This window comes from Hermetia illucens, chromosome 3 (assembly GCF_905115235.1).
Source record: "Hermetia illucens chromosome 3, iHerIll2.2.curated.20191125, whole genome shotgun sequence".
Classification (NCBI taxonomy): Eukaryota; Metazoa; Arthropoda; class Insecta; order Diptera; family Stratiomyidae; genus Hermetia; species Hermetia illucens.
In genome coordinates, this window is record NC_051851.1 from 83,302,220 (window position 1) to 83,446,398 (window position 144,179).

The 144,179-nt window shown below is 41.3% G+C and overlaps 1 protein-coding gene across 1 annotated transcript; it reads right to left on the minus strand.

The window, feature by feature from the left end:
- Positions 1 to 21,415: 21,415 nt before the first annotated feature.
- LOC119652054 (piggyBac transposable element-derived protein 4-like) lies at positions 21,416 to 120,970 on the minus strand. Its single transcript, XM_038055989.1, has 2 exons — positions 120,142 to 120,970; positions 21,416 to 21,522 (listed from the first exon to the last, which is right to left on the minus strand). Exons 1-2 carry the CDS (start codon positions 120,968 to 120,970, stop codon positions 21,416 to 21,418), a joined length of 936 nt encoding a protein of 311 aa, XP_037911917.1.
- Positions 120,971 to 144,179: the final 23,209 nt, after the last annotated feature.

A 144,179-nucleotide genomic window follows, 5' to 3' on the forward strand; every position in this document is an offset into this window, starting at 1 on the left:
AGTCTGTGGCGACCACTTCAACACAGGTTCGCGCAGGAAGCGGATGAAGTGGACTGAGGAAATAAACCTCTGCATCATCCGTTCCTACTACGAAATAAGGGCGGGGGCGGGACCAACATCTTACCGCCCCTTCTTTCACCAGAGATTCGTTGAGTGTTTCCCGCAATTCGAGCACGTGGCTGTGCAGCGAGTCGCAGATCAGTACCAGCAATCACGGAAACTGGCGACCAAAAGTTGATGGGGGCAGAGGCGCGGGCGTCAACAACACCACGCCGCACTGCAGGCAACAGTTTCAGTACTCGCTGAAGCACTCTTCTTCACCGTCAAGTCGAGGTTGGGGACGAATTCCAAAAAGCGTGCATTGAATTCTCGGAAATGGATTCTTTGCACAGACCAGGTATTCCCAGGCTCCATGCATCTGCGGCAACCGAGAATTTTATCTCAAATCAATGTTGAGATTGCATCTCGGCTGTGTACTGATATGTCGCTGCTACAACTACAATCAATTGTGTACTGTGGTACAGTTGCGGCTATCAGATTGCACGGTCAGAAGATTCGCTTTCGTGTTATTGGTTTGAGTGACAAAAGAGGAAAATTCGTCTGGAAAGTCGGCGGGACTCACTATGTCAGGACATTGGTAGACTAATTCAAATCAGCTCTGGCAGACGGGTGAAGAATAACGTGCAAACCCTCTGCAGGAACAGTGGAACAACCGTATTTGAAATTCTGGACACACTAAAGCAAAAACTTTCTATCATATGCAGTCGGTTACGACGGCTTTGGAGTGGATCACTCGCAGGCACCCGCATGCCAGACATGAATGATGTTACCGAAAAGGAGGTTCGACAAGTCACAAACAGCTCGAAGAACTGGAGGGGCCCAGGTCTGAATCGGGTGCAGAACTTCGGGTACAAAAAATTCACTAGTACACATGGTCGGTTGGCACACAGCATAAATGAGGTCATGAGTCGACCGGAGCAATTTCCATCCTTCCTGTGGAGATTATCTACCTTATCCCTAATAAGGACACGGTGCAAGACCCCGCAGACACAAGACCGATCACTTCCTTACCAGCCCTCTATAAATTCATAACGTCCATCATTAGTGGAATGGTCAATGCGTTCCTCAAGACAAACAACATTCTCTTCGATAATTCTGCTTATCCGCTTATGCCGAGTCGGGTCAAGAGGTTGCAAAGAGCAACTCATTTTCGACTCGGTAGTTGTAGGACAAGCATCTAAAGGCCATAGAAACCTCTTTAGTTCCTACATCAATTATGCCAAGGCTTTCGATAACGTCCCGCATATCTGGCTGAGCGATGTCCTACATCTGTATCGCACTGATCTGAAATTAATTAAGTTTTTAGCGACAGTCATGAAGGGTGGCACACCACCTTATCAGGGCCTTCATCTGAGGGTGCTAATAACTCAGAGCCTATCCATATACGGGGAGGCATCTTTCAGGGGGATCCTTTGATTTTGCATGGCCCTGAACCCCCTTTCATGCTACTGAATGATGGTAGAGGGCATGGTATTGCAATAAAGTATGACCTACGTCCTAAGTGAAAACTGACACACTTGATATACTTAGATAACATCAAGTTGTAAGCTGGTACTGACGACCATCGTAGAAGCCTGTAGCGAACAGTAGAATTGTTCAGCTGTGATATTCTGATGGAGTTTGGATTAGACAAATGTCGACCCGCTGTGCGCTTATTTTTACAGCAGAGAGCAGGCGAGTCCCTTACATGCGGCTGTCTGTAAGGGAGACTGTTGACTAACTCCACTTAACTTGAACCAACCGGACCAAGAGTAGATCGATGAGTGGAAGTCGAAGGCAATGCACGGCAAGCACGTGAATTTGTCGATTTGCATTTGTCGAACAGATGGCTGTGTGCTGGGGAGCTCTTTCCTGAAACGGAGGGATTCATTCAGGACGACGTGGTCGCATAATTCGAGCTTATAAAAAGCTTATAATGAATAATGACGATCACAATATCGTCTTTAGAACTGCACTCAGAAGCCACTCTCTCCTCTGAATCGAAATTCTTCGGTGACATGTAACAGTGTAATCTAAACGTTGCTCATTCTGGACTGGAACCTTACAGTTTACGTACTTTACTATTATATTTGCGCGAATAAGGGAACGCTCGGCGGATGCGAATAAATATGCAGTTGTATGCATTGGGAGGTGTACGTTTATGGGCATGTTTATGCGCAGTTCGGGTAAGTGAAAGGAGAACATCTCTCCGTGAGCCAAAATAGTTATAGGAAGAACACCCAGAGCAATAAACCACTATCATTATCATCAACGGCGCAACAACCGGTATCCGGTCTAGACCTGTCTTAATAAGGAACTTTAGACATCCAGGTTTTGCGCCGAGGTCCACCAATTCGATATCCCTAAAAGCTGTCTGGCTTCCTGGCTTACACCATCGCTCCATCTTAAGCAGGCTCTTCCTCGTCTTCTTTTTCTACCATCGATATTGCCCTTATAGACTTTCCGGGTGGGATCATCCTCATCCATACGGATTAAGTGACCCGCCCACTGTAACCTATTGAACCGGATTTTATCCACAACCGGACGTCATGGTATCGCTCATAGATTTCGTCATTGTGTATGCTACGGAATCGTCCATCCTCATGTAAGGGGTCAAAAATTCTTCGAAGGATTCTTCTCTCGAACGCGGCCAAAAGTTCGCAATTTTTCTTGTTAAGAACCGAAGTTTCCGAGGAATACATGAGGACTGGCAAGATCATAGTCTTGTACAGTAAGAGCTTTGACCCTATGGTGAGACATTTCGAGCGGAACCATCTTTGTAAGCTGAAATAGGCTCTGTTGGGTGACAACAACCGTGCGCGGATTTCATCATCGTAGCTATTATCGGTTGTGATTTTCGACCCTAGATAGGAGAAATTGTCAACGGTCTCAAAGTTATATTCTCCTATCCTTATGCTTCCTGTTTGACCAGTGCGGTTTGATGTTGTTGGTTGGTTCGTCTTCGGTGCTGACGTTCCCACCATATATTTTGTCTTGCCTTCATTGATGTGCAGCCTAAGATCTCGCGCCAATTGCCGCCTGCTCGATCTGGATGAAGGCAGTTTGTACGTCTCATTAAACCACTATGGTGAAGAGAAAAACTGCAAACTTACTGTGCAAGCACTCGCAATCTCAGTACCGACAGCTTTTGGGAGTGGAACGTAGTCAACGCAGCTAACACCCTACCGGATACTTGAAGATGGGGAGAGAGGGATCGGGAAAAGGAGGAGGAAGAAATACAAGAGCGTGTCGCTCGTTAACGCCACCAAAGGAGCTGATTTCCAATCAAAAAGTATGAGAAAGTGGAGATGAAGTTGATCCAAAAGGTACCTATCATTTCTAGTACTGGTATCCCTCCGCAGGTGTACTAAGAAAGGCTTAAATCTGTTCATGACCACAAAGACCTGTACAGTTCAACCCCCACACAGCAAACAGTTGAACCTTCACTGCCCAGTTGAGTTGAATTGAGACTGAAGTACACACGCTGAAGTTCGACTGCACAATTGTGCAGTTTGAACTAAATTACTATTAGTTAAAAGTGAACGTGTATGGCCAACCTAAGATTTAGAAAGACATAAAAAGTGGAACAACGGAGAACAAGCGCAGAAAATGCGCGTAGGTTTTTGGATTGCGTTGGTAATCTGTGACCTCAGAGAGAAAATCTCTTTGAAGAGGTACTTTAAGTGTGGACATCTGAGGAGCTAATTTACAACTGCAGTTGATCAGTCTAGCTAATGCAAACAGTGTGGCAAAAGGATCGCATTACCTAGAAGTTTCGACCAAGATTAGCTCTCGCGGAGCACAAACGTATCGGAGGTGCAAGCCTCGTAGAAACCTCAGCAAAATTGTATGGTTAATTGATCATTTAGGCGAAGGGACTTGGTGGACTTGGGCAGCGTACAGCTGGGTTCGTGTGGGCACCCATAGACAACATATACTTCTATAGTTGCTATGCTCTTCCAAGCCGGACGTTGGCTGAATTCGAGGAGACCCTGGACAGATTAGTCGCGAAAGGGGAGAGACCAAAGTTCGTTAATGTATGATCCACAGAATGCAACAAGGCGTTGTCTCTTGAAAGCCTTTTGGCAGTTAGACATCGTTGCTAACGATAGTCAGGTTAATACGCACCAGTTCGGTTGTAGATATGATTTCAATTAGTCAGTCCTGTACTAGCTCGGGATATGTCCTGGAACTTTAGTGAGCAGTGTAACGGGCAATCGTCTTTGACATGGGCCCCAGGCGAAGCGGTTGGAAACCTGTTCGTCCAACATTGCGAAAGTAATTGACGAGCAAACACTTACAGATGTGTAATTGGACCACAGCCACTGTACAAGGCGTATCCGCGAAAAGAGCCATTCCAGCTCACACAGCGCATCACGGCGGCATGCAACTCATCGATGTCGGGACATTTTAGTTTCCTCATTAAATGGTCTCATATCTGTAGAACAGTGAACTGTTTGATCTTCATGCGGCATATCATAGGGCCAGACAAGCGTGAAGCAGTGTGTCTTCAAGAAAGCTCAAAGAAACCTCAAGTTAGCTGCACAGCGAAGCAAGATTGTGTGCGCAAAGCGAATATAAATCCATAGGGAAGCGCCTACAAAATTGTAATGGAAGATTTAAAGGTCGATCACCTTCGCAAATAACATGGCCCGATCTCGTACTAAAAATTGTTCGGGGTCTGTCTCCTTAGGAGGGCTTTAGCTGCAGTTCTAATTGTCTCCCGAACGACGAAGGAGGTACTGAAGATTTTCAATAAGCTGACAGACAACAAAGTACCGAGCTTCACCGTTTTACCAAGCAAAGCATTTAAGCTTCAAGATATTAGGTCGAGACCGGACACACTTGTTGTGTTGTTTGAAACATGCTTATTGGGTGGGATCTTCGTGCGATGTAAAAGCGAATATTTTTGGCTAAAGCTGGTAATTTTTTTTTTGTTATTACAGACCTATGAGAAAAATTTTTAGAGCAAATAATTTTTAACAAAATGTTTCCGACTATAGAGAGTCCGGAGGGTCTATAAGACCAATAATTCCACCTCCGTACTGCCGGATCAACGATCGACCCGTTCAAACTAGCGACTGTAGAACGGAAAGTATAGTGCTAGCAACTATTGCACAGTGATTACAGCTGATATGTGAAATGCATTCAACTCGAGGAATTAGAATCTTACAAGAGCTTCGAGATGAATAATACCTCATTTTGCTGATTCATTGGTGAAGCTTGTATGCCTGGTGGGGTTGCTCCCAGTACTTTTTGAGTTCGCAGATCTGTTGCTCCTCCCAGGCTTCCTTTTCCATCTGTAAATTCGCTTCCCCGTTCGATTGAATTCGTGATAAATCTCTAGCCACGCGGGCACGGCTAGAGGTTCATCACGAATTCAGTCGAACGGGGAAGCGACTTTACAGATTGAAAAGGAAGCCTGGGAGAAGCAACAGATCTGCGAACTGAAAATATACTGGGAGCAACCCCACCAGGCACACAAGCTTCACCAATGAATCAGCAAAATGAGGTTTTATTCATCTCGATGCTCATCCTGCGAGACGAGGAGGGAAAACTGATTTTCGACAGAATCTGCATGCTGAAGCCATGGGTTGAGTATTTTGATAAACTTTACAACAACCAGAATGTCAGCGAGTTGAAAGTTCTGCCAACTGAAAACGATGTACAAATACTGCCGCCACTAAGCATAGAAGAAACAGCCCGTGCAATTCATCGGCTTAAAAATCATAAGCCGATGGAATTACAACGGAATTACTTAAAAATGGACAAATGCGCTATGGGCAAATTTCACCAAGCGGTTGATAAACTTATGCTCAAGGTGTGGGACAGCGGATCAATGCCTGACGATTGACAACGGGGCATCATCTGTCCCATACATAAAAAGAGAGATATCACACAGTGCGTAATTATAGAGGTATGATGGTGTTGAGTACCATGGGGAGAATGAACCGAAGTTTACAAACTGCTTTCATCCAGATCTAGCAGGCGGTGTGAGGTCTTCGGCTGCACATCAATGAAGACAAGGCGAAATAGATGGTGACAACGTCAACAACAAAAACGAAAGAACCACCAACATCGAATCGTACTGGTCAAACGAGAACAATAAAGATTAGAGACTATAACTTCTAGACATGAGGATGGACAATTCTATAGCCTACATAACGACGAATCTATGAGCGATACCACGATCGGTTGGTTGTGGATGAAATGTGGCTGAATAGGTTGCGATGGGCGGTCACTTAATCCCTGTGGATGATGATGATCCAGTCCGAAATGTCTATACGCCATCGCTTCATCTCAGGCAGAGATCTATGGTAGAAAAAGAAGACGAAGCGGATCCTGCCGGAGCGATGGCATGTGCCAGGACGCCAGAGAGCTTTTAGTAATAACGAACTGGTGAACGCCGATGCAAAATTGGGATGTCTGTAGTTCCTCCTTATTAAGGCAGGCCTAGATCGGATACCGGTAGTTGCGTTGTTAATGATGATGATGAGGTGGTATAGACTATTAATTTTCGAAGCCCCTAAATTATTTTACTATCTAGAAAAATGTGCTTAATTCTTATGAGCAAGTGCATGAACACATGTAATGTATATTATGCACACAAGTTTGAATATAACTACAGTGCGACAACAAGAAAATCTCCTTGTTTATAAATCAATAATAGAAATCCCTCTAATCCTCGATTTCTTCTGAAAAAATAAACTCGCAGCGATATGATTTAAGCGTGGACCCTCTTTGAGTCGTCCCCAAAATCGTTTTGGAATGTACCTAGAACTTATCTTTGCGGAAACAAACCATCGACGGATACAAAGAAGGAAAGATTTGCGACTTTGTCTTGGGCTTAGCGAACAGTTGTTGCATCTTGTATTCTCCATGACAAATAGCATGTTGTTTCTGAAGGACCGTAGCCCTCTGATTTGGGGATTACGGGAGAGGGAAATAGTCCCTTGCTTTTGGGTATTTCATGTTCCAATGACTTTTGTTCCCTGAGGCTAAAATAAAATTCAGCCAATTGCAACGATATAAAATAAATTAGGCTTAACGGTTTCTTAATTAGTCGCCTCTGCAAAATGAAAATTTAGAGATTGAAGGGTTTTTTGCTAGTTCGCATATCCATTTTGGGAGGTTCCCGTCAAATTTAAAAATAATTTGGTTAGAGCTAATTAATCATAAGATGCTTCTGGTTGCCCATGATAAAGTTGATACAATGAGGGCTTTTACTAATCCATTAGAGCGCATAAAACTGTCACTCGCTACCACACGTGCGTAATTTATGGCGGCGAACATATCCTTCAGATCCGCCGCCACTATTTGATCCTAATTAGAATAGGGTAGTATGGAGCAATGATTTTGAAATAAAGTGTTCCTGAAGTGAACAAAATTATTGACTGTCAGTTTTAGAAACGTATCCTTTGTTCTGTTATGGATGCATCCAAAGGAGATTACAAAAGAAAGCAAAAGCGAGGAAGCTTCCTTCTTATATTTCAACTTGCAGGGATATGACCAAAATCTTCACCTCCTACATTCCTTTTTACCACACACTCCCGAAGACAACAAAAATCCCGTGGCAAATCAGTTCCCAAATTTGTCGTTTACAGTTTCATCTTGTTTTCCGTCATAGATTATCTCAAGATGAGCTCCAGTGATTTTTTTCCAGGGATTGAGTCTCCTTTCCTTTCTGCAAAACGAGGCAGTCGAGTTTTTTCTGTTTGTTTGTCAGGCAAGGGATCAGGGTATGTACATCTTTCACACTTTTGTAGCTGCTGTCCCACGTAAGTTATGTCAATGTCGGTATTTCTTGTCCTGTGGTTGCAACTGACACGGTGTTTTGTGTTTCTTGCATGGTAGAGCGCCTCCTTATCCAATGCGCCGAGGAAAATTGATTTATCATTTTTTCGGTTGTCCATTTAGAAAACATTTGTGGGTTTGCCCGTTTTTTTCTAAGCCGCAGATAATTGAGATTTTTTTTAAATTCATTAATTTATAATTTGAGATTTTGGGAAGTTAATTTTCGCTGGATATGATCGGTGAAATTGAATTTATACTGGAAATCATAACTAATTTCCGGCAAATGATGGAAGCAGGTGCTTACTTACACATGACCAACGTGTTGACTTCCTCCCGTAATAGGGTACAAAGATGGCTCTTTATATTTTTGATTATTCATCGAACTGCTCTTCATATCTTTTAGTTCTTATTTTCAAAGCGAACAAGTTTACAATTGATAATATAGAGGCTGAAATACAATAGGCTTCTCGTAAAGGTTGAACTTTTAGACTGAATTTTATGATTTTTGGATGTGCAAAGAAGATATTATACATAAATAATGCATTGCCCTGCGTTTGCTCGAGTTCCTCCATCATCAGGTCACTTTAGGTTTGATATTCAAGGAATGACGCCAGACAGCTTTTAGGGATATCGAATTGGTGGACCTCGGCGCAAAACCAGAATGTCTGGAATTCCTTATTAAGGCAGGTCTAGACCGGATACCGGTTTTTGCGCCGTTGATGATGATGATTCAAGAAATGAACCTTTCGAATTTATATAATTTTGACCACGGCAAAAGGAACATTCCGCAGAAATCACACGAAATATTGGCATTAGCTTATGAATTTGATTACAGAACCGATGAAAGACGGAAAATAGGTCAAAGTGTTCCGGGGCCAGACAAGCGAGTTGGGTTTCTGGCAATATATCAAACTTCGTAAAATAAAAATAAAGAGTGTAGTTTCAATTACTCCCCTATGCTAAATCCTACCTCATTTCTCTTGGTGATAAGTCCTGTGATAGTCCGACTACGAGAAGACATTCAATGTTGTCACGTAAATGGTTTTCTTTTTAAGCAAGCCTCGGAAAAATGGTTATACTTCCAGCTCAGTTGAAACTATGCAAGTTTGTTCAAGTTCAACAATTGTGTCTGTTTTCTAAATATTGGTACCTTGACGGGTAAAATGAAAGCCCTCACAAGAATGTTTCGCAAGGAAGCATGGATATCTGCGCTATGCATGAAACCCGTGAACCCGTTAAAAATGATTGCTGTCTTCTGTGCTTGGGTAACCCATGCAATCAGTTTTGTGTCAACTTTGCAATTTTTGGGAATTTCCGTGACGCTATGATTTGATGACCGGCTGATGAAGCTCACTCTTATCTCAGTTGGTGACACGTTTCATTTCCTATAAAATCGACCTGGCCCTAAGAGAGACACCTGGCGATACGACGGCACAATGAAATGGAAGGCACCTGCCGTCATTGCCAGGGATCTAAATGGTCGAAAAGACTATCATCTATCTATGTACATTTGATAATGGGAACAACAAAACAAAAATCGCGATTTTGCTGTATCAATCACCACCAATTGGCGCTGTTGGTGTCGGATAATGAAGTATAAATGCTCCTACATTTAAACAAGGAGTCATTTCATTTTTGACCATCGTTGTGATAACAGTGAATAAAAAGGGAAAAAGAATGGAAAAGAACCAAGAACGTATACTTTTTCTGTATGAGTTCAAACTCGATTATAAAGCACCGGAGGCCACCATTAACAGCGCATTTCGAGCTGGTACGGGAAGCGAACGAACCACACGGCGGTGGTTCGAAAAATTCCAGTCAGGCGACGTAAACCTTCAAAGTGAGCCACGTGGACATCCAGAACCATCGATTGATAACGACGAGCTGCGTTTGTTAGTCGAATCCGACACACGTCAGTCTGCGAGAGACATTTTTTTTTTTTTGGGAGTAGGGTAGGTGAATGCGTTTACGCACAGAGTGTTGGACTCCCGCAACAGCACGCTGGCGGACTACCAACTAAACACCTCCCTGTCATCAGAGAACTAGCCTGGAACCGTTTGACACATTACTTCGGGCTAGCCCTCCCGCTCTCCCGGCTTTAGGAGCCTTCAAGTCAAGGAATTTCTTTCACCAACGGGAGGGGAGGGGAGGAAGGGAGTTGTTAGTTCAGGGAACCGCTTACCGTCCAATCCCTCTGCCGGTCGAGTTCAATCTTCTTCGTTGTAAGAAGAGCGCGAACATAATGCGCAATACGATTCCAGCTGCCAGCGCTCTTCAGCATCTCTCTGACAACGTTGTCTGGAGAGAGCTCCTCTGTGTCTGCATAAAGCTGCTGACGGAGGCCGTCCCACCTCTCGCAAGAGAAAAAGGTGTGTTCAGCGTCATCCGCCACTCTATTGCAGAACACACAATCAGGAGATCGCGCCTTCCCAACCCTGTGCAGGTAAGACTGGAAACCTCCATGCCCACTTAGAAGTTGGGTAAGGAAGTAATCAATCTCACCGTGCTTTCTGTTAAACCATGGGTCTAATTTGTCGATGAGCCGCGCAGTCCACTTGCCCCTTGGCTCATTTTGCCAAGAAAGTTGCCATTCGTTAAGGGTGCGTTGACGTTCTTCACGGGCAACCACTTCTCTTAAGTTTTCGCCCTTACGGCGATAGATAGCTTTGCGCTCCTTGGCAAGGAGGGTAACGGGGATCACTCCCGCAATCACCGTCACAGCCGGTTCGGAGACGGTGCGATAAGCAGACGCCACTCGCAAAGCTCCCCGCCTCTGCACTTGAGCGAGGCGTTTACGATGCACCTCCTTGTCAAGGACATCAGCCCATACCTCCGCACCATAGAGAAGGACGGACTGCGTTGCTCCCATGAGGAGACGTCTCCTAGTTGATATAGGGCCGCCGACATTCGCCATTAGCCGACTCAAGGCCGCGACTCCTGCTGCAGCCCTGTCCGCTACTGCTTTGATTTGCTCGAAGAAGCTCATCTTCGAGTCGAGCATTAAACCAAGGAGTCTGTGAGAGACATTGCAGAGATACTGGGCGTACACTATTCGATAGTTTCCCGGCACTTGCAAACAACTTGGAAAGGTGAAAAAGTTCGACAAATGGATTCCGCAAGCCCTTACGGAGCAAAACATGGCGCTTCGAATGGAAATTTGCAGTTCTCTACTTTCCCGCAACAGAAGCGATCGATTTTTGCACAGGATAGTGACATGTGATGAGAAATGGATATTATACGACAATCGTCGCCGGTCAGCACAATGACTAGATGCTGATGAGCCACTGAAGAATATGCCGAAACCGAGCCGCCATTCGAAAAAGTAATGGTGACTGTTTGGTGTTCTACAGCTGGAGTTATCCACTATTCTTTCTTGGAACTTGGAGAAACGATAAATGCACAGAAATACTGTGCCCAAACACGAGGAAATGCAATGCAAATTGAGTATTCAGCGGCCGAGATTAGTCAACAGAGATGATGTGATACTCTTTCACGACAATGCATGACCTCATGAATCCAGAACAACGATTCAAAAGTTGAACGAAATGCATTATGAGACTATACCTCATCCACCATATTCACCGGACCTTTCGCCAACCGATTACCACTTTTTGAGGCATTTGGATCATTTTTCGGCGGAATAACATTTGAGGAATGAAGAGGTCATCAAAATTGCCTTCAACGAGTTTATCAATCCCTGAACAATTTTCAGGGACAGACTCCTACGAAACTGGCATACATGTTCTTTTGTCTCGCTGGGAGAAGTGTTTAGAATCGACTGGCACCTATTTTGATTAATTGAATAAATGTTTGTAAGCTTTACAGTTTTTTTCAAATTTTAGTACCAAATCGGCCATTTCATGTGCAACAACCTAATAGTTTTAGCCATAGTATATCTAATAGGCAGTACCCGCACTCAATATTTCCGGACTTGCGAGTGTATTAGGGGAGCTTATCTGTACATAGCACAGGCTCTAACATCTAGAAGTATTTACATGTGGTTTAGGGCCTATCATGTGTACGGATAAGCTTCCCCAATACATTCGCAAGTCCGGTCCATTTAGTGTGGGTTCTACTTATTAGATGTACTGCGGTTTTAGCCAGCATGTTATCTTCCGATAACGCGAATTACGCATGAACCCACTCCTCAGCTATCCATAGATACCGAAATCACGCCTTTATGCCAAGGGTAACTTATTCCTTAATAACTTGCAACATTGCCTCAATTTTACATTCTTAATTAGAAACCTGGTTATATAAACATCATTTAATTTCATCCGTTTCATTTATGATATTTTCAGAAAATAGTGTCGTACTTCTAATACATTTTACCTACAAGTAGCTTAGCTTTAGCTTAGCTAGCTTATTACAATGGGTGGCTATACATTGTTTGACCTACCCGACCTTCTCTGTATTTAACTTTATTGTGTAAAACATTACTTAACCTGTTTGCAAAACTGCGTCCGCACTAATGACGAGAGAAGGTTTATATTACTTACTTACATCTACCTTATTACCACTTGTTCCTACTTATGCAAATGGTTAATCCTACTATTTGCACTTTACATTCATATAGTGCTTAGCCTCTTTGCACTCCTACCAGGCAAGGTGTGTCGAAGGGGGACAGGATTATTGCTTTTAAGTCAGAGTTAAGTATCTGGCACGGCCTAAAGAAAGTCGCTAGTGGGATTGTTTTTATCTTCTCATACAGTCTTCTAAGTTTTGGTTTTGGATGATTTTCGAATTTATTGAAAAACCGCTCCGTAATGCTGAGAATATATTCTCTAATGGGTTCTATCTTTGCTCACCGGTATACTTCGGCGTTCCTGCCGCACTTCTTAGTCTTCCAATTGTAAGACAATCCAGTGCAATGTGTCAATATACGGCGTTCGAAAGACATGCATTTATCCATGACTTTCGAAGGGGGGTGGGGGGGTCTGATGAGAGTCTTGTATGGGATCAGCTTAGTTTTCGTGCTTAGACCCATTTTTTTACGAAGAAAGTAGATCTTACCCAATACACCATTTACTTTGCCAATAGTGAGTTTCACATGATTGTTAAATCCTAGGAATTCATTGAAATTGATTCCTAGATATTGGATAGATTTCGACCCTCTTACTATAGTATTCACGATTTCCATTTTCAGGCGTTTAGCCTTCCCGGGGATGGATCTAGATCCCAAGTATCTAGATTTCCTTCTGAAGATGCAGACTTGTGTCTTTGCTGAATTAATTTTAATACCCCAGCTATAGTGGCAGAGATCAACCAAGTAATCCTCTACTTCGTTAACTGCCTTGCTTGGTCGAAAATTGGAGGAGTAGACGAGTGTATAGTCGGCACATTGCATAAGTTCTGTACCGACCTCAGGGGAGGGGACATCAGCAGTAAAAATGTTGTATAGAATGGGACCAGGCTATAATTTTGGCTACTTTCCAGGTGGATGGGAAGTAGCCCTTAATAATGCAGTTATTAAAAACCGCAAGTAGGAACTATCGGAAGGTTTTAAGACGAAATTCGTAATTCCGTCTGGGCCTGCTGACGCCTTACCTTTAAGGTTATGGGTAATAGCTGTGAGTTGTGCTAAACTCAGGAATTTGCTCGAATCTGTAAGCTTGTTGGAAGAGTTCTGGGCAGAAAAACACGTTCTGTTGCTAGGAAGTGTTGCATTGAGCTGCCGAATTCCGCAAGTGTTTTTGCTTTCTCAGCATCACTGCAGACTCGCACTTTGTTTTACGTTAGAACAATATTGCGGGCTTTGTGTTTCCCTCTTAACCTGTTGATATTTTGGAAGATATCAGCACCAGGCTTAATGTCAGTAAGTTTGCGGGTTAATTCCTTGCTACGGACTGCCACCATATCCGGTGAAGTTCACGTTATCTCTGTTTTAAGATGAGTCTCCGAAACGCAATAAATGTCTGCTTTGAGAGAGTCGACCAGCACCTGGGTAGTGGCACTTTGGGCGCGAGATAAATTGACGCGGAGTCAAAAGTAACGATATTTAACTCCATAGACTAAGGATGAGTTTGATGGCGGCGAATTGCCGTTGCTCCTTTGTGGCGGCTGAAGCAAGAGCTCTATCCAATTCACGGAACGCAGCAGGTTGGTTTGGGAGAGACGGTATTCTTGGAGGTGGAGGTGCAGAAGTCAACCGGGGCAGCGACCTTTTAGTTGCTTGGGTGTAAGATACGCCCGGTTTGGCCAAATTTTGCGACAGTTGTGCTACTGACTGTTTAGTTTGCTGTGCCTCTCTAGTTTTGCGGGCTTTGGCAGCCTCTTTTAGGGTCAGCATATCTTTGTATGGAGGCAACCGCGGTAGCTGGCGGGATGTCCGACTTTGCCGCAGTAACAGCAATGCAGCACCTCCGTTGTGGGGCGTGGGCAGTTGAAACATTGCGTCTGTTCCAACGGCCTTATTTTTTCTAGGGTACCCTTCTGGTGCAGTATGTACTTCACCTTGGAGGCATCGTTGAGCTCTTGAGAGGGCTCGAAGGTCACTATGAAAAGTCCCGATTCAGACTTAATTGGGAGCGTAAGATTCTCTTTATGGATGGCTTTATCCTGCTTGTCAGAAAGTTGGCCCCTGATTGGATTTTTAGCTCCGGATGCTCCGCTTTGAGCTCCGCAAGAATTTCCGCAGCATGGGTTTCCCGATGTAATCCTCGAATAATGAAGGACTACGTTCTCAGTGATTGAGGGGTACTAGGTGTGGCGCTGAAGTCTTGCTCTTTGATAAAAGCAAAGATTTTACCGTGATCCTCGATGGATTCGGCGAAAACAAGGGTCTTATCTGCCTTCGTATTCTTTAGCGTTGTTTTTATCCATTTTGCCTTAAGGGACCTTAGCAGTAAGTATCCATTAATTACCGGTGTTTTCGGTTTTTTGGGTTTCTGGGCGGGGGTTGGGGTGATATTGGCCTGGGGAGTGCTTCCAATAATCTTAACACTTTTGCACTGACCTTAGTTTTTTTCTGGTTTTCGCCTTGTGACAAAGTTGGTTCCCGTCCTCCGATATTGCGGCTTCGATGTTGCCTGTTTCTACTAATACGGCTTCGGTGAAAGCAGATACACATCCCACGATGTCGTCCACTTCAATCGGTTGTTGGGTTTGATGTTGCAGGTTTTCCTTTTCCTGCCGTTTTTGTCTTTCCGCCCTGAGCTCTGCAAGGACTTCTGCAATCTCCTCCTTCAACATACTGATGATTTCGAGCAAGTCTCCTCGGGTCTCGTCTCCGGGGCTCGGGCCCCCCTCTTCGTCAGGGCCCCCTCGGTCTTCGTCCTCTTGGCGCACATTTCCTTGTTTTTCTCTGCTGCTCTTACCTGCAGTACTCTTGGCTGGAGACGAAATTTCCACCTGTGGAGAAAAGAAAAAAAAGTATAAAAATGTATGCTTTCCATCCGGCTAACGTCTGTCGGCAAAATTTTGAAAAGAAAATTTTTTTGTTCCGCTCCTCCGTCTCAGCTGCCTGGCGATCGAAGTCGGTTCAAGATGTTCCAGATATTGAAGAATCTTCTCCTTGCTGCTTGCCACGTCCGATCGTGACCGCTGCCCCGACTAAACTGATATAAAGATCCGGAATCTCCAGACGTTGATATCCAGATTACAGCCAAAACGCATTTCGCATGTGCCTTTTATTTTATTTTAATCACATCCGCTTAAATTCAATTAAGATTTTTGATCCTGAGAATAAACTGATAAGAAACTAATAAATAGTATCAAGCAAAAGTATATAAAGAAGAGTTCCAGACAGGTCAGCTGGTCATTCAGTTAGTTATTCAGTGCTTCGTTATTCATTCGTTCATTCAGTGCTTAGTCACTCCAATGCATTGCTAAGTGGCTCTTCATCGTTCATTGTCAAGTTATTTAATAAAGTGCGATTAATATAATAATAAAATTGAGTTATTATTTCAACTGGGCCGGTTGCCCAAATAAAATAATTTTTTTTAAGTTCTTACGAAAAGTAAAAACATAACCCGCGTGATATTCCATGTTTGTATGTTTTTTGGGTTCCAGTGCAGACCCACGTGTCAGTTACGTGTCCACTGACATGTGAGGCAATGAAGTGCTCAAAAGGACCCTTTCAAATTCGCAAGCCTGGCTAGCAAAGAAGGTTGCAAGCGCGAGTCGACGGGACACTTTAGTGGAGCTTCAATATTTACTGGTGGACTTTCATGTTCAATTTGGCCAAATTTCTAGGCTTTTCGGGTAAATACCCGGGATGATCTTAGGTCAGTCTAGCAAGTTAATACAAAAGTTCGGCTTGCTTTTCACGTTCAAATAGCATGTTACTATATTTTACAAATTAACCCAGAATTCTCCTTAATCATCCTAGAAATGCATTGCAACGGTGTAAAGAATAATATAAAGCATAACCTCGCGAAGGTTGAATGAAATTCAACTATTGTTAACAAAGTTATAAGTTTCGCTTTTCACGTAAATCTATCGCACTCTAAAACGTGTATGATGACGTCATCATCACATAAGTTAATCCTACATCCCTGCTCATATAGGATCAACTTATGTGATGATGACGTCGTCCATAGGGATGTTTTAGTTTTCCGTTTTTAGCTTTTTTAGTTATTTGTATATGAGTAGTGTTAAGTGGTGAAATCGAAATGTGTAAAAAGCTAAAACTGAGACAAAATATGAGTTCTACTCGTATGTCTCTCACTTATTTCGTATTCGGAATGTGCAATGAGAGTTAAAGTGTCTCCGACTCATTGATTATCAATGCGCAATCGGATGAAAACTATGTAATAATTGTCGTGGAAGAGGTTTAGTTAAACGTGTAGGACGAGCATGGTAACACGCAATTAGTAGACGTACTAACTTGTTGCCATAACTTGCAATCCTACACAAATGAGAAAATTGGGAACAGATCTCGACGGAGATCTTCCAATAATACATGTGTGTGGTGAATATGTGTGTGTGAAAACAGGTTTAGCTTGAAACCCTTCCACTTGTCCAGTTTTACGCTTTAAGATAAGAAAGGATCTCAATCGAAGATACGCCGTGAAAGAGTTGAATAAAAGAAGATATAGAAGAGTGTAGATCTTGAGAAATAAAGACAAAGTGACGGAATTATTTTGTGTTTCTTTTTATATTTGTGCGTTTAATTACTTTACAAGTAGTGAATGAGTACCTGAGTCGAATCAGGGTAATAATCTCGGGCGAGCGCAATGCTGACCACATTTCCTCCTACAGGCTATTCTATAGTGTACCGTTACGGTCTTGAATGAAGTGCTCCAACACACTTCAAGGCCCTGCTCCAATTGGATTGTTGCGCCAACAATTATTATTAATATATATGTATATGAGCAAAGCTTTGTAAATAAAAAAAATGATCGGTGGTTTGTAGTCTTTCCTTATCCTCTTAATGGCCTGATAAAGAAAAAAACGTCTTAGTTTCCGAGTTTCACTTTGAGCCACTGTATATATTTAGAAGCACGGCGATTGTATTTGCACATAATTTGTAGCATATATGTATTAGGTATGCTATTATAGATTCTTTACTTTCAACGCATATGGTGAGATGCAGTCAATTTTTATCGAAACAGGCCACTATAACTTTTTACGGTTTTGTGTAAACGCAAAACCTTATTAAAATCGGTTTCCTGTCTGTCTATCCGTCACACGCATTTTTCTCGGAGACGGTTGTAGCGATTGACAACAAATTTGGTAGAAAGCTGGGAATTGTAAACTCCCAGGCATCTAGTGAGTTACATCCTTTTACGTGGAATTTAAGGGGGAGGGGTCTCCATACATGCAAAAGAGCGGTGTAAATTTTTTTTTTAATCAAATATAGTCATGTGGGGTATCAAATTAAAGGTCTCGGTTAGTACTTTTCGAAGCCGTCTTAGTTTTGACATTTGTTGGAAAGGTGGGGAGTGCGGGGGGTTGAAATTTATCATTTCTTTAACGAACCCATTCACAGAAACTATCCAACCGAAAAATCTGAAAAAAATAATGGGGCTGCCACTATATGGTGCCTAGCCTCCGAAATACCCTCCATACCGATACCTGTTCAAATAAAGTTTATAATAGTACATTACTATAATTTTTAGTAATTGACAGGAAAACCCTCCTTAAGTTGAACCTAGAATGACGAAAGCAATGTAGATTATAGCATATAGCATGATCCTACCAAATGAATGTGTGAAAATCACACTATTACTAATATACTAGGTCAAAGGGGATATTTTCACATAATATATGTGTATATTACGTGCTATATACTAATGGGACAAATCTCTTTAAAAAAGAAATACGCAAATCCTTTCGTACCTGAAGCGCCTAGCTTTCGGTTTCCCGACTTGTTTAATAATGGAATTAGTCGCTTTAAGTGTGCAGTTGTACAGCTGATGTCGAAGTTAATAACTAGTCCGAAATCTATCTAGCAGAACCTACCTAACATAAAGTAATACTATACAACCAATTTGGAAGTTGGTAGTTCCAACATTTCCGCCGAATATCGTGCGAATACTTATAACCACCTCTGAATAAATCGCTTGTGATGGTGGCTATCACAGACAGACAAACAGGCATACCGTGAAACAATTTCAATAGGGCTTTGCTTTGGACAAAGCCTTAAAACAAGTTCCCACCACTAGCAAAAGAAAAATAACTGCAGACAAATTTTCAGCCTATAAGATATGCTTCAGTTCTTCTTCTAGAAACCGTAACGTTGTGAAACCAGATGTTTAGCTATGCGTAAGAGACACCGTGACAATTAAATCTTATTTGAGATATCTGAGATTTGTAAATTTTTAAGAAGGTTCGTTACATTAAAATTATTTTCTGGCGTAAAGTCAACGAGATCATTGTGATTTTATGGGACATGAAATCACATCTATAGGGAGACATTACACAATTTAGAAGATAATTAGAAGACTAATTCGCATCGTTAGTTATTCCATCATTCCTTACTAAAATATTCTCCAATGATGATGATGGCATCCGTTGAACGTTTTGTTGTGAATATGTACATGTTTATGTAGGAGGATTCTGCATTGCAGAATATCATTCAGCCTACGGCATGCCTCAAGAACGAGTCCACCCAAGAGACATAAATCATTTTAAGGACCAATTAAACAGCCAATTACGCGCGACAATGATTGTCTCTTTATATATGTACAAGTTAGACCTCATTATAAAATGGCCAATTACTAAATGCACAAATTATGAGATGAATTAATATTCTTGGCATGCGTTTTATAATTGATGATGGATATTAAGTTTTTATCGAATGGCGAATGCTTGAATTTTTACAAAATATACGCACTCTTCGCTTCGGCAGAACAGGAAATTACAGAATAAAAAATATGAGATCACACTTGTATATATGGGTAACCCTTACTTTTTAACGCAGGCTATTTAAAAACAAGTCAGGAAACCGGAAGCTAGACACTTCAGGTATTAAAGGTTTTGTGTATTTCTTTTATAAAGAGATTTGAGTGTGCAGTTGTCCCCTTAGTATGTAGTATGCATATATTATGTGAAAATTCCCACTTTCAAGTGATATTGACATTCATAGTCTTGAATTTGCAGAGAAGCGACAATTTTGACCTAGTATAACGTTGTTAGTAATAGTGCGATTTTCACCAAATTTGGCGGGACCATTGCTGTAAAATTTTGCGATTCTAGGGTGAACTTAAGGGGGCTTTCCTGTCAATTACTAAAAATTATAGTAATGTAAAATTATTAACTTTATTTGAACAGGTATCGGTATGAAGGGTATTTCGGAGCAGCTAGGCACCATATATTGACAGCCCCCTGATTTTTTTAAGATTTTTCGGTTGGGTAGTTTCTGAAAATGGGTTGGTTAAAAAATGGTCACTTTCAACCCCCCGTACTCCCCACCTTTTCAACAAATGTCAAAACTAAGACCGGCTCCGAAAAGTACCAACCGAGACCTTTAATTTGATACCCCACATGACTATATTTGATGAAAAAAAAATTTACACCCCCTTTTTGCATGTATGGGGACCCCACCCCCCCCCCCCCCCCCTTAAATTCGACGTAAAAGGATGTAACCCACTATATGCGTGAGCGTTGACAGTTCCCACCTTTCCACCAAATTTGGTGCCAATCGCTTCAACCATCTCCGAGAGAAATGCATGTGACCGACAGACAGACAGACAGTAAACCGATTTTAATAAGGTTTTGTGTTTACACAAAACCTTAAAAAGAATATTCAAGATGATACTTCCGGCTCATCCGGCTCTCACGGATCACACAAAAGAGACAACTTTGACCTACTATAACTTCGTCAATAATAACGAAATAGTTATCAAACTTGGTGCTTTATATCATAGTTTATACTACCAGCAAATTTTACAATTTTATGATATTAACTTTACTTGAGCGAACTTCGCCATGCTATTTACATACCATGTTGTTACCAAGCCCAGGGAAAGGAGGAGGGTTTGAGCAACGCACTTTGTACTATCCTTAGTAAAATAAAAACAAAATTTTGAGATCAGGGAAAGAGACGAATAAAGTATAGTTGGAATTATTGCACTTAGCTAATCCTACCTGATCTCTCTTCGGCGTCGATAAAAACAGTAACAAGTCTCGGAGAAATGCTAGGGCACCCACCTCAGTCGATGCGGCAGGACGGGCCCAGGTCCTGTCGAGAAATGGGCAAGGATTCCTATCGCATTGACGGCGTCAGGACGAAAGTAAATTATTCCAAGCAAAAAAAAACAAGTGTCTGCACGGTAAAATCGGGAGAGAGACGTCTTTGATGGTATAATTACATACTTCGCGCTAACGAGAATTCACTTGATAAGACGGGTCTGAATATCGAAATCGATGATAAGCAACCAAAAGACCTGGTGGCTAGATACGCTGGATGGGTATTTAAAAGCCTCACGATTGCATCCAGGTGAGACTTTTGGTGAAACAAAATGGCGTAACCGATCACGACGAGCCAACTCCGCTTGTGAACGATGCAAAGGCTGAGGAAAAAGAAAAAGAACTTTACTTAACCCGATATCGGTATGAAGGTATTTTGAGCCCCAGACCAGCGGGTTGGGTAGTTTCAGAGGATGGCCCTATCACGTGCGTGGGTGCTCGCAGTTTCAATCTCCTTACCAAATTTGTGTCAATAGGTATAACCATTTCTGAGGAAAGTGAGAGCTACAAACAGACAATTGACCAATTTTAATAATGTTTTCTTGGATACATTTACCCATTTGCTCCTCACTTCGAGAGAGCAAATATGGATCTATTGCCGAGAATGTTGCTCATGTTTGCTTCCACCAAGCTTCCAATAGACGAATTTTGAAGCACCATTCTCTCAGTGATTCCATTAATATCCATTACCATTAATCCGAAATTAATCTTTAAGAAAGCTCTGCCTTTGGCTCCCACTGGGATGTGGCAAGCCATAAACAGCTGTGTAATGTCTATTGTTATGACGGATACTGCCACGTACTCGCAACAACTCGCAGCCACGTGAACGCTCACCAATGAACTGCATGACATACACGGCACTAACATCAGTCCTTAAGCGCGGAATTTTGATCGCGTAACTCCCATTGCGGCCGAAAATGGGCAATGATTTTCCTTCTCCATGAAATCTTTAAGCATACGCTGGTAGTTGGATCTCCTCCATATAGTCTTCTTGGGCCTTAATTATCTCTCGTATTAAAATTGTATGCGGAACGGGCGAAGATATTATAGGTGAACCTGTAAAGATGTAAAAGTTGGGAATAGAGGTTAGGAGGAAACCAGCAAATTAAAGCAAATCGAAAATCCTTGCTTTAGGTGTGAAGTGTTTTGTGTATTTGAAATGAGATAATATTCCACTTCCTTTTATGCGTAGTCCGCATTTTGCGGGGTATATGCCTGAAGTGCTAATGTACATAACACATAGGGTTAATGGGTTCTGTAAAAAGTCTCGGTATCTTACCTCTGTTAATATCAGAGTGTCCAGCCTGTACCGCTGGAATTACCGCTGAGCTTAGAGAAATTGAGCACTGTAGGAGTCCTCGATAGCGTCACCAATGAACGTTCGCCTATTATAGAATCCCATCATAAGCCATTGACAAAAACGAAAGATCGTAGTCGAAACATTAGCCCCTATGATGCAAGGTGACGATTTTCCAAGCATAAATATGGTTCGACATTTGCAGGTTTCTTCTATCGCTTCTAGTCGCCTTTTGGGACGCAGTTTTTTATCGAAAAAGAAGTAAGTACAAAGTTTCTCTCTAATTTAAGGAAAAGCTTAGCATTTAGTAGCCAATAAGAGGACTATTAAAGACGAGCTTAGGTTATGGACACCATGCTTGTTGAAGTCATCATCAACGAAAACAGCGACAACGATGACAACGAATTCGACTTCGCAGGACACGAAAAAACAGGACACAGAGTGTTAAAATTGTAAATTGTGCGTCGGTAGCCTCCAGTTCAAAGCCCCCTATCCAAAACAGTACTAAGCCAAACAAAAGAACTTAAAAACCCAAGAAAGGAAAACTAAAATCTCCCCATGGACACCGCCGGTCATATAAATTCATTTCCACGGCGTCATATACGTCTTAGAGGGCAATGAATTTACCTAAAATGCGAAACTATGACCTTCAATAATTTTATTGATAATGTTTGAGTTGCTTTCAAACTTTTCAGAATTATGTCCTAGTATCGCCTATGTTGATGTCAAATTCTATACGTCTGGAGTGAACTCAAGGGGGGTTCCGTTTAATTTATAAAACATGGTAATATGCTAATATGTGATTTCTTTCTGATTTTTCGGTTGGATAGGTTCGGAGAACGAAACCTGTTTCACTTTTTAGGGCGTACATTTTGAGCCGTTATTCCAATGTGTTTTATATAATATCGCAAATAGAAACAGTTTGGAAAAGTGTACTAATCGAGCCTTTTAATTTGATAATCCACATGACTACATTCTGTGAAAAATAAAAATATACACCCCCCCTTTCATATGTATGCGTAGCTCCCTTCAAACACTCGCTACATGTAAAGGAACGCATGAACCACATATTTTCGCGAAATTTCGTGATAATCGGTACACTCTTTTCCAAGTAAATCGGTTGTGACTGAGAGACAGACGGGCAGACAGACGTTGAATCGATTTTGGTTTTGTTTCACACAAAACCTTAAAAAGGACAAGATCCCCCTTATTACGGGATACAGGTTGAATATATCTAGTTTTTTCAAAATCCCTGAAATGCAGAGTTTGAAGGTCTCTCTTACAAACATTAAGGGCGAAAAGACATTAATTTGCACTGATTCCATCGATGATCCGGTTAAGATATGCAGTGTTATTACAGAGAACGGGCTAGGAGTCCCTTATTGTCCACAGAGAAACCGACCCAGAAGAGATACCCCCAATTACAGCTACGAACAGCGGCTAATTTTATCACGAGAAAGGATAAAGCTGCACATAGTGAAAACCACCGTAGAAATTACAATCCAGACGGTTCGTCGCCCATTGGAGCACACTCAAGAGCGCAATAAGGTGTTCAAAGCGAACTACGTTCTTCAGCAGAAAGTAACACTAGGAAAGATAAGACATGGAGTAGAGTGGAACAAGTGAACAGTTTCAACTACCAAGGTCATATTGCCCAAACTGTTCCCGCGAGTTACACGGATGCCCAGATGCAAAGAAATGGTTGCCAGCAGGCTGCGTGAGTCAAACCGTCAATGACATAGATATCACAAAGCTTCGCCAAACCAAGTGTACCTTATAGAATTAAATGTAGTCACATTTAACTCAGCGTCCCCGATCTCACATGCCAAACGCAGGTGTTGATTAATACTCTGAAAGCAGACGTTGCCTGTGTTTCGAAAACCAGAGCAATGACATCAAAGCTAGCGCTGCCTTTTTGGTCAGGAAAGACTATCTTTTTGAGGAAGTTATCATTGAAACCCTGCTCACCATTTTCACCGCGGCCAATAGTAAAAATCACTGATTGTTGGCAGATTTTGCTAGTCTCCGTCTATTTCAAATGCAATCCTCGCACTAAGCAATAGTGTCAAGGCCTAAAAATCTTCAGCTAAAATCTAATCTCATTTTCGGCGGCGATTTGAACTCAAGATATAAAACCCTACTCAAATGGATATAAGAACCTTACTGGCCAGCCTACGTTGACATGGTCTTGCTAGATTCACCGGCAAGACACAGTAGTCAATCCATAGACTACTTGATCTTGCAAGACTCTACAAGGCATTTCCGATCATTTTGCAGTTACCTTCCTCGTCCCTTCAACCATAAAAGGGAGTAATGTCCACCACAAGATCATTCGCCCATAAGTCGATAAGCTTCAATACAATTCAAATCCTCATGATATCATGTTACACATTAAAGTCAAGACATTAAACCCAGACTAAATATGCTTCAACATATTAATAGGCTAATAGGCAAACACAAATCCCTCAACTCCGCTCTTCCCATGAGCCGGGAACCCATCTGCAGCAACATTAGGAAAGGGCAACTCCTTGCGGGATCTTTCGAGACTCAGCTTAACCCCCCTTCGCCTCAAGCCAATCCGGTTATACAGGGTGCCTGTTCATTGTGGTAGAAATTTTAATAATGGATACTACAAGTTCTTTGAGGGAAATTGGTCCATGGAATTATAGCGTTTTTTGTGAATAGTGTCAAAAAGCTTGATTTTCCTAACAAAATTGTAATTTTCCCGTCCCTCAATCATATAATCGCCAATTTAATACCATTTTCGGAAATACATAAATTTCTTCTAAATGGAATTTTTGTTGAATTTCAAAGGTCCTCATCACAGACTCTATTCGGTGAAACAAAATTTTACACTCCCCTGCAAAGTCGGAGAAGGATACCTTCTACAAGGCAGTAGAACGAACCCTCGAAGACTGTCCCAGGTATGATATCAAAATCATACTTGGAGATTTCCACAGTCAAGTATGGACGGAGCCCGTATTCAGGCGATACGCCGGCTCCCATAGCTTACATAGGGATACCAATGATAACGGATTGCGCACTATCCAGTTAGCAGTATCGCACGAAATGGCTGTTGGAAGTACCTGGTTTGCCTGGAAAGCGGTTCACAAACATACGTGAGCCTCTCCAGACGGGACCATTTTCAACCAAATTGACCACGTGTTGATCGAACGCCGCCACCTTTCGCCTTGATGAATGTCAGAACACATAGGGGGACCAATATAGACTCGGCTCACTATCTCGTTGGCATCGTGCTCCGAGCTCGAATAACAACCAGAATCCCCTCTGACAATCAGGTGAGAGTTAACACTGAAGCCATCCACAACACAGCTCTCCGCGACACCTATAGGAGGGAAATGGATGCCGCAATAATCGCAGTCAACAGAGGACCTGGGGATGAAGCATCAACAAATGATCTTCACAATCACCTGAAGAACGTTATCATGGATACGGCCACAAAAAGAGTCACAAGGTATGGGACGACGAATCAATGCCTGACGATTAGCAGCGAGTCATTATTTGCCTCATACATAAAAAGGGAGATATCACACAATGCAGCAATTATAGAGGTATCACGTTGCTGAGTACCATCTATGAGATATTCTCCGCTATCTGGCTAGGCCGGATAACCCCACATCATTGGCTCATACCAAAGATTCTTCACTCGAGGCAAATCAGCAACAGAGCAGATTTTCTCTTTGCGGCAAGCGATGGAAAAACTGTTGGAATATGGACACCAGTTGCACCATCTGTTCATCGACTTTAAAGCCGCCTATGATAGCATAGCCAGGGTAAAACTGTACAAGGCCATGAGAGAATTCAGTATCCCGACGAAACTGATAAGACTGACTAGGCTGACCCTGACCAATGAGCGAGGCCAGATAAAAGCTGCAGGATCACTCTCAAGACCATTCGACATCAACAGCGGTCTACAACAAAGGGATGCCTTATCATGCGTCCTCCTTAACCTGGCCCTGGGGAAAGTGATCGGTGATTTCGAGGTAAATGCAAGAGGTACGATCCTCTTTAAGTCCACCCAACTACTGGCCTATGCTGATGATATCGACATCATGGGAAGAATTACACGAGACGAACAAACTGCCTTCATACAGATTGAGCAGGCGGCGCGAGACCTTGCGCTACACATAAATGAAGGTAAGACAAATTATATGGTGGCAACGTCAGCACCGAAAACTAACCAATCAATAACATCAAATTGCACTGGTCAAACGGGAAGAATAAGAATAGGAGAATACAACTTTGAGACCGTTGATAATTTCTCCTATCTAGGGTCGAAAATCACAACCGATAACAGCTACGATGATGAAATCCGGGCACGGTTGTTGTCAGCCAACAGAGCCTATTTCAACTTACAAAAACTGTTCCGCTCGAAACGTCTCACCATAGGGTCAAAGCTCTTACTGTACAAAAACTATGACGTTGCCAGTCCTCATGTATTCCTCGGAAACTTGGGTTCTTAGCAAGAAGTATTGCGAACTCTTGGCCGCGTTCGAGAGAAGAATCCTCCGAATAATTTTTGGCCCCCTACATGAGGATGGACGATTCCGTAGCCTGCATAACGACGAAATCTATGAGCAATACCATGACCGTCCGGTTGTGGATAAAATCCGGCCCAATAGGTTACGGTGGGCGGGTCACTTAATCCGTATGGATGAGGATGAACCCACCCGGAAAGTCTATAAGGGCAATATCTATGGTAGAAGAAGAAGACGAGGCAGACCCTGCTGAGATGGAGCGATGGCGTGGGTCAGGACGCCAGACAGCTTTTGGGGATATCGAATTGGTGGACCTCGACGCAAAACCGGGATGTCTGGAGTTCCTTACTAAGGCAGGTCTAGACCGGATCCCGGTTGTTGCGCCGTTGATGATGATGATGTTAAAATATATATGTAGCTGCGTTTCAGGTTTTCCGCCGGCTGTTCAACGCCATTCTAATGAGGTACTACCGATTAAAACGCCTTTGATATTCTGCCTATTAATGTAAACGAGAATAGTGCGATAACTAGTCACACCAAAAACCATAGAGATGATCCACGAATTCGAGGTGTTTGGGGAAAAATACGGCGAAGGCCGCATAATTCGACTCGTAATATCATGCCCCGTTTTACGTCACTCTGATAGGCTAATTTATTTAGTGGTATATCTTGGTAAAGAAGGAGAAAAACAGAACAACATTTTTACGGACAAAGAAGTAGATTACACGGTCCTCCTGAAAGTAACATCAGGAAAAGTTCATTCCTAGATAAAGGAAGAAACTGGTGCATCCTACGACGAATACTAGGACCAGTAAGGAGGCTGTACGATCTTTACAACGAACACTTGGTTGCTTTGTTTGCTATATGATAAGCATAGAATCCCCAACTCAATATTGACAGATAGAACATACGAGGATTTAATTGGCGCGGGTGCAAATCGCTTTTGAGATAATCAAATTGAGATTACGCTCACTCATCGGAGAATGTAAGGGCAAGTCATTCTGGAGTTGGAGGAAGAAATGTTAACTGGGACATCTTGGTTTTCCATGTATACATATATTTATCGCGACCTTCTCTTCTATTTTCGTATCCATAATTTGTTACCGATTTCATTGCGACGCAGAAGAGAGAACATAAATTTTAATAGATTTGATATGGTTCTAGTATTGCTTTGCAATTACCGAGCATCGAGACCACACACGAAACATAAGTGCTTCTAAAATTATAACAACTAATTTCCAGGCGACACAATGTTAGCCCGAATGCTAGCAAAATATTTGCGGAAAAGTTATAAATTTCATTTGTGCGGGTCGTTAACACCGAAAAGTTGTTAAACTTGTCATTTTAATAATGGCGGGGAATATTATGTGCTGCGAGAATCGACAAAATAAACAAGACCACAGTCATCAATTTCCATGGACGGCGAACGTTGTTGATTCTTGTCATAATTTCATATTTAATATTTTCAAATTGGTCCTAATGGAAGAGGAATATTCTCGGAAACGTTTGGGAAAGTTGGGTTGAGTTGAGAAATGTTTCGAAATTATGAAAATACATTTGATATCTGCTAATTGTTTCTAAAGACATGTTTACGGCAGTATCTTTAATTTAATTTAATAAATTTCGTGTTTTTGGGAAAGAGATGAATAATTATATTGAATTATGGAGTTTGCTCTGAAAAAACAATATTATTCAGACGTAACAAATATTTCAGTACCTAACTGTCACCCTCGCTTCTTAAATTATTTGACTGTTTTGGAGACACTGCCTCCGGAATCTTTTAATTTCGATAAACGTTCGTCATCAAGTTAAAATTTTCGGGTTTGCAATGATTATTCAACTTTTTTCAGATTGAAATGCGCTTTCTGTAAGTTATATCAAATTCAACATTGTTCAGTGTTCGTTTACATAATGGGCAGAATGGTATTACCATAGACATTGACTAATTGACTGTCTAGAGAGCTAATAGTGACTACTGATTTTGTTATATGTAGAAAATCGGGACTGTTTAAATTCACACCCAACTCACTAGAAAGTCCTCATGAGTGGCAGACATTCGTCGCTTCCCCGTTCCGATACCCCATTATTTTCATATTCTTGGCCTTTGGCCTTATTCCAAAGCCATCCATTTCTTATTCCATAATAATTTGCATGCTGAACACTCAGGAACCTAAAATCAATTTTAGCAACATTACATTTTCAATTCTCAAATTTTTTCGCCCTATTACTAAAAAAACCAACATTTTCCTGCCACAAACCCCTAAAACTATGACTGCTGTGAGAAAGACAAAGATGGAAGAACCTAGCCGGCCCAAACCTTCAGAGCCAGTCATCGGCTACCTCGACTGCGGCTTGAATCAAAGGCCAGCTGTTGGTAGGTCCACAGTATCGCAGTACCTCTGCTTGGAATACATTGGCATTTACGAGAAACCGTAAGACTCGCTTGTGCTTATCCAAGAATGCTCTCGCTCCGACCCTCCAGGCCAACCTTGACCCGCTGCACCCAGCAACACATTGCTGGTCTCTCCCGTTGTCTTGGTTGGAAAACCCTCAGAGTACTTTTTGAAGCTTGGCTTGCATGTGGCATAGTTAGTGTCAGTTTATCCTTGCTGATTGCTGATTCGACACCCTCAAGCAATTGAAGCTGCATAGTCTCCAAGCCGAGTTTCTGAGTCACGATCCCCTTCGTTCGGAGCTTCAGGGTGTCGCCAGAAGGTTCTCTCTAAGACCTCCGATTTTTTCAGAAAGATTGAGCTTCTGTGTTCTCTAGTTAATATTTAGCTAAGTCTCGCAAACTCACTGATGATGTTCTGACTTTTGATGTGTTGACAATAGTCCAGTCAGGACAGCTTTCTCAGAGCCCTGGTTGCTAACTTCAGGCTGGCGTGGTGGTCGACAGTATTTATGCCAATTTAGGGCGTTTAGTATCTGTTAATTCATCTGCTGCGTTGATGCTACATTTGAAAGGACCGCAGAGTTTATTTATGATTTATGACACCCAGATGAGAGGCACCAGTAAGGAATCTAGTTTTACCAGGCATTGCTGATCTTAGGCACGGAAACTCCGCCTGGTGTCCAACTCCAATAGGGTGACCTGAATGGGAATCCATATCTTCGGTGTCAGTTTGCTGTTAACAGAATTGTCATCTGCTAGTGCCACTCGTAAGTGATTTATACCGTTGATAACGCTTCGTTGCAAGAGGTGCCGTTTAACCATACCGAAAAAGGATAACACTTCTCACTACTTTTTACTACTTCTCGAAGGCGGCAGATTTCATTGGAAAACCAACAGATTCCGAACATTTGTTATTGGCATAATGAAAAATTAAAAGTTTTTTTGTTTGCTTAAATTCGATGATTTTTTTTTATTTTGTCCGGCTACAGGAGCAAAACCTTTATTTTAAATACGCTGTTCTTTTTTTCAAAACGACAGGTTGTATCTGGGACTGTTTAATTTCTAAAACAAACCGGAATATCGGAATCTGGCGCTTCAGGTATAAAGGTTTTGTGTTCATTTGGAGAGAGAACTTTCTACGCACATTTTGCCATGTTTATATGGCTAAAACTCAAAATATTCCTACATTACAAGATATACGTACATCTTAGAGACGGAGATATTATTTTCACGCTAAACAAACAAACATTGCCTATTACCGAATACTATATTCTATATGCATGAAAACCTATTTTGGATCTACTTAATGCATAAAAGTAAACATATGTATATATAAAGTACGTTTATTAAATATCGTTTGTTCCGAACCGCATACGAAGTACGACCTTACCGAGAACCGGAACCGTACAGCCGGAGGTACTCCCGAACCAAGAAAGGGATCCATTCAAAAGAAGCTCGTCAACTATGAGATCTCCACCCAGAGTCCCAACGCGGAGGAATTACCCTTTAGCCAGCTTGGGGCAAAAATAGTTGAATTGTCCGAGTTTATCAAGGACAAGCACAAAGGCAGCGTCATAAGCAAGCCAAGTGACGCCTAACCATACTGCCATCGAATCACGGCGGAATAAACGTGAAAAAGACGGGGATCCTAAGGCAGGCGCCTAAGAGAAAAAAGGCGGACAGGCAGTTCTAAAAGCCAGCACTAATAGTTCGGATGGACGAAAGCATACAGCAAATGCTGGAAAGTCGGCCGGCGTTGCGAAGCCAAAGACGAGCGAAAACGATGGATGGACTAAAGTTACCAGCAAAAAAGCGAAAGGAAAAGCAAGACTGCGAACTCGTCCAGATGCGACGGTTAGCTCCAGTAATGGCAATCTGTCCTACGCGGAGATACTCAGAAAGGTCAAAGCTGATTTCGAGCGGAAATGTAAACAGAATTCGAAGAAGAGAAGATCCAGCGTAGGCAAAACTGATGACTCTCACACTAAAGTCAAAGCCCACCTGGGGAGAATGCCGCAGTATGTGCCTAAAAACATAAGATCTACATATAATGTAAGGATCTCGATGAAGTGACATCGAAAGGAGAAATTTGTACTGCTCTGAAGGAGCCATTAAAGTTGGAAGAACTTACCGAGAAGTCTGTTGTGGGTTTACGAAAAGCCTATGGTGGTACTCAAATGGTCACAATACGAGTACTAGCGGAAGCAGCGCAGAAGTCGTTGGTGGCCCGAAAAGTTCGGATTGTAGGGGCTGTCAGCGTTCAAGAGAACAAACATCACTAAAGAGGTGCTTGAAATGCCACATGTTTGGGCACTTCGCGAAGGCATGCACCAGCAGCATTGATCGATCCGATCGATGCAGAATGTGTGGGGAGAAAAGCCATATTGCCAGAGAGTGCAATAGGGACCCCAAATTTCCGTTGTCCGAAGTAAAAGAAGGACTGGATAACCGGCATATTGACGGAAGTGGCAAATGTCCGGAATTTATAATAGTAAAGCGCTCACTGCAATGCGAAAATAAGGTTTATTCAAAAAAACCTGAATCATTGCAGGGTTGCTCAGGATTTACTTGAGCAGACCACGTTCGAATCTGAGATGAAAATCATAGGCGAACTGTATAGAAACAGACACGGTGGTATATGGGTCACAGATTCGAATGGTGGAGCGGCGATATGGACTTGCGGTTGGCAGGTCATACAATGTATTGCAAGTCAGGCAGCCAGTGGCTTTGTGTGGGCGAAAATAATTGGAATATATGTGTACAGCTGCTACACCCCACCAAGTTTGAAACTGCCTGAATTCGAGGAAATGCTTGATAATCTTGTTCTCGACGCAAGAAAACGAGGTCCAAAGGTGATTGCTGGTAATTTCAACGATTGGGAATGTCAAGGGGCGCAGTTTATTAGAGCTTTTGCGCAGATGGACATAGTTTTGGCTCACGAAGGTGCTGTAAACATTTGCCAGAAAGAGGGGTCAGGTTCAGTTGTAGATCTGACCTTTGCCAGACATGCCCTGCGTGCGTTAGCGAACTCTACACTCACAACGATCACTAAGCAATCTTCTTTGAGTCATATGTCCAGCCACAGGGCAAAGACCCCTCATACCCGAACTGAGAAAGATTTCAGGCTAGTCTGCAAAAGGTCCGGATGAGCAGACCTTCATAGATGCAGTTAGATCAACCTGATGAAAGAGGAAAGAGTCGTCCATGTGGCCTAATGCATTGCCAGAGCATATGACACGTTCATGCCTAGGAGGTGCTCATTCTCAAGTAGAAGACCAAACTACAGGTGGAATGGTGACCTGGTCTAGCCAGAAGAACGGGTCAAAGGGCGGTAGGTATAGTCGATCAGGGGCAAAAAGAGTGCACTTATAAGGTAGCCCGCAAAACCGGGCTCAAAAGCGGACGGAAACCCATTTGGTGTGCTTATAGAATCGTGATGGGACGATTAAGAGGCCGTTCATCGCCGCAGATCCGTATCCTATCCTCTTGCTGAAAATCATCCAGGGGCTATTCCCCCAGCGAGAGGAGGGCACCACCACATTCCACCCACTTCTGAAAGTATCAGCAAATCTGCACTGTGGGGAAAATGTTAGAGCGGATAATATATAATAGATTACTCCCCGATTACGAACAATGCACAACAATGTACTTAATTTTCCGGGGGAAGCCACGGTGGTGGGTTGCGCTGACGACAAAGCGTTGGTTGTTGTCGCAAAGGGGGATTTAAAAGCCTCAAGATTTCACCCAAATCAGGCATTCGATAGAGCTAAATGGCGAAACCGATCACGACGAGAAGAAAGAAGAAGATATCGTAAGATTTTGACAACAGTTATTTAACAGTGTTTCTGTGGACGCTGTTTCTTTCTAGCTTTTTACCATACGATGTGACTCAAAATTCTTAATAGAAATATAATGAAAAAGAAGAAATGAGAAAAGTATTACTGATCATCATCAACGGCGCAGATATCACGGTTTTGCGGCGAGGTCCACCAATTCGATATCCGTCGAAAGCTGCCTGGTCTCTGGGCCTACGTCATGGTGCTATCTCAGGCAGGGTCTGCCTCTGCTTCCTGTTCTACCATAGATATTGCCCTTATGCCTTGGCTGAATCATCCTCATCCAAACGGATTAAGTGACCCGCCCACCGCAATCTATTGAGGCGGGTTTTATCCACAACTAGATGGTCATGCTATCGCCCACAGATTCGTCGTTATGTAGGTTACGGAAACGCCCATCTTCATTTAGGGGGCCAAAAATTCTTCGGAGGATTCTTCTCTCGAAGGCGGCCAATAGTTCGCAATTTTCTTGCTAAGAACCCAAGGCTCCGAAAAATACATGAGGACTGGTAAGATCATTGTCTTGTACAGTACATTTGGCCCTTTCGTTTCGAGCAGAACAGTTTTTATAAGCTGAAATAGGCTCTGTTGGCTGACAACAACCGTGCGCGGATTTCATCATCATAACTGTTATTGGTTGTAATTTTCGACCCTAGATAGGAGAAATTTTCAACCAGTGCGATTCGATGTTGTTCGTTCTTTGATGTTTGGTGCTGGCGATGCCACTATGTACTCGGTCTTGCCCTCATTGATGTGCAGCTCAAGATCTCGCAACACTTGCTCGATGTGGATGAAGGTAGACTGTACATCTTGGGTTGTTCTTCCCATAATAGCAATGTCGTCAGCGTAGACCAGTAGTTGGGTGGACTTGAAGAGAGTGGTGCTTCTCGTATTCACATCTGCATCGCGAATCACTTTCTACAGGACCAGGTTAAAGAGGCCGCATGATAAGGCGGGAGAAGGGGATTCTCTTAGACCGTTGTTGATGTTAAATGGCCTCGAGAGTGATCCTGCTGCTTTTATTTAGCTATGCTGCCATAGACGGCCTTGAAGTTAATGAAAAGATGGTGCAACTGATGAAGAAAGAAGAATCTGATCTAGCAAGATAGATGGTACTTAGCAACGTGATGCTTCTATACTTGATGCACTGCGCGATATCTCCCTTTTAAAGGTTGTGTGTAAAACAATTCACTGTCTGTCCGTCTGTCGCACGCACTTTTCTTCAAAACGATGGTGCTCATGTGGGAACTATGGAATACCACGCACACAGTGAGTGACATAAATGTACGTACAGTTTAAAGGGGGTTGTTTCACCGGATATAGTCGTGCGGGGTATCAAATGAAAGGTTTCAATTAGCACTTTCCGAATCTGATATTAGTTTGTGAATTGCAAAGTGCGTGAGTAAGAAGCCAAAATGTACACAATTAAAGTGAGATAGGATTCATTTTCGGAAATGGAAAAATTCGAAAAAAAATGAGGAAGGTGCGTTTTGATGGAATCTAGGGCTCAAAATATAACCCATTCCAATATTTGCTCAAATAAGCTTACTAGTAGTATATTACCAACTTTTAGAAATTGGCTGAACCTCCCCCCCTCCCTTTAGTTCGTCCTAGAAGTACTAAATTGCACCGCCATAGAGGACAGTATCGTGCATACGGGCAGTAAGTTTTATGAAAACCCGGCTATTAGTGTCGATGTTATAGCAGTTCAAACTTGTCAATTTTGTGCGAATTTGCCGTTTTCTAAGCCATACAAATAAGATACTGACGTCAGAATTAACGAGAATAATTGACATTCGCGTGAAATATTAAAATTTCATTCCTGAAGAATCAACTTCCCCCCAGCGCTTTTTGGTATCTGTGGCAGGTTAAGTTCACCGCATTTGCTAATAATATTAAACTCCGAGTGTGAAGCGTATGAAGTTGATTATTACCAATACAGTGTTGTCCCTTTGATGTCAGAGACGGACACAGACATTTATTTGAAACAAGCACAGATTCTTGTTTGACGCAACAGTTTTTCTGGCACAAACATTTACCCGAGACAGAAATTTGCTAGTTCCTCTGTTCATTGCAACCAATCCTCAAATCCATTTATTCAAAAGTTAACCTTTAATAAGTAAACTCAATAAGTAAACTGATTCTTAAAACACGAACGGCACTGCTCATGTTTTCGTGATTATTTCATATGATTGCATGATTATGATTACAACGTGATTATGATTATATGATGTTCATAATCCGTTATAGTCACGTATAGATGCCTCTCCCCGATTATAATCGCAATCATAATCGTAATCACAATCATTATCACGATTTTGCCCAACTCTGGCATGTCAATACATATGTATCTTGTGTGAGTAGTAAAAAGAAAGAAAGGATTTTCTTCTTTGGAATATTTCATGCAGCTCAGAATTTTTGTAAGTACGAACCCTTGGTGTCAGTTTCGTAAGTGCATTTGGACAAAATTCCTTTTTTGTACAAAAGAAAATGGCATTAAATTCATGCGGAACATTCAGATTTATTCGGGATGTTATATCTTTCACATTTTAATGATAATTTTTTTTCTATCTTACAGATGGCTGAAGTCGCAATTCATACCCTCGAACCCGTCACAGTCGAAAAAGCCAAACGTCCCCTCAGACGCAAACCGAATAGGAAGCTTTGAGTGTACACTTTGAGAGTCACTATTCAAGGATATATCATTCAGTCCATCTTGAATACCACTAACAAACGGAAGGAATACAAGCCGCACGTCTCTTCTAATGTTTGCCCTACTTGCAAGACCTTCCCACTTATACGGATAATTCACTTTTCACAGTTTCATTCATTTTTCTGAGGAGAATCTTCAAAGGACAACCGCCTTGTATCCATCCTATCATCTGTTGAGAGACACGTGTTTGTTCTTTTAGCGCAAAAGGAAATTCCATCTTAGTTTTTACACCAGGAGCGCAGAATGTAGAACAGGCAATAGCCCCTGTGGAATGTCTGATCGGAAAATTCATCCCGGCTACAGGGTAGCGCTAATACGGTGAGTCCTGTGTGTATATGAATGCGATAGTATACAACAAGGACACATCAACGCCTCCTGCAGTGCTTTAGAATGATTGTAGTGCGAAGTGTATCCAAAATGTATAAGGGGTGTGTGTTCGAGGCGGACCTGCTCATTAGAATTTTCTTTAGTGAACAGAAATGTAATAAGGATAGAGGGTAAATGTCATATTCATTTCCCGGGAAACTATCATAATATGCTCCTTAAAGGGAGGACGGCCACTCTTGAATGCATGGTTCAAATGATTTTATTTCCTTGTGCCTTAAGGACAATCCATTTGATTGCATTCTTTTGACTTTAGAAATGTTATCGCATCGGCACCCCTTAAAGAGAATTCGGTGGCGAAATCTCTTAAAACCCTCCCATTGAAACTGAAGTCTCGTCCTCAATCTAATTCAAAGGCTGGCATTTTGGTTGTCGAACCGGCGACAAATGGATTTTCATAAGCACGTTGCCTTAAAGGTGCCGGACCACGTGCGAGGCCTGACCATACGAGCGAGTCCTTGTCTCTACGGATGGCACTTTGGGCACTTTAAATTAACCGTAAATTTAACCCTTCTCAAGGTAACGCCCATGGAAGAACAGGCACACAGAAGCGTAAGGCAGTTTTGCTGAAAATACTGCTAGGACGAGACTGGAAAAATCGATATTCTGTAAGGGCGGTAGTAAATTGCACTTACGTCGTAAGTCAGCTCAACCTTTATCGACTGGGCGAACAGGACGTGTAGCAGTTAATTCGTTACTTCGGCGTTACATTGTAGCTGAGTGGGATGTTTGGTGGTTCTCTTTCACGACACAGTTTTCTTGGATATAAATGAAGAGGGAAGTGGACGCGTTGGGAATTGTATTCTGAACTGGAACGTAGTTGACAGTGGTTTCAAGGATACCTCGGGTATTTTACTTTAAGGATTGAAGAGTTTGTTGTCGCTTTATTGATGTTAGGTACAATGGATAAATATTTATGTTGGTTAACATAATATAAAATCTTTCATTACAAGCTTTCTTAGCAAAAGGCAAATGATTAATTATACATAATTGTGTTCACCTGCATAAAAACGGTGAAAATATCCACTATTGCGCTACAACGTTTTCGCTTTGAACGCGAATGTGTCCTTTGAGGTTGTTTTCGCATGCATTCATACATACAGAAGTATCTGTGTATTTAAACCTTATTACGTAGTCCCTTTGTTTTGTGCCAGGAAGCAAATGCAAGCGTTTCTTTCCTTCATGCTGAATGATGACGACAATATGTCGTGGCACGTTATCCTTTCCAGCTCTGATTCGATGAATAAAATACATGCAAAAACCAAATTGAGCACATTGTACACATGTACATTATTTTCATTGCCCTTTAACGGATACAACACACTCTTTAAGGGTGAGAATAGTAACAGGGGTGCAGAACTGGAAATGGAAAAAGCCGGTTGCGTTACTTAGAAACGAAGTCCTGTACGTGTATGATTCACACTTTGAATTTGTGTTGGGTGTAGACTAAACGGATCTGTGCTTTTCGTCCTCTCAAAAGTTTTTCAGTGCGGCACAAATGGAAAAGGATTCATCCATGATGCGAACCATGGATGAAAAGCAGGAAGCTTGGAATTGGAACCATAAATAATAAACAGTACTTTTATATATGTTCATAGTTGCACTAGTTTTTATCTGGAAAGTTCTGAATGGGCGTATAAACCTCTTGCTATTAGCAGCACGGGGGTTACGGACTCCCAAAACCTCGTATTATAGGAAAGTAAGTTAAATTTTGAAAGCATGGGGATTTTTTTAAAGGAAAGGAAAATTTAGGAACTTCATTTTACTTATGGATGACGGCAGGTAAACCTGAGGACTTATACATATGTTCAGACCGTTAACTAATTCTCTAATGAGAACTGACTGTCTCCGGTGAATAATCTATTTAAAATTCATTTTGGCTTGAACACCATTCCGGAAGAAAGGAATACTTTTTTTACGAGATAGAAAACTTCAAAAGACTAACCTCTGCGTTCACGTGGCCTAAGAGTGTGGGATTTCACCCACTAAAACCACCTTTCGCCAAATTACGATTAGAATTTCCCCATCCAGTAGCTTGTTTCGCATTTATAGGGAAACGGCTCTGTATTCAACCCCACCACCTGGGTAGAACTGGCAGTCCCTGAAAAGCTTATGTCCTTAGATATTTTATCCCTTACGTTATTAAGTCATTTGTTATACTTAGCAGTTCTGTCAACTTTTGAATTTCGTTATTTCCATGTACGCAATCGGCGACTATGCTTAATTGCACGGTCCTTGAGGACCTTGCTAATCATTTGAATTCTCAGGTCCCTAGCAAGATCCTCATTACGAACGAACTAGCGAAAGTCAACTATGCTTCTAATCATTTTGTGTTGTAATGTTGTGTCACATTCAAGTTTATGTGGCATAGTCTCAGAACCGCATGCCTTACGTTCATATGGGCTCTATGATCTGGTTGTAAATAAGTACCTTATTGTGGACGGTGAGCTGCGAATTCGTCCCCACCAGCCAGTACATCTGTCTCTATCAGGCATTTAACGCACAACAACCAGTATCGGTCAAGGCTTACCTTAGTAAGAAGCTTCAGATATCCCGGTTTTGCTCCGAGATGCATCACACCAGTTCAACAGGGTCTGCAATGACTTCTTTTTTTATCACACGGATGAAAACTCCATGTTTTCACCCATACGGATGAAGACTCCATTTTGGTACCCATGATGAAGGATAAAACCTGAAAACTGCCAACAACAGCTTTGCTAATACACCACCTTCACGTGATTTCGCGGGAAGTTCTGTCTTAATGAAAAACTACAGGCCGAGAAGGATGAAGCCGGGTCTCCTGTCTCTTAAGCCGAGACAAATTATATCAACTGGTCCTCCAAGATGGGGGTTTGGTTTGGCTGACGACCCTACACGGTAAACCAAAGTTACGAAACCACGAAAAATTGTTGGATACATAAGACTTAAGAGTCTCAGAGAATTCTTCCCTATGTAATTAATACAGAATACATTGGTGCCACACCTTATCGAATACCTGGGCGACATCGACAAAAAAGGCTGAAGGCACCTGCTTTTTAAGGTTTTGTCTAAAAAAACCTCTTTGGTATGGGCTGATGATCGCTAGCAGTCATCAAGCATAAGTTAACATACAGCTTGGTGTAATTAGTCGTCTCCATATTTAACCAATTCGGCTGTAATTCCATTGGCTCTTGGCGCATAGGAGTGCCTAAGTGCCTGTTGACTTGTTGGCAAAATTTCCGCCTTCTGTGCCTGGTCCGGTTGCTCCCTGTACTTCTCGAGTTCATACACTTGTTGTTTCTGCCAGACTTCCTTTTTCCATCGTGAAGTCACGTTTCCACTCGACGAAGATTGCGATAAGCCTCTGCACATGTCCGCGTTCTTTGAGAGTGCACAATTGCCCGGCATGCAGCATTCTTTCCTTCACTTGCTAGTTAACATTCGTTGTCAAAACAGCCATTCCGACTCCTTATGCGGCTGGCGTTCTCCACTTACAGGTATTACGGAGGGATTTGTTGTGGATGGCTTCAGCATTCACTCTTACCTGATTGCCAGAGCGGATTGTAATTCGAGCCCGAAGCCCTATGCCCACGAGATAGTGATCCGAGTCGATATTAGCCCCCTATATTTTTTGACATTCAACAAGGCTGAGAGGTGGCGGCGTTCAGTCAACAGTTCGATTGAAAGTGGACCTGTTTGGAGATACCCACATTTGTTTGTGGACCGCTTTCCGCGTGAACCAGCCGCAGTCCGTTATCTTTGGTATCCCCATGTAAGGAGCCGATGTATCGCCTCAGTACCGGCTCTGTCTATCATTGACCGTTAAAATGTTCAAACGTGATTTAGATATCATATTTGAAGCAGACTTCGCGGGGGGGGGGGGGGGGGGGTGGGGTGAGGGTAGAAGTTATCTTTCTTCGACTTTGCAATGGGCGGTGGGAAGTTAATGAGAATTATATTACTAAAATTTCCTCGCAAACGCAGAATTCATAACCCTTCTTTTATGTTTTCAAAGCCGATAACAGCAGGTTTCAGTTTTTGGCTGACTAGAAAGCCTACTCCGAGCACATGGTTACTGATTGGCTACCATAATATATGGTGTAGCGACTCTTCTCCAGTAAACCAGTCCCTATCTAACGCATCTCTTGCAACGCTGTTACATCAGCCTTATATTGGGGCAGGGTATCAGCTAACTGCTGAGCAGCATTCCGTCTGTACAGGGAGCACCCGTTCCATGAGAAAATGCGCAAGCCGTTATTTTGCTTTCGTTGCCGGGCTCGTCGTTGTAAAATCCATCCTGTTCGAGGCTCTTTTGTGGCTTCGTAACGTCAATTTACCGAGTAGGGTTGTCAACCCTACCCAACCACCAACTTGGAGGACCAGTTGGTATTCCGGTATTCCGACTTGTTTTCCATTGCATTGATAATATGATTCGTGATTCCGTGCACCTCTTCAATTGTGAAACCCGAATTGGTGAGCTGGTATATGATTTTGGATCCACAATGATCTTTTTTTTTTAATTTCTCTTGAGCAGAACCCTTCCAAATAAGTTAACGGTAGTAGGGAGTAGTGATATTGGCTGATACGATTCGGATCTATTTGACTTTTTCCCTGGTTTAGGGGCAATTATAACTTCGGCTAGCTGAGTGGTTAGAGCGCGAGGCTGTCGTACGGAAGGTCGCGGTTCAAATCTCACTGGTGGCAGTGGAATTTGTATCGTGATTTGACGTCGGATACCAGTCGACTCAGCTGTGAATGAGCACCTGAGTCAAATCAGGGTAATAATCTCGGGGGAGCCCAATGCTGACCACATTGCCTCCTAGTGTACCGTTACGGTCTTGAATGAAGTGCTCTAACACACTTCAAGGCCCTGATCCAACATGGATTGTTGCGCCAACAATTATTATTGTTATTATAACTTCGGCCACGTTCCGTTATCGAGGGACGTACTTTAATCTGAAAATTGCATTGATTAACTATAACAACTTGATTAGACCGTTTTCTAGTTATTTTATTTTCCACGTAATAAGTTCATAGTCTGCCCTTTTAGGAATCATATTTGTATTCCTCGGCTCATTTAGGTTTACAAGACGTATTGGGAGATGTATACGCTTCTGTATCTATAGGCTTCTCAGATGATTCACGAAGAGATCTGCCTACCCCCCTAGGTGGGATTTGTTCAGATCTTCCGAAGCCTCTCATAGTGAATCGCTTGTATTTTTTGTGTTTTTAACTTTGAGACAGATTTGACAAGTTTTTAAGGATTTTTGCAAAACAAAACCTTATTAAAATCACTTTGCTGTCTGTCTTTCTGTCTTCGGAAAAGGTTGTGACACAAAATTTGATGGAAAGATGGGAACTGTAACCGCTCACGCGTACAGTGGGCTACATCATCCTACATCGAATTTAAGGCGGTGCGGGGTCCCATAAATGCAAAAGGGGGCTGTAAATGTTTTCACCAAATATAGTCATGTGGGATATCAAATGAAAGGTTTCGATCAGTACTTTCCAAGGTCGGTCTTAGTTTTGACATTTGTTGAAAAGGTGGGGGTCGAAAGTGATCATTTCTTTCACGGACCAATTCTCAGAATCCACCCAGCCGAAATATCTGAAAAGCAAACCAACAGCCTGCCACTATATGGTGCCTAAGCTCCGAAATATCATGTATATCGATATTTGCTTAAATAAACTTAATAATAGTATATTAATACAATTTTTTGTAATTGACTGCAAAACCCCCTTAAGTTCATCCAAAAATCCCGAAATTTTTCAGCAATGTAGGCTATAACATATATTACGTGCTAGGTATTAATACGACAAATGTCCACTATAATTTTTTTATATAAGAGAAACACAAAACTTTTCATGCCTGAAGCGTCCAGTTTCCGGTTTCCCGACTTTCTCCGGCGTCAGAGTCAGTATATTGCATATTTGGTCTGCAACAAGCAGGAGTACTTTTCCTATCTATCCTAGCTATCTTTTCTATTCTCATCGTTAGCCGATTGATTTTCTTCTCGATCTGATAAGCAGTGAAGATTTGGTTATTTATGCAAACCTTTTCTTCGACTTTTCGCCTCACTTTTCCACCGACCAGCATCATAATAGGTAAGTGATCGAACGTTGTTTTCATTATTGGCAACATGGATGATTTTTTGAGGTCCCTTAGTTACGAAGAAGTCGATGATATCGGGTGTTTTTGTTAGATCAGTCGGCCAGTATGTAGGGGCAATTGCGCTTTTGTGATCGTCTGGTTTCCAATAATGCTCTTCCTTTGGGTGCTGTTAGCCTCGATTCCAGAATCTACTCTTTGTGATAAGGTCACCTCATGCAATGAAGCGGCTTCTGCTAAACTTGAAGAGTCGAGCGAAGTCTTCTTTTCTGACACTAGATCAGAGCGGGTAGTATATTGAGGAGGTCTTCACATTTTTGTTAAATAGTTGTCTGCAAATAACAACAAGCTGCATTTGCTTGTCATCAATTTTATGTTACTCGTCTTGTCTGATATCTTGTTTAACAAAAATTGTGGTTCCCCTCTCTGACTGACTGAGATGTAGTGCATGGTATGAGCAAAAGCTATGGATTTTGGATTTAGTGGAACCCATAAGGGGGTTTCTGAGATCCTGCCACTTTTAAAAAAGATTTCCAGCACTGATTTGATCTTTCTCATGATCAGCCTTTTTGAGAGGGCCCTGTTTAAAGCAATAATTGGGTTCTCAATCCATCCGGCAGTCGATACGAGGTTTTAAACTTTTAGGTGCTTATCGATTTCGCTGATATCAACCCGCGGCGGAAGTTTCGCTTTTAGTTTCGTGGCATTTTTCGTTTTATTGATTTTTTCGAAACTTTTTCCAAATAATTACCGGTGACGAGTCAATCTTTCTTTTCTTAGACGCATTTCTTGTTTGCAAAATCCGGTCAGTTTTCCTAACCAGTGCTACCTATTGGCTCATTTACACTAGAGCCTCTGCCTTTCGCTGGGAGTAAACTAGCCTTAGGTGTTCTCTTGAGGATCTCGTTTTCCTATTGAATTCTTCAATTTGCGAGCTAAGCTGGAATGCTAGTTTCTCTACCATGTTGAGCTTTTCGCGTAGTTCCTCATTTTCATTTTCCTGTGATGTTTCCACTACATTACTAATTGTTTTTTAGCTTTAGGGTTTCCTCCTTTTGTTGTTAGTAGTGTCTCACCCATGCGCTTTGGATTATGTTCTGGATCAAAGGTGGTGATCTTTTAACTTTTGAACTTCTACTAAGAAGGTCGACCAAATGCCATAAAAGGTGCTCCACAGAATTCAAAGGATCCCTGACAGGGTAGATGTCTCAGTGCAACTGGTCTGCTACCTGGGCTATATAATCCAAAGTGTTGTTCCATTACATATGGGTGACTGCAATTTACACCTCTTTTCAGGTTTAGTTGCTTCTGTATTATAGGGTGCGCTGGAATGCGGTTCAGGTCTATTCAGATACGATGTTTGTCCAGGGTTACCACTGGGTGTTGGTAGTCGACTTGATTCAGAAAGGCAGATCTGAACCCATTCAGTTCCTAAAAATTTTAACTGTTTTGTGTACTTCTGGCGAAACATCAATTATTTACAACAATTAACTACTACAAATGAAAAGCGGTGATTCAAACAATTTTTAAGGTTTTGTGTTGGTTTTGGTTTCGATTTGATGATTTTTATTACGAACGAAAGATTAACAATAATAAATAGATTGGAAAAAAAATGAATAAAAAACAATCCTATGATCTAACAAAACACAAGTTGGTACTTTGGATATGAAGGTTTTGTGTTTATCTTATGTAAGAAACTTTTACGCACATTTTTCCAGTCGTATATGACTAAAACCAAATCCCTTTATGAACATATTACAGACGTAGACATGATGCCCACATGCCTATTATCGAATACTATACTTATACATGCACGTAAATAAATTGATCGTACACATATTTCCAATTTATTTTGTACACAAAAGCATACATATGTACATATACAGTACATGTATTCAATACCGCTTGTTCAATGTACAAATGTATCTATCTGGTTTAGCCACTACCCGAAAGCGTCATTAGCAGCTACATATAAACACATAAATATGTCAGTCTCGAGCAATTGTTGTTGATATACAATATAAATGATCAAGAAACTAAAATGAAATGTTCCCTGCGACCCTTAATCATATGAGCTCAGTTTGTTGTGGTATTGACGAATTTGATATGTTATTATGACATCATACACGTTTTAGAATGCATGAAATTTAGATAAAATGTGAAAGTTTCACCTTCCATAACTTTGTTGTTAATAGTAGCATTTCCTTCAAACTTCCCAAAGTTATATCTTACGTTATCCATTATACCACTGCCTGTGCTTCTAGCATGACCTTAGGGGGCTTCCCACCTAAACTTCTAAAATAAGCTTGTGTAGATATCGGAACAGGCTGTATTTTGAGGCCTAGATTTCGTAGGTGATCTTTTTTCAAATCTCTCATCTGGATAGGTTTTGAAAACAAGACCTGTTACACTTTTTCAGGGTCATACTTTGATTATAGAAATATAAGCCTCATTAACGTTCACGCCCCTACAAAGGAGACTGCAGAGTCGGAGAAGGAAGCCTGTCCCAGATATGATATTAAAATCATATTTGGGGATTTTAACAGTCAAGTAGGGAAGGAGCCCGTCTTCAGGCGATACGCTAGCTCCCATAGCTTACCCGAAAATACAATTGATAAGGGATTGCGGGTTAATCAATCAGCAGCGTCACACGAAATAGTTATTGGAAGTACCTGGTTTGAGCGGAAAGCGGTCCACAAACATACGTGGGCCCCTCCAGACGGGACCACTTTCAACCAAATTAACCACGTGTTGATTGAACGCCGCCACCTTTCAGCCTTAATGAATGTCAGAACACATGGGGGGCGGGGCAATATAGACGCGGATCACTATCCCGTCGGCATGGTGTTCCGAGCTTGAATAACAACACCACCCTGAATCCCCTCTGACAATCAAGTGCGAGTTAACACTGATGCCATCCACAACACAACCCTCCGCGGCACCTATAAGAGGGAAATGGATGCCCCAATAACCGCAATCAACAGAGGACCTGGAGATGAAGCATCAACAAATGATCTTTACAACCACCTGAAGAACGTTATCATTGATACGGCCACAAACATACTTGGCCCCAGCCGCAAAAGGAGTCGGAACGGCTGGTTTGACGATGAATGTAAGCTAGCAACGGAACGGAAGAATGCCGCGTACCGAGTAATGTTGCATTCTAAAAGAACGCGGGCATGCGCAGAGACTTATCACGAACTCCGTCGAGCGGAGAAGCGACTTCACAGACGGAAAAAGGAAGCCTGGGAGAACCAACAAGTCTGTGAACTAGAAAAGTACAGGGAGCAACCGTACCAGGCACAGAAGGTGGAAGTTTTACCAACAAGTCAGCAGGATGAAACCTTATACACCTCGATGCTCATTCTGCCGAGACAAAGAGGCAAATCTGATTTCTGACAGAATGGGCATATTGGAGCGATGGGTTGAGTACTTTGATGAGCTACTGAACAATCAGAACATCGGCGAGTTGGAGGTCCCGCCAACTGAAGACGACGGACAAATACTGCCACCACCAAGTTTAGGAGAAACAGTCCGTGCAATTCGCCTGAGGCTGATGGAATTACAGCCGAATTGGTTAAATATGGAGGCGACCAGTTACACCAAGTGGTTCATCAACTTGTGCTCAAGGTATGGGACAGCGAATCAATACGCGACGATTGGCAGCGAGGCATTATCTGTCTCATACATAAAAAGGGAGATATCACACAGTGCAGCAAATATAGAGGTATCACGTTGCTGAGTACCATCTATTAGATATTCTCTGCTATCTTGCTATCTAGCCCCACATGCCCAGAACATCATTGGCCCCTACCAAAGAGGCTTCACTCCAGGCAAATCAGCAACAGATCAGATTTTCTCTCTACGGAAAGCGATGGAAAACTGTTGGAATATGGACAACTGTTGGACCATTTATTCATCGACTTTAAAGCCGCCTATGATAGCATAGCCAGGGTAAAACTGTACACGGCCATGAGAGAATTCGGTATACCGAAGAAATTAATAAGACTGACTAGGCTGACCCTGACCAATGTGCGAGGCCAGATCAAAGCAGCAGGATCACTCTGAAGGCCATTCAACATCAACAAAAGTCTACGAGAAGGGGTGTCCTATCATGCGTCCTCTTTAACCTGGCCATTGAGAAAGTGATCCGTGATGCTGAGGTAAATGCAAGAGATACGATCCTCTTCCAAGTCCACCCAACTACTGGCCTATGCTGAAGATATCGACATCATGGGAAGAACCACCCGAGACGAACAAACTGCCTTGATCCAGATCGAGCAGGCTGCACATCAATGAAAGCAAGACAAAATATATGGTGGCAACGTCAGCGCCGGAAACGAACCAGCCAACAACAACATCGCACTGGTCAAACGGGAAGAATAAGGATAGGAGAATACAACTTTGGGACCATTGATAATTTCTCCTATCTAGGGTCGAAAATCACAACCCATAACAGCTACGATGATGAAATCCGAGCACGGTTGTTGTTAGCGAACAGAGCCTATTTCAACTTAGAAAAACTGTTCCGCTCGAAACGTCTCACCATAGGGTCAAAGCTCTTACTGTACAAGACTATGATCTTGCCAGTCCCCATGTATTCTTCGGAGACTTGGGTTCTTAGCAAGAAAAATTGCGAACTCTTGGCCGCATTCGAGAGAAGAATCCTCCGAAGAATTTTTGGCCCCCTACAAGAAGATGAACGATTCCGTAGCCTACATAACGACGAAATCTATGAGCGACATTTTGACCGTCAGGTTGTGGATAAAATCCAGCTCAATAGGTTACGGTGGGCGTTTCAGTTAATCCGTAGGGATGAGGATGATCTCACCCGGAAAGTCTATAAGGGCAATATCTATGGTAGAAAAAGAAGACGAGGCAGACCCTGCCTAAGATGGAGCGATGACGTAGACCAAGACGCCAGACAGGTTTTAGGGATATCTAATTGGTGGACCTCGGCGCAAAACCGGGATGTCTGGAGTTCCTTATTAAGGCAGGCCTGGACCGGATACCGGTTGTTGCGCCGTTGATGATGATGATGCTTTGATCCCTCACCCCCCTACGTTTCACCCGATATCAAATATGGAACTAGTTTCGAAAAGTACTAATTCAACCCTTTCATTTGATACTCAACATGGCCATATTCTGTGAAAAAAAAAAAATTGTAGAATTTCTAGGCGCTTGTAGAAGTCTGTTTCGGTCATAACTTGGATGTCGAGGTAACCAATGCTTTGTTCGGCATGCGGCTCGTGATTATCTCATATCGGTGGCATGGATTCGACACTAATGGAAATTCCATCGAAATATCAGGGTGTCTACTATGCGCGATAGACTTCTAAGGTGGTTGTCAGTACCAACATATAACTTGAAGTCATTTAAGTCCATCAAGTTTGTCAGCTGTCTCTTAGCACGTAGGCCATACTTTATTGCGAAACTAGGATAATTTAATAGCCATGAAAGGGGGTTAAGTGCCATGCAAAACTGAAGAGGCCTGAACGGATCCCCTGGAATACGCTTCTCCGCATACTGATAGGCTGTTTCTTTTAACTCGTCGAACCTTCCCTTCGGTAGAAACCGCCAAATTCATGCCCCATTATACCGGGCATGAAGGATTTCCTTCAAACTTGCCAAAGTTATACCTTATGTTATCCATTATATCAGTGCCTGTGCTTCTAGCATGAACGTAAGGGGGGTTTCTAAAAGAAGCTAATGAATTATTATTAACTTTATTTGTGCAGATATCGGAACGGGATGTATTTTGAGGCCTAGATTTCTTTGAGGCACACCACTGTGATTTTTTTTAGATTTTTCGTTTGGATAGGTTTTGAAAACGAGACCTGTTACACTTTTTGGGGGTCACACATTTTCACCAGATGTCGTGAAAGAAGATCTAGCCTGTATTCCATATCTTACGAGTTTGGAACTGATACCTAATTTGATTAAAATTAGTGTTTCTTAGAACATTTAAATTCAAACTTAGGTCTTAATGCTAATACAAAAATATATTATTTCCTTATTCTGAAAGCCAATAAAATGAATATGTATTTAAAGATATGATTACGAGATCAGGCATTTGATAGAGCCAAATGTCGAAATCGACCACGACGAGCCAACCCCGCTTGCGAACGGGACACAGGTTGAAGAAAAAGAAGAAGAAGAAAAATAATGGAGAAAAACCCTTTCCGTAATTTATTAGCCTGGTCCAGTGAAGCGGTCGTTGTTTTTATGGTCAACAAGATTCATGCCATGTCCGCGTAAGTTGCTATCAGAGCCCACTTTAGCACTTATAGTAGATCATCTTTAAGAAACCATGTAATTCCTCAAAGAGGACATTTTTTTTTATCAGAAATCTCCGTTTGTGTACCGCAATACACAATTATGATGCCCCTTCATATGGTTTGCATCTTGCAGTCAAATTCCTACCAGAAACTAGCTCTCAGTCGAAAAGAGCTTGACTCGCGGTAGCCAGAGTACGAACTCATAGTACCGCGTTATGAAAAGGATCACTCTCCAAGGTCCCACCATCTGACATCCCTGAATCCCGGAATGACCAGCTCATGTCGTTAGAGTTTTCGCTCGAGTTGAAGAAAGCCAGCATTCCGGGGGTCCTGTTTTCGAGGAGAATGTATACATTTAAAAAACCAGCGACTTTGAATGTATTCTTAAACCCCATCACATAGAGCAGAAGATATAGGGGGCCGAGTTTGATTCGTATCACTAGCTCGTTGGCATAGTGCTTCAGGCACCCATAAGGGATAAATGGAAGCCCCATTAACCGCAGCTATCAAATCTCCAGTAGATAAATTATCGGCAAAAGATCTTCACAATCATCTAAATAAAGCTATTAATAGTACGGCTACAACCACATTTGCTCCCAGTTGCAATAAATGTTGGAACAGCTAGTTCAATGACGATTGAAAAGTAGCAACGAAATGCTGTATAACGGGTAATGTAGAAATCTCGTTGACCGTGGAGGTGAGTTGAGTTGGGGATTTCGATGAATCACTCAACAAGCAGAATGCTGGAATTATTATACATCTAAATTTATTAAATCTGGAGATGATCACCAGCACCAACCAAAAGAAATATCATTCAGTCCAGCAATTGTAGGTGTATCACGTTGAGTACCATCTATAAAATATTCTCTTCTATTGAAGGATGGATAGTATCATACACCTAGAATATCGTGGGCCCACACCAAAGAGGCTTCATTCCAGGTAAATCAGCAACAAATCAAACCACCACTTTGGTATACCGACAAAGTTGAGAAGACAGACTAGGTTGACCATGACGAATATACGTGGCTAGACAAAAACAGTAAGATCATTTTGGAAACCTTTCACCATCAACAATGGCCTAACGTATGCGGATACCTTATCATATATTCTTTTTGACTAAGCCCTAGAAATTGATTCGTGATGCTGATGGAAACACGCGATGCACAATACGTTAGAAGTCCATCAATCAGACGATGTTAACACCATAGGAATTACGATCCGACGTGTAGAAACTAATTTCATTCATATCGAGCAAGCAGTCCTAGATCATGGGCTGCACATTAATGAAGGCAATACGGAATATATGGTACTAACGTTGGAACCAAAACGAAAGCTACAACAAATAGACCTGGTCCATTGCAAGCAATACAGATAAGGCAATGCAACTTCCAAGCCTTTTCCTATTTAGGGTCGAAAATCACACCCGATAACAATCTTTTCCAGCTTGTGGAAAACGTGTAACCGTTCGGCCAAAGCTCTTACTATAGAAGGCAATGATTCCTTGCAATGAGTCCTTGCAAAAACACAACAATTCTTGACTATACAGATAACAAGTTTGATTCAGAATTTTCCAAATTAAATTTCGAATTTTCCCAATAATTCCAGATTGTTTCAAGCTGGCTTCAAACTTTTCCAAGTCAATTTCAGAATTTTCCATTTAAAATTCATACATTCAATTCCAGAAGCAACATTTTTCATTTCAAATTCAGACATTTTTTAATGTTCTACTATAAGGTTCGGTTATAATTTCGCCGTTTTATGTGGAGCCTCATTTACGCCCACCCACATTCGACAGGTCTTACCAAGTATTACGAAATTTAAATTGTGGGATTGCTAATTACTTTCAAACACTTACCCGATGTAAGGAAAAGCCTAGTAGTTTAAAATTGAAAAAATTCTGAATTTGAAATGGAAAATTCTGAAATTGACTTGGAGAAGTCTGAAGTCAGTTTGGAAAAATCTGGAATTGTTTGAAAAATTTGGAATTCGATTTGGAAAGTTCTAAATCAGACTTGCAAAACCTTTATATAGATATCGAATTGGTGGACATCAGCGCAAAACCGAGATGCCTGGAGTTGTTTACTAACGTAGGACTAGACCGGATACAGGTTGTTCCACCGTTGATGAGGATGATGACTATATAAATTAATTGACCCGACCACTAACAATGTCAGTGATCCTTTTAGGATGCTGCCGATTTATTCCTAAGATGTTATAACTCGTTCAATACTTTAAAGAAAGGTGAATTGGATTATACAATTCTTAGCCATCAATGCTACAGGATACCTTCTTTACACTTTCTGAGCGACCTCGGTACTAGGAGAAGGAGCTATTGCTTCCTTGAAAGCCGGGTGTCGTTCATCGACCTACGTAATGTTTACTCATATAAAACTCAATAAGAGTTTATGGAGAATTGAAAGCTGTTAGTGCCCATCTTATTATGAATACACTATATACATGTACATATCTTGCTATATATTTTATATATACACTAGTATTTGCAAACGCGTATATTGTTTTCTATCGCATTTGAGTCCTAACATCAATAAACAACTACACAAACGAAGTGACTATTATAAAATCCCGGATAACACAACTTTCGCTCTATTGTATCCTTTTGTTTTCCATTCAATGCTGAAACCCAATACCTTCCGCCAAACGGCTATAATTCTTACAAAATATCTGCTTCCTCGAATCTACGCTCCATACGACGTATTGTAATTAGTTGGCGTTTCCAAAGGTACGTTCGAGATTATTTACTTATCAATTATCGGATTTACCGATGACATCTATGAACAACAATGAAGGATAACATTACTGTTACTACGTAAACATTAATAGGCGGCCGCAGGTCACGTGAACTCTTTGGCTCCATAATATTTTCGCCGATGAGTTCTACGGTGAAACCCCGCAAAACCGAATAGTAATTATGACCGTGCCTGGCACTTGCCGCAAATTTCACGGTTAGTGAACCGCCTGAGTATGTTCAGGGACAATGTGAGAAAAGATCCTGAATAAAGTAAACAATGTTGCTCAGTCCCATTTGGAAATAGGGTATACAGGGGCGAATGCTTCGAAAGAGAGGCGCTACAAGTGTTTATAGATTCGAATCTTGTTGTTTAGTGACGTTTACTTTTAATCCGCTTCCACACACCCGCTTCCTTTTCATCTCTAATCCATACGAAATTATCGAAATTTTTCCAAAGGGATTCAATGAATAGACATGCATATCATATAATAACATGATAGTCCGCTCGTTGGCGGTCGCTACACCCGCTCACTCCTTCTCAACATGAGGGCAGGACCTTGTACTGGTCGTTGGCAGAACGTCGTTGCTGAGTATCACAAAAGTGTCCTGTACTCGGGATTGTGTTTGTACGGTAATTACATTAGGGTATTGTTGGCACGTGCCAGTAATGGGCGGCTAAGGATCTGTTTCCGGTATTTGTTTTTGTTACAAATTTTCAAGGACTGGATTTGATTTCAATATGTTTCAATATTTTCCTTTTGAAGAAGCTCTTCCAACCCCCAGGCACTCAAGCGGCAAACTAGAGAATCGGATGCATAACAACATTAATGGATGCTTCATGATTGGGCGCCGTGCGTTTGTTTTGCGCTTTTTTATTTTTGTTCAATTTATGATTGTTGTTAGGTGGAAGGATTTGGGAGACTTTTTATTTAATTACTATAAATTATGAGAGAAGGCATAAGAAACGTACTCATTGAAGCTATAGAGCGTAATGAGTGTGGGAATTTCCTGACAATGGGAATGTTGATTATTATCCATATGAATGTGTAACGACGTGTTTTTGTTGAAAGCATTTTAAGTTGGTTACTATCACCGATGCCATTTCTTTCTCTGGCTACATACATATGTATCTATAATAGGAGCATATTAAATTTTGCCTTTCTGAGGCACAAGTTAAACAGAAACGAAAATGGAAATGCAGATCATTCATTAAGCAATGATGCAGTTCCAACTGCTAGTCTTTCTACAAGTGTTTATGCAACATAGGTAAGCATGTTAAAATACTTTCATGTACCCGCCATGTTATTACATAAGATGATAATGGCAGATTAGACAAAGAAGGATGGTTTGAGCTAAGTACTTGGCACTATCCCCAGTCAAATGAAAATAAGATGTTGCGATCAAGGAAACAGACAAACAGAAAAGTATAGTTGGAGTCACTTTAATCCTACGCAATCTCTCTTGTTGACAGGTTCCGGGAGAAGACCACCACAAGTCGCATTAATTGTCATTCTAAAAAATAAACATGGCATTTAATAAGTTTAGGACAAATACAAGGACGCCCACTTTAGTCGAAGTAGACTGTCAGGTTTTGGTCCTGTCGAAAAATGAGGATGGATGAAAGCAACGCCGTTTTTTGAGCTCATTGCACCTTTGCATTGGTAGTTGATTGCTACCTTGCGGACCAAGCCACCACTGAAGCAACGCGAGGAGTCCGTTGTCCTATCATTGAAGAAAGTTGGAATCAAACTACAAATAGAAATGCCATAATGGCGTACGTAACCAGATTACCGTATCTCCTAAACAGTTTATCAACTGAAATATTTGACTTTGAAATGGCCACCTTCAAATGAAAGTCGGTGGGAGAAAACACTTCTATCATAAGTTTCCCGTCGATAAAACGCTGATCACAATGCAAACGGGAAGCAAAGAGCATGCCTTACGTATGGTCTGAGACTTAATCTATATAAAATAGAGTTCAACAGGTACTATCACTGTCGTTTGCATCAACTTGGCGAAAACTGAACGATTTATAAAAAAAGTTGACTGATGGTTCCATATGGGCAGAGACAGCGAATTATGCACTTCAGGAGAATGCTATCAGCCACCATTGGTCGGCTGACAAAACCAAAGAACGGTGTCTCACAATAATGCAGACGAAGATGTTACGTTGGATTATGTCGTGACACGCTATGATCACATTGGAAATGAGAATGTCCATGATCGATATGGAGTTATCTTTGTTTATGTTCACCAAACTAAATCGCGCTTCCCAGTTACTTTATCCGGAACACGTTGAGGAGTACAATGGACGATGACATCTTCAGTTTCAAACACCTCGACTACGCTGAGGACATCTGTCTGCTCTCTCGCCGGATCATGGACGTTGGCCAAATGGCTCTGGATTTGGAAGAAGAGGCAAGTAGAGTTGGATTGAAGATAAACACCAACAAAACCAAGGTTCTCAGTCTGGCGACAATTGTATCCTTGGCTACGCATGCAATGGAATCGTCCAAGATGAACGATGGGTTGTTCGCTCCAAGGGCACTTGGAGCAGAACAGAAGAGAAGGAGTGCAGGATATCTCAAGAAATTGTGGGGGGAGCTGAAGCGCATTTCAGGTAGCCGCGAATGATGGCGTAAGCAGTTGATAACCTTGGATAACCAACAGCCTAGTCGTGAAGTAACATGAGTATGGACACGCATCTATGATTTATAAGCAATTAGGAATAGACTACATAGAAAATCAGAGCCGTGGTATTAATTTTAGTACATCAGTGTGATATCTCGTTTGAACGAACTTAAGGCTAAGATTACAGTCACCTTCATTCAGAAATTATTTTGGGGAATGCAAGTACGTTTAAAGTTCAGACAACATAAAGTAGGTGGTACAGGTTCAGCTGAAACGGACTCCTAACGAGCGCTCAGTCGAGTCTATTAGCACAAACTCTCATAAGTATTTATTCTGACCCGTGTGTAATCTCACCTTTCATTGATAATCACTGAGATTACTAAAATGATCGTATATCTAATGAGATACAATGTTACCGACAACAACTAAAAATATCGCACTCATTTGTTGTTGCAGCTAAAAGGGGGAACTTATTATAAACCCTTTTGCAAAGATCCCAAAACAAGAACAGTCTTTAAGCGACCCCATTCTGAAAAAGTAACGAGATCTGGCCGTGGGAAGTAATAACGGTGGCTGCCAAAAGGAGGGAATCTATGCAACTTCCGCTGGGAAAAGATGGTAAGAGCTAACTTCCATTATAGAACCTTTTTAGAAACCGTCAAATGTTCAGCAACGTTAATCATTTCATCGAAAAGGTTAAACCTTACACAGAAGATGAGGGTAAATGACGAAGGAATATTTAATAATTATGGAGCGATTTGGAGGATATAAAGGAGAATATAAAATGAGGAATTCATACAACTTAAAATACATCAGCGTCATTCCTGGAAGACTGCCGAAGAGGAGCTAGGCAAATCACATGCGTAGTCTATGGGTGCACAAAACGCACGTTCCTCAACTCATCGGAGAGGGAAAAGGCAACATCCTCAAACACCTCAACTACACTGGTGACATCTGTTTGCTCTCTTACTATGTCATGGATCATCGTCGAATTGCTCATAATTTGGAAAGTCGAGTTGGATTGAAGATAAACACTAATAAAACCAAAATTCTCAGTCAGAAAAGTCAACTAATAAAGGGAACGGGAAAGGAAAACCGACAAAGATCCGCTGCCTACGATGCACGAAAGGCAACTTTCCGGCCTGAAAGTTAAACGGGACGGGGGGGCAGAAGAATCGTAAGTGGATCATTAGCTGACTTCATGATGAGCTTTATGAAACTACCTTGTAATGCCTCAACGCCCAAAACGAGATGCCGGTCGTTGATCACACCGAGGCGCCGTCGCTGTAATATTTCTCAGCTCCTTGCGCCACGTCCAGTGAAGCTTATACTTTCTTTCAAATTACACTACCCCATGCTTTAGGACGACATACTCATCCTCTGCTCTGGGATAGCGGATGGCTGGGCTGCGATATGGTTATTGCCCTTCGCTAATATATAAGCAGAACACCTACATATGTCTGGCCAGGCCGGAGGATTCGGTGATACGTCGAAGATAAGATTCGACGAAGGCTTTCAAGTAGCATTGATGATCATTTTCCATGTGTTCGCTAAATGCCACTAAATGGTATAGAGACAACTGTGTTTGCAGATTTACGATAAAACAAAAAAGGGCGACAAGCGCTGATGAGTCTAGCGATGTCAAGTTCGCTACCACTGTGGGTGTTGGAATATGCAAATCTATTGTCGTCTTTGAAGATGAGGATATTGATATCCTATCCGCTTATACAGGCAGGAAGGGTATTCCTTTCCTGCATAGAGTACTACGAAATTTGGAAGGCAATGAAAATGGATGAAGTGAAACTGGAAACTCCGCGCACTGTTCTATGATGACTCAAGATAATTTCATTTTCCATTGCAGTCCGCATCTTGCAATGAGTAGCATTTAAATACCATCATCATCATCAATGGGCAACGATCGGTTCCCTTTCTACGAGGTGCACCACTTTGATATCCCTAGCAGTTCTCTGATGTTTTGGCCTACGCCGTTGCTTTACCTTAGGCAGGATCTACCATGATTTCTTTTTCTTACATAAATATTGCCGTTATAGACTTTCGGGGTGGGATTAGGGTTAGGTGACCTATTAAGCCAGATTTTATCCAGAGCCAAACGGTCGTGGTATCGCTCAGAAATATCTTGGTTGTACTACAGAATTGTTAGTCTTTCGGAACGTAGCCAGAAATTCTTTGGAGGATTCTTCTAATGAACGGAATATATTTTGTGACTTAAAAAGAGTTTTTGCTAGCTGCGAACAACCGTGTGCGGATTTCAACATCACAGTTGCCATCGGTTGATATTTTCGACCTTAGATAGGAGAAATTGCCAACGATTTCAAAGTCCCCGATCTTTATTATTTTCATTTAGCCCCTGCCGTTTTATTTTGTTGTTTTCTTCTTTTTTTGTTCTGACGTTACCACCATAAATTTTGGTTTGCCTTCATTAACCTCCAGCCCAGGACTTTGCGTCGCTTAGTCTATCTGGATGAAAGCAGTTTGTACTTCGTGGGTTGTTATTCGCATTACTTTTTTTTGTTAACACATTCAATTTATTGATCATATTTGGTTTGTACATAGCTTATGGCTAAACTTAATACTAAACTTATCTCTAACAGTATAAAACTTTTCCTAGAAACTAACATTTCGTATATTACTGGACTTAAATTAAGGTAAAACTAACTTATCTTAAGACTTACGCTGTAGAGGGGAAAGTCAAGAAAAACCCCTCTTATTTTGTAGTTTATGCGGCGAGATTATTGTTTTGCGCGAATGGGTGGAGGAAGGATACATATAGGGGATGGTGTTGTTAATGGGCGGTGGAGTAGACGAGGCCGGGCCGATGTCGATCGTATGGGCGGTTAAATAATATCAGTTTGCCGTTGTGATAGCTGCTGTTCTGAGAGGACAGGGTTAGGAGGTCTGCAGGGAGGGAATGGTGACGGTATGGGGGGTTGGTGTTATGGTTGCGGATGTGGGCGTAGAACTGGATGAGGCTATTTTCGTGGGTTTGGCATTTGGCGAGGAATTTGGTCAGTGAGGTGAGGAGGATGTGGTCTATGCGGGAGCTTTTTATCTCGTCATAGACGGCTTGGTTGGGGATATTCGCATTACTTAGTGCCCATGAATGAATTGCGCATCTGATGACCAAATTCCAACAGATTTCCTTTAGTGTTTTGAAATTATAACGCTATCCCACCTAGTAAGATAGTGGATATTATCCCATAGATGGTATTTAGCAACGTCATACCTACTCCGAGTGGTATCTCCATTCTTATGTATAGAACCGAAAAATTTGAAAACAATCACAGTGATGAATCTATACAAAATCTAGGTCTTGAAATACAGCCCGTTCTAATTTCTGCACAAATACAATAATACTATATTACCATTTTTTAGAAATTTACCCGCAAACCCCCATTAAATTCATCCTAGAACAGTACTGGCAACAGTGTAGCTGATAATATAGGACATAATTCTGGAAAGTTTGAACGCAATCCAACTATTATTAATAAAGTTATTTGAAGCCAAATTATTGCATTCTAGGACATGTGTGACGTCAATATCATATGTACAAAATGAACTTATATGAAAGGCGGCGTGAGTATTCGTATGTATGTTTCGTGCAGAGAGTAAAGTGTATATGTATGTACATATGCATATTTTGTTGGCAATATATGACGTTTACACTCTTAGCTATGTATGAGTGGAAAAACGTTCATAGAGAGTTGCTCACTAGCGCCGAGCTTCCGGTATTCCGACTTGTTTAAAAAGAGGGTCAGGGTGAATTTACATTGTACAGCTTCAAGAGTGCGACAATCATGGTTGCGGAAAGGGAACCCGACTTCACAGCAATATTCAAGAATGTTTCTGATAAGGAATTCCAAATATATCCTAGGATATACATTCTGTCATTCTTTCAAGTTCGAAACTTCTTCCACAAAGCACTTTTCAAACGAATCTTTTTAAGGATCTCTGTGTAGGAACGAAGACAAGTAGGTGAAAAAGGGACATAACAGGAGAGGAGATTGGACAGGATATCGTGAAAGGTGCCAAGAGCTTTATCACACGTTGAGGTTAATACCATATAATCCCAGCTAGTTGACGCTGAGGCTGAGTTGAGACTCTCAAAGCTGGCTTCCCGGAGGATGATCTTTACAGAATTACTCGCAATTTTGGGGTGGTGGAGTAGGGGTTATAGGGTCAATTATAAAATACGGAAATGGAAAAACAGAGATGAAGAGCGCGGTCCAAGGAGTTTTGGGAGTTGTTAAACTCAGGACAAAACCAGTGCTTAAAAAGGAAGAGCGTAGAAGGGAAGGGGTTGTTAAAAGCAATAGGAAAGCTGAGACGACTAGGCTAATTGAACATGGGGAGGTTAAAGTCTCTGCAAAGGAAGGAAGCGAGGGAAGTGAGTTGAGTTCTGACAAGCTATCAAACAATTCTTCGTACAGGTGGATAAGCCTACCACAGAACGTAGATACAAGATACAATAAACAGGTGGGAGCTAGGCGGGGAGATACGTAGAGCATCACAATCATGTGGTGAGCCAGAGGAGGTAAAGACGTGTTGGGCGCGGAGTTGATCTTTAGTTGCAATTAAGACTCCACCACCAGTGCACTTACATGACGCAGCGACTTCTCTGCCGCAGCCACTTGGGGGAGCTCAGAGTTCAGTATATTGTCATCAAGCCAGAAATACAAATTACATGATGTTACTAAGCCAGCGGCAATAGATTTAAGACCCCCAGCTTCATTCTTAAACCGAGGCAGACTTCCTAGCTAGTTTTAGCTAGGAAATCTGCAGAAACCCATACTGGAGTTGATGATTTGAAGAATACTCTGCTGTCCGAATTCCTGCAACGTTTGGAGCCAAAATCACATCACTCAGGGTAAAAGAAAGTAAGTGCATTTAATATGTTTGCTACTTCTTCAATAGCATATGCCCCTGAATATTGACGATATTCTACCGTGGAGAGAATGAACCCGTCTCTTGACAACGGAAGCGTGGGCGGTGGTTGAAGCGGCACTAAATCACCATCAGGACAACTATTTATTTTTAAGGCAGAGATAAAGTGTATGCGTCTGTTTGTAAAGCAGACCCTCAAGAATCGATCTTTTGATCCTCTGAGAAGGCTGAAATCAGCTTGGGAGCTACTTCCTTAGACAGAGGGATCTATGTGCACGATCCAGGATGGCGTGGCCGTCACCTGGGCTTACGGAAAGTTCATAATGAAAGAGTGGGTTGAAAAAGTCAGCGCAGAATCTTTGGTTCGGCCTTGGAGACTTTGGATTAACTGACTTCTGGCTGCCTCCAAACAAGGGTTCTTGACGGTAAAATTGAAAAGTAAATATGGCCAAATAATAATAAATACAACCAAATGGAAAACGAAAAAATGTATAAAAGTAGAAAATTAGAGATTAAACGCTTCAGGTATGAAATGTTTTATTTATTTTTTATGTGCACGATATATTTTTAAAATATAATTATATACTATTATCAAATTTATTTTAGCAGATATCGTAACTTATCGTAAGTGTCCGGATAGTTAAGTGGTTAGAGCACAAGGCTGTCGTGCGGAAAGTCGCGGTTTAAATCTCACTGGTGACAGTGGGATTTGTATTTTGATCTGACATCGGATACCAGTCGGCTCAGCTGTGAATGACCTGAGTCAAATCAGGGTAATAACCTCGGGCGAGCGCAATGGTGACCGTATTGCCTCCGACAGGGTTCTGCAATCCTGTAGTGTACCGTTACGGTCTTGAATGAAGTGCTCTAATACACTTGAACGCCCTGATTTAATATGGATTGTTGTACCAACGATTATTATTATTATAGATATGGTAACTTAGGGTATTTTGAGGTATAGATGCCGTGTATGTACATGGACCACCATAATTGATTTTCCAGTCCTTGAACTAGTTGATCCTTTTTGGTAATTGATAAGCCCCCAATAGTGACGTTACAGATGAAAAAGATTGCAAAATACAATTGTTGCACTTTCCCCCACATAATAACTATCGTCTCTAATGATTTCGAGAATCATGGATTTATCATCCCCCTTTTCACTCAATATGATCTCATATTGATAAATTAATTATCGGACGAAAACGGAGGTAAAAGTAGGAAACCTAAATTGTTTGATCATTCAGCGTTCCTATATAAAAATCCTGAGTTTATCCAAATTTAACCAGAAAAAGGGAAGCAGCCATTACTTGCATGTTATCAGTTTTTTCATGATTCAAAACTGAGCAAACGACAATCGGATCAACTGCGCGAATGAATTTCTATTTTCAGTTTGTGCAATTTGCTTCCAACGAACTAAACTCTCCGCCTAGGAAATTATTCAAATTCAAATTTCGTTAGACTGATATCACGGCATCCTTATCTAAACTCTCACAAATTTAGCATTAGCGTTAATTTCTCTGAATCATGCTAAAACGCAATTAGAAATTAATTTGGAAATGTTTAAGGGATTTCTTTAATGGGTTGACTGGTGTGAGCGGGTAGAAAGTTTTCGACTATTTCATGACTCTGGGACTTAAAACACCTCCGCAATATATGCGCCACCAACCCGGACGCTTGGCTTGCTCCGGGGGATGCGTATAAATGTTGGACTTTAGATAGCGGTATGGCGGCGAGTCTCAATAAAAACGCTAGCCATTTCCCGAGTGTCTAATTATTTCGTTGCGTTTTGGCGCGAATGAACGCGACAACAGTGTATTAAACTCTTAACACGAGGTCAATGATGGCCGCACCCTTGCTTCACTAATAGCTAACTTTATTATATGAATGATAATGGGCTCGGATTGCCACATTATCAAGTGGTTCCTGAGTAATGGTCGTGTTTGCGTGGAAAAAAATAATGTTTGTTTGTTCCATTTTGTTCAGTGTTATTTTTTCAGAGGTTTCCGTTTATTGGGCAATAGCTTGTTTATGGGGGGTTGTGTATTTTATGGGATAGAAATTTGTTCTTGGTGTGGAGAGTGGGTAATGAATTATTTTTTGATAGATGAGGAATATTTCCAATTATTTACAAGGGTAGCATTTCTTCTGAAAAGATAAAGTTATTAATGAATGGGGGTTAGTGAGGGCGTGAAGTTCTCTCAAAGGAGGGAAAGGACAGGCGAATGATCACGCTCGCGATAAACAGGATTTTAAAGCAATATCATGGTATGGTTTTGAAGTTTTCATTAATGTATCTGATATCGCCTTTTGGTTCATCGTGAGGAAGATTACTATTGGGGCAAAGATCAGGTATGAGGAAATATAAAAAAGAATAAGGGATTAACCTTTTGTCTCAGCCTCAGCTTCCAAAATGGCCCCAGGTTTCTTTAAACCAATTTTAATAATAATAAACATTACACAAATGACTTGAAATTCTTTTTAATTATGTACACTAATAATGTTCCCTTAAACATCTGTTATATCTGTACAACAAAAATATACCCAAAATACCAAAGGAAATTTATTAAATAATGGTGTGATAATAGATCGTGTCCAGGACGACATTTTAAAGGTTTTGTGTAGAAAATCGATTTACTGTCTGTCCGTTCGTCTGTCACATGCATGTTTCTCCAAAACAGCTAAACCGATTTAAACCAAATTTAGTAGGCATGTGAAAACTATGAAATCCCACGCATACAGTGAGTGCCATAATCTTACGTGCAGTTTAAAGGGGGCTTCCCATATATGAAAGGAGGGATGTAAAATTTTTTTCACCGTATATATGTGGAGTATCAAACGAAAGGCCCGATGATTGCTTTCCGAAGCTGATGTTAGTTTTGACATAAATTGCAAAGTATGCAAATAAGGAATCAAAATGTGCACACCTAAAGTGAAACAGGACTCATTTTCAGAAACTACCCAACCCAACAATCTGAAAAAAATCAGGGTGATGCGCTTATGCGAAATTTAGCCCTCAAAATATATCCGATATTTGCTCAAATAAGCTTACTAATAATAACTTGTTGAAATTGCCTGGAAAATCCCCTTAAGTTCAATCGAGGAGTACTAACAGCAACGACATAGAGGTAAGCATCATGCATAATACTGCCAAGTTTTATGGAAATCCGGCTATCACTCTCAAAGTTATAGTAATTGAAACTTATCAATTTCTCGTGGATGCACTGCATCTTAAGCCATGCAAATCAGATACTGATGTCATAATAAACGAGAATAATTGACATTCGCGTGAAGCATTAAAGTCCCATTTATGAAAAATCTACTTCTCCGCAACCTTTGTAAGGTTTTGTGTAAAATGCTTAGACGAAATCTAAGCTTTTGAGGCTCTTGTCCCATTTCAGTATCTGCACAAATGAAGTTAATAATAGTATATTATAGCATATTTTGTAAATTTTTTCGAAAAACCCCTCTAAGTTCGTTCTAGAAGCACAAAATTTGGCATCAGCTGAGACGATAATATGAGACATAATTCCGGAAAGTTTGAACGCAATCCAACTATTATCAACAAAGTCATTGAAAGTCAAAGTATTGCATTTCACGTAAATTTATTGCATTCTAGGACGTTTATGACGTCATCAGCATATGTAGAAAGTGATCTTATATGAACGGCGGGAACCTTGGAAATAATTTCGCTTTTTATTTTAAGTTTTTTTTTTAGTTATTTGAGTATCGATTACTGGAGAAATGCATGTGTGTGTACACGTCTATGCTAATGAAATTTTTTCAATAACGTGAATATTTTGTTTGACAATACTTATATGACGGAATATTTTGCATTCTTAGCTATTCTGATTTGTTTAATTCAGCCATAGTGAAGAGTTCGGGACAATTGCAGCAACACAGCGATGATGTACATACCAATCAGTAGATATATTGGTGAGAATTTCTTCGAGCGCGATCATTTTGGCGGGTTAACTTTGACTGACGACATGAAAGCTTTGGGTTGTAGGTTGCTTGCATATTTTCTAACGAAAAATGGTCGCTGTTGGTCAAAGTGATTAGTGGCTGCCAATATCTCCATCTCTTATCGACATTCTAGTTAAAGAGGCAAACCGTAAGGTTTGGTAATTTAATTCAAAGTTACCCCATACTTCCATCTTTTATTTGCTAAGGATAATCTTTAGCACTCAAGCAACAGACCATTCTAGAGGGCAGGTATATTTCCAAAACAAGCGCAACGGCTGTTTCGATTCCTTTGCTTTAATGATTATTGCAATTGACGAAGAAAATAATCAGGGATAACTGCTTATCAAATGTACAGCAATAGTTTTCGCGACCTAATGCAGAATGAACATTAACCGCATCCAAAATAAGTCCAACGTACAAAGAAAGAGTACAAACGGTATGCGAAAGTAATTCACTTCGAGAGAATTAACATTCTCCTCGGCAAAGGGTGCGCTGTTCCGTATGTCCATGTCAAAAAGATAATAAGGTTATTGCAATAGAGACGTAAACAACAGCTTAATATTATCGGGGCAAGGTAGGCTAAAATTTCAAATGTATCAGAAGACGAATAGATAAATATTAATTTTTATCGTGGCTTTGTAGCACGGCAATTAATTCGTTTCACCTTTGTTCTGTACCACGCTCACGAAAGCGTGTGGTGCATTTTAACTCTCCATCCTATAATGGGGGTTCAAATTCACGATTCCTATCCTGATTTTACATTACGTAAAAACATAAATATATTTCAAATAGACATTTATAAACCATCAATTCACTAGTGCTTTCGATGTTCTGACAATAGTCCAGCCAAGACCGCCTCTTGGCGGGCCTGATGGCCGACTTGTACTTCTTCAGGCAGTCCTTGTATGACTGCCAGTATTTTTGCCTGTAGCAGATGTTGAATATTTCTCTGGTTAGCTTCCTGAGACTAGAGAGGTCTTCGTTCCACCACAGTGGCAGGGTCTTTTTGCTGTACTTAGTAGGGCACGAGACTTTAAAGGCGGTGTACTGCCCCTGTTACACACCGATAGATTTGAAGTAATAATAAAATCAAAGAATGACTCACCTCTTTCGTTCATTTCGAAGCTGCCCCAAAGCGTATCCCTTGCATTCGCGTCACAGCGATCAGCAGGTTGGCTTTCTTTGTTGTTATGGAGTTTGCCAGATGTTTCCGACCCAGGGCTCCTATATTAATGCGATGTCAATGTCTTCCTCTAAGAGGAAGACAAGCAGATTAGCCGAGGCGCACTTCGAGTGCTGCAGAATTATCTGCGTTACCCTCAGCATGATCTGCTTGCATGGGAGGTTTGTCAGCCCTCGTTGGACCGTCGATCGTCATCTCCTACAACAGCTCGTTGGCGGCTTTTGATTGGGTCTAGGTCGTCGTCCGGTTTTGCAGAGCGGAACACTTTTACTTTGGCATTCTTGACTCCGAACCACACTTTATAATCGGCCTTTTTCAGTGCCTCCAGGCACTCCTCGTTAATGCGGAGTAGTACAGGCTAGCTGTTTATCTGAGGTTCCTCCTCCTTGATAACAACCCAGTCGTCCATGGGAATCCCGGGGTTGTGAAGGCGCAGGAAATGGATGAGCTTGTCCTTCTCCATGCGGATCTTCGGCAACCAGATGCGAGCAACCGGTTTCCTGGGAATCTCGTCGTAAGGGATGATCTTGAGCTTAACGCCGTCCCAGGCGTCGCTGATCCTAGCGACACACGAACCGAGAAAGTCCTTAGAGGACTGGTCCATGTAAGCTATTACGTGGAACCCACGGACCACCTGAGATGAATCAAAGTGGGGGGTGAGTCCTGGGTGTTTGCCTCCGGTGTCCAGGAGATGTTCATAGACAGCCTAGCCCCAACAGTGGTCCACACCTCCAGCGTTAGTGTGCCGCTAGCAGAATTGCCATCCACCAGCGCCACACATAAGTGACTCCTGGCCACGTCGCTGAAGGGCTTCGCAGTACGTGGCCCGCCGGCTGACGGTTGCTGTACAATTTCCTTCGGATGTTGCTTAGCGTCTGCGCTCTTGCCCACTCTGCTCCGCTTCTTATCTTGTTCAACCTCGTCTTGAGATCGATTGCGTTTTAGAGCGATGGGCTCCGCCTTCTGCTCGTCAGCCAGGCGTTTGCTATTGTATTTATCAACAATCGCTTGGTATTTAGCGAGGTATTTTTCATCCCGCTCGTCGACAGTACCGGCCTCCTTATTCTTAGCAATCTTGCTGAGAATATACATGGCCTTCTGGTGTTGGCTCTTGAGCAGGACACCCGTGGACTTTCGCTTCTTAGCCGATTTCCGGCGACCGACATTCTTGTCGGTTTTAGCTTTCGAGGGATCCCCCGACGCTGAGGGCTTCGGGTCAGGAGTACTATGTCTGGTACTTGCTTCACCCAGTTTGACGACAGTGGGTTCCAAGCTGGAACCCACTAGTCCGTCTGACGCGTCGCTCCGGGAGGTCCCTGCTTTTGGTTTCAGCACAACGGTGCTACGGCTGGCACCGAGTGTACTGCTCTCGACGGCCACTGTCACCTGGCTGGAGGCCAGCTCGTCCTCCGATGATGCGCCTGGCATCATCGCTTCCTCTTCTATCGTCGTTTTTGTTTTTTTGATGATTGAGTCCATGTCTTGGTCCCACGAGTAGTCCGGGAAGAATGTCCTCCCTGGCTGGCGCGGGTAAGGGTAAGGGTCTTACTTGAAACTGAAGGTGCCCAAGGTATTCAGAGTTCGCATACTAAAGACCAAGCTCCCCATTGGCCACGCAGCCCCCGGCGTATGCTGTTCCACCTTGGCTTGGGGTCCTATTAGCACCTTCTCCGGTGCAGGGAGGGCGATCCCCGGGCTATTGCTCCTCCCGCCAGGTCTACTTGCTCCTAACACATGACCAGCAGACAAGCAGATCCTCGTCAGTTGGATGAGCCTACTCCCAGCGCGGCCCTACACACTCTTGGCCCGCCCGAAGACGGTTTCCAGCGGCCACCACGCGAAGGTCGTGTGAGGACTTGCCGAATTATGCAACTTTAACCTGAAACATAATCAGACCGGGCCGCCATGCGAAAGTAAAGACCAAAAAAGAAAAGAAAAATTTTGAAAATTTTCGACTTTTGGTCATGCGAAAGTAAAAACCAAAATTTTCTTTTACAGGATATGATTATGTGCGATCAAATGAAAGGGTTCAATTAGTACTTATCGAAATTGACCTTATTTTTGAGATTGGGTGAAACGCAGGATAGTGAGAACTGAGAAGGTGTGCCCAGAAAAGTTAAACAGGTCTCATTCTCAGAACCTACCCAAGCCGAAAATCTGAAAAAATCGTAATACGTCTATACAAAATTTAGACCTGAAAATACATCCCATTACTATATCTGCTCAAATAAACTTAATAATATCGTATTACCAGATTGTAGAAATTTACCCAAAACCCCCCTTAAGTTCAATCTATAAGTACAAAATTTGGGCTCATTAGAAGTAATAATATTAGACATTAATTTGCAAAGTTTGAAGGCACTCTAAGCCATGTATAAAGTCGTCAAAGTGAACTCATATAAATGGTAGAGTTGGAGTTTTAAGGGAAGGAATATTTTGAATTTATTGTTGTGTAAGAATGAGAAAACGTGCATAGATGGTTTCTCACACAAAATGAACAGAAAACTTTCATGCCCGAAGAGTCTAGCTTCCGGTATTCCAACTTGCTAAGGTTTTGTTTAAAACAAAACCTTATTAAAATCAGTTTACTGCCTGTCTGTCCATCCGTCTGTCTGTTTGCCACACCTTATATCTCAAAAACGGTTACTCCTATTGATACGAAATTTGGTAGAAAGCTGAGACCTGCAAATCTCACTGCATGCAGCGAGTAACATAGTTAGACGTTCAGTTTAAGGGAGGGCATACATACAAAAGAGGTTGTAAAATTTTTATTCACCGAGTAATAATATTGTGGGGCATCAAATGAAAGGTCTCGATTAGTGCTTTGCGAAGCCGGTATTAGTTTTCACATTGGTTGCAAATGGAAGGAGTGCGGAATCCGAAAGGAGTCAATTACTTCAAGAACCCGTTCTTAGAAACTACCCAAACCAAATATCTGAAAAGAAATTTGATGGTCCATGCACATGGTATATAGGCCTCAAAATGCTCTCCATACCGATACCTCTTTAAATAAAGTTTATAATATGATAGTATATTACCATATTTATTATAAGTACATTACCCAGAAATATAATGGGAACCCCCTAACTTTATCCTAGAATCAGCAACAGTAATGCAGTAATATAGGCTATACCATAGAGCATAACACTACCAAATTTGGTAGAAATGGTACTATTATTAGTAGACTTATAATAGGTAAAAGTTGTCAATTTTGTGCGATTTTCTTGCATTCTAAGGCTGAATGTCGGTAAAGTGAATGATTTACCAAACGGAATGTATAAATATTAGGAGCTAAGTACAAATGGGACAAACGCCCCCTTAAATATGCACACACAAAAAATATACAAAAACCTCTCATATCTGAAGCATTTAGCTTCCGGTTTCCCGAATTATTTTTTGTCCTAAAATTATTTATACGCTCGAATTAGGTTTTTTCCTTCTCTTCTGGATGAAGCGCTGGTGCGATTATCGAGCTCACTCCCCCACAAGCAATTTTCGCCTGTAGCCTAACTTTAAGTCACGGGACATCATCGCGTTGATATATGTGTAGTCCCTCAAAATTTTAACTAAATTACCCAAACAGATTCTTTATTTTTGGACTTCTCTATCCTAAAAATATTAATGCATTCTAAATCTTAATTTATAAATGATCATGTTGGAATAAATCCAAACCGTTTCCTTTTTCTTTACATATCTGCGAAATCATAAAAACTTAGTAAATCAAAAAGAAACGATTTCGAGCTTTTATTTCAATTATCATAGTTTTTTTGGGGAACCAAGTGAAGGATTGGTTTGGAAATTGACATTCCTCGTAAATTCCCAGTAGCGCATGTCGAATTAAGTTAGAAGTGTTTTGAAGGCCATCGCCGGGAAGAGATCGTTTCTCTTTTCTCTCTTTTATTTAAGTAGTTTAATATTAGTTAAAAAAGCCCACGGATCCTCTTCCCGCCCAACCGGACCGAGGGGCGACCAACCTAAGGATGGGCTGAAGGCAACATCCAAAGGCTCGCATCACAGCGATGATGCGTTTTAACGCAAAGTGTGTGCGACCATGCGAAAATGTATTACTACATCCCGACTGTCGCAAACACTTCAGCCAATGACGCGGAGGTTCTACACTACAGAGACATGGATATTATATCGAAGACAGTGCGGATCAAGACTGAAACCCATTAGGTCAGATTGTTACCGGACAGGACTCTTCGGACTATAGCACAGGTTGCAAGGATAACCGTTTTTTGCATCTCCATGTCCAGCCCTAAGATCGAGCGTTTTCAGCGCTTTATGTAAGTTCTGCGGGACTAATCCCGTCGCTGAAATTATTATACTACTGGGACTACTTCGATCTTTTGTAGTCTCCAAGTCTGCTTCATATCGTCTGCCAAGGGGCCGTAGTTCCGGATTTTTTCGTGCTGTTTTTCTACAGTGTTCCGGTCCAATGGTACGGCTACATCGATTAGAAAGCACGCTCGTTCTTCCTTCAGAAGCAGAACTAGATCGGGTCTGTTATGATTAACACTGTGGTCGGTGGCAATAGTGTGATCCCACAGTAGTTTGACCCGATCATTTTCCAAGATTCTCTGCGGAGTATACTTATAGTAAGGATGGTAGGTTGCCACTAAGTTATACTTCAACGCAAGGTTTTGATGGAGAATCTTGCAGACGGAGTTATGACGATTGGTGCACTCGGTACTGCTCAACATCCTGCACGCAGATGTTATGTGCTGGATGGTCTCCTCTTCACAGTTGCATAACCTACAACTGGAGTTGGTGATTGAGGCGTCGTGAAGAATGTACCGTTTATAATTTTTTGTTGGGAGCGAAGCATCCTGAATTGAAGTTAGGAATGCTTCGGTCTCATAGAACAGTACATCGTTTGTCAACCATTTGTTGGAGGCTTCGATGTCAATGCCTGACAACAACAAATTTTTTATATGACCTCCGTGAAAGGGGTTTCTCTTTCCACATGTCGATCTTCTGTTGGACTGAAGTAACTTTCGACATGGGATCCCATTCTCTGCTTCTCAAGTTCAAAGGAGATAATTGATTATCTGCCATGACGGTAGCCTGATGTATTTGGCTAGAGGATTGTTTCTCATAGAAAAACTCACGAAGAGAATGCACTTGATTGTAGTGCAACGTTCTTAAATCAAGTACCCCCCTTCCTCCCTGATGACGTGGGATAGTGATCCTCAATTTTTCGGCAGCTCTATTGTGCATGTTGTTGTTTGCAAGAACTACCCTTACCCGTCTATTGACAGATTCTAAATCGGTATTACTCCACTGTATCACAACGAAAGTGTATAGAAGGACGGGAATGGCGAAGGTATTGATTGCCATGATCTTATTTTTCCCGTACAGCTCAGTTTTAAGGACAAGATCCAGACGCCGCTCAAATTCCCCCAGCAACTTAGATTTAATTATTGCCACAGCAGATGTTGTTGCTTGCAATATGCCGAGGTATTTGTAGACGTCGTCCGAATCCATACCCTCAATCCGGATGTTATTTTGGCTATATCCTTCGTTGTCGGTGTGTTTTCCCCAAACAATCGTTTTAATGCGACATTTTTCCAAACCCAACTGCATGCCGATATCCCTGCTGAACTGGATGATGATGTCCAGCGAGGAGCGAAGTTGGTTCTCGCCTTTGGCATACGGTTTGATGTCGTCAATGTACAGTAAATGGCTTAATGTACATTTCGACAATATGCCATGCTTGGCTTGGAACCCGTATTTGCTTTCATGCAAAAGATGGGATAGCGGATTCAAAGCCAAACAAAACCACAGTGGAAAATGCCACGCCTGATTGGTATCTCTCCTGATGTTTGTGAGGATACCGATAGCTTCGTGCTCCAATTCTTCATTAATGTCCTCTGAAGAAGAACGACATTCGGGTTGATTTTATACAAGCGTAACACTTGTAGTAACCACGAATGTGATATGGAGTCAAAGGCTGATTTATAATCGATGGAGGCTGTCGAGATGTTTCGTTTTTGGTGGACAGCCTGCTTTACAGCTACCGTATCGATTATAAGCCGTTCTTTACAGCCTCGGGAGCCTTTTGCGCATCTTTTTTGCTCCTCAGCTATCAATTTATGAACATCAAGATGTTTTGAGATGTTCGCGCACAGAACTGAAGTGAAGACCTTGTAGATGGTAGGAAGACAAGTAATTGGTCGACATTTTGAAGGGCAAGAGACACCCTGTTCCTTGGGGATGAGGAAAGTTATCCCCTTGGTGAAAAATGGTGGAACTAAATCAGGATCGGCAATCATCTGATTAAATTGATTTGCCAATATCCTGTGAGTGCTCTCGAACCGCTTCAGCCAGAAGTTGTGAATCTTGTCAACTCCTGGCGCCTTCCAGTTACCTACCTTGTCAAGGGCTGCTTCAACGTCGACTTCAGTTACGTCAGGCATGGTCATTTCGGAGAGGACCTCGCATGAACGCATAAGGTGTGGGAGCCACGCTGCTTCTAAATTGCAACGGCTGGATTCGCTCCAAACACTTCTCCAAAAGTCTTCTGCCTGATCCAAATCCAGGTTGCTTTCCCGATTTGAGTTGGTGAGATTTTTGTAGAATCCCCGTTGGTTCTGGAAGAACAAGGTGTTGTCTGTCCTTCGCTGAAAGCTTTTTTGATACCTACGGATGCGATTGGAGCATACCGCAAGTTTCTGCTTCAGCACCTCGAGGATTTCTTCGATTGGCATATCATTGGACAGATGGTAGTTTCCGATGATGTTCGCAACGCATCTGTGCACTCTTGGTGATGGATTTCCAAGGAGTGCTTGCGTCACACGATCAATATCCTTTCTCAATTTTTCGACTCTTTTGTTGAGTCGAAACACCCAGAACGCTAAAGTCCTTCTGCGCATACCTCTGTTATTCGCTCTAAGATGTTGGTTATGGAGACGAATAACCGTGGCAGCTGCAACGTAGATCAGGCTGTGAACCTCTGTAGCAGTAATCTCGCTAGCCAAACGATCAGCCAAAATTCTGTCAACGGCAGCAATGATGTTAGTAGTTGCCGAAGTAAACTTCAGTTTTGGGATCCTTGGCCTAGCGTCTGGGAGAATCTCAGCATACTCTGTGAATGCGACCTGGAATGCGGTCAAAGCCTCATTATAAATTGGGTCGACATCCCCAGTTACTAAGCTTCTCCTGACTACTGGATTCATGGAGTGCCTTACAGGTGGAGTACTTGTGTTACTCCTTTGACTAGTCCGGTAATTTGATGATTCCAGCCCGAGCTCAAGTGAAACCTCTTGGAAGATTTGTTGCCTAGTTGGTAAGGCAACTCGGTTGTTATTCACGATCACTCGGTACTGGTTGACGACGTTCTGTTCCGGAACATGACTTAGCTCCGGAAATCGGGTTATGAACGCGTCATGTAATCGATGATATATATATATGGCGTACCAGGTTTATCCTCACCTGAGTTGCAAACGCAGAGCTGCATGCGACCAGGCGCGTGTCATGGGTTGCGGATAATGACATGACCCACCGGGTCAGCTACGAATATCGCAAGTTAATCTTGTAAATAAGTAGCCGCGGACAAGCAGAACGTTTCCCTTTGTGTTCGTCCTCCCTTACCGATTCTTCCCGTTCAGGGGGAGTAAACCTCCTTAACAAATCCGTAATCCGGGGTGAAGGGATCGACGCGCCTATCGGATGAATTGCAGTGACGTTACACTGTATTTCAGCGGCTCCCCTCCAAATACCTTCCCTACCTTTGGAGGTAACCATGGGGCATTGCAACATTGGGGCTCTGTTGCAGGGCTGACTGGTTCCCCATTACTCGTGGGAATAAAATTGGGGACTTTGGTTTAAATTCTTTAAATGGGACCCCAGGGACACGAAGACAGTACCCAACACGGTTAAGGGTCGTTCAACGACATCAGAGCGGCTCTTCGCCCTTGGATGTTTTGGCGGTTATGCCGTCAACCACCAGGGACGGGAGACCTAGGCGTCGTATGGTTTGGACGAACCAACTCAACGAATTTATCGTCCGCGCCTATTACCGTGTCACGGATTTGGAACGGAATCCATCAGGGTACAGACATCGACTACATGACGCGTTCATAACCCGATTTCCGGAGCTAAGTCATGTTCCGGAACAGAACGTCGTCAACCAGTACCGAGTGATCGTGAATAACAACCGAGTTGCCTTACCAACTAGGCAACAAATCTTCCAAGAGGTTTCACTTGAGCTCGGGCTGGAGTCATCAAATTACCGGACTAGTCAAAGGAGTAACACAAGTACTCCACCTGTAAGGCACTCCATGAATCCAGTAGTCAGGAGAAGCTTAGTAACTGGGGATGTCGACCCAATTTATAATGAGGCTTTGACCGCATTCCAGGTCGGATTCACAGAGTATGCTGAGATTCTCCCAGACGCTAGGCCAGGGATCCCAAAACTGAAGTTTACTTCGGCAACTACTAACATCATTGCTGCCGTTGACAGAATTTTGGCTGATCGTTTGGCTAGCGAGATTACTGCTACAGAGGTTCACAGCCTGATCTACGTTGCAGCTGCCACGGTTATTCGTCTCCATAACCAACATCTTAGAGCGAATAACAGAGGTATGCGCAGAAGGACTTTACCGTTCTGGGTGTTTCGACTCAACAAAAGAGTCGAAAAGTTGAGAAAGGAGATTGGTCGTGTGACGCAAGCACTCCTTGGAAATCCATCACCAAGAGTGCACAGATGCGTTGCGAACATCATTGGAAACTACCATCTGTCCAATGATATGCCAATCGAAGAAATCCTCGAGGTGCTGAAGCAGAAACTTGCGGTATGCTCCAATCGCATCCGTAGGTATCAGAAAAGCTTTCAGCGAAGGACAGACAACACCTTGTTCTTCCAGAACCAACGAGGATTCTACAAAAATCTCATCAACTCAGGTAGGGAAAGTAACCTCAATCTGGATCAGGTAGAAGACTTCTGGAGAAGTGTTTGGAGCGAATCCAGTCGTTGCAATTTAGAAGCAGCGTGGCTCCCACACCTTATGCGTTCATGCGAGGCCCTCCCCGAAATGACCATGCCCGACGTAACTGAAGTCAACGTTAAAGCAGTCCTTGACAAGGCAGGTAACTGGAAGGCGCCAGGAGTTGACAAGATTCACAACTTTTGGCTGAAGCGGTTCAAGAGCACTCACAGGATATTGGCAAATCAATTTAATCAGATGATTGCCGATCCTGATTTAGTTCCACCATTTTTCACCAAGGGGATAACTTTCCTCATCCCCAAGGAACAGGGTGCCTCTTGCCCTTCAAAATGTCGACCAATTACTTGTCTTCCTACCATCTACAAGGTCTTCACTTCAGTTCTGTGCGCGAACATCTCAAAACATCTTGATGTTCATAAATTGATAGCTGAGGAGCAAAAAGGATGCGCAAAAGGCTCCCGAGGCTGCAAAGAACAGCTTATAATCGATACGGTAGCTGTAAAGCAGGCTGTCCACCAAAAACGAAACATCTCGACAGCCTCCATCGATTATAAATCAGCCTTTGACTCCATATCACATTCGTGGTTACTACAAGTGGTACGCTTGTATAAAATTAACCCGAATGTCGTTCTTCTACTGAGAACAGTAATGAAGAATTGGAGCACGAAGCTATCGGTATCTTCGCAAACATCAGGAGAGATACCAATCAGGCGTGGCATTTTCCAAGGCGACTCTCTAAGCCCACTGTGGTTTTGTTTGGCTTTGAATCCGCTATCCCATCTTTTGCATGAAAGCAAATACGGGTTCCAAGTCAAGCATGGCATATTGTCGAAATGTACATTAAGCCATTTGATGTACATTGACGACATCAAATTGTATGCCAAAGACGAGAACCAACTTCGCTCCTTGCTGGACATCACCATCCAGTTCAGCAGGGATATCGGCATGCAGTTGGGTTTGGAGAAATGTCGCATAAAAACAATTGTTCGGGGAAAACACACCGACAACGAAGGATACAGCCAAAATAACATCCGAATTGAGGGCATGGATTCGGATGACGTCTACAAATACCTCGGCATATTGCAAGCAACAACACCTGCTGTGGCAATTATGAAATCTAAGTTGCTGGGGGAATTTGAGCGGCGTCTGGATCTTGTCCTTAAAACTGAGCTGTACGGGAAAAATAAAATCATAGCAATCAACACCTTTGCCATTGCCGTCCTTCTATACACTTTCGGTGTGATACAGTGGAGTAATACTGATTTAGAATCTGTCAATAGACGGGTAAGGGTAGTTCTTGCAAACAACAACATGCACAATAGAGCTGCCGAAAAATTGAGGATCACTATCCCACGTCATCAGGGAGGAAGGGGGGTACTTGATTTAAAAACGATGCACTACAATCAAGTGCATTCTCTTCGTGAGTTTTTCTATGAGAAACAATCCTCTAGCCAAATACATCAGGCTACCGTCATGGCAGATAATAAATTATCTCCTTTGAACTTGAGAAGCAGAGAATGGGATCCCATGTCGAATGTTACTTCAGTCCAACAGAAGATCGACATGTGGAAAGAGAAACCCATTCACGGAGGTCATATAAAAAATTTGTTGTTGTCAGGCATTGACATCGAAGCCTCCAACAAATGGTTGACAAATGGTGTACTTTTCTATGAGACCGAAGCATTCCTAACTTCAATTCAGGATGCTTCGCTCCCAACAAAAAATTATAAACGGTACATTCTTCACGACTCCTCAATCACCAACTCCAGTTGTAGGTTATGCAACTGTGAAGAGGAGACCATCCAGCACATAACATCTGCGTGCAGGATGTTGAGCGGTACCGAGTACACCAATCGTCATAACTCCGTCTGCAAGATTCTCCATCAAAACCTTGCGTTGAAGTATAACTTAGTGGCAACCTACCATCCTTACTATAAGTATACTCCGCAGAGAATCTTGGAAAATGATCGGGTCAAATTACTGTGGGACCACACTATCGCCACCGACCACAGTGTTAATCATAACAGACCCGATCTAGTTCTGCTTCTGAAGGAAGAACGAGCGTGCTTTATAATCGATGTAGCCGTACCGTTGGACCGGAACACTGTTGAAAAACAGCACGAAAAAATCCGGAACTACGGCCCCTTGGCAGATGATATGAAGCAGACTTGGAGACTACAAAAGATCCAAGTAGTCCCAGTAATAATTTCAGCGACGGGATTAGTCCCGCAGAACTTACATAAAGCGCTGAAAACGCTCGATCTTAGGGCTGGACTATACATGGAGATGCAAAAAGCAGTTATCCTTGCAACCTGTGCTATAGTCCGAAGAGTCCTGTCCGGTAACAATCTGACCTAATGGGTTTCAGTCTTGATCCGCACTGTCTTCAATATAAGATCCATGTCTCTGTAGTGTAGGACCTCCGCGTCATTGGCTGAAGTGTTTGCGACAATCGAGATGTAGCAATACATTTTCGCATGGTCGCACACACTTTGCGTTAAAACGCATCATCGCTGTGATGCGGGCCTTTGGATGTTGCCTTCAGCCCATCCTTAGGTTGGTCGCCCCTCGGTCCGGTTGGGCGGGAAGAGGGTCCGTGGGCTTTTTGAACTATATTTAAGTAGTTTAATATTAATATCACGAAGATATTACAGTTTATGATTTCGGCATAATTTTTGAATCGAGTTAATTACTGGTAAGCTCTGATTCTCTAATAATTGTCCGCGATGTGGGATAATTTAATGGACGCCGAAAGATTTCGTGGCGTTGTTTGTGTTTTTAGATAACAGAAGGATATTGCCTTTAATTTTACCTTTTTTGTGAGTATGGGGCTGATATTTATTCAGAGTGAATACGGTTTACAAAAAGTAAATCCTTGCCTACTTAAAATCTTTTTTTTTGAAATGGAAATTATTGTTTTTTAATTAGACAGTTTTATGTTTCATGAATAACGAAATTTTAAAGAAAAAGTATTGCACTGCCCATGAAATTTTGTGATTGGAACATTTAAAGAATGAAATAAGAACCGATTTTGTAGAAAACAAAGCCATACTGAAATCGATTCACTGTCGGTCGGTCTGTCTGTTACACGCACTTTTCTCAGAAACGACTGGCACAAAATTTGGTGGGAAGGTGGGAACTGTGAACCTCCATGCAGTAATTACATTACTGTACATCGAACTTGAGGGGGGGGCAGTCTCCATATACTTAAAAGGGGAGGGCACATTATAGTCATGTGGGGTATCAAATCAAAGTTCTCGATCAGTACTTTTCGAAGCAGATATTAGTTTTGACATCATTTGCGAAGGAATACGGGGGACATTTTTTTGAGGCCCCCGTTCTCAGAGACCTTTCAATCGATAAATCTGAAAAAAATATGGTGGTCCGTGCACTTAGTATCTAGGCCTCAAAATTCTCTCCGATCATATCTTGAAAATTTACCGGGTTCCTCTATTAAGTTCATCCCAGGTTCGTGAAATTGTGTAGTAAAATAGGCTTGAACAGCAGGCATCATACTAGAAAGTTTATTTAAAACCCTACTATTATTAACAAAGTTATGGTAGGCCCAATTTGTTCCTTTCGCGTTTATCAGCTGCTCGGTAAGAGATAACATATCTGTATAATGTTGAGTTGAATATCGGGTAATATATACACTAGCGATATATAAATGGAACCTTCGTGTATTCAAATATTCTCGCATAAAAAATCAACAAAACCTTTCATACCTGAACACCGAGCTTCCGGCTTTCGACTAGTTTAAGTATGGCACTGATTCCCATGGCAATTTGACCTTTACTCGATTAAATCGAATGTTAGTTACGTTTACATAAATGTTCACATCGATTCTGACGGTTGCTTTCTTTCTTTTTCTTCTTCTTCAGCCTTTGTTCAAAAACGGGGGTCAGCTCGTCTTGATCGGTCGCATAATTTTCATCATTTGCTCTGATCTAGATGGAGTGGAGTGGATTACAAATTACCATCAAGCGAATCAAGCCAACTTTGTTCCTGGTCTAAAATAAAATAATCATTTCCATTACCACAAGGCGCCATTCATTGTCTTTTATGTTTGGGTAGATCACTGCCACTGACAGTTATAATTCCTGTTTCATTGGCGTCGACCGTCGAAAATTCTGCTTTATTCAAATTTATTGTCAAACAGTGTTGCACGCGGCGATTATTTGACTATTTGACAGATTAATCGAGATAAGCTTTGCTATGAGACGCTAGCAAAACATTACCTGCATATAATAGCGTGTAGGATGCTGGATCATAAGAACAATGGAATGGCGAGGAAGTGCTTCCTTGATATACACTAGAAACACTAAACGGTTTTGATATAACTGTCACACTTTACAGAACTTTGTTTGAACGAGTGATTTAACCCAGCGTACATGTTCTTCTGGTGTCAACTGTTTTGGTACAGATAAGTTTTGTGACACACGGTCAAATGTCTTAAAATCCAAGAATGCAACGTAAAGACAGCGATGCTTCCCGCCATGTTTCAAACAGACATTCAGCACAAATAGTGATTGAAAAGTGCTTTGCTAGTTTTGGAAAGGAAATTATTGTTTTTTAATCAGTTTCACGTGTTCGACTTGAGGTCGTCGGATAAATTGGTGACCAAGAATCGCTGAAGGTAGGGTTGGCCGGATCAATAACATCACGCAGTTTCAGTGTGGGCTCCGTTGAGGTTTAGGACGAATTTGGAACACACCAGGAATTCTCCGACTTTATCCATCTCAGCAACTCGGGGAACTCTATCTGAAATTAATCATAAGATTGCTTTTCGACTTTGGGCTGGTATGTCGTTACTGCATTTATTGTGGTGAAGTTCCCGCTATCAGCTTGCATCGTCAGAAGTTTCGTTTTCGCGTTGTTAGTTTGAGTGATCAAAGAAATGCACCATGGAAAATTCTTCTGAAACCAAAACGCGACTCATTAACGTAGGATATCGTAATGCAGAGGGTAGACGGGAACGATGCCACCTTCAAACACTCCTAGTTCAAATTCTGAACACATTTCAGAAAAACTATCTGTCGCATACTGTCGGTTACGACAAAACATACGCGAGGAATCAACGGAACTTCTTCAGACCACTCGATGAAATCCAACAAAGAGTCCAGGCGGTGCAATTTTCGCTAAGCAAAGCAAGAATATTGGGGTGGACAAGCTCCGTGCCAGAATAATTTGCCACCAGTAATGAAGAGGTGGAAACAGCGTGAATGATGGTTCTGTTGAGTTCTTCCACTACTGTCTCCGGTTCTAGTTTTTTCCTTATATCACCACCTCCCTTTAAATAAACAATGTTGTTGCTCAGATGCCTTTTGTAGAAATTCCACTTCGTTCCCCTGGGATACCGTACTATTTTCCTACGCCAGGGTTGCCTTCAATGTCGAATCTGATTATTTTGTGATCCAATATTGACAGTTCTCCAAACATCCTTCAATTCCAGACTAACCTGTTCATTGCTGAGAATAAATTCAGGAAGGTACTAACCTTTTCAATTGGGGTTGCTGGTTCTCAAATCTCGTTATGTTCGTCGACGTCACAGCCGAGGAGAAGTGGTCGCCACTCCCACTAGTAACGCCAGTTTAAGAACTAGTTCCGATGGGTTCCAAGTGTTGTCTCCTGCGAAGTTGTCCGATGCCATGACTGCCTCGCGACTTCTCCTGCCGACTTTCCGTGGGACCTAGGTAGAGTGCGTATCTGTCTCGCTACATACAGGGTTCTTGAGTCAGCACTATTACAATATCATCTTTGCAAATGTGGTGGTTCTTTTTCTAGGCTATATTAGTACAGGCCATTAGCAGATAGGAGATAGATTCATCTATTACGATAAGCATTGTACCTCACCCTGTTGATCTTAATTCAGTTAAATATGAAGCAGTAGTTATGTATACTATATGTACATCGATTTTATAGATTATTTAGGTCCGTAACCCATAATCAATATGTGTTGAAACGTTGAACACTATGAAAAATTTATTGATAGGAGAAGAATATATAGGATATTTCCTTAAATTCTCATGATTTATTAAAAATGGATGAGAAGTTTCCATCTATCCGTATACGGTCTTCAAAAATAATAATTGAATATTTGGCTAATCTTGACAGTTATTTGCATATGAGCTTTCTTTCTGCAAGGGACTTCCTGTACTTTTATCACCTGAGGATGCCGAGGAAGGACCAAAAGAGCAGTCACACCCCACGAGAACAGTCGAGCTGGTATTTTTCACCTTTCTTTTTGAAACTTCGCGCTGCTTTTTGTTTTAACTTCCCGCGATATTTCTATTTTGTATTTCATATATTTGTAACATATTGTGTAACATGCATCGATTAAGAGGACATGTAAAACCTTTGATAATGGTATGGGAAGGACTGAACTATGAATCCGTTTAACGCAAAGTCGCGCAAACGCGTGCCAACGGGACACTGCTGCACTTCATAGTCAACTTTGCAACTTTTTTTAGGTTTCTGGAATAGGTCTGTCCTCTTGGCCGATTTTGGGCAAACTTTGATGGTCTTCGGCCCATCGCGTAATCTACCAAGCCAATACAAAGAGTATTTGGTTGTTTCGTAGATCTGTTTTTTTAAAACTCGTAGTGAATATATAGTAAGTAAAACTGTTTACACTCGTGACTTGCTTGCGGGCGACTGGAATGGATAGAAATCTGGAGGTTAGCACTGCAGAATTCAATTACTATCGAAATGTTATCAATGCATTGGATAAGGGCAGACCTATCAGCAACGACCTTTGACTGTCGTACCAGGACACGGCTCGGTTTTTCAAATATGTGTATGATGCTCAATAATGCTATTGCTAAGAATATTCCCTCTCCCCAACTTGAGTATGAGTTCTAGCGTTACAGGCTGGACATTCTGCGGTTAATTAAGGTTAGATGGTAGGACTCTGTGTGAATTTTTCGCAGCCGTAATAATAATGGTCTAAGTTTTATGGATTTCTGCAGCTTTAGCTATACATTGCTTGAGTACAAAGCTTTTCAGAAGCTCATTTGGATTTCAACTGATCGACTGCCTATGAACAATCAGATTGACCATTTTGCGATCAGCATTAGATTTAGAAGCTACCTCCTGGAGGTGCGTAACAAAGGGACACAGGCATCGGCCTCGAATAAGTACACATCGGATGACCGCTTGCCTTCGCATGCGTTCTGTATCCGCCGCTTCTTGTTTGGTTGGCGAGTTGCAACCCACAAGTTTAACATCGTCTCTTTGTATGATCTACCTGTGGCTCGACAGTGGGAGAACTGTCTTCTCGACTGGACGGCAGATACTTTAAATAAGATGCCGCATGAGATTTTTTTTAAAATTTTATTGACGGAAATTGGGCGAATTTAAAAAAATGCTTTTCTCTTGGTTGATACGAAGGTCGTCGGCCACGTTCCAAAGGGGCGTTACAAGATTTGGACATTTGCATGCTTCCACCGAAGAGATCATATATACTTAAAATAATCCTGGAACTTATCAGGAAACATCTTCAAGACTCCTTTGATAGAGAACAGGCTGGTTTTCGGCACCTTGCGAATTATTTTTAAGTAGTACCTGGAGTTCAGATATTTTCATTTTCTCTGCTTCATCGATTTCGGAGAAGCGTTCGACAGAGTCTACGGGGAGTTTATATGGCTACGCAGGATTGACATTCTAGAGAAACTTTCATCTAAGCCTCCTATCTGCGTTAGTAGCCAGCACATCGAAGGCTTTGATAGATTTGTATATCTAGGAAGCTGTACACAGGTCATTTACCCGTGGTGGTGCTGGTGACAAAGTGGATAGGACGCACATTAAGGAAAGGCGACAGCTCCGTTGCTCGCTAGAGCATACAATGCAGCCCAGTATCCCCCAGCCACACGAGTACATGAAGCATAAAAGTGAACGAGGACTGCAAGTATCTCGGTGCTAGAGGAGCTGAAGCGCATTTAAGCGAACCGTGGACAAGGTCTCGTATGCGTGGTTGACGCGATATGCCCCATTAAGCCGTGGATGACAACCATATATAACTTTGCGAATAACGATATAATTTCCAGTATGATTTTAACTTCTAAGATGAGCTTGAGGGACGTTTTTAGTAAATCCCCCCCTTATTGGATCAGATATTAATTTGACTCCCCCACCAAACTCAACATACAACGACCTCGTTCTCAGCATGCATGTGGATTCATAATTCTAACCTTTTTGGAGCATTTCGTGTCAGCAGGCATATTCGCTTCTGAGAAAAGTGCGTGACGCAGATAGACAGACGCAGAGACAATGAACTGATTTAACCGGGTTTTTGTTTCTCTCATTTTGTTTAAATGCATATATAAACATGACATGACTTCGTTTCCGTATGCCCTAAGGTGCTGCTTAGTTACAACCTAGTTGCAACCGATCAGAGTAATATTTTTTGATCCGTTGAATTAGATATAAATCTCGAAATAATTAATAAAGCATCACTACAATAATGGCTCATGCGTATCTTCTCTGGTCAAATTTTAGCATGGATTTTCTTTAATAATAAATAGTGGCACAGGTAGTCAAATCCTTATATTCTCTCTGGTTTTCTTCCAGCTTGTTCTGTATAGTAAGATTACTTACGGTCAGTGCAAGCAAACCGTAAAATTTAGTTGATACCACGTTGTAGGATCATAAAGTTCACCTGAAGCACGGGAAGAGGTGTAGATAGATCAGCAGGAAAGCAGATAAATATTAACATGACAAAAAGAGACCATTTAAAAGAAGTATGTTTTCTACAAACAATTTCTAGAACACATACATCATTGGTGGCCAAAAACAAATTTTTTTAAAGTAGAAACTCCAATTAATTCACTTTTTCATCACAATTTTTATTCACATTTAATTTAGGAAAATGAAATCCAATCATAGAAAAAATCATAATTATAATCTAAAATTCGTTTGAAATTGAAAATAATCTGCTCTGGTTCAGAATGTTTCACAAAAGCTTCTACGAAAAGTTCATTATACCTATCAAAGGACTCATTTGTACTGCAGACCGCAAAAAACCTTCCGGAGTCCAGAAGTCCATATCTATCCGTTATTAATCAGCAGATTGTTACGTTATTGGATCCATTACCAAAACTGAAAAAAAAAGAAATTTAATAAGGGTTTTAGTATCCTGCTCGACAAATGTTGTCAGAAGGTATAGGAAAGTGGACAGTCACGTTGATTGACGACACTAAAGTGGAGAGCGTAATTTTTCATCTTCCGTTATTGAGAGAAATTTTTCAATGTCCTGTGTGTGATTGATTCACTTACCTTACTTAAGTAAAACCGGGGAATTTTTATTATTAAACTGACGACAATTCATATTAGGGTAAAAAACGTTGAAAGTAATGATAGCATTAATTCTTCCAGCGGTCATTGCTTCAGGTCCCAAATAGATTTCTGTCTTAATCCTGAACCAATAATTTTTACCCAAACTTTTAGGAATGAATTGATTTCAGAATGCCATCGAAGCATACATGTGTGTAGGTTTTAGTGATTATGAAAACGAACGAAACGAAATAATCAAATCTAGTTTGCCGTTATTACTATGCACATTTTCCCTCTGCAACCATGTATAGACCCTCTCGAAAGGAAGATATTTCCCTTGATCCTCAACCATACCTTCGCTACCGAAACACGAATCAGAGATTCTCTGATTCATGCTAGGCTTCCTAGGCGGCTTGCGGGGTGAACTGGAAAAGCGCGGAATTCCACGTCGCATTCTCGAGCTCCACAAAATCAAATTACCAACCATGGAGCCACCAGACGTTCCTGTCACCGAAGTTGACGTGGACGAATCTGTATCCTGACTTTTGCCAAAAATATCTATCCAATGTGAGGATGAGAAAAATGAAATAAATGCATTCTGAAACATTCCACTAGCTAAATTCCACCTCCAACCGCACAACCATATGGAAAAAGTGCTATCGAAAATTACCCAGGATTGCAGGATTGAGGATTCGGAAGCCACCAATCCGTACAGTACCCATAAAAAATTGGGAACAGCCTCTTCATGCATATGAAACGGGGCTGATGGACCCATTCGCTATATTATGTGGTGGATGCAGCAGCATTTCGTCGACGGATAACTTTTTTTCTTATTTCGTCCGGAATGATTGTGTGTCGTTCAATAAAGGTATTTTGGAGAAAATCTGAAATCGTACTCTTTATTACGTTATTTATTTTTTCGTTGGGGCTCCTATGCACGATGCGGGATGACTTCATGCTTTGCCGTTGCCATGATTTGCCAAGTACTGGGATAATGGGATATACAGTAAAATGGAAGCAGCAGAAATGATTCGCTCGAATTCACAAAAACCATTTGGCGGAAGGGTTTTTCCATATACGGCAAATGAGGTTGCTGTAGAAATGCTACGCCGTTGGAATGTGCAGACTGGCGGAATGAATACGAATATTACGTCAAATGGGTCTAGGAGATACAACGACCAGAAGTAATGAGCGAAAGATGATTACCAATTTATGGTCTAATTCGGAATTCGGAAACGTATAGTTTTCAAAAAAGAGGAAGACTCACACGATATCATATAAGCTTTGCAGGGCTTATGCGGATTTTATTAATTTTTGGTTACTCCTATACGTAGAATTCTGAGATGTAAGTATATTAATTCTGAGAAGAATTCGGAAAAACGTTGGGTATTAATGGATGGTCTGCTTCTTCTGGATGTTCTTCTTGTTTAATGGCGCTGCAACCCGAAGTCAGTCCTTGATCTACCGAAGTTCCTGCTTCCATTCGTCTCGGTCGAAAGACAGTGCGCTACAATTCGTGCACCCAGGCAGCATATGGCCTGCGTTATCATTTGAGTTATGCTATTTTCTAGGGTGTTCCAAATGATTGTTTACCATCCTCCTCGCTACCGATTAACGTCTGAGAATTCTCACTTTGATGGAATTTGTTTGCCCCTTCTAGACCAATTATGCTGAACTACATATGACACTTACATTTGACTGGATGTAAATAGTACCCGATGGAAGTTTCACACTACAAGCACCCTAACTTCGCCCGACCTCCCGGAATTTCAACGCACTCCTTCACTGGGCCATCAATCTCTCTACTTTCGTCTCCGTCGCTGATGTGCTACGCAGCAGCAACTCAATTCTTTCGACTTCACAAGTACAACCAAACTACGTTTTTTCAAGATCCCCGTCGGTCAGCAATCCCAGCATTTTATGATGATGTTCGATACAATGATCAACCTTCTGGCATCTAACAATCGATATTATGGTGGAAATTGCTTCACCTTATTATTGCTGGCTCATTCGATCCGGGATCCCCCATATAGTGCTCAGCTGTCATTTTGATTGTTGCTCACTGGAGATATGCGCAACAAACGGAGCATTGACAATGGCCTTTAACAGAGATTATTTTATGGTTGCTTATTTTCCTTTGCATATTGCTACGGTGCTGAATAATTAAAGCTCAGAAGATCACCTCTCCCGAATTCAACAGAAGCCACTTTTGAAGAACATAAAACCGCTTTTATTTTCGGTGCAAAGCAAATAGCCGACTGAGAAATGCATAGTAACGTTCGCCGTCATAAAGAAAAAGTTTATTATTAAGCTGGTCAAGAAAATGGAAATCGTCCCACATAAAAACGATTTGGGAATCGTATAGCGCATCATGAAAGAGCCTGCAGGTGATCTTTTGACGGTCCAATGAAGGATGTTAATACTAGGCTTAAAAAGCTGAGAAACATCTAACGACGCTTTTCTGAATAGTCTTATCGGTATTGCCATCTAGTGATCGATTTTTCACTTTTGGCCTTTTTCACATTCGATAAAGGAGAAATGGTCCTGACATTATATATCATCATTGGCATCTTTCCCGAGATGACGCACGGTGCATTATATGGGACGTGCTGTTGTGTCTAAACCTCTCTCAGACTATGTACGTTTCCTAAAACATGCAGTGCTGTTTCCCAAACTCCGACTGCATACAGAAAGATGAATTCACCCCTCTGGATATGAGCAGCCTATAACTATACTGCAGCTCTTCTACACTCAGCATCACTCATGTTAGGGCCTTACTGGTGAAATATGCTCTTCCGCAAGTATACTATATTTGCTACTTAAAATTGAGTTTCGTATATCATCACCAAGTCATCATCAAGTATTTGAAGTTGTGAAGTTATGATTACCATTCCTAACGTGAGCGTAGGTCCTCTTACGATCTTCAACAACAGATTGGTGATAGGATTCGTTCCCAGAGGCTTTCGTATAAATTGTATATATTTCTCACCTATTGGGTCACGATGATCATTGGACAATCTATCTTTGCGGAACCCATCCTACCAATCTGAAAGGCCTCCTTGACTCTCGCAACCGACAGTAATCTATCATTAGTACAGTGAACGCAATTTCTATAGGTGCTATGGCATTTTTAATAATTTTCAAGGAAGGCACAAAGAACGCTTGCTGTATCATGACCATTTATTGTTTTATATAGCAACAACAGTATGACACGTGGAAAGTATTAACTGAAACAGAACGAGTAAAAGCAGCCACTATGAAGAATCTGGGATGCAGTATGTGAGCTATAGCAAAGGAAATCGGCAGATCATTAAATGTTATCCGAAATTTTTTCAAATTAGGGGAAAAATACGCCGCCCGAAAGCACCCGAAAGGAAACAAAAAAGTTGGAAACAGGCTCATCACACAAATTAAGGATGAAACGACGAAAAATAAATTAAGTCCGGCTGAAATTGTTTCCAAACTGAATCTTCCCATCAAAAAGAGGCGTGTTCAGCAAATTTTGCAGGCCGATATCAATTTAAAATACAAGAAACCCGCGAAAGCTCCGCACCTAACACAGTGCGATACAACCGCCCGGTTAGATTTTGCACGGAAACATATGAAATGGGAAGATGAATGGAAAACAGCTATCTTTTCTGATGAAAAGAAATTCAATTTAGATGGCCCCGATGGGTTTAGTTGTTACTGGCACGACCTACGAAAAGATAACCCTCCGCGTATGAGCAGAAACTTTGGTGGTGGAAGTTTAATGATTTGGGGTGCTTTCTCCTATCATGGAAAACTTCGTCTTGGGATAGTACCCACAAAAATGAACTCAGACATTTACACCGATTTGTTAGAGGTTATTCTTGTCCCATATTTAGACGAGAAAAATAACATAGATTTTATTTTCCAACAAGATAACGCCGCCGTCCATGCTTCCCGATTCACAAAATCTTACCTAGATTCTAAAAACATAAAAATAATGGAGTGGCCCTCCCGTAGTCCCGACATAAACCCAATCGAAAACCTTTGGGGAATACTATCCAGAAGGGTTTATGCAAATGGGCGGCAGTTTAGCTCAGTCGCTGAATTAAAAAAAATATTAGAGTGCTGGGGGGAAATCGATGATAATGTAACCCTTATTAATTCAATGCCAAACAGAATATTTCAAATAATAAGAAATAATGGTGCAAAAACAAAATACTAAAGTTTGATTGATGTCTTTTATTCGATTGGTAAAAGTGTTACAATGAAAGTGCACCTATGGAAATTGCGCACTGAAATGCTATTTTTTGTTAATTTTTTAAAGAACAATATTTATTTCGTTATTTTTTGTTTGTATTATAATTTAAAATAAATGTGTCCACTTTACTTTGAATATAATATTTTGTTTTAACATGAATTTCATCTCAAAATTGAAAAAAATTGGGTGTGCCTATAGAAATTGCGCTCACTGTATTACCCGCTCCAACATTTCCCTATAGGCATATGGCTCTATAGTAGGGTGGCCTTAGGCAACAGTAGCAGTTTTTGCCGCTTCCACGATGCAAGAAATATCTCCATATCGGCATGCGCGGTTCGAACAACTTAGCGAACATGTCCAGTATGGATTTCACGGCAAACTTCAAGGTTTTATTCGGTATGTCCTCGTGGCACGGGGCTTTAATATTCCCTATTCTGCTGCAGATCTCCAGCAGCTTGTCTCTAGCCACTTTTGAAATTGCCACCACCTTCAGAGGTCGCGAGGCGGAAAGGATATAAGTCAGATCTGCAATTGAACCCCTTTCTTTGTGTACATAGAGTCAGTAGTATACCAGACTGGGCAAACGTTTCTAATAAACTGCGACCCCTTCAATTAGTTTCTTTACTTCTCCTCTTGCGAGCCCACGCATTGAAGTCACTGGCAATCACTTTTATCTTGTCTGTCTCCCACATCCAATTTACTCCTAAACGGCTGAACCTATTGTCACGAAATATGGGGAAAACGTATGGTCTGTGAATCCTTCTACATGTAGTAATAGTTTTATGGTGGGAAAGGTTCCTATCCACGTGAAATACTCTTCACCTGCACCACGACTTCGCGAGACCCATTTTTTCCTTTCCTCTACACCAGGTACTCTGGGGGCGATCAACTTGCCGGCTATCTTGGAAGAGTGAATTCCACTACATGATATATTCAGCAATCGATTTGTTGCACTTCCTTTATGTGTGACCTATCCATTGCCACTTCACTTTCGCCATTAGGTGATAGGCCTTTGCGCAAACGAATTTCTCCGTTTGTAATAGTATCAGGCAAGCGTACTCCGATGAAGCGTCTCAGACATTTGGAGTTACTCTCCATGTGCTACTCCCATATAGAAACAAAGAGAAAACACTAGCACAGAACAGTTTTAACTTGACTTTGGTGTTGAAATAATTGCATGATCCAGGTGCATAACCTGGTAAAAGAGCAACCAGATGCCCTGTAGTCGAGGTACTAGAGAAAGATTCAATTGTCCATTAAACTCCTCCACGTACTCCGGACATAAAGCATAAAGAGCGTCATATATAATAAGAAGAAATAATGTCGGTGACAAAATGTAACCATGGCGGGCTCTGCTTTGGACCTCAAATTCCTCTGGGATTTGACCCTGACGCAGCGCGAGAAATTTTTTGCCATCAGATGTCGCTTTGATAATAGCTATTAATTTCTCCGGAATTCTCAGGTTCACTCCCAGTTCACGCTGTTAGAAGCATCCTCGAATTCGAAGAAGAGCAGGTTAACTAAATATCTAAACTCCATACACTGTTCCAAAGTGATGTTAGCGAGTCCGGAGCGAAGGCAAGCCTGATCCCTGTCGATCAAGCTTTCGAAATGTTTTCTTGATTTGTTCCGGGAATGTTCCAACTATTATCATTGCAAGATCAAGGAGTGCGCAGATACTCCTCCAATTGTCATACCCAAACCGAGTGTCCTTCTTTGGAATTTCAACGATCATCCTCTTCTTCCATTCTCTGAAAAAGGTCTCGGATTTCCCGTATATCCGTACCTGCAAGTAAATCGATAAATAGCTCTGCGGGGAGGCCGTCAAGGCTTTACTCCGTTTAAGTGCAATGATGGCCGAAATGATTTCTCTTCTATTTGGAGGAACAGTCCGCATCCGCACATTACGTCAAGCGATAGCTGGATCATGTAAACGGTCAATGTGGAACTTTGAAATTCACAGTTTGCCAAGCCTGCAAGAAGTGACGGACGCAACACACAAGCGAAAATAAGCAATTATCAGATGGTGGTCCCTTGCCCATTGTAAGCAACCCTACACTGTATTGGCGTTTGGTATCATTCGACCTTCTTGAGTACAAAAGTACATTGCTATTAATTTGGCATGAGGGAGAGAAGTACTCTCCAGAGTCTCCCGCCTTGCTCCGCTTAGGCCCAGAATGTACAGCTTATATAGTTGAAATGTTCGCTCGAGTTGCAGAAAGTGAGCATTCTGGGGATGTTCATTACCGTTGTCGAGCAGCGAGAGTACATTCCAGATACGAATCATAATCCGCTTTTGATAGGCAAAGGTCTTTGGTCTGAGGTCAGTTCTTATCCGAGGCGTTGTTGATGTTTCGGTGACAGTATAGTTTCAAACTTCGTAGGTTGCTAGCCAACAAATTTCGCCTCTCACGACAAGCACGGAAGACTTTGCAAAACTAGAGACAAATTCAGATTTGAAGCTTTAGAAGATCGTGATTATTACATCGAATAGATACATAGCTAGTCTGCTCCTATAATGGCAATAATAATGTCGAATAAAAGTACATTACCGGTATCCAGCCATCAAGTAACTTCCCCATATCTCGAATCTATGATACATCGAAAATACTCGTTATTGCATAATAGTCTAGTCGGAAATAGTTTTGGCCAAAGTATTCTGTATTGTTTAACTCAAGTATAATTTTGATAAAAAAAAATATTATAAAGATAAGCAAATGAATGAAACTCTCAAAGGATAATTATTCCCATGTCCGCATTTAATTTTAATTAGTTTCATTAATTTAAGTGCTTGGATTAAAGACTAAGAGCTTTCCACTTTCAGTCGGTGCTTTCTCCCCTCCTTTGAATGACCCCTTCTTCTGCATCTTTCAATCTTTTTCCGCGACCAGGATATACACGTTTATGCCCTATGTCTATATTGCTACATGAGGGAGTAGAACGAACTTACGCAGAGCTATAATAAAGTAGTTTTCCACGACACGAGGAAAAGTCTCTACATTTTGGAATTTTATTTCTGCTCTATTCCTCCTCGAATATCTTATTGTCCTTTTGTTTTCTTGACAAATTGCCATTTTACGTGCTGGAATCAAGTCTGCTCGGCTACGGTTCAACTTATAAGCATGCAGGCATGTATGCATTTAGTCATGCATATTAATGTATGTGTATTCTAGGGGCGGATTGCTCACTATTCAGTCATTCACCTGAATGGAGTTTTTGACTTCTGGCGATATAAAATATGCCAATGGCAAGGGAAATATTTCCAGAAAGTTTTGTGAGCCATTGCATAATTCTTAAAAGATGACACCACACAAGACTTCCAGAATGGGGTAAGCTTTTCCGATTTTGGTGCGCAGAAAAGGAGGATGATACTCTGCAATTGCGGTATTAGCTATACCTTAAGGCAGAAAAGAAGTTTTTTTTTTAAATAAATGCAATTTAGCCTAACTGTTGCAAATTTGACATTGAACATTTTGTATTAATTTTGATTAGAACTTCTCTACTCGACTACTCTGATGGCATTTATTTGGACTCTCACCGGGGCATGGACCTTGAACAAGTGGCTCAACATTTGGAAAGAGAGGCAAGTAAAGTTGGATTGAAGATAAACATCAACAAAAACATGTTTCTCAGTTTAACGACTCATAGCACTTTCCGTCGATCAATTTGTGTGTCTTGCGCGGTTTTTGCCGATAGGGGCACCGAAAACTAACAGCGCTAGATCCGCTTTCGCCGTCTTATCTAAAATCTGGCAATGCAGTTATCTCAACAAAAAGATCAAGCTGAAACTGTTCTGTGCAGTGTACTTATGTATTATTTATTTATTTATGTATGTATTATATAAGAAGACTCCTACTGTTACTCATAGGCAGGAGGACAATTGCATTGCTGACTATTGGGGTTGGGTTGGCTGACGCGTTATAACAAACTAAAGGGTAAATGGCAACCATATTTATTAGTATTGCCAGAGAATCAATTAATCTACAATTCGTAAATATTTTAATGGAACAGTTCAATTTTCGGTTGGAAAAGGAAGTGATTTTCTGATAAATAGACTGTGTTCAAAATTTGAAGCTTCACCACTTGACTTGAGCTGTGCACAGAGGTACGATCCAGGGTAACGCTATCTCTCTAGTACTCTGGTTGATAGTGATGGACGCAGTTCTACGCATATTGGACAGAAACGGTCTGTCCATTATGAGAGACATAATGTAAGGAACGTTGCGGAAGGTGTGCTGTGGGCCGTAAGGTGTGGACTCGGCATAAATCGAACGAAAATGGAAATGATGCTATTCACCACAAAGACAAGGATACCTGAATTCCACCTATCACCGCTGAATGAACAAAGATTGGTTCTTTCCTGGTGTAATTCAGGATCCAAAATTATTCGGAGATTGAACATAGAACCGGGGGTAAAGAAAGCCTGTATAGTCTTCTACGCCAAGAGAACATTTGCAAAGAAATTGGGTCTCCGCGCGAGAATGGTTCTCTGGATTTATACCGCTGTGTTGCGTCAAATCCCAACGTACGGCTCTATTGTATGGTGGCAGGCTTTGCGCTGTTGCTAGCACTGATGAAGGGAACAAGTGGTTGCCGAAATAGCGGTATTTGCAAGAATAAATATCTACAACAACGAAAAAGAAACAACAAGTTTTTTACTATTTCACAATAGAACGAAGCTTAATACGGCCCGGCAGATGCTCTCAATGTACTCCTGCTTCTCCTCCTTCTAGACCTTCACATAAAATACGTTGTAGCGTGCAGTGCCGTGAGATTACATAAGTCCGGATGCTGGGCCCACACCACACGCAAGCTGAACTTCACGAGAAAATTTGCTGTAGACTTTCCAGCCAGGCCAAAGTGGAAGATCGGCGGTTGCAAGGTTGTGCAACAGTATTCTTTACCGATGGATCGAAGATGGTCTGTGGAGTCGCTGTGGGAGTTTTGTGTAGTGTATCCGAGAGAAAAGTCTGAGTGGCACACTCAAGGTCACCCTGCTCTGGGTTCCCGGGCATAGGAACATATGCCAGATTACGGAGCATTGCCTGATGAAGACAGCACTTGCCCATAGGGACAATTCCGCCAGGCTCGGCATACCCTATAATTAGCATTGCCGAAGCTGCGGAGAAGGGGAGGGGGAACGCTCATGCACTTTCTTTGCGATTGTCTAGCTAGCCAGAGTCAGGCGCAGACATTGGGTAAACCATTCTTTGGGGACCTCAGAGAGATTTCAAACTGCAACTGTGGGAGACCTGCTTTCATTCGTGAATATTACGGGCTGTCTCTGAAGATCTGAGCCGGCTGGACTCTGCTTCTCTGCTCTCATAACAGCAGTCACGATCTTTTGTAGCATCAAAATGGCGCACCACAACACTAGTTAGGCTCCTCGGTGGAGGTAGTGGCGCATACCGACGATTTGGTGATATTGGTGTCAGGCGTGTTTCCCTTCGTTATGAGTGAAAACATGAAAGGAGCGTTGGGAAAGGTGTGCTTATGGCTCGCAATATTCGGACTCGACAAAAATCCAACCAAAACGAAGATGAAGCTATTTATGCCTAAGTCATTTGTCTATGAATTCCTCCTCCTGCAGCTACAATACCCACAACGTAGTCGAGCCATATGCTCTCCTAGGATTCGGCATCAAGCGGAAATACCGACGATATTGGAGAACTGTTGATGGATTGAGCATAATCCGAACCCAAGTTAGCGTAGCCATTCTAAACTGACAACCAAACGATTATCAAGGCCTTGTGCTCAGTGGCAATGTCCTCCAACCGGTCGGGGCAGTACACTCTCCACTGGGTCCTAGGCCATATGAACCTTGGGGGAAATGAAGGTCAGCCCATCACCAGGCGGGGTTTTGTTCTTGTCAGTCCCTCGGGTAACACAGCTGTTACCGGTTAACAGTGGAATCTACTCGCACTACCAAACAACTGTGGACCTCAGACCACCTGCGCCGAGTCAAGACGGATTTGACCCGCCTACAACAAGACCCGACTCCGACGACGAGTGTAAATGCATATAAGATTACGGTATTCCGCACAGCGTGCCGATCAAGGGGGGTCCATGCCGCCAGACTGGTTATACCCTAGAATTCGGATTACGGAAACTGTGGAAAAGAAAGGGAAATGCTAAGGCTTTGATTGCCCAGCTCTAGCTAGAGCCAGGCTACGGAAACTACTCGTTGAGGATTTTAGTTAAATCTCTAGTTATAGGATGAGGGAACTGCTTTCCTTCGTGGATGTGGCGGGCGGGCTCTGAAGATCTGAGCCGACTGGGCTCTGCTTCCATACTCTTACCACAGCAGTCATGTTTTCCACACCATTTTTGGCATCAAAACGCTGCCCCGTAGCGCTACCTAGGCTCGTTGAAGCGGCCACTCATAGCTACCTACCTAGGTTCACTCCAGTTCTTTTTTAAAAAAACTTGTTTGTTTTTGAATTGTTTAATTAAAATTGGTAGATATATACGCGTATATTTTCTGTTATCAAAGAATAAATCATGACAAATTTGAAGAAAACCAAAAATTTTGAAATAAAAATAATCCACTTTTTTTAAAAACTTTGGTGTCCGGAAATTTTAGGTGTACTTGTACACCTTCTCGTATTACTATTACGTACTGTTATTTTCTACTATAGCAGATGTTATAAGTGTGGTTACCTTCTACCAAATGTACTGTTGTATTCCAATGGGCAAGTATCAATTTGTCAGAAGTAGAGGAACCCAAAATCAACCGTTTGAAATTAGTCGGAAAACGGTGGTAGTTTTTCCTAGATTAAAATGGAGCAAACTCACTTACAACCAGTCTAAGGGCCAATTTTCTCTAAACAAACAACAAAATCACTACCATCGTGAAGGTGATACCCGGCATAGTCATCATCATCATCAACGGCGCAACAACCGGTATCCGGTCTAGGCCTGCCTTAATAAGGAACTCCAGACATCCCGGTTTTGCGCCGAGGTCCACCAATTCGATATCCCTAAAAGCTGTCTGGCGTCCTGACCTACGCCATCGCTCCAGCTTAGGCAGGGTCTGCCTCGTCTTCTTTTTCTACCATAGATATTGCCCTTATAGACTTTCCCGGTGGGATCATCCTCATCCATACGGATTAACTGACTCACCCGGTATAATAGCATAGAGAACACAATGGCCCGCAACACTCTCAAATTGACATTGGTGTCAAGGTGTCCTTATTTGCAGATTTTAAACGAAACAGCGAAGGCAAATCTAGGGCAATTAACGAGTCGGGATTTCGGTGTCACCATCAGCAGAAATAACACTACCAAGGTAGACAAGTTTATTAGCCTATGCCTCTTTGAAAAAATAGGCAAATGACATCAAATAGTATCATTAAAACGAAATTTTGTTTTGCGTGTATCCCAAGCAATAATTTAGAAGCTCATCATGACTCATAATGACACTCTATGGTGAAAGGCGTTCAAGGAATTCGCTACTTATGTTTTCTTCCCGTTGAATCAAAACTGGGAGCATTTTCCGTGCTATGAATATTCTATGGATGACAACTTATTAGAAAAGTCGCACAGACTTCTTTCTTAATATTTTCCAAGGAGCTTACATAGATCCCAATGCATCACCAAACTAATTGGAATATAAATTTGGAAGTTAATTTACCTTTACATCTAACTTCTGTTTTAAGAATTCTCTTAATGCCATCTTTTTTATATAATATCAATACCCTGTTTCTTACACCAGGCGGTCTAAAAAGTTCATAGGCAAAGACCCAGATGGCGCTACTAGTATTAAATACATATGATTTTTAGTGAATCCAAATCTTCAAAAGCCATGTGCACAAATTGGACAGTCGAAGTATTAGTTTGTGGGATAGAGCATTTTGAGTGAAGCAACTTTTGTTAGTTTGAAGATAATGGATGTGTTAATAAAGCATTGCTTTTTGGAGAAAAAAATATTGTTGAAGCCAAGGGTTGGCTTCATAAACATTGTTTGAACTTTGCACCAGGAAAATCAATCGCTGAGAAATGGTTTGCTAAGTTTAAACGAAGCGAAAGAAGCACCGAGGAGGATGCACGCATTGGAGGCCCCAAAATAACTTGATCTAGATAACTGAGGCTCTAAAGATATCAAAGGAATATTTTGGACGTATCGTGCATGAATGTTTGGGTATGCAAAAGCTCTGTTCAAAGTGGGTCCCGCGAACTGACAATCGACCAAAAACAACAAAGACGATTCTGAGCAGCGTTTGAAGCTCTTCCATTATTTCACACCAGAATCAAAACAATCGTCATCTGAATGGCCTGCACGTGCAAAAGACGCAACAGTCGATTGGCAAGGCTATGGCATCAGTATTTCGGGATGTGCACGGTGTAATATTCATCGACTATCTTGAGCAGAGAAAAACCATCAACAGAGACTATTACAAAGCGTTGTTGTAGCGCTTGCTGGATGAAATCGCGCGAAAATGGCCCCATCTGGAAAAAGGAAAGTGCTGATTCATTAACATAATGCACCGTGTCACAAATCAATGAAAACGCAGCCTGACTTGGGTCAACATGTTCTAAACAATCCTTGGGTGTTCTTCCAATTAGGGGGGGGAGGAGGTTCCTACATAGAAATAATAATAATCGTTGGCGCACAATCCATATTGGATCAGGGCCTTGAAGTGTGTTAGAGCACTTCATTCAAGACCGTAACGGTACACTAGGAGGCAATGTGGTCAGCATTGCGCTCGCCCGAGATTATTACCCTGATTTGACTCAGGTACTCATTCACAGCTGAGTCGACTGGTATCCGACGTCAAATCACGATACAAATTTCACAGCCGCCAGTGAGATTTGAACCGCGACCTTCCGTATGACAGCCTAGTGCTCTAACCACTGAGCTATCCGGACACATACATAGAAAAGTTCCGCAAATGTTAAGTATAGTATGCTGATTGCACAAATGTATGTGATTATGAGGGATTAAATAACGGTGCAAAGTTTTGGGTAAAAAAGGCGTTTTTTCATGTAACTTCATAACGGTGAAATCCTACGAGCCAAAATTCAGCATGTATAAGCACCTTAAAAATACCTATCGTTTGACACACACTCGGCCGAATATAATATTGCATAAGGACATAAAGGACTTTTTTTTCGATTTTTATCATTTATCATTATAGTTGACGAATGCTTAATTCTACATCCTTAAAAATTTGTCAGTTCATAGTCTGGTCTAAGTGCCTAACCCTTGGTAGGTGGCAGGTGGTTAAGGTAATCTTCACATTGAAGCCTGGAATAAATGACTATTCAAATCCAAAGAATTTTAGGCAAATCAGCTTATCATCACTTTCACTGAAATGTCTGGATATATTGGGTGAGCGGCCCATCCGCCAGAAGATGCTAAGGTCGCACCCATTAAATGCAAAGCAAGGTGCTAGAGTATGGAAAGTCCTGTGAGTTTGCTCTTCACTCTTTGAACGCGAAGGTACCGATGAAGCTTTAGTTAAGTAGATTTAAACTATATTAACGCATAGATTGTTGTATGCTGAAGTGGGTGTCGATCGCTACCTGAGTTGAAGCAACGAAAAGCAGTGTGCTATTGCCACTTCTGTGGAGTATGTTAATCGACTCACTACTACGAAAATTGCAAAATCTGCCAATACACGCCCAAGCTTATAAGGATGATGCTTGCGTGCTTATTATTAGCCCGGATTCCGGAACGGTGTGTTGGTACCTCAGATATGGACTTTTAGTAAATCCTTTTAGTATTAGTTTCAAAAAGGATTAAACTGGATGGTCTTTGCCTATTAGGAATGTAGAATACAACCATTCAACTCTTCGAAGAAGTGAAATATCTCCGAGTTATTCTAGACAAAAAGCTCCTTGGAACTGGAGAGGTAAAGATAAAGCGGCTCTCATAGCTTGCGACCTATGCAGGCGGACCTTCGATTGGTTATGTGGACTTGAACCTGAAGTTGTGTTGCTATCATTAGGCCGATGTTCGCTTATGCACCCGTAGTGTGGTGGATTGGGATGAAATAGAAGAATTTTCGCTTTGAGCTGGCTTCACTGCAAAGAACTATGGGTATTACCGGTGCAAAATTCTAAATTCATTACTTAATTTGCGGCCCTTGTATTTATTTATTCAGAACACTGCAATGAGAGCACCTCATAGACTAATTGGATTAGATTTATGTGACAACAGCGGACGTGAGGGATACAGAATATTGGCTATGCCTTCTTATGCTCGGCTCCTGCACCTCCCCCGCCCCGCAGGTTATTCCAAAACCTAGAAAAACTAGGGCAACCCAGAAAAATGCGTGATGGGATATATTGAGGTCTTCTATACCGATGGCTCAAAAGCAGGATATGGTTACGGAGAAAGAAGTGGGGGTTTTCCTTTGGACAATATGTAATGGTATTTCAGGCTGAAGAAAATGCTGTCCTAAGAGCGGCAACCTGGGTGACTGACGAGCCGTTGAAGGACATATGCACCTTAATCTGCAGTGATAATCAAGCTGCATTAAGGGCATTGAGTAGTAATTTGATGGTTCAGGCATGTAGAAACCGATTGAATTCTATTTCTTATTACTATTTCGTAGTAAAAGAGGGTTCGATTTCCCCGGCGGCCGGAATGAGCATTTATAGAGTCAGTAGTATTGGCTAATGCTGCTATCAAAAGCTGGCAGGTCTCTTTCTGCCTAAATCAAACAAACATACTGCATACTGACAGATTATAATTCACTAGCAAGACATATGTTCAGACCAGAAATTGTGCACAACTGTATCCATCCTGTAATGAGAAAGCGGGATCCACGGAACATCTCCTATGTGAGCGCTCCACCAGTGGAAATCCTGCAATACATAAACAAATCTGGGATTTATTTATTTATTTATTTCGTTAGACGGAGGAATCGAGTACAATGGGTCACTAGTGTTTGAGTGTCCAGAGGTTTTGCCTCCCCACCCCACATACACACAGATAGACAACCGTTGCAAATTGAAAACATTTAGGATAACGAGCTAGGCTCACGCTGTGCACATGAAATATTATACACTGGAGAGGACGCCATGGCGGTTTTTACAAACGAGAAAATGATGTACGAAAATGTGTCCTTCAAATTTAACATTAGAGGCCAAGTACATATATTAAGACGCACTCTTCGAGCTGATGTATAATAGCCAGAAATTTGCTGAAATATTAAACTTTTTTTTTCATTTTAAAACAAAGTTCGAACATTTTCCCATTGTGCTACCCCTCAAACGAACAAATGGTCTTTGAGGTTGGAGATGCTCATAATTGTTGGTCTACTCGCTGCGTTACTGTAGGGAAATCTTGAATAAATATTGAGTGCTATAGCATTAGCGGCCTATTTGACTTTAATCGGATATAAATTATCCTACGCTACTGGATCTAATCAACATGTACCTTAGATTACAGCATTGTTTTGTTAGAGCCTCGTTTACTCAATGTCTGCCACGATTCGTATTTGTCGTATTTCAATGAAGTAAACTTTTAAGACAAAACAATGAGAAAGTATCGAACACTTACCATTACGATGTCCATGCGTTTCCTCCGAATTCCCTTTATGATAAATGCATGAAAAGACGTTTTCATTTAATTGAAATACCCACCACCACCCGAGAGCATATAAATCAGTGGAAATCGCTCACTTTATTCCTAATTCACATTTCAATTCATCCATGGAATATTCACGAAAATTAAACGGTACGCAAATCGAAATAGGGGGATATGTTTTTGTACAGGAAACTCTCTATTTTTGCTCTCCTTACTTGAAGAAGCAACATTCAACCTTCTCGTCAAATCAATCACACAAAATTCGAATTTTCAATTTATATTTATCATAGCCATGTGGTTCTTTGAAATTTTCGTTAACAAAACATTCAAAAGCCATCATCCTCCCACACCACACTCACATCGTCTTCGTCTTATGAATTGCGCACCCCTCTTTTTTAGTCTAAACGAACCCGCCTTTGAGACTGCTCCCTTTTCGCTATCCGAGGAAATCACCCCCGTAATCTCCTTTAGAGCTATTCGCATCGCTCCGGTGAGAGATGAAGTGAAAACACTATTCAAATCTGGCGCTTAATCAGGACTTACTTAAACTGAACAACAAAAGGTTGTGAAGCATGTGCTAAAAAGGCGGATAATCACATGTCGTCAACGCTGGTACAGAGAATAGGAGGTGGTTCATTGCAGTAAGGTTTCATGCGTGTCATTTAAAATGCCTTCTGGTGTCTGCTGGATGCATTAAGTAAATGATTTCCAAAGAAATACGCCGGAGGTATTGGGGGACGACTAGATTTCGAATTGTTATTCAATCTAAATATCTACTCTTCCTTCTTGAGTGGCGATTAGGCTGTCAATATTCGTAGAAACACTTTTTGAGTGCGACGTATAGGCAACCTTTCTAATTTCAGAATCAACTGGTGAATATCGTTTGTCAGTTACCATTGCTTTCTCCATGTTTGACATCAAGAGAAGGTTAGATAGATTCTTCTTCTTCAATGCCTCGACAGACCAGCTCCGCCCTTGGTTTAGAATTTTCTAGGCTGAATGTCTGCGGGCTGCAGTTGAAAAGCCTCAAATTGAATTATAAACAAGTCGGGAAACCGGAAGCTAGACGCTTCAGGTATGAAAGGTTTTGTTTATTTCTTTTATGAAGAGATTTGGGTGTGCAGTTGTCCCATTAGCATGTAGCACGTAAAATATGCATATATTATGTGAATATAGCCACTTTCAAGTGATATTGACATTCATAGTCTCGAATTTGCAGAGAAGCGACAGCTTTGACTTAGTATTACTTTGTTAGTAATAGTGTGATTTTCATCAAATTTGGCAGGATCATGCTCTATGCTGTAGTCTATATTGTTGCAAAATTTTGTGATTCTAGGGTGAACTTAAGGGGGGTTTTCCTGTCAATTACTAAAAATTATAGTAATGTACTATTATTAACTTTATTTGAACAGGCATCGGTATGGAGGGTATTTCGGAGCCTAGGCACCATATAGTGACAGCCCTCTGATTTTTTTCAGATTTTTCGGTTGAGTAGTTTCTGAGAATGGGTTCGTTAAAAAAATGACCACTTTCAACCCCCCGCACCCCCCACATTTTCAACAAATGCCAAAACTAAGACTGGCTTCAAAAAGTACTAATCGAGACCTTTAATTTGATACCCCACATGACTATATTTGATGAAAAAAAAATTTACACCCTCCCTTTGCATGTATGGGGACTCCCCCTTAAATTCGACGTAAAAGGATGTAACTCACTATATGCGTGAGCGTTCACAGTTCCCACCTTTCAACCAAATTTGGTGCCAATCGCTACAACCGTCTCCGAGAAAAATGCGTGTGACGGACAGACAGACAGACAGACAGACAGACAGACAGACGGACGGACAGACAGTAAACCGATTTTAATAAGGTTTTGTTTTACAAACAAAACCTTAAAAACAGCCTCCCTGGTATTTCCGCAATCCAGGCCTTATTCGGTTGTTTAATTCGGACTGAACTTGGACTTTGGCTTACTGGTCTTGCCTCAAACAGAAGTGCCAGAGGGGCCTACAGTCGTGCTCCCTCCCTCGGGGTAACACGAAATTTATTATCGCGCTGGCCAGGATAGACAGAATCTTCCGCGAATAATAATGATTTTAACACCATCTCCCAGTGGAATTTCAAATCCAAAGTAGAATTCGACTAGGTAAAATTCTGATTCCGATACTTTGTTTTTCCTGCAATCTCTAACATTCTCTATGCTGATTACCCGGAGGTCATCAAAAGCTTCGGCAGACCATGTTATCTTTCTTGAAACATCTCGACTACACTGACAATACTTGCTTACTTGCTCACGTACCCATAGGGGATGGCTAAATGACTTTGGATTTGAAAAAGAAGGTAAACAGAGTCAGAATGAATATAAAGACCAACATAACTAATTCCTCCTGTATAGCTCTTTATTTTCGGAAATCCGCAGACACCTCGGACGGGTTTTTTCTCCTTTTTTGGTAGGGTTTACTAGGAGATTTAAAGGGGCGCATGGAGGCAAACACTGCCTCATTTGAAGCTGTCCTATAGACACTACACAACCTTAACACGAATAGCTATTATGTAGAACTCAGTCCCCTTCAATTTAAAGCATTGGCCACCGCTCTCGCTCAGACAACAGCGGGTTTTATCATTCTTGTGAAAGCAGCCTTGCAATATCAGCAAATACCCTCGTTAGAGATGATTTAGCCTCCTCTGCCTTCTCTCTGGATAAACCAAATGCTCATCGATTGACTGATGATTTGGAAGCATTATTCGATCGCTTTGCCTGAATATTTTCCCACTGTCAGGTCGTCTACAAAACATCTTAGGCTCATCTGGCACGAGAAGGCCAAGTCCTCTATAATGCTAGATATTCCACAGCAGACGATACGAAGTAATCTCAGGGATGGAGGAGACGTCATGTTGAACTGTTCGCTGAGGTATATACTGCGGCCGGAAAAGGGTTGTAATTATTTTCAACTAGACAGTGTTAGCAGCTTTGTGTGTTCAGAGTTTCAGCTACGGGTGTCGTCTCACCGGGGACGGCATAGTTCCTACACTTTATTAAGCCGTAACTGCACCACAACAAACTAGTACTGCTCTATGCAAAGGATCCATTTCCGAGAATTCGATAGACGCTCTCTGGAGTTCGTCCCGAACCTCAGCGGAAACCTCAACTGGACGGTGGAGAAGAGTGCTTTGGCTAGTACTGAAACTGTTGCCTGCAGTGCAGCGTGGTGTTGCTGATGCCCCCATCGACTCTTGGTCATCAGTCTCCGCGATGACCGCAAGTCGAACATATTTCCTGATGATGGCCGGGATTGTGGCGCTGCGAGTAATAAAGCGGTACTGGCCTGTGACTCGCTGCACTTTCCTCACCTACCCTCTGAGAAGTTGCGGTGGTGTATAATCATTCAGACGGAAGTTACCATCACTCCTTCTTTCACAATCGGATTTGGTACCTGGTATTTATTATTTATTTCTGGAACTATTATTATCATCATCAACGGCGCAACAACCGGTATCCGGTCTAGACCTGCCTTAGTAAGGAACTCGAGGCAGCCCGGTTTTGCATCAAAGTCTAACAATTTGATATCTCTAAAAACTGTGTATCGTCCGCCATCGCTCAACTTGGAGCAGGGTCTGACACGTCTTCTTCTCCTACCATAGATATCGCCCTTATAGACTTTCCGAGCTGAATCGTCATCACCCATATGGATTAAATGGTCCGCACACCACAACCTATTAAGACAGAACATAGAGGCAATGGGATCATCCTCACGTAGGTGGTCAAAAATCCTTTGGATGATTTTTCTCTCGAACGCGGCCAAGAGGTTGCAATTTTCCTGCTAAAACCCAAGTCTCCGAGGAATCCATAAGGGCTGACAAGATTATTGCCTTGTAAAGTAAAAGCTTTGATCCTAGGTAAGACTTTTCTAGCGGAACAGTTTTCGTAAGCTGAAATAGGTATTGTCGTAGCTGTTACCGGATGTGATTTTCGATACTAGGTGGGACAAATTATCAACGGTCTCGAAGTTGTAGTCTCCTATCTTCCCTTCTTTAATGTGCACCTAGCAGATCTCGTGCCGCCTGCTCGATTTGGATGAAGGTAGACTGTACATCTCGGGCTGTTGTCCCCATGATGTCGATGTCGTTAGCTTACACCAATTGCGGTAGACTTGAAGATCATAGTGCCACTCGCATTAACATCAGCATCACAGATCACTTTTACCAGGGCCAGGTTAAAGAGGATGAATGATAGGACATCGTCTTGTTTTAGAACATTGTTGACGTCGAATTGGCCAGGATGGGCTTAGGTGGTCTTGCCAATCTCGCCGGTATACCGATTTCTCTCTTGGCCCTGTGCAGGTGGCATTAAAGTCGATGAAAAGATGGGGCAACTGATGGCCGCACGCAGAAAATCTCGATGATATTCTATCCGTATATGGCTATCCGATCTAGTAAGATAGCAGAGAATATCTTATAGATGGTACACTCAGCAACGTAATCCCTCTGTCGTTGCGGCACTGTTTGATATCCCCTTCCTCCTATGTATTGGACGTTACCTATCGTCATTCAACCGGTTCGGCCGTAATTCCATCGGCTCTATTGACTTATAGTTTTAAAGCCGATGAATTGTACCGACTGTTTCTTACATTTGCCGCCGCCTGCCACTCGCCGATTTTTCGGTTGTTCAATAGTTCAATGAAAGTTCTCAACTCCGAAAATCAGGTTTCCCTCTTTGTGTGGACTTGATGAACATCGAGGCATATAAGGCTTCACTCTACTGACTGCTTGATAAAACTTGCGCTCTTGGTACGGTTGCCCCCGTCTTTCCTTCTCGAGTTTACAGGTTTGTTGATTCACCCAGGACGACGGAGTTTGAGATTGGCCCTCAGCACATGCTGCCTTCTTTGAGAGCGATTCTATGCCTGCTCCTTTTTGTTCCTTTTGGCACTATTTGAATTCCAATAATTTCTTATATTCGATGTTTTTTAATGTAAATCACAGACTTATGGACTGTCTTCTTTTTATTTTGTCTTCCCAGCAGGACGCTTCTAATATTGTTTAAGAAAGCTAGAAGGCTAGAATCGCAACCTGGACTGTGGATAAAGGCACAATTCGGCACCGATTTGACGTCGTGTGGTCGCTTTATTTGGTAATTATACTATGCTCCCGGAAAACTCATATTTTTCAACTGTTTGTTCTCCTTCAGAGAACCTAATCGTAATACTCCTTCTGCAGGCAATGCAGTCAGATCGCCTAGCCGGAGTTCTTCTTACAGTAAAAGGATCTTCAAGCTGCTGATGAGTTTCCACAGTTTTCATTATTTTGAACGGCTGATTTTTACTACCCACTATAATCATTAAGAGCCAATTTCGAAGAGTAAGTCGTTGTCACCTTGTATAAATGGCATATGCCTAACAGTGGCTGGGAACAGGCAAGCGCTTCATACATTATAGCCACCTTTTAATAAATAACATAACCAGAACTATTCACCGAGCCAAGTTTCATGGCCAGTACTTTTGCTTTTCTGCCCTCTTTAGACTTTGGCTCTCGATTGTGAACTCTCATTTGCATTCTGTTATTTAGCGCATAAAAATACGCGTCTTAGGAGTAACACGAAATTAAACCACAATTTCCAAATAACTTCACTCGCAACGTGAGAATAATACGAACCCTTTTGAAATTACTTGCAAATGTAAAATCTCAGCTATTAAATCCTTGCACTCTGCAAGCGCAGGAAGGCATTGTCTATGCGCTGTTGCATACGCCACATTCCCCATAACAAAGAAGTAAAACAAGGCCAGAGAGGAAAGTAACAGCAGAAATAAGAACAACCACAATGAACAAAAGTTGGTAGAAATAATAACAACCATTCTTCAACCACTCTGCTTAATGGCTTGCACCGAAGCAAGCGGGAATGCACACTTTGCTGCGCACTGAAATACGCTTGACATTGTCTTACTTACGTACGTAACGGCTGGGTGGATTCTTGTAGTCAATTCTATTCAACTTTGTTGTTATCCTATATCCTGTTGTATGTTTATCTTTTTGTCCCCTATTCCATTTAATGGTTCCCATCTTTAATCCTTACCGCAGCCATGAATGCGGTGATGCATTTGAGGTGGTGGGGAGCTTGTCTGTATGACTCTGTTCTGAGCGCAAAGCTTGAAACCGCTATTGACATTCGTTTCATTTTAAAGAATCTAAGTAAGCTCCAAGTACTCTGTCAAGTTAAATAGAGGGTGAGAAGTGAAAGTACGCATTTATACTTTAAAACAGGCTTTACTATTTAATAAAATAAAATATTATATACATTGGATTTCCAATAGAGAAACAATAGCTTTATCTCTACTATCCGTTCGTTTGCGTATCATTTTGATTGGAGTTTCATGGAAAAAAGGAAAATACTATCGGCCAATATCTGCTTTGATCACGGGTGAGCATTTTCTTTCAACAACGAAGAACAACAGTGGAGTATGATTATATTCTTTCTATTGACTTATCTATCAAAACATACTTGAAAAGTTGTTACTGGACCATTTTTTCTCAAGTATTGCACTATTCCCGCTCGACCTATCTGTTCACTTCGCATCGCGGGGACCTTAAGTAGACATTGGTAGGCGTAAACGGCGCGATGCTTCTGAGGGTAGAGCGTCAACCTCCCAAACTCGTTGCTCTGGGTTCGAATTCCAGTCGTCATGGATGCTTTGTATTCATTTTCTTTTTGTCTCGCTGCTCTGAGCTTATCATTTGGACAGCGTTAAGTGAGAAACCTCTCATTAAACCAGTCGGGAAACCAGAAGCTGAACGATCCAGGAACGAAAGGTTTTGTGTATTTCCCATTTGTAGCTAGCTCCTAATGTTTAGACATTTCTTTTCTCAGACTTTCACTTTAGAGTAATTCTGACGTCCAAACTCTTAGATTGCAAAAAATCTCCACGAAAAAAGACAACTTTGACCGATTTTAACTTTGTTAGCAATAGCACGACTTGTACCAGTAAAATCAGGCTCTATAGTATAGCCTATACTATTGCACAACTTGATGAATCTAGGACAAACTTAAGGGGGTTTCAAGTGAATTTCTAAAAAAAATATAGTAATGAGAAATATGGTAATACACAATTATCAACTTTATCTATATAGATATCAGTATGAAGTGTAATTTGTAGATATCATGTGCCACTACTTTTTTCCAGATTTTCTGGTTGGGTAGAGAACAAGTCCCTCAAGTAAATGACCCCTTTCGGACTCCCGCACCAATGTCAATGTTGAGACGTTTCATTTGATACCCCACATGACTATAATAATAACATTACAAGTAGGAAAACCGGGAGCTAGACGCTTCAGGTATAAAAGGTGTTGTGTTTCCCAATGTGAGGAGTGATGAGCGCATGACAGTTTCGTATGTAAATAGTTAAAAATTCAATTGCTCTCTATTTTTTAAATACACTAGAAGTTCAATATTACTGGCAAATGTGACGAAGTTAACCTACAACAGATACAAACATTGCCTCCTACAGGTTTCTGTAATCCTGTAGACGGTACATTACGGTCTTGAATGAAGTGCTCTAACACACTCCAAGGCCTTGATAAAATATGAATTGTTGGGCCAACGATTATTATTATTAGTTACAAACAAGTCGGGAAACCGGAAGCTGTACGCTTTGGGTATGAAAGTTTTTGTGTGTTTCCGATATAAAAACAGTAGTCGCTAACACATAATGTATTAGATATATTATGTCACAATATTCACTTTCGTGTAACACTGACATTCGAAGTCTTAGAATTTGCACTAAAAAGATAAATTTGACCTATTATATCTTTGTTAGTAATAGTACCATTTTCACCAAACGTGCATTATATTAAACCCTATATATGATTGTCGGATGAACTTAAGGGGGGTCTTACGGTCAATTACTAAACATTATAGTAACATACTATTATTAACTTTATTTGAACAAATATCGGTATGAAGGGTATTTCAGAACCTAGGCATCGTGCCATTGAGATTTTTTTTAGATTTTTCGGTTGGGTAGGTTCTGAGAATGCGTCCGCGGCAGAAGCGACCACTTTCAGCCCCCGCTCTCCCACTGTACACATTGAATGTCGGGATTGAGACCAGATTTGAAAAGTACTAATCTAAACCTTTTGTTTAATAACCCACGCGGCTATATTTGGTGAAAAAAAAGGTACACCCCCTTTTGCATATATATGGAGACCCTTCCTTGAATTCAAGGTAGAACGATGTAATTCACTGTGGGTGCGTGCGTAAACCGATTTTAATAACGTTTTGTTTTACATGAATAGAATTTTAATGTTTCACTCGAATGTCAATTATTCTCGTTATTTTGAAGTCGCTTCGTGCTTGACTTTTGCCCAGATGGTGGTGGTGGTGGTGGCGGTGGAGCACTGTGAGTATAGCTCTCACTAACTTGTCACGCAACTGTTATTGTTAAAGCGGCGCAAACATATGTCAGGTTTACTATAGGCCCCAGGTACTTTCTTTAAAAGTGGTAGATACTTTCTTAAAAAGTCTCAACATTCACAAGTACCAAGTCCAGTTCTGCAAATGTTTCGAGAAGATTGCGTTCTCCCAAATTCTCCCAGTAAAGAGTCTGAACGTTAAAAGCCTCAGCTATGATGGTCAACCGACGTCCACTCACGACCAAAACCAGAGCGCTCAGTATCTGCTCATGCTCAACTGAAATAACTGTATATGTCAATTTTTTTCACCTTTGCACTGTTGAATCCTTCCTCCAAATGTTCAATTATTTACCATTTCGATACTTGGCCCCACCGATCTTTAAGCTAAATGTTGCCACCGTGGTTTCGATATAGATCTCCAATCACGGCCACATCAATATCTTTTTTGCGAATGGGTTGCGAGCGAAGATCCTACTCCGCCTGGTAGTGGCAGAGGTTCATTTGTATGAAACTAATCCGATGGTCCATATCCTCCCCCACAGTTCACAGCCTTTTAGATACATGGCTTTGCGACGTGGCCAAGGCCAAAACATCTAAATCACCCATTCTTACTTTCCCTCCCTCCCTCCAACAGTATGAGTGCTGCCTTCACTGGTAGGCTGATAATCGTGATTTGTGTCGCAAACTCTCGTGGTTATCCCATCTATGTTCTTGCAAACCTTTATGCCGACTTTTTACCCTAATGACTTGCCCATTTGGTTCAAGAATTTGTCGGCGATAACATTATTGAATTTCTTGAACTCCTTACGTAGGAGCCTTCTTCATCGGATTGTCTAATGCGGCTAACGATATCTCCTGAATCGGTGAGTTCTGCCTGTGTCTATCTTCACTCTCCGAAGAAGGTCAACTCCATCTTGTTTGGAGATGATGATAACCTCCGGTCATATCCTATTCCCATCTCGCTTTTCCCAAATACCATCTTTCCCCAGGGTTCTTGTTTCTTCGGAATTACAACCATTTGCGCTTCGCCAGCAATTTCAGCCCTCCCCTCACCTGCTCCACTTTGTTGTGATTTTTTTCCCTTCCCCTTTCCCCTTTTCGGAAACAGAAACTAACAATAAGTTTGTAAATCTTAGAGTTAAAATTCAGATGTATTCCAAAACTATTTGTTGTTATTTTAATAATTGTTGGCGCAACAATCCGCATTGGATCAAAGGCCATCAAGTATGTTATAGCACTCCATTCAAAATCGTAACGGTACACTGTAAGAGGTAATGTGGCCAGCATTGCGCTCGACAAAGATTATTACCCTGATTTGACTCAGGTACTCATTCACAGCTGAGTCGACCTGTATTTGACATCTGATCACAATAACAAATCGCTCTGAAACCTCAGCCAGTAAGATTTAAACTGCGACCTTCTGACAGTCCGGCCCTCTAACCACTTGAGCCATCCGGATACTGTTGTTGTTAATTTGTCAATCTTTATTTACATTCTAGAATGTTCATTTTTTACAATCGACTGACACTAGGCTGTTGTAGTAGTCTTCTGACTAAGGGATTAGGATGCGAAATCAATCTTCCTTTATACTTCGTCACCAGGAATGAGATCTCCTACCTCATTGTCACAATTTAGAGTTTCTTGTGGATGTTTTTCATATAGCACTGCATCATCTGTGGTTTGCTGCTAGCAACTCGATGCTAAATGTACACGCTGAACCCCACAGCTGAAGCCCGTAGAGCTGGCGTTTATTGTCGAGTGAAAGCTTAGAGTTTTTGCTTAGAAACCAATACATATTTTTTGTTCTCAACTCCGCTTGCGCCGCCTTCATTTCAATATGTTTTCTACACGGTACTCATCTAACCAGGTGCAAACCAAGGTACTTTACCTCATTCTGTTGAGTAATCGTTACACTAGTGATTGACAGCTTACACAGTTTTGCGGGCTCAGGGTTAAAGGGACGTAACAGCACTTGATTTCGTTCAGAATCAGTTATAGATCCGAAGTATTGATGAGGTAGAGTGTTGGTTGCCCTGAGCAACTTCAGGTTGGATGTTGCACTCATGAGATGTGACCTTTTGGTATTTTACCATGAATTGTTGCTTCAAGAGAAAGGATTCCAAAATTCCATGAAACTGTACTGAAAGCAGCTTCCTTATTTTAAAGATCAGAGTTTCGTGCCGCACTTTGTCGAAGGTTTGTGACACATCCAAAAAGACCTCTGAGCAAAACTTTGTATCCTCCAGTGAACTCCCTTATCTCAGAGACGAACCTGTGAACTTGTTCGATAATACCATGCTTCTATCGAAAGTCAAACTGGTGCTGAGGATTTACTGTGATATTTTTTAAAGTTGTGGTTTTTCGCACACTTTTCAGAGGATGGGTAGCACACTTATAGGCCTGTATGATGGTAGTTCCCCCATGTAGAAATCGTTGTAACTTTTGAAACTTTACAAGTCTGAGGAAGTTAGGCAAGAATTGCTTAGAATGTGTGATTTACGTGAGTGATTGTGATACCTGGAAATTCCTTCAACATTTTTCCCGTCATTAGGTCATAACGTGGAGCTTTCTTTGGGCCCACTTGTTCTCTAAAGACTTAAGCAACTTGTTTGGCTCTAAATAGAAAGTTTCCTTTCGTTGTAACTATGGAAATTTTTGGAAGTCCTGACTCCATCTCCAGAAAGTGGAGGAGAAATACCTTTTTCAGGTATTTTGCAAACACGGCCCCATTTTCGGCATCACTTCTGGCTCAGTTGGAAAAAAATCACTTTATGAAGTAGACGATAAACCTCGTAAGTGACCTTGCAACTACTGATCCTTAAGGGTTTCGTGGTGCGACCGCCTTGCTTTGGCCAATTGCGGTTTTAGACCTTCAAATCTGTTAACCTACAACTGTGTTCTCAACTTCTGCCTTATTTGGATCAGCTGTAGTATACTATACGGTGCACTATTTCTGGAAGACTGGCGGTACATAGGCGTGGAGTAGAGAGCTGTGTAGCCACAGTAAATTTTTCTTGAATTTCAACAGGGCTTTGTCTATTTTACCTTTAATTTTCAAGGGAGGATTGTTTGGCAGATGTGTGCTTACATACTCATGAAAATTTAACCAATTCATTGATTTGGTTGTTCTCTGCTCATAGCCCAGCTCGTTCGTTCCCGCAACACATTGTTAGTAACCCCAAAATCAATCAGGTGCGGAATTTTTTGTCAACCTGCCGGTTAATAAGCGGGTTTCAAGATGAGACGCTAGCACGCACCGCAATTGTGTTCCCTTCGAAATGGTCAGTCTGGATAGCCAAAGATTGTGCTTGACATTAAAATCTTCAGCGGCAAGAAATCTTTTGCTCAATGTGTTAAAAAATTCTTTGAATTTCTGAGAAGTCAGTTTAAAATTTGGAGGACAATATATCGCACAATATATAGCAGTGACCCACTCCAGTAGTCGGATTGAAGTTGCTTCGAGGTAGTCTTTGCAGTAATCTTCTAGATTAGTATGGAAGCAATTGTTTTTGTGAGTAAGATGCTTTTCGGATATGAGCATTAAGTTAACTTCTTTGTCAAACAGGAAGTGTCGTATTTGTGGTTTATGCTGGCTAACGTCGTTTGCATCCCGGTGAAATATTTTGAGCTGGTTCATTTGGTTCTGAGAAGGACCGGTAAAATCTGGGTATGATTACGCATCATTTCTTGCATCATATTTTACATTGAGACCATAAATTAGTTCATCGTTTGAGTTAGTTTAAGGAAAAGCCCTTCCAGTTTGTGGGTTTAGGCCTTTGTATTTTCTTGGCTTTAAGGTGTAAATTTCAAAACGCTACCATAGCCCACGTTTTGTTGAGGAGGCTCTAAGCCTTCAATGGCATATGCTGGCGGGAGTAGCATTTGTTTCGGCGCATTGAATTCGTTGCTTCGGTTCCGATTTTTGCTTGATTTCCGCATAGACTGGGAAACTTCTGTAGTTAGCCCTAGTTTGTAATCACCACAATTACTACAGCTTTTAGCATTAGTACAATTAGTTGCTAGTGCAGACCTCAACAAATGATAGAAATACTTGGTAGATTGCAGTATGTTTTTGTGTGACCGAATTCTTGACAATTATGGCACTGCGCAGGATCAAGCTTTTTACGCCTCTCTTCTACGACAATTCCTCAATGAAGTAGATAAAGTATATTGGGTGCGTTTCGCCCTTCTTAAATTTTATTCCATCACGTTCGAGTTCCACTCGATGGAGCGGCTGGGGAACTCTATTGCGGTTTATGATATTACGTACCAATCTCAAATGAAATTTTCCAGCCTTCAAATCTTCTTTAATCTCCGACAAATTCATCGATCCCTTTTAGCACTACTGTATTGCTTTTGGGGCATTTCAATTGGTATGTGTAGTACCTTTTACCTTCTTTGTCAAAGGTGGCTATTACTTTTCTGTAGTTGTTTTCATCGAATATTTGAATCTTTGTTTCATGTTTCGACCCATTAATGAATGAGAATACATGGTAAGTACTATTGCTAGCTCCCGATTGGTTGTGGAATTTCTTCCTTTTTTATCTTGCCTCTATACTCTTTCCACTCGTTTCAATTGCCGGTACTTCTGTCCGTATGGGTGAGGATGTGAATGGGTCCGGCAATGAAACCAGTTTTAGTCTCTTCCTCTGTTCCTGGCCTGCGAAATATTTGATGCCAAGGTTGCCACTACTGCGGCACTATGATCGTTGGATATTAACGTTGACTTGCCCACTCCCAAAAGCCGCCGGTACTGGGTTTCCGAGGATTAGTTTTATTCCTGGATATCCTTCCCAAAGCCAGGTGTGGATATTGTTTCCACCTACCCGACCTGCGTATAAATATGCCGATATACGTATATCTCCGGATAAGAGTGGATGTGCACACCAATAAAGCATCCGCTTAGTGTTCTGTTATCTGCAAGAAAGGACACGCCTGATGGGATATTTCGCAATTTCGGGCACAATATCATCACACGATATGATCATACACAGAAATTATTTCTTTTGCAGCTTCTCGCCATAGGTGAGACTTTATGCCGATCACGAATGTACTTACTTTAGACAACCATACCAACGGATGAATTGGCAACCTCACAAACGAAGAACATACTGATACTGGAATCGACCACCACTACAGAAGATTGATCCAGCGATAGAAGCCCAGAAGGCAAAGCAAATGACGGGAAGTGATTATAAAACCGCGGAACTTTGGAAGTCAACAACAACTGCCTGAAAAAGTCAGCATCTAATATCCAGAATATATGGAGCGAGTAGGAAATTGCGTCTGTAATCTATAAAAAGGCGACAAGCTGGCATGCGACATTTACGTTAACATCACACTGTTCCTTTGGCCTACGAAATCTTTACCAAAAGTCCTGGGAAACAAGAAAAAGTCATCGGAAGTACAAGGATGGCGTCAGAGTTAGACGCTCAATAATATTGCATTTAGCAATGAAACAAATGCTTGCGAAATCTAGGAATTCGAAGTCAACGTCTATCAAGCAGGCATATGAGAGTATCGACCGCAAGGTATTATCCGAAGTTATGCTCTAACCTGGCACCCCAGCGAAATTAATTTATAGCATAAAACAACCAAATCCACCATTGACATGAAGCGATCGCAGTCCGCAAACATTCCACTATTTAGTTTGCTTCATGATGTCATTGCGGCGTTTGACACAGTTATGCTATTAGCAATATCGATGATACATCGGCATGAAATGTAGAGTACTATTGGTGCCGGTGCGGAAATCATCCAAGAATGATGCACCAATCACGTAATTGATATTAAATCATTTAAACAAATGTATGGTTGGAGTTATTCCAGTATGCTAAATCCTATCGTATCTCTCTTGGTGGCAGGTCCCGGGACAGGCTGACCAAGAAAATGCATACAATGTCGTTAGAAACAACATGATCGGATCGAGTAACAAGCCTCGGGAAAACACTAGGGCGTCCACCACAACGCGGCAGGACGGTCCCCAGTTCTGTCGAGAAACGGGCAAGGGTTCTTGACGCATGGTCTGCGTCATTAAATGTTGGCACACCAACTAGAAAGACCGAGGAACTCTCAAGAGCCCTTCGGAAAGAGCGCATTGCTATCTGCGCTTTGAAAGAAACCCGATGGTCTGGTGTCAGAAGCTGCGACATAGAACGCGAACGCGATAAAAATGGCTATAACCTATTAAACTCTATTTTGGTAGCCCATACACTCAATACGGTGTTGGCATTGCCATCTCTGAGGGTTTCCGCGATGGCATTAAAGAAGTCGAACGATTTGATCACCGGCTAATGAAACTCACGATTATATCAGCTAATAGCACTATTCATCTCTTCACCGCATACGTACCCCAGGCAGGTCGACCTAATGCCGAGAAAGATCCCTTCTGGCAACTTCTCGATGCAAGGCGCCTTCTGGTGGCTATATCATCAATGTCGGCGACCTTAATGGGTATGTGGTGCCATGGGGAGAAACGCTTTGGAACACACAATGAGGGTGGCGAGCGTATAATCGATTTTGCGGACATCTATGATCTTGTACTTACGAATACATGGTTCTTCAGACGATTGTCTCACCTTCCTACATTTTATAGTGGGAATAGTAAAATCGACCATATTCTCATAAGACGCCGACATTTTGCCACCTTCACTGATTGCAAAGCCGTTCCCTATGACATTAGCGCACCTCAATATTGGCCGTTGATTGCCGTCCTGCGAAGTAAGCTACCCATAAAACAGTGTGAGGAACGCACTGGCTCGCGGCGCATTAAATGGTGACGATTTCGGGAGACGAAAGAAGAAATGATCTCACTTACGCAATTACACTTTTACACGTACCTAGCAAATTTTAGATTTATAGGATTACTTGGGAAAATGCAATCGTAGCGGTCATTCCAGCCTAAATACTAAAGTAGGAGTTCATCACATAGATAAGATACTGTTACTAATCACCACCTCTACTTTCCATACATACGCTATCGCTAATTGTTTGTTGAGTTGTGTTTCACTTTTCCTAGGATTTCCCGAGACGCTGTGCTCCTCCTCCACTGTTTTACCTTACGCGAAGTTTTCCGGCAAGCATGGAGTACTATCTCGGTAGGGTAAAGATACAATAAATTCCTGACCTGGGATTCTGGGATGCGTGTATGTTATGAACTGATCGAATTCGACATAAATTTCGCATGCCGCAAATCCTGCCGCGCCACAGTTACACGGTCATTTAGACTATTGTGACTCCTCCTCCTCTTTTCGTAAATGGTATTTGGCGAATGTGGTTACAAAAAATTTTAATTTAAAAATTCACTGAAATTACAAGAATATTCAGGATTTGAAACGGAGAGTAAAAAGCAATAATAATAAAACAATATAAGGGAGAAAAAAGGGGCGTTTCGAGCATTGGAAAACATGCCTTCCTGAGATTTTCATGGAGAAGAAGCCATAAAATTATTTGATCCAAAAGGCAAAATATAAATAGAATTTCAAACTACTAGGTAAGCTAACCTGCATTAATATTCAGTACATTTTCGCTCCTATCTGGCGTGCTCAAAAATTTGAAGAAAAGACTCCTTTCCCTGTTGAAATCGCCTTGCCGACTTTCCCCCTATACGTATCATATATTATCAAAAGATTGAAGTACATACATATAAGAACTTTGTATGGTTCATCCTCCTGTGGTCCCTTATGAGCACCTCTAAGTAAGTTACTAATGCTACGTTTCTACTATTACCGACCGTGAGCAAAATTTGGCAATCGAAATCTAGTGATTTTGGCCATCGAATTGTATTGTATGACACTCAAAATCTTGCCTGAAAATAACCCCTAGAGAATTTTTTGCACATATTTTGATAAATTGCATGAGAAATCACAAAACATGTTAGCGTGCTTGTTTCTATGTACATGCATCCAGCAATGTTAGACGCTTTTATCCCCATATTTGCAATCAAAAGACATACTAACAACAAAGCTCTAAGAATTTAACATTGGAAAAATCAGTCGGTTGGGAAATTAAAAATCAGGAAAGAGTGAAAAACGTAATGCTGCACAGTGAAAAGGAAAAGCGACTGATAAAAGGCAAATCAAACGAGACTCGACGACATTTATAGACAACAATCTGAACACTTCAAAAAAGCCGGCTGCACAGTTTGTCATTTCGAAGCTTTTTGAAAACGAGCTGCAGAGCTGGGTCTTTGTCGCAGCATCTCAATTATGCTAAAGTTACCCAGTTTTTGCACCCCTCTGAACCCTCTCTTGACAATTTTCCCTGTTTGATGCGAGGAGCTAAAACATTGATCACTTTTTTATTTCCCGTCCGTCCGACTCCCTCCATTGTTGTTTCATCATGATTGCATCGTTATTGTACTCATACTTGAATATTTTCCCTTTTATCGTCGTTTGATGAGCCTTTTTCATCAGAGTTTTTGTTATTTTTATTTTTGCCTTTGTCTCTGTCTCGTACTTTTTATTGTGTGTTTCGCCTCAACCCAAACACCACCTACACAAATTGAGGTGGATAATAGAAATGTAAAATGCGAGAGAAAAAAACTAACAATAGAAATGGATTTTTAATTTATTGCTCTTTACATAGAACGCAACCTAACATACTTTCTCATCCGTCTGATCCCTTTGATTTACGAAACGAGAAAACAAAGCGCAATTTTCATTAATAGCTCGCCTCTTTCTAGTGCGGAAAATCTTTGAGTGAAATTTGCACTTTGTAGTCACTTTGAAGCGATAATATCACTCGTTCCCCTTCCCTTTGTTTCCATGTTGCATCTATTCCGGCTTTACTTCTAATTGTTGTCAAAAGAGGACTATAGAAAAGTAGGAGAAACGAATGCAATTTTGATATTTTGGGAAAGAAGGAACGATGATATGCACTACAGTTGTGGTACGATAGCGGTTTCTGGACGAGCCTATATTGATCGCATAATGACAGGAAACTAGGTAAATTCATAATGTATGTATTATACTATATATAGCGTGCAACTCGGAGCCTGGCCTATTTTATATATTCATGAACAACACGTCGAACGACAACACGAGCGGTTACAATAATTCATTATATAAGTGGTTGCAAAACAAAAGGAAGTTCTAGAGAACTGGAATCAAACCCTCTAGCATCATTCAGTAGCCATGAAAGGGGACTCAGCGCCATGCAGAACCAACTGGGACTCAACGAATCACCCTGGAAAATTCTCCTCTGTATACGGATTGGCTCTGAGGTATTGGTACTCCCAGATGAACGCACTGACAAGGTAGTATGCCACCCTTCCATGGCTGTCGGGTCAATTCGATACAGATGTAAGACGTCGATTAGCCAGGTATGCGGGACTCTATCAAAAGCCTGGCATAATCGATATAACAACTAAACAGGTCTCTTTGGCTTCCCGTTGCCTGCCCTACAACTATCGAGCCGATAATGAGTTACTCTTTGCAACCTGTGGACCCAATTCGGCAATCTTTCTGGCCTTCGGACAGAATGTTGTGGGTCTCGGGGTATGCATTGACCCTTCCACTAATAATTGACGTTATGAACTTGTACCGGGTTGGTAAGCAAGTAACTGGTCTTATGTCTCCAGGGTCCTGTACCGTGTCTTTCTTAAGGATAAAATAAGTAATCCCCGCAGTGAGGAAAGGTGGAAATTTCTCCGGCCGCCTCATGACCTGATTTGCCCTGTGTACCAAACGACCATGTACATTGGTGAACTTTTTGTACCAGAAGTTCTGCACCCAAACCAGACCTGGGCACTTCCAGTTGTTTGAGCTGCTTATGGCTCGTCGAACTTCCCCTTCGGTAACATCCACAAAATTCATGACAGGCGTAATGGCACAGCGGATGCCTTCGGCGGTAATCCACTCTGCACTCTGGGCGGGTAACCCCTAAAGTCCACCCCATTATTCTTTCGCTTCCGTTACAGAAAACTGTACTGTCTGGAAGCTCGTTGGGATTCTTTGAGTGATATGAAAAATCTCCATTAAATATTACCATAAATATTATTATATTATCGGATTACATTCGAAAATGAGTAAAGATTACAATAATTAGAATGGATTTTATCAACCTGTGATTTGCGATACGAGAAGCAGCGAATGTTCGCCAACATCTGCATACTACTTCATTACTTCACTGCTCGCCTCTATGCTAGTTAGGATCAGCAATGTGGAATCCTTTTGAACACTTGAATCCATCTCATTCGTTTTAGTAGATCGAAAAAGTACTAATATTAGAAGACCCTAGGCTAAATAAATGAATCTAGTCGAAAGTTAAGAAATCAATCGAAACAATCATGCTCGACCATCTTCGTGGAAAATTCGGTATCGGAGCGCAGCGCTCGATGAGGAAAGAGCCACAACGGATTGTCTATGCACCCGTTTTATTTTGTCTCTGGTGCCAGTGAAACGTGGTATATGTGGTTCCCACCCTACCTTCATATCTCTAGGCCTTTCCTTCCCTTCCAATAGAGATTCTTACGGGCGTATGGTTGGAGGAATAGGAAAGAAAGAGGACCTTAAATTAAAAAAAATGAGACATCTCAAAGCCATCCCAAAATGCAAGTCCATTAAGTGCAAACAGGTGGAAATCGGTAACCCGATCGGGCTCCCGTAATGGATAACACGGCGTGGAAACCATTAATTGTAGGGCGGTTCGACGTCTGGGAGCCACAGTGACTGGGCGTATGGTTTCGTATGCTGCTGCTTTTTCACCGTAATCTGTGGAGGTGACTTCAGCAGTTTTGTGTAAGCAGCAAATTAAATGGACTTAGGAAATGAATCAATTTATCATCTGCTTCTGCTATGAAATAACAACCGTGGGGCAGCTACAACATTTTATCGTCCATTATTCCACGGAAGGCACTCCATGCGTTTCGCGAAACTGTCGACACCACTGCACAGTGGATTGCAGACTAGTATGGCTTTATTATTCCGAGTGGCACAATCTCAGCCGTCATCGGGGAGCGTGTTCGACGTGAGATCATCGCGGAACCCGGTGACCGATAACTGATAGCGGCGGAAGCAATGGAAGCATTCTGATTCACCTCAGACTGAAGTCTCCTCTGAGGAGAGAGAAGATGAATTTCGAAGCTATTATAGAATAGTTGGAAAGGGATACTTTGCATAAACCAGGCATCGCGTCTAGATTGTATGCTAATATGTCGTTAATGCAACTATAGTCACTGGTGCATTGTGGTGCAGTTGTGTTGCAAGATTCACCCGGTCTAAACATTCGCTTTTATATTTTCAGTTTAAGCAAGCAAAGAAATTCACAATGGAAAATCTGCATGAAACATCGGTGCAACCCATTGAGGCAGGACATTGCTTGATCGACTCGAACTCCGGTCGTATGCATTCGCATGCGACGATACGACGAAAGTCGTTTCAGACATGTTCACAATACAGCGCACGCGACGAACCAGCGGAGCTTTTCAGATCACTTACCGAATCCCAACATAACGTCCAGACAATCCAGTTCTTGGTAGCGCCGTAAAAGGTGGGGGGTTACTGAATTCTCGCTGAAGGCACTTGCTATGCCATTTCATGGGGTATGAATTTTGTGAGTTACCACAGAAGAGATTCAAATGGCCATAAGAATTGGCTGGAGAAATTTCCACCCCTCTTCACAGAACCCCACAGGCACAAGATCCGTTATTTGCTTACCAACCCTTTACAAATCATAACGTCCATTATTCGTGGAAGGAAACGCATTAAATCGTCTTTTTTCATGGCTATTGAATGGTGCTAGAGGTCATGGTTATGCAATCAAATATAATGTATATACTATCATAGATAGAGCTGGCACACAAGTGGCAACAGATAGACAACGCTCCTTTATTTATTCGCAAAAACACACCAAGGGTGCGAATTATTTCCAAATGAAACCGGCAATAGTTTGAGTCTAAGCTAGGCTAAAGCTAAATTATTGGTTAGGATAGTGAGAGATCCTAACTCCACATTCACTTGATTTTTCCATCTGTTGCCACTTACGATCACGCAGCTCCTAGGGCCCTGAACGAAACCGTTAGTCCCTATTTTTGAATGCTTGGGTACCAAGTCCTAAACGAGGGATTCGTGGACCGAGAAACGTGGGAGTAAGTTGCTCTCCATTTGGTCCGGTCCAACATCAAGTGAAGGTGATATAGGCTACAGCATAGAGCATGATCCTACCAAATTTGGTGAAAATCGCACTATTACTAACAAAGTTATAATAGGCCAAAGATGACGCTTCTGTGCAAATTCAAGACTTCGAATGTTAATATCACTTGAAAGTGGATATTTTCACATAATGTATCTATATATTACGTGCTACATACTAATGGGACAAATGCACACTCAAATCTCTTTATAAAAGAAATACACAAAACATTTCGTATCTGAAGCGTCTAGCTTCCGGTTTCCCGACTTGTTTATATCTGTTGTAGTTTAAATTCTTGGCTTTTGCTAATAACATCAAACTCAGAGTGCGAAACGTATGAGGTTGACTATTATCAATACTGTGCTTTCCATTAGATGATTTATTTAAATCGCTTTCGAAAAACTAGAAGGCAATGGAATTTTTGACTATGTGACACGGAGCTGTCTTGCACTCATCGCTTCTCACATTTTTTCTTCAGCCTTTGCCCCATTCACAAGCGGAGTCATTTTATCTTATCAAACGCCTGATCTGGAGGCTTTTAAATCCCCATCCAGCGTATCAAGCCATGGTTCTTTCGGTGGGCATTTTGGTCGGTTACCGTTGACTTCGATGTTCAGGTCAATATTGACAGGTGAATTCTCGTTAGCGCGAATTACGTGACCATACTATCGAAATCGCCCAACTGCCAGCTTTCCGCGATCGGTGTAAACCCATATCGATCGCGGATATCCTCATTTTTGACGCAATCAAAACATGTCACGCCACCAGTGCAATGCAACACCTTCGTCTCCATTACCGCAAGACGCCTTTCATTGTCTTTTATAGTCGGCCAACACTCAGAACTATAGAGAGCGGCAGACGGATGATATTGCAATAAATTTTAGATTTGAGACGTGCGCTGATACATCGATCACAATGAACACCAATTGTGGAATGCCACTTCATTCGGGTCGCATTATTGCGTGAAACAATTTCAAAACGCAATTCTCCATTAGCTGATAACATTGACCCGAGATATTTAATTCGCTCAGTTCTTGTCAGGTTCTTGAAGCTGACAGCACCAAGCAACTTAAATATATCGAGTCAATGCTGTCAGGCAATGGAGAACTGCGTTATGCTTCTCACTTAGAGAAATACAAAACCTTTTATATGTGAAGCGTCAATCTTCCGGTTTCCCAACTTGTTTACTTATAGAAGGTACACTTGGTATTATACTTGATTTAGAATTACAAACAGTGGTTTATAATATAATACTAAACTCACTGTATGTTATTTTATTCAGCTTAAATACCTTCGTGAACCATAACTTAGCCAATATCTGTCTAATATATGAGCTGCAATATAGTATTACTTATAAATCTATGCTAGAGTACCCGGATGGTAAACAACGTAGATTTTTTGGGTGGTAACTCGAAGGTTAATGTATCACCTATCCACTGCCACTTCCGTCTTCCGATCACATCACATACGTGTGCCAAATCAGTGCGCCGACCAAGTTCAAGTGAGATAGTATCAGACTAGGGTACTCTGATGATACGGCGCAGACTGACGAAAGCTGAGAATTTTTTCGTAACAGTGGAGTTCACTTTCCATGTGCTACTTCCATATAGCAACCCAGAAAGAACACTAGCACAGAACTGTCTCAACTTGATGTTAGTGCTGAGACAACTGGATTTCCATATTTTAGACGTCAGCAAAAAGCACGCTTCCTGGATATACATATAATTATATAATTGATTGTCGCTTTCGATGCTGCTTTAATTTTTTTTGAAACTGGTTGAATTTCTTCACCAATCAACGCGATGAGGAATTCTTCTCTGAACCTTATTAGTTTTACGTTAGAAGAAGTGACTTTTTGAAACATTTTGTGAGCATTGTGTATATATATCTCTATAATATGTAATGAAACCTTTTTGGGCCATCTAATACTCTTTCTTAGAGATGAGTAGTATGAAAGCATTTGGTCTGATCGGTCTATTATATTCGGTTTCATAGAAATTTTTCCATAGCGATTACAGACCTCTACCATTTCAACAGCATGCATGTTTGAAATGCTAAGGACATCTCGTTTGTCCTTCCATTTGCATATAGTGACGGGTCCATTTTGCTGCCAAATACACTCCCCTTTTTCCTCCTCCAGTAAATGTAAAACAACGTCAGCAGTGTGCCCTACTTTATTATCAGTTTCCTCACATTTTCCGCTATAAATCTTTATTTTCATGACAAGACCGTCGGACTCACATAGTTCATACAGTTTGATACCATATTTGTGTTTTTTATTTTTTATATATTGGCGGAAAAGCAATCTTCCTTGCCATAGCATCATGGATTCGTCAATACAAATATTTCTATCTGGTACATAGCTTTCACGCATAACATGATTGAAATGATTTAGTATCGGTCTCACCTTGTATAATCTGTCGGCAGATGGTATTGAGTTATCAACCAAATGAAAATAACGCAGTATCAACTGGAATCGATTTCGACTCATATGTGAGCGCCAAAAGTTTACATTATATAGCTTGTTTGTGCTCCAGTAATGTTCGATTGATGGAAAAGTGCAAGGTCCCATTTGCAACAAAAGTCCAATAAAAACTTTCATCTCTGCAGCACTGACGTCTTTCCACTGTGATAACCTGTTATTTTTTTTTATTACTTTGCGTTTTTCCATTTCTTGCGCAGCATATAAATTAGTTTGTTCCACCAGTAATGCAAGAAATTCATCCGAAAAAAATAAGTCCACCGGCGTATGTACCGTAAAATTTGCCGTATCCAATTTCACACCAATATTTTTTTGGAAAATAAATAATTCAGGATTTTGTTGAATTTCTGTCCACAAATCATCATTCGCATTTGATGTTGTTGTTTGAGAATCATCGTTATTATCTTCAGGTTCAGGATCAACTTCACATTCGGAGACGACCATATCTTCACTATCACTTGAATTATCAGAAGGTTCATAATCACTACTATCGTTATCATCCTCATCAAACATCTCGTCAAATTCTGAATCACTGAGATTTGCGTAATACTCCATTTCATTTTGAGTCAGTGATCTTTTCTTTTCCATTTTGGGTTCTTGATAATTTAATTATAACAATAATTATAAAACAAAACACTCAAGAGGAACGTAAATGTGATGTACTCGACAAGTTCTTCAGCACTACTGATGAAATATGATGAAATATGCACGCGTATCTATGATTCAGAGATTAGAGAAGCGACAGGTAGAAACGTGTCTGTGCACGAATTATCTCGTAGTTGGCTTCCGCGAAGAGATTTCTGTTCCAGAAGCCAACTACGAGATAATTCGTATGCCCTTTTTTTTATGAAAAAAGCAACAAAAATTTTTTTTTTATGATACCTATGTACTAGAATTTGAGTTTTTAATAATATAATGTGATAAAATCAAATTGCCATTTTTGGCCAGATTTCTGAAAATTGCCTTGGCAGTCAACGTGTTAAATATCGTTAAGGATAAGTATTTCATACAAATACAAGTTTATTTACAGACAGTACCCACTAAAATGGTCTAGTGGATTTGTCAGAGTAACAATAAATATAATACAAAAGCCAAAAGCAATAAAAACTTACAAAATACCTAAAAATCCTCTTAGCCCCGTACCACATTAGCTCAATTTTCTACAAATACTTACCTTACTTTTCACCGAAAATCCCAAATCGATTATCCCCATAAAAAGCGAAAACCAAACAGAAACTTTGCCAAGCCTCAACTTTCTGATTCCGAGTAGAAAGTTTTCGTTACGAGCCAAGAGCCGAGACAATCGCATTGTGACCATTGTCCTTGATGGTAGATATCGTCGTAAAGAGTTAAGTGAAATTTTCAAAAGGAAAACTCAGCAACAATAGAACCAAACTTTATTGCGTTTGAATCCAATCAAATATTTCGTTTTGTTTGTCCGTTGGTCGTTGGAAAACACAGAGAACAACGATAGCAGTTGCTTGTAAACGGAGAAGGTCCGTTTTACAATAGTTCCGAAAAGATAGAAAGGGTTGTCGATGTCTGGCTTGATTTTGCCGAGGTTCGAATTTGGTTTTGTTTTCAAAGACTTCCTGAAAGCATCCACTCAAGATTTTTAATACTGCTCCCGTAGGTGTCAATGGGAATATTTTAGTTATTGTAGGAAAGCACTACCATTCAGAAGCTGCTTCTATGAGGTCCAATTTTACAATTTGTTTCACAAATCCTTAACTCCTCAGAGATAGCAAAACTGTAAAAGGCTTAGGGTCCGCCATTGTATGCTCTAAGCAAACAAGCTTTGAATTGGGCGCATATGCATTTCTTCACCAATTGCTACAATTGCTTCGACCAGGAAGTAAACTATTAATGACAACACCATTAAAATTTAAAATCGAATCCCTTTCCCTTGCACCACCTTAACATAGGCAAGTAGAATGGGTGGAATAGTCCTTATTCGATTGCCGCACATGTCGTATGAGTAAATCGACCAACTTGTAAATTCTGCGTGGACAATTCTCTCATGTATGCCTTTCATTTCAAATTCAATCGGAGATGTCCTTGCTTTCTGTCGATTTGGGACCCAAGTTAAATACTAATTCGGGACTTGGTCGAATTCTCGGATAACAAAGGCTTTCAGAACCATTCTATTAGCGAATTGATCTTCACGATAAAATCTCAATTCGAACAATTTCTAACAAACCAAGGCTCTTTGATTGATGTCCTTTGTACGAAACGAATACGGACTGAAATGGAGTGGTCAAGTCCGGAGAGTGGATCAATGAATAGGAATATAATCTTTACTGATGGGGGAAGGCGATAGATGAGTATGTTCCATTGATAGGTTCAGTTGTATTATAATAAACCTTTTGCTGCTACTCAGAGAAAGTCATTGCGTGCAACGTATTGAAGTTAATCTTAGATCAATTACAAGTACCTTACAGATATGCTCGTTCATGCTACAATTGAATGGAGGCTTGAACAACTGTTACAATGCGGACGTCCAACCGATAAAATCAGCCAAACCACATCATAATATATTTGACTACTAGTGTTACAAATGATTCTTATCGTGTCCTAGAGTAAGTCTTCGATTTCCGAACGTTTTTGTTGTCATTCAACTCAAATTGTAAGAAAATATTGTTCATTGAGCAAAGGGAAAATTCAAAATAAATTTGGTTCAAGTCTGTTAAAAGCACATCTTTTTTGTGAATTTACGATATACAAATGAAAAGTTGAGATTCATAACGAAGATTCAAAAGAATTACCCTTTCAAAAGGTATAAAGTCGAGAGTTAATACATAGATGCAAATATAAGAGGCAATATCCATTACTTGTTAGTAGGTCTGGGCCGCGCTCATGTACGTTTCAGTTCCCGACCCTCTTAAACTATAATGGCAACTATTCCAAAATCAATATTCTCTTCGATACAAGTGTTTACCTAATGATTGTGATCAGTTCTGATGAATCAGGTAAGAAACACTTAATTTTAATAAAACATACAGTTTGGTATACTTGGAGGATATCAAAAGATACATTTTTTAGAATAATTTAATTAATAATATTTAAAAATTTTTGCTCAGTGAAATCGTTACCAGTAAGGAAATTTAGATATTATGGTTTTGCGCTGAGGTCCACTAGTTCGATATTCCTAAAAGCTGTCTAGCGTCCTGGTCCGCACCATCGCTCCATCTGAGGCAGGAGCTTCCATATCTTATTTTTCTACCGCCGATATTACTCTTAGAGATTTTTCGGAATGGATCATCCTCACCTATATGGATTAAGGCAGGGTTCTCATGTAATATTTTCAAAAAACCGATTTCTTAGCATTTTTTAAAGTCTAGTCTAGTCTAGTATCTACAAATTACATACCAAGAGGGTTTTGCTGAATCTGAAATGTAAAAACGAGTTTTTACGAAACTTAAAACTTTGAACGACCTTTTCACAAAACCACCTTTTTCAAACTGTTTGGCACAATTTCTAAAGAACTAATAGCTAGATTTGAGTCCGCTTTCTTATTAAGTGTAGTATTGTTGTTACTATTTCCTGACCCTCTTATAAATAACAAATATTACATTTTTATGTCGAAAAAACCGTTAAAATTTTTTTTCCTGACACCGCCAAATTGCTATGATGGTTCAACGATAATTACAAAAGTTTAGAGTGAAAAAAAGATCTCTACTTGTGTTTCAGACCGGGAAACTGTTACTTCTGCTGGCAGCAGAAGAATGTCTACGACAAAAATGGAGAGGTCACACCATTCGAATCTGTTCCGACAATCGGGCGGCATTAATAATAATAATAATCGTTGGCGTAACAATCCATATTGGATTAGGGCCTTGAAGTGTGTTCGAGCACTTCTTTCAAGACCGTAACGGTACACTACTGTAGGAGGCAATGTGATCAGCATTGCACTCGACGGAGATTATTACCCTGATTTGACTCAGGTACTCATTCACAGCTGAATCGACTGGTATCCACCATACAGCCACGATAACAAATCTCCCTGCCACCAGTGAGATTTGAACCGCCATCTTCTGCTACGACAGCCCAGCGCTCTAACCACTTGCGCCATCCGGAGTCGGGCGGCATTATCAGCACTAAAAAGCAACGACATATCAAGCCAGTTGGTGTGGAGTTGTCATCAAGTTCTGCTGAAACTTGGGCGACTGAACGAAACATTCCCGATGTGGGTGCCGGAGCATTCTAACATCGCTAGTAATGAGGAATCTGACAGACTGGCTCGCCGACGGTCTGGATCCACACTGGTGGGGCTAGAACCAGTACTGGGAATCCGACTATCTACTGTCAAATCTACTCTCAAGGGAAAATTGCAAGGATTCACGCAGCCGAATGGAGAAATTTGGACTCTTGCCGGCAGGCGAAAATCCCGCGATGCCAATTTTGTGTATGTTCTCACTGTGGCCCTCCAATCTATTGTGTTGTTAAATTTATTTAGCCAAACTTCTAGTACGTGAATAGCTGGTTTAATCGATGGTATGGTCACGCAATTCGTGCTAAAGAAATCACTTGCCAAGATTGGTCTGAACATCGAAGTCGATGGTAAACGACCAAAAGGCAGGCCTAAACAACGGTGGCTTGATACGCGGGATGAGGATTTAAAAGCCTCGAAATTGCACCCAGATCAGGCATTTGATAGAGCCAAATGGCGAAGCCGATCACGACGAGCAGACTCCGTTTGTGAACGGGACAAAAGCTGAAAAGGAAGAAGAAGAATCGGTGTGTTCGGGAACAGAGCTTTAACATCGAATGATACCATACTTTCGTTTCGGAAACACGAAAATAAAAATAAAAAAAACCTGTTTACGAAACGAAACAATGGTATCATTCGATGTTAAAGCTCTGTTCCGGAATACACCGATTAAACCAGCTATTCACCAACTAGAAGTTTGGCTGAATAAATTGAACAACACAATAGATTGGAGGGCCAAAAGTGAGAACATACGCAAAATTGGCGTCATTATGTATGGATGAAAATTATTTTACATTTCGTGGGAAATTCTATAAAACCACAGCAGGAGTCTCCATGGGCAAACCAATGTCACCACTGGTGACGGGAATGTTTATAGCATAGCAATCGTTGAAGAAAAGGGGTAATGCCGAGGATTTGGTTGAGATACGTCGATGATATATTTGCCATAGTGGAAAAGAACAAGGTCGACAACACGTTAACACAAATCAATAGGATACACCCGAAGATCCAATTCATAATGGAAAAGGAAGAACATGGATCTCTACCATTTTTGGACCTACGAATAATAAAAAACAGCGGAAAACTCGAATTCGAGATATACAGAAAACCAACGGCAACCCAAAGAACGATACCCGCAACTTCGGCTCATACCGCAACACAGAAAATGGCTGCCTACAATTCAATGATCCACCGGCTCTGCACATACCCCTTAACCAAGGATGGCTTCTATAAAGAAAGAATGTTCATATTTGATACAGCAATCAAGAATGGTTACACGGCCGAAATAATCGAAGAAATGGTTAAGAGAAAGCAAAACCAGATATGGAAGAACCAACATTCAACACTCTTCGGACAAGAAAGCAGTCTAGCCGAACCAAAATGGGTGAGCATACCATTGTCCAAATACTTTTATAGAATAAAATCCTTTCTAGGGGAATACAATATAAAAGTGGTCGAATCCAGCAGAGACGTAACACTTGAAAGACAATTAGCGAGCGAAAAGGACCCATTAACGGAAGAGGAAAAAAGTGGAATTTACAAAATCAGCTGCAATAATTGCGAGATGGTCTACATTGGCCAAACAAAACGTCTCATCACGACTAGAGCACTTAAAGGAAGTAGAGAAGTGAGAAAGACGAGGAGCCAACACGGTGCGTTCTTCGGTTGCGATGCATCGAGGAGGGTCATTCTGTGACGAGGCCAAATCTGGAGCTGGTATGACAAGTAAATAAGCCACACACCTTGGACGCATGGAAGAGCTTGGAAATATTGCGAAAGGATGCGTGAAAATTGATGAACACAGGGGGAGGGAAGGAATTGTGCATCGAGGCTAATTAAAAAACTCGCTTACAAACACAGGGACCGCACCACCATTAACCCAAAAATTATAAGATCATCCCTACCCGCATGTGGACCTTTTTACGTTTCTCTGTTTACCTTTTAGAATGTGTACCTACATATGAATCTTTAACTTTTAAACAACTTTTTAATTTCTTTTATTTAAAAGGAGGAAGAGAGTAAGTAGCTCTCGAAATACGTATTTACTAACTATTAAAATATATTGTAGTAGGAGGAAGCTACCTAGTTTAATTTTATTTAGAAGAACTACAAGCATCGGAACGATAACTAGGTTATTGCATGTTCGGAGGCAGACAAAATGACTGCGCCGCTTACACCATTTTCCGTTAATGGGGATTTTACCCGTCAACGAACAAAGAGCATTACCCTTGCAACGACCTTTTGTTAAAGTAAAACAGGAATGTTGCTTACCTGCATGTAATGGCTACTTGCTCAGAGGGCAATTGCTGGAATTCTCGCTCAAAAATTGTAAAACCGACCATTATGAAATTTAAAGGTACAATTCTTTATAAAATTAGGAAGAATATAAACAAACATTTGGGTACTTTTTTGCATAATTATTGAAAAATGGTGAAAATTGTTTTTAATGCCTATAATTTTTTTCATTTTGATTATTTTCAGTTGCATTCAAGTTCACATTCTTGGAAAAAAGTTAGTAATGTAAAATTAAAACCATTTTGGTTTCAGATAAAAATTGGAGTCGCTACACGTTCCACAGTCCCCTTTCAGCGGGATACCGTCGCGTAATTTTTAGCAGTTGAAAAGTTTAACAAAATTCTCACAAGTTATCCGGAATATGACAAATAGAATGTCGTGAAAGTACGTGAAAAAAGGCCTTCTAATCTGGTTTCCCTTCTTAAGGGGGCTGCGTAAAAATCCAAATTGCAAGTATTTAGTGATTTCCCCCACTACTATCCCTCGAAAATGTCATTCTTGAGGCCTTAGAAATTTTTTTCAGTAAAAAAAAAACAAAAGATAAATTTTTAAGGTTTTGTTTGCAAATTGGTTAAAATCGGTTCAATTTCTGTCTGCCTGTCACAGGCACTTTTCTCAGAAACGCCTATACCGATTGACATGAAATTTGGTGACAAGGTGGGACTTGTGAACCCCCAAACATGCAGTCATTGATATCCTTCTACGTTGAGATTTAAGGGGGGGGGGGGGGTCCCCATACATGTAAAAGGGGGGTGTACAATTTTTTTTCACCAAATTTAGTCATGTGGGGTATCAAATGAAAGGTCTTAATTAGCCGGTCTTAGTTTTGAGATTTGTTAAAAAGACGGGGAGTGGGAGGGGTGGAAAGTGATGATTTCTTTAACGGACCCATTCTCAGAAACTACCCAACCGAAAAATCTGAAAAAAATCACCAAAGTGCCTCTATATGGTGCCCAGGCCTCAAAACACTCTCCATATCGATATCTGTTCAAATTAAGTTAATAATAGTATATTACCATACTTTTGGGAAAATTTATCTCGGAGTTACAAAAATTTTAGATGGCAGTAGTATAAAATATAATATGAAGCAAATTATCTCCAAGTTTGATCAAAATCATACTATTAGTAACAAAGTTACAGTAGCTCAAAGTTGTCTTTATCGTGTAAATTTACAACTCGAAGTACTAAATCTGACATGCTAAATGCATCTTCTAAAATATACTCACACACGAAGCAAACAAAACCTCAAAAATACATAAATTTAATAATAGCATATTACCATATTTTAAAAATTCATCGGAAAACACCCTTTGAGTTCATTGCAAAAGTATGAAATTTGCTATCAATGTAAGTAATAATGTTGGAAATAATTCTGGAAATTTTGAAGTCAATCCAGTTTTCATTAACAAAGTTATAGAAGTCATTATCATGTACTATAAATTGAACTCATGTGAACAGCGGAGTTGTAGTTTGGAGGCATATGAAGGAATATTTTGAATTTTTAACTATAAACGAGTGAAAAACGTGCGTAGAAAGTTTCCCATACAAGTTGAACATAAAACCTTTACACCCGAAGAGCCTAGTTTCCGGTCTTACTACTTGTTTTTTTTCTAAAACTTATTTCTAAATACTGTCGAACTAGGTTTTTTTCCCTTTTTGGGTGAAGCACTGGTGCGATGATCGAACTCGCTCCCTCACAAGCAATTTTTTCCTGCAGCGCGGTCTCACTTTAAGACACGAGACGCCATCAACTGCTGCAAAGCGTTCCTACTCTCAAGACTCTGGAATCACGTAGTGTAAAAGAAAGAAGACACAGAGTTAATCCAATAAAACGCCTTTCTTCGAATTTAGATTCCGCGGGAAAATAAACGGAATAGTAAAAAATCATTTTGTATTGAATCCTCGTAACCCCTTTTTTTCAAACTTTAAAAACACCAAATAAATCCATTTACACTAGCCGCATACTCAACACTACTTTTCTCAATTTTTCATTTTTTTCCAACTTGTACGTCACTTCAATCGTCTTGCTCCTCGAACAGTTAAGATGCCAACTGATCAACGTTCAACCTCATCATCAGGGTCCTGGAAAAGGCGAATGAAATACTGCATACGTTACAAAGCCGCGGCCACTACAACATTTAGGAAACAAGTGGGAATATCGGAAGCTGGTGCTTCAGGTATAAAGGTTTTGTGCTTATCTTATGTGGGAAACATTCATTTTTCCATTCGTATATGGCTAAAAATCCAGAATATCCCTTCATAATTTTCTCAAACTACAAGGAATGCGTACATATTCCAAACGTAAATATTATGCTCACACTAAACAAACAAACACTGCCTATTACCGAATACTGTATTCTATATGCATGTATATAAATTGAACGTACTCCTATTTTCGATTTACTTCGTGCATAAAAGCATACATATGTACAAATAAAGTACGTATATTGGATACCGCTGGTTTAATGTAGAAATATATCTATCTAAATTAGGCACTAACCCAAAGCTTCGTTTTCATATACAATATAAATAGATACCTATGGCTGTCTGGAGTAATCGATATTGAGATATAATTGATTAAAAAATTGAAACGAAATGTTTCCCTTCGACCTCCCAATCACATGAGCTCACTGACGTCTCAATCATGTCATACACGTTTTAGAATGCACGAAGTTCACACAAATTCACACCTTTTATAACTTTGTTAATAATGGTAGGATTTCCTTCACACTTCCCAAAGTCATGCCTTATGTTATCATCTATGCTTGTGCCGAATTTTGTACTTCTAGCATGAACTTAGGGAAGTCTCTGGCTAAATTTCTAAAATAAGTTAATATACTATTATTAACTTTATTTGTCCAGGGATTGGAATGGGACGTATTTTGAGGACTCGATTTCGTTTCACTTTGATCTTTTTCCAGATTTTTCGGTTGAATAGGTTTTGAGAACGAGACCTGCTACACTTTCTGGGGATAACATTTTAGCCTTCACTCTCCTATATTTTACCTGATAGCAAATATGGAATCAGTTTCAAAAAGTACTAATTGAGCTCTTTTATTTGAAACGTGGCCAAATTCTGTGAAAAAAACTTGCACCCCCCATTCATATGTATGGGGACCCCCCCTTAAACCTAACACAAAATGGCCCCGTTTGCTGTATGCAAAGGGAACAACAGACCACAGGTTCTCACCAATTGTCATGACAATAAGTTTAGCCGTTTCCGAATAAATCGGGTGTGACCGACAGACAGACATCGACTCGATTGTATTAATGTTTTGTTTCACACAAAACCTTAAGAAGAAAGTTTATGACTAGTTCGGAAGATCTGAAAGTTATTCTTAGTTCCTTATCTAAAACAGGATGCAACAAAAGCAGTTTTTGCAATGACTGTTGGTGTGGTACTTATCCTAAAATGTGCGTTCAAACTGACTGGAGAGCAGCACAAAGGCAGAGCTATTTAAAAAATCTGAAAAGAAGAGAAAGTTGACCATACAGGTCCGCCAGAACCAAATTGCAGTTAACTTGAAGTATCTCTCCAGTTATCGTGAATTTTATCTCAGCGCTAGCCAAGTTTCTGAATGGGTGACTGCCACTTGAGCACATCAGTCTTTTTCACGGCAGGTGCTTGATTTCACATGTCTTATTCATGGTCGATTGAAAAAATATGTGGATCAAATTCGGCTTAATAGGTTGCGATGGGCGGGTCACTTAATGCGTATGAGTGAGGATGATCCAGTCCGGAAAGTCTATGAGAGCAATATCTATGGTGCAAAAAGAAAACGTGTAAGCCCGGTGGAAGCCTTAGATGGAACGATAGTGTAGGCTAGGTCGCAAGACAGCTTTTCAGAATATCGAATAGATGGACCTCTGCGCAGATCCGGAATGTCTGGAGTTCCTTATTAAAGCAAGCCTAGGCCGGATACCGGTTCTTGCACCGTTAATGAAGATGATTGAAATCGCACAAGAATCCCAAATTCATTAAAATGAAGTTTCTTGCTAAAAGTTATAGAATGAACGGAAAGTGAAAATGGAAACAAGAAGAGGAAATCCATTCACGCTGGAAAACTTGTCACCCGTGTACCGCCATCGGGGAGGGGATCCACCACGGATCGCATTCTCTTTCAATGTTTCCAATGTCTGCGGTCATTGTAGAGGGGGTATTCTGGGAGATTCTTTGCCACCCCAAGGCCTAACTTGCGACTGGCTAGAAAAGGTTTTTAGAGTATAAGGAAAAACGGGAGGTTCGAAATTAAAAATTAATTGCGTAAATTCGTTCAATGAAAACATGTTTTTTTCCTTTTACTATAGAAAATAGCTTAATAAGAAAGAAACAAATTATTCTTAAAAAAAAATAAAAAAAGTGACTAACGGTTTCGCAGAAGCAACTGGGAGCAGTGTGACCGAAAGTGGCAGAACATGGAAATCGACCCATTTTATATAATCGCAAGCAAAATAAGGGTGCGAATTCTATCAAACTTAGAGCGGCCAGCTGTTTAATCCTTGACCAAGCTAAAGGCTATCCCTAACAAAATATTATTCATTTATGCAAAAATTCTTCAATAAAGGAAATTTGATAAAGGTCCAGCAAACCAAAGAGTCTCTTCTTCAATACACTTCGAATTATAAATATAAGATCAGAAATAAATGTATAATATATGAATTCAATGTTAATCTGGATAGAAAGCGAAAGTGAAATATACTTGCTGAAGCAACTTCTTCTGGTGAATGCTGTGTACTGGGGAAACTGGCGGGGAGAAAGTTATCTCGCAACTTTGAGGAGTGAAGCGCTTAGGACATCCCAAAAAAGTACCTCTGTAAGGTATATGAAGTGTTTTGAGAATAACTCATACGGTCAGTTAAATCTGTTTTAGAAGGACGACATTTTACACCAGAAAGTGCATCCGATCGTCACCGCCGATCCTTTTCGCTGCCATACCTGTTAGGCTCAAGGTTCGGCTAACAAGTATGACTCTCCTTACAAAGACATCATCATCATCATCATCAACGGCGCAACAACCGGTATCCGGTCTAGGCCTGCCTTAATAAGGAACTCCAGAAATCCCGGTTTTGCGCCGAGGTCCACCAATTCGATATCCCTAAAAGCTGTCTGGCGTCCTGGCCTATGCAATCGCTCCATCTTAGACAGGGTCTGGCAATTTATTGATATTCTGAGAAGCCTCCTTATAATGACCTGATTCCTAGCTGGGCTGTCAATGTGCTCGCGCGTTGTCAGCGTTATCTCCGTTTTCCATCTTAATCAGAAAAAAAAGTTCAAAGCTCTTTAATATGTTCTCAAAATTCCAGATAAAATAGCGCTCAAAACTAAAGCATATCGATATGTCGGTTTGAAAACAACGAATGAAAAGTTTAACTTAAGTTAACTATAATAAACATAAAGATAAAGTTTGATGTCCGTACATACTAGTAGCCTTTCCACCTCCAGACTCCTCAAAGTGTCACTTTTACCAAAGCTTAGATGCCCTTGGTGGCACACGGCGCGTCAACCACACCTACACGATTCGCTGAAATTCGTTTTTAGTCCTACCAGGACTTCACAACATGCCAGCACTCCTCCTCCACAATTCTGCGCTCTTCGTGCGACCATCTCGGAAAAGTGGATTTCATGTAGTAACCAGGGATGAAATCACCCTCCTCAATCGGCGTCCTATCCACTTCCACTTTTGCCTTCCGATCACATCATGTGATGAGCTGTTTAGATAACTGCATTTCCAGATTTTAGGGAAGGATCAGGCACTGTTGTTCGTCGAGAAACATTTAGTTTGATGCCACTGTCGGCAGAAATCACCCTTCCTAGATATATAAATTGATCGACGGCTTTGATGCTCTGCCCATTAATGCGAATGGGGAGAGTGCGATGACCCGTCTGATTAAGAACCTCGGCTTTGTTTATGTGTATCTTGAGGCCAATTAGACTTGCCTCCTTTTCCAAATCCTGGTGTATTTGGTCCGCATAGTCGGGGTGCTTGAAAAAATATGACATCGTCCATTGAACTCCTCCACGTCCTTCTGACAGGACAGCAAGAAGAACATTATCGAAACAAGAAGAAATAACATCGGGGATAACCTATAACTCCGGCGGATTTCGCTTTGGGATTCAAAGTTCAGAGAGAAATTGTGCCTCAGCCTAACGCGCGATATTTTGCGCCATTATATATACAGCCATAGCTATTAATTTTTCAAGAATGCCTTTTCTTACGTTAAGCACGCGTATACACTCCCTTGCCATACTAGTGAAAGCTTTCTCGAATCAATCAAGAGCAGGTAAAGCGAAGATCTAAACTCTGTGCATTGCTCCAAACTGATCCTTATCAGTTAGAATTCTGTTCGAACCCAGGTCAAGAGAGGACACCTTTCGGTAACTGTCAGGAACAATCCGAGACGAATTCATGTCTTGGCTCTTCAGAATAGAAATGCACATTGCCACAAGAGGGAAGAAGACTCCAGACTCCCACATTGTTACTTTACTTAGGCCCGGAATATCTAGTTTACATCATTAAAATTCTCAGTTCTCAGTTGGAGAAATCAAGCTTCCTAGAGATCTTGATACCGTTGTCGATGGGTGTGCATATATTTCAGAAACAAATCATAGTTAAACTACTTGCAGCTTCCTATATTTCGAAGAAACCCAATAATAAGAGTTTATTACAAAAAAAAAGTATAATTCAACAGCACTAAGATTCTGTTAATTAATTCATTGAGGAATGGTTCTTTGAAACTCGTTCTGATAAAGTATAGATCAAAGTGAGAAAGGCTGTTGAAACGTCCTCAATTGTACTTTGTCAGTCACAGCTTTCAGTCAAACGCAAGTGACTGCTTTTTAAACGGACTCGATAAGACGAATTCTTCGAACCTCAATTGACAAATGGCATATCAACATAGTGCGTCACAAAAATCGCAATTTATTTTCAATCCCGTGTGGAAATGCTGATAAACTTATAAATTTTTCCATCAAACTGGTCCGGAGTTTATCCCCATACCCTTAGCTGCAAAGAACTCAAAAAGATACATTAAAATGACACACTAATCATATTTTACATTCTTATCCCGCCTTATATTATTTAAATGCAAAATTCCGAGGAGATTTCTCTCCCCGTCGATTCGTCCTTCTTAAAAGCCAATTCCTAGCTCCAGAACTTCTACAAAAATGAGATGAAATTGTGTTGAAGAAAGTAATCCTAAAAATGGGATCTGAATTTTGTCTTGGATGGAATTGAATCCGCCGCCGTCTTTGCCGCTCCCCGGTAGAGTGAAGCGTACAAAGACTCTTTTCCGCCATATTATCCTTAATACCGTTGCACGCCCACCGCCCGTCCCGCGGCCGCGTACATTTGCTGAAAGAAAAACCTAGTCGTTTTCAAAACGAAAAGTTTTCCTGTTATGAAATTTACATAAACAAATCTTCACCTATAATACAGGCAAATTTCAACACATTTTGTATTCTGAAATAGTACAGAACTGGAATAAAGAGGCAGCTAGGAAGATAGGAAGTTGTCCTATCGTCACACTGCACACGGAGCAAAACTCAAAACTCGACAAATAAATATTAAAAAAGGAGAGGAAGGCAGAGCGGGAGAAAAAAGAAAATGCTGAAAAGAAAATGAGCTCCGTCTTCCATAAGAAAGAGGAAAAGTTGTTCGTGTCTCTACTTGTTATGCTTAACAGAACTCATAAATTCTGAATGCCTTGCGGTATTTTAGCATAGAAATGATACCCGCCTTTCTTTCACGGTTGCCCACACTCCGGCCAGGAGAGGTGGAAGAAAAATATTAACTTTACTGTCACTCTGTGCACAACTTTTCACTCGACGACAACGACAGCGACAACGACGAATCCTTGTGAATTGGCTGACAGTTCCTAAACGAGATGGAAATGGAAATGTTCATTTCTTTTCAGTTTTTCATCATCATCATCGTCATTGCCATCGTCAGCATCATTTTCTTTTATGAGACGTGAATGGCATATTCAAAGTTAGTTTATTGCAATTAAAAAGAGGTCATGACAATATGCTTGGGTAATTATGCATATTTATCTCGTCACTAATTGGAAGAAGTTTTTATGTAAATTAAGCATTCAGGGGATCTGGTGGAAACCATGCCTGAATTGGTCAAAGGCTTCATGATTAGTATTACTCATGTATTACTCTAGGTAGGTATCTATGCACGGATCGAACAGATTAAGTCATTAAGCGTTTTTATCACATACTCACACTCCCGGCAAATTATACGACCATTACAAACCCCCAAACAAATTCGACCTCCCCTCCTATTCCAGTTCCATAAAACAAAAAGGGATCCTTAAACACATCAACAACGTCAGGAGAGACGACTTCATCCACCAAATATGTATCGAATTTCACTACCAATTACTGTTAATCTTTTCAAGAATGATTTCCCTATTACCCGATACCCAGTTTGCTGGTACCCGAGATACTCAATACTCAAATGTTCGCCGTACCCCACATACGAAGCATAGCCAACGGCTAACTTCGACATGTTTAGCATCACTTTAAATGAAATGATGATGAATTGAGACTTGGTTTGGTTTTATTCATTCGTTTCGTTCATCATCCCTTTTATGTCCAGGTCGGGTACAAGGAAATCGAGTTAATAGAGCTCTCTACAAAGCACAACAACAGAATCACAAGTCCTCTACTGTTCTCCTACTGACAAAAAGACCCTTTTGATTTCATTTTGAGGGTTGTTTATATCAACCCAAAATAACAACAATTCCTTATTTGATTTGATTTGGGACTGATTTTATGGAGAGGCATTAAAAGTCGGTAAGTATACTCGACTAGAAATGGTCATTTTTCAGACTTTCTGGATAACATCTCAGTATTAAAATCGATTGCTATTTATCTGACCATCTATCCAGCAAACTGGACAGGAATATCTTACAGAAACATTCTGGAATGGCATATGATTGCATTAAAGCATCAGTTTGGGAGGAGTGCCTTTGTTTTGTAAATTCACAACTTCCGTTATATTGTGTCATTCGCTGCTATCGCCGTTCGAATTCACCGTGTGCTTCAACTGCCTCCAGGACTTCCAAGGGCAACCCACTATCGCCAGTGGCTTTACTCCATTTGAGTATTCTGCAGGCTAAGAGAATTTCACTTCTTTTGGAGAACCAATATGTGCCCCTTTGGTACCATCCACCTCTGTAGCTAGTCTTATCCTCCACGGCGAGTTGACCGACCGAACGACTTGCGACCACCTGCAAGTTCTTCCCTCATGCGATATTGGATTCTGAAACATTGCCGTTTACATTAGCTTGTGTTTCCCTAATCAGCCCAAAAACAAATATTGTCTTTCTATGCTGAACTTTCCGGGATTTCGCACGGAGCTCGAATACGTCATACTCACCACCGCTCGCAGTAAGCAATATAGTCGCCAATCCCTTCTGTTCATCGATGTGCTTCTAAGTTTTCGCCATCAGTCAGATCTTGGAACGAACCTTAAGGACGTTGGTGGTCGATATCCACACACGGATTATTCAAGATATCTTCCATCAGATCAGCAACATAGCTTATGGGAAACTATCTGTTTGGACGGTGGAAGCTGCAGAAAGTCGCAAAAATGTGTCCCTTAATCACAGGTTCGAGTAAGGTGTTCCCAGAGCCCACCTTGGCATTCAGATCATCCATCCCGATCACAATGTCACTTTTAGGAAGCATTTAATTGCTCATAAAAATTCTCCATTGGTGAGTAACACTGTACTATTTACGTATACCTAATTTTGGACGAGAACCTCGCAGTCAGTATTATATCCGAAATCTTCTTCCAAGTCAAATGATGAGGACGGGCCGTGCAGTTATCGTACACATTAGGTCAACACGGAATTTAGGCTTACTTTCGTCAGGCATTCTGACGTTCAATAGTACAGTACCGCAAGAGAAGAGGAGTGTTCTTCCAAGTTCCACCTAACCTCACTCAACTCTAGAATATTCAACGTGTAATGCTGGAACTCCTGCTGAATTTGGAAAGAGCAAACCAATTAGGGGACGTTGTTACCGTTATCGAAGAGCGTTCGAACATTACAAATCCCAACTTCCGCCCTGATGCGACATCCAAATGTCGATACCGATAGGTATGCCCGATGTTCTTGGTAGTTTCAGGAGAAATTTTTCTTTTCTATTTTTACTGATCCTTGCAAAAGGTTGCATGCCGCTCTCTTCTACAAACAGCTTTCTTACCAATACTTTTTTTGAATAACTGACTTAGTGAAAATCGTTACTTTTCCATTCAATGAAATGCAAAGCCAGTAGCTGCTCCGTGATACCCTAAAGTTGAACAACGTTTGCATACATGTTTTTATTGCGCTTTCATAGGTATCCTGCAGCATTGTTTTCTAGCAACCTCGACTGCATGACTACCCAAACTAACCTGGAAACATAACAACAGACATTACAACGGAAGATGACCAACAATTATCGCATCGTTTATGGACCTGTCAAAATGTAAACGGATATATCTGGGTTGCAAGAAATGAGTTGAACAGGGATAAGTTTCCTATCCATGCACGCATCTATTAAAGCCATCATCCAGTAAACCTTGTTTTCGGAAAGGATTTGGTAGTCAGCCAAAAACTCAAACCTACTTTTATCAGCTTTAAGCATATAAGTAAATGGCTATGCACTGCGCTTATAACGCAAATTTCGAAATATCAGCCTCAAAAACGTTGATGCCTCTGCAGAAGAGATTGCAGAGTCGGAGAAGAATATCATAAAATATATAATATAATATATAAAATTATATCAACATCATACTTCAGATTTTGATACCGACGTAAGGAGAGAACCCGTATTCAAGCGACAACAGACAGCGAAGCATCCAGCTAGCAGTGTCGAACGAAATGTCACAAACAATCGTGTCCCTTTTCTGATAAGGCAATTTTCAAGCAAATTGACCAAAAGTTAATCGAACTTTCAACTTTGATGAATTCTGTCCCAATTTAGACTAAGATGACTATGTTTAATGTTCTCCCCCAATTTCCCTGTGACTGATAGGTAAGAATGAACACGAAAACGAAACCTTCCGCAACGTCCAAGAAGGGGAACTGGATGCTGAATTAAGTCTGCTGAAGAAGCATCTTTCAGGAAGAAGGGAGGCTAGAAAACGAAAAAGCATGGAAGTTTTACCAACCAGCCAGCAGGAAGAGCCGCATACATGTTACATCTTATTGATCGTGCCATCGTCCAACCGTGTGGAAATATTAGATGAACGGGTTGTTTTTAGAAGTTAACAACCGGATTACCAGCGGAAGTCCGAGCAATTTATGACCGCCAAAATGTGCTGCACTATCAAGCAGGGAAGCAGTGGTCTATGTAATTTATGCACTAAATAAACCTAAGACGGTAGGAGCTGGTAGTATTATAGCCGATTAAATAGAAATGCGACCAATGAGACTAGACAGTTTATCAGCTTATATTTGAGGGTTGAGATAACTAATGAATGTCTGATGATCGCAACCAGATATTAGTTTTTTCATACATATTCTGAAGACATTGCTCAGCGCAGCATAGGCAGGGTAAAACGGGACATGATTATGGGAAAATTTGGTATTCCGACAAAATTAGTCAAACTGATTGGAATGAAACGGGCAGATAAAAGCAATTTTAAGCCCTTTCACCATAAACAAAGTCTAAAACAAGGGGATGCTCTTACATGCATCTTTTTAATGTGACCTTAGAGAGAGCAATTTGCGATACGACAATATTGATATAATGGAAAGGACAAACCAAGATAAACAAACTGTCTTCATGCAGATTGCGTGGGTGGCACAAGAACTTGAACTCCACATTCACTCGACGTTTATGGGGACAATATCAGCAGCATCTATCAGAAATGGTCAATTAAAACCTTCTATCTTAGTAACGAAAATCATCACCGATAACAGTTACGATGACGAAATGGCTGCTGGCAACCACCGGAGCCTATTTCACTTTACAAAAGCCACTTCGTTCGACATATCTTACGATGGAAACAAACTTCTTACTGTTCAAGATGATGACTTTGCCAGTCCACATGTATTCCCCGGAGACTCGAGATTTTAGAAAGTTTAGTTGCGAGTTCTTAGCTACGTGCCAGAGGAGAATCGTCCAATGTCCTTTTAGCTCCCTTCAGGATTGTTGACGATACCGTAGGCTACCTGGCAGGTAGTCGGTGTATGGCTCCATTTCGTTCCAAAGGGTTTGGTCAGTGCACTTTTCAAGCTACTCATCGTCATGGAAGATAGCCTCTGATGAGCATTACACATATCTTGAAAACAATTTATCAATTTATTGCTGTAATCGATCTATTCCGATATTTTTCCGACCAGTGGAAACTCAGTTGACTTTGTGCGCTTTGTACGCGAGCTTCACGTCGTCGATGACAAGGCGAGGAAAGTTTAACATATCCACAACTTTCCGCCACTTTCTTGTCGCCCATCGCATGCTTGAATAAGATGCTGACAAAGCCCACCTTGGCGTTCAAATCTTCCTTCACAATGACGCCTTTAAGAATAGAGCTGCGAGCAGTTGATTATAGAAAGCCTCTATAAGTAAATTTTGGTTAGTATATAGAACTATTGTAATGCCTTGTGCGATGGGCCAAAATTTCGTAGGTAAAATGTCATTAGAAACCTGCCCTTTGGTTAAGGGAGTGTATCTTCCGGAAGGTGGTAGGTGGTCAAAGGGTAGTATAGGTCCCGGGGCGAAACATGGATTGGTACCCACGATGGAGCATAAAACCTTGGAAATGCCTGCTGAACCAACACCAACAGCTCTACTACCAAACCCTATCTCCACCTCCATGTGGTGACCGCTGGGAGCTCTTTCTTTCTTGACGAAAAGCTGCAGACGGAGAAGGATGAAGGCGAGTCTCCCGCACCTAAAAACGGGACAAATTGTACCAATTGGTCCTCCGGGTTGGGTAGGGCTGACAACCCTACACGGAAAACAACTTGTTACGAAGCCACAACAGGAGCCTCGGATAGGACGGATTTTAAAACGACGGACCCGGCAACGAAAAAGGAACAACGATTTGCGCATTTTCTCATGGAACGTGCGCTCCCTGTACAGAGATGAAGCTGATAAGCAGCTAGCCGATACCCTGTCCCAATATAGGGCTGATGTAACAGCGTTGCAAGAGATGCGATGGACAGGGACCGGTTTCCTGGAGAAGAGCCACTACACCATATATTATAGCGGTCATCCAGTAAATCATGTGCTCGGAGTAGGTTTCTTAGTCAGCCAAAAAATGAAAAATGCTGTTATCGGCTTTGAAAGCATAAGCGAACGGCTATGCACTCTGCGCTTGCGAGGCAAGTTTAGAAATATAAGCCTCATAAACGTTCACGCCCCTACAGAGGAGACTGCAGAGTCGGAGAAGGATACCTGTAGGCTGCGAGGCCAGATAAAAGCAGCAGGATCACTCTCAAGACCATTCGACATTAACAACAGTCTTCGACAAGGGGATGCGCTATCATGCGTCCTCTTTAACCTGGCCCTCGAGAAAGTGATCCGTGATGCTGAGGTGAATGCAAGAGGTACGATCCTCTTCAAGTCCACCCAACTACTGGCCTATGCTGACGATATCGACATCATGGGAAGAACCACCCGAGACGTCCAAACTGCCTTCATCCAGATCGAGCAGGCGGCGCGAGATCTTGGGCTGCACATCAATGAAGGCAAGACAAAATATATGGTGGCAACGTCAGCACCGAAGACGAATCAACCAACAACATCAAACCGCACTGGTCAAACACAAACACGAAGAAGAATAAGGATAGGAGAATTCAACTTTGAGACCGTTGACAATTTCTCCTATCTAGGGTCGAAAATCACAACCGATAACAACTACTATGATGAAATCCGCGCACGGTTGTTGTCAGCCAACAGAGCCTATTTCAGCTTACAAAGACTGTTCCGCTCGAAACGTCTCACCATAGGGTCAAAGCTCTTACTGTACAAGACTATGATCTTGCCAGTCGTCATGTATTCCTCGGAAACTTGGGTTCTTAGCAAGAAAAATTGCGAACTCTTGGCCGCGTTCGAGAGAAGAATCCTCCGAAGAATTTTTGGCCCCTACATGAGGATGGACGATTCCGTAGCCTACACAATGACGAAATCTATGAGCGATACCATGACCGTCCGGTTGTGGATAAAATCCGGCTCAATAGGTTACGATGGGCGGGTCACTTAATCCGTATGGATGAGGATGATCCCACCCGAAAGTCTATAAGGGCAATATCTATGGTAGGAAAAGAAGACGAGGCAGACCCTGCCTAAGATGGAGCGATGGCGTGGGCCAGGACGTCAGACAGCTTTTAGGGATATCGAATTGGTGGACCTCGGCGCAAAACCGGGATGTATGGAGTTCCTTATTAAGGCAGGCCTAGACCGGATACCGGTTGTTACGCCGTTGATGATGATGATGATGATATAGAACTATTGTAATGCCTTGTGCGATGGGCCAAAATTTCGTAGGTAAAATGTCATTAGAAACCTGCCCTTTGGTTAAGGGAGTGTATCTTCCGGAAGGCATCAACGTCATGTTGATACTATATCCTTGTATACTACTGCAAGTCGTACCAGATTAAAAGACAAATAAAGCACAATGTCAATCAATTATTCGGTTCATTTTCTAAATCTTTTTGTGTGAATAACCGCTGCATGGTTAACTATATATAACAATTTTCCAGCTATTCTTACCTTTAGTTAAGATCAAACCTCTATTAAGTTGGAACTTTATGGCTTGAAAGGAGAGTTTACTTTACTGATCCGATTTTCTTCTTTCCAATCCCCCTGCTTGAAGAAGCTAATTTTACTTATAGTTACCATAAAGCTTTTCAATGGACGACAACAAGCCTGGTTTGTATAAATGCACTATTAATTTCCCATCCAAGATTTTGGTGAAGTTAGTTTTATGCCAAGTGCTACAGTTTTAACTTTGTTTAACACTGCGCAAAGTGAAAAATTCAACCCAACTGCGAAAATAAGGGGGTTGATATCTTCTTGGGCTCACATGCACAAGTTATTATGAGAATAACGATTTTTTAGAGCATTTTCTTGCAATAAGGGAAATGCCTTTATAGCGATCTGTTAGAATATCTGTAACTTATGTACATTCACACAAGCGTGTATTTTTCAAAATAACTTAACGACCAACCTTTCCTTGCATTTTACAGTCTTTTATATTCATCCCCTCCTTGCATCTCCTCCACAATATTTGGTCCACGAACAGTCTGAAAAGAAAAGTGCATGAACACATATTTAAACATCAATAGGTATGCCCCTATCCGCCAACTTGGGTCGCGCCTGATGGGCGATCTGGCAACTCCTCACAGGCCCCTCTGTCCGTCTGTTCGTCTGTCCATCAGTCTTCCTGTCTGTCTGCCAGTCAGAGCCGATTTATTCGGAAATGGCTGAACCGATTGACACGAAATTCGGTCAGTAATCTGTGTTTCCCTTTAGATGCGGCGAGTGACGTCATCTTGTGTTAAGTTTGAAGAGGGTCCTACATGCGAAAGGGGGATATAATGTTTTTTTCATAGAATATGGTCATGTGAGATATCAAATGAAAAGGCTCGATCATTTCTTTCGGAAACTAATCTTATTTTTGATGTTAGATGACACATAAGAGAGTGAGGGGTCAAAATGAGTGCCCCAGTGAAGTGGAAAAATGAAATCTAGGCGTATGTGTGCTTTCGTGCAGGGAATAATGTAGAAATGCGTTAGATCAATTTTGTGCACAATATTTATGTCTTTGATATGTATGGACATATGTATATCTTGTTTTGCAATATATGACGGAATATTTTGCACTCTTGTATGTATGTATGAATTGAAAACTTTCATAGATGGTTGCTCACATAAGATTAACACAAAACCTTTATACCTGAAGCGCGGAGGTTACGGTATTCCGACTTGTTTATAAATGGGGCAAATTAACTTTTTCACCCAATCTTCCTGGATAGTTTTATCAAAGCAAACAGTGTTTTTGGTCATCATCCTCAAACTTTTTGTCTCTAGTAACTCCGCAGGCATTCCTTCCAAACCCGGTACTATGTTGAGTTGTAGTATTGTTGTAGTTGTTTTATTTGCTTTATCTCCGGTGTGTCCCTGTCAAATATGCTTCTGAATCTGGAATCTTAAAGTTATCGCTCACTCCTATCTCCTTTTGCGCCGCGATTCGTGGCTGATGTGTTCCTCTGCAGTAATCTGGATAGCACGCAGTTCCTATCAATACTTCCAGCATCCTGGTTTCAGTTTAGTGTCTGCAGCATTTGTTCTTCTCACGCTCCGACATATTTCGGTGCCGTTTCTTCGTTGTGCAACTTTTTGATACCGAATCTAGTAGCTGGACTGGTCATGCTATTCCCATCATTTGCTATGTGGCATCGATATCTTGCTTCTACAAGATTATTGTAGCTGCCGTAATTTGGTCAGCGATATAAGCGTACGTTCTATGTGGAGATGCCCATGTTCAAACTTCCGTTGCAAGCGAACTTTTACTAATCTGCTTCCGTTCATATAGTCCTGTGGGGTATCAAATGAAAAGTCTCGATTAACCGATATTAGTTTTGACGTTGGTTGCAAACGGGAGGAACGGAAAATTATTTCAAGGACCCTTTCTTAGAAACTACCCATCCGAAAAATCTGATGTATGAGTGCTCTATGAGCGCCAGTTCTGCACAGCAAACGCGCATTCGGGTTTCAATCTAGTAGCCAAAGACAATACTGGGAGTAGGTTGGCACCAAGGTTAACCTTTTTTCGTCCGCTTCTTTATATTTCCCTGGAATTCCCAACGAGAAGGTTAGAGTATGATTGAGAGTATGATAAAGGTATTTGAAGATTACTATGTCGAATGCTAATTACACTAAGCTCCTATACTTAATGGCTCTGAACTTCTTTATTTACTCTACTCGATATTAAAAGTTGGGCCAGTTCCAAAAACCATATGACCTTCTATGGTCATATGCTGACTTCCATATGACCTTGTCGTGAAAAAAAAAATTCACGTCACCTTTACATGTACCGTAGCCCCCTTAAACTCAATATAAATTAATACTAATCGTAGCAAGCGTCCTTTCTTCAAATTTTATAGCAATACCTTACGTCGGTCTCCGATAAATTCAGTGTCAGATAGATAGGTAGCCATTGCACTATTTTTATAAAGATATTGTTTTGCCCGAAATGTTGAAAATAATTTGTATCTGTCACTGCATTAATTTTTTTTAGATAAACTCAAGCAAAGGTGAAGGATTTGATTCTTCATCTTCGTAGT

Bases quoted from the DNA above. Each gene is read 5' to 3' on its own strand.
- LOC119652054 (XM_038055989.1), bottom strand. From the start codon at position 120,970: ATGGAAAAGAAAAGATCACTGACTCAAAATGAAATGGAGTATTACGCA. The intron at 21,523-120,141 runs GTGAGTCCGACG...ACATCTTTACAG, and splicing joins TATCAAACTGTATGAACTAT to GTTCACCTATAATATCTTCG.